Source organism: Lithobates pipiens, unplaced genomic scaffold (genome assembly GCF_037356315.1).
Source record: "Lithobates pipiens isolate NorthernLeopardFrog02 unplaced genomic scaffold, aLitPip1_a1.2 Scaffold_19, whole genome shotgun sequence".
Taxonomy (NCBI): domain Eukaryota; kingdom Metazoa; phylum Chordata; class Amphibia; order Anura; family Ranidae; genus Lithobates; species Lithobates pipiens.
This window is the reverse complement of record NW_027507764.1, coordinates 159,349,489-159,493,667: the sequence shown is the minus strand read 5'-3', so window position 1 is coordinate 159,493,667 and position 144,179 is coordinate 159,349,489. Positions and strand designations below refer to the sequence as shown.

Genomic DNA, 144,179 nt, shown 5'->3' with positions numbered 1-144,179 from the left:
GTCTGGGGGTAAAAAGTACTTAAAGCAGAAGTTCCACTTTTGGGTGGAACTCTGCATTAAATAGCAAATATGCCTCCAGTGTTGAGGTAGATTCTCTATCTGCTATTGTATCTGACAGTTAAAAGCAACCCTGACACCCTGACACCAGAACAAAAAACAAAGGGCCCCCTTCAAAGAAGAGCATTCATATTTATCTCTACTCCCATCTTTGCTACCGATATGTAATGTATTGCAGGGATACAGCTGCCTAAAGAATCTTCAAAATCTGACCCTCCACAGTCCTTCAGTCTCCTTGCACATCACTAATCCACTAAATGGCAAATCAAAATAGCTGTCAAACCACTTCCTAAAAATCAATAGTTCAAAAACAGAGCTCATAGAATTTCCTTCACCCCTCCCCCCCAGTACCCTTCCACAGACTTTTCCATCAAGATTAATATTGCAACTATCCCTCCCTCCCCTCATAACCCTGGATCCTGAATCCTGGACTCAAACCTCTCCTTTCAGTTCCACATCCAATCATTATCCAAATCTTGTCTCCTTCACCTGCTTAACATTTCCTAAATACATCCCTTCTTAATCAATTACACCACCAAGCTACTACTTCACTCTCACGTGCCTCAATTACTGCAACCCCCTTCTCGTTGGTCTACCACTACACTAGCTATCCCCCTTCAGTCTAACATGAATGTTTCTGCAAGACTTATCTACTTTACTAACCTCTCCGTATTTGCCTCATACCTTTGCCAATCCTTCCACAGGGGTCCCATGACCCGATGAATAAAATTCAAAATATTAATAACAAATTACAAAGCCATTCACAGCTCCCCAGCTCATCTCAACCTTATCACCAATCTCATCTCAAAATATCAAACAAACCATTCACTTCCTGTTTCTCAAGACCTCCTGAACTCTAGGTATCGTGTCACTAGACATGTGCAGTTCGTTTCATTCCAAATGAATTATCTGACAAATTTTTCATTATTCGGAGATTCGGATATATCCAAATACCCGAATTATAATATAAACAAAATTTACTGAATGCTGCGAATAACGTAATGAAATTCATCCGAATTTTGGAAATTCGGACTGAAATTCGAATTTAATTTTACATTGAACTCCAGCTGAATTCTCACTACACATACTGCTGACATCAAAGACTGTGTGTGTTATTAGAGTACCACTTTTGAAATAATGCTGTTTTTGTTAAGCCAAAGGTGATTTAAGGCCAGGTTCACCCTGGTATGACAAACGCTCCGACATTGGAAGCTCATGTCGCATGACGTGTGAAAATCAATGTTTCTCATGCAAATTCGAAAATTCTGAATACGAATTCCCGAAAACGAATTGAACGAATCAACCAAATTTAACTAAACAAATAAATAACCAAGGGGATTTCGGACTTTGAATGAGGTAAAAGACATGGTGGGGGTATGTTAAAATAATCACATGTTTATTCACATGGAGAATGAATAAGTGTAAATATCCGATTCATAGGATTGTGCAAAAAATACATATATATTGTAATGGACGCCGTGGCTGGGTCCTGGAAGGACGCTATATTTCCCCTCTGTTTGGGTTGTGCTCTCTTTAAGGGAATACAATTGATTAACCCACCTGTTAAGGCAGTGTCTTTAAAAAGCAAGACAGGAAGTTGTAGATGGGTGTGGAGGAGTGTGAGCAGCTTGCTGCTGGCTGAAGAGTGGTTTGCCCTGTGGGAGACTGTAGTCCGTGTAAGGGACTGGGAAAGGCTGACAACCTTGAGAGTCAGGAAGACTAAGGAAGCCGGTGAGTCCAGGGGGCTGGAAAGAGTTGACAAATCTGTTGGGAGCAAGCAGAGGAACTGTTGACAGTTGAGAGCCAGGTGGCTTGGTATGTTCATTTGTGTGCTGAATGAATTTAAACCCCTGCGTGGGATTACTGGATGAACTAAATATTTTGTTTTCTTATAATAAACGTGGGCTACCAGGCCCTTAACCATAAAACGCCTGCCTGATGTAGACTAAAACGTGCATCTACCAATTGTGCTTAATCACCCGAACATTACAATATATATATATATATATATATATATATATATATATATATATATATATATATATATATATATATATATATATATATATATATATATATATATATATATATATATCTATCATGAACATAAGGAACACATAACCATATCAACTTGGAAACTCATGACAATATGGCAAATACATATATCTACATGGTACATCAAGGATACACACATGTCAACTTAAAGGCACATAACAGTAACGAAGATTAGTGCGCAACTCCCATGAAGGCATACATATGTACACAATTCTGAAGGCGGCACAAATACATAAAAATGGCATGGTGTAGATGGATAAAAGTATAGTTATTTGAAGGGCTGTAGACTTGATTGCTGATTAGTAATGATATGTGTCGGCATCCCAAATTGCCCGATGTGTTTCGTGTTTACACACTCATCAGGGGCGGATGCTTCCCAATATATAAAAAGATTGGAATAAGTTAAGTCTGCTGTGATACTGAGCATAACAGGAAGAGACAAATGAGCTCATCCTGGGTACTTACACGCAAAAAGTAGATGTCAAGGGTGTGTTTGATGTGAGACCCGGGCCTATAGCAAGGTGTCCGTCCCGGAAGCTAGGGTGTTGTGTAGCCACGTGTGGCTGAAAAATGATGCACAAACCTTCCCAAAAATTGAGTCGCCACTCTACATCATGCACCATAATGGTAAAAAGCTGGTAACAACTGCCAAATTTAACTAAACAAAATAACTAGATCGTCATGCACATGTCTACTTGTCACCTCCTCCCATGCTTGCATCTAGGGCTTCTCCGGAGCCTCTCCCATCCTCTGGAATTCCCGACCACAACCTATATGGCTATCTCCTACCCTATCTGCTGTTAGGCAGTCTGTGAAAACTCATCTCTTCAGGGAAGCCTATGTTGCCTTTAGCCAGCAACTGAATCTTACTTTCTTATACATCTAATCCCCATACAGTGATTACTTTTTGTATCACTTCCCCTTCTCTTTAGATTGTAAATTCTTAAGAAAAGTACCCCCCTAAACCTAATGTCTTGAATTGTTTGGTAAATGTACTCTCCCTTCTTTCTGTAAAGCGCTCATCAAAAGTAAGGCCTGGTTCACACTTGTACGACAAATGCTCCGACATTGGGAGCTCATGACACATGACGTGTGAAAATCATTGTTTCCCTATGAGAGCCATCTTAACTGGTCTGACAAAAGCCGGTTCAAAATGCTCCCTGCACTGCTTTGGTCCGACTTTGATCCTAATTCAGCCCATTCAAAATCACTGAAGTCGGATCAAAGTCGGATCACCGTCTTAACTTATCCGACTTTGGCATGCGACTTGTGCTCTGATGATCTTGAAGGGGAATCCCACGCCAAATGAAAAAAAAAAATGGCATGGGTTCCCCCTCCAAGACCATACCAGGCCCTTTGGTTATGGTATGGATTTTAAGGGGAACCCCACGCCGAAAAAACAGCATGGGGCCCCCCCTCCAAAATGCATACCAGACTCTTATCCGAGCACATAGCCCGGCAAGTCAGGAAATGGGGTGGGGATGAGAGAGCGCCCCCCCCCCCCTCCTGAACCATACTAGGCCGCATGCTGCCACCCTAAAGCACCTTGTCCCCATTTTGATGAGGACAAGGGCCTCTTCCCGATAACCCTGGCCATTGGTTGTTGGGGGTCTACGGGTGGGGGGGCTTATCGAAATCTGGAAGCATTTACAAGGGGGCCCCCAGATCCTGCCCCCCCCCCCATGTAAATGAGTGTGGGGTACATTGTACCCATACCCATTCACCTAAAAAAAGTGTCAAAAATAAAAGCAGTACACAGGTTTTTAAAGTAATGTATTAAGGCAGCTCTGGTGTCGCTTTTCCGATTTCTTCTCCCCTCTCTGACTCTTTTCCCTCCTCCGCTGATGTCTTCTGCCTCTGCCGTTTCTTATCCCCTCTCCGGTTCCCCTCAGCTCTCTGCTGATGTCTTCTAGCCCTCTCCGGTTCTTCTCCCTCTTTCTGCTGTTATCTGCCTCTATCGCCCAGTCCCTTTAATCTCCTCATTGGCACACTGACTTTGACAGCAGCAGGAGCCAATAGCACCCGCTGCTGTGTCTCAGCCAACCAGGAAAGGTAATCCCAGACAGCCGAGACTCTCATGTAACATGGCTGGATCGAGATGGGGCTCAGGTAAGTGTTAGAGAGGCTGAGTAGGTCTGTTGCACACAGAAGGTTGTTATCTTAATGCATAGAATGCACAGACTGTGGCGGTAGGGTGCCTCATACTTTCCTGCAGCAGGACTGGGCAGTGGGTGGTCTAGATCGCAAGGCGTTGTGGTACAGGTAGAATCCCACAGCAGCGAGTTGACAATTCAGGTTGTCACTGTAGCAGCTGACAGCGCAGAACTCTGTCCAGCTCAGTCCAGCAGTCTGTGGAGGAATCCAGCGGTCCTTTCTGGTTGGCGGTAATCTCCAACTCCCCCTGCTCTCTTTTCAGGCTTTCCATTTATACAGCCGCCCCCCCCCCCCCCCTCCGGTTTACTGCTCCTGCTCCCAGGTACTCTTGGGTCTAATATGTCTTTACCCAGCAATAATAATGGCTCCACTTACTCTCCAAACTACATTTTCCAGCACTCTAAGTTCAATCTCAATAATAACATATTCCCTATTGCCATCTTGTGAAAGTACAGGAGACCTGCTTAGTTCAGTAACAGTAGTTCTGGTTACATAAGTATACAAAAACCTAATATAACATTTTGCAATATTTCTAATTATTATCACAAAAACATAGTATTTTGATAATTGCATGTGGTCAGTACATGTAATGATAGTACTTAAAGGATAAGTTCACCTTTTCGGACAGAATTTCACTTTTCACAATAAATAGAAGCGTTTTCCAATGCCATTTCTGGCCCAGCCATCCCAATGTGCTTTTCTCTCACTTAACTTATCCACAGAAGGTTTAACCACTTGCTGACCAGAGGGCGTCATTATACTGCGGCAGGTCGGCATGATCCCACGAGCCGTCATAGCTGTACGCCGGCTTCTTTAAGCGGGATAGCAAGCGTGCGCTGTATTGCGGGGGTGCCAATGCTCATGGCCGACGGTCGCGGCCCGGGCCCGAGAGGCAGAACAGGGACGTGAGTGTGTAAACACACAAATCCCTGTTCCGTGAGGAGAGGCAGATTGTGGTTCCTAATAGCTAGGAAGCACAAACTGTCATGTCCTATAGTCAGTCCCATCCCCCCACAGTTAGAACACACAGTCGGGGAACGCAGTTAACCCCTTTTCCTGCCAGTGACATTTACACAGTAATCTTTTTGAATCAAATCCTTTTCATTATTTTATATGAAAACAACATTAACACAATACAGACAAAACCACAAAAATAGAAATCACACCAAACCAAATCCCCCCAGAAAATAAATAAATAAACCCCAACCACTTCACTTCAACAAGCCCCGACAACCCCCCCCCCCCCCCCCCCACTCGGAGTATATATGACACACAAAAAAAAAAAAAGAATTTACACAGTAATCAGTGTATTTTTATAGCACTGATCGCTTGTCAATGGTTTCAAAATTGTGTAAAAAGTGTCCAATGTGTCAGCCATAATGTTGCAGTTCTGATAAAAATCGCATATTACTAGTAAAAACAAAAATAATAATAAAAATGTCATAAATCTATCCCGTTTTGTAGACGCTTTAACTCTTGCGCAAACCAATCAATATTCACTTATTGTGCTTTTTATTACCAAAAATATGTAGAATACATATCGACCTAAATGGAGGAAAAAAAACTTTCTCTTTTTTTAAATAGGGCATTTATTATAGCAAAAAAGTACAAAATATTGTGTTTTTTTCAAAAAAAAAAAATTGTTTATAGTGCACAAAATAAAAAACGCAGAGATGATCAAATGCCACCAAAAGAAAGCTATAGGAAAAGAAGGATGTAAATTTTGTTTGGGTACAGCATCGCACAACCGTGCAATAGTCAGTTAAAGGGACGCAGTGCTGGATCGTAAAAAATGGTCTGGTTATTGAACAGCCAAATCTTCCGGGGCTGGAGTGGTTAAAATCTTGGCAGATTATTTAAATTTTTAAAATGATTTTAAGATTCCGTCACTTCCTGTAGATCATCTCTCAGCATTCACTTCCTGTAGGTCATCTCCCAGAACCCTTCACTTCCTTGTTGCATCACAGGAGAGGGTGTAATACTCTGGACCACACCTCCCTCATTACAATATCACCTTCCACCCACTTTCTATACAATCTGATTTTACAATCTCCTTTAGATCTCCCATCAACTGTGTAATACCATAGTTGCCAACTGTCCCGCATTTCCCGGGAAATTCGGTTTGTCACCGTTTTTCGCCGCCGGCCATTAGAGGTCTGCCATTTTAAAGAAGACCAGAAGCTGGTCTTCAATAGAGATGCTGCGGCGCCGCCCGACCCCGCTGCCAGTGTCTGTGAAGTGCATGGAGGGTGGGCGGCACCGCAGTTCAAAGTCTTTCTGCATGGCAATGACTGCGTGCCACGTCTGGAGGATGTCGGGGGCCAGCGAGTCTGGATGTCAGGGGGCCAGCGAGTCTGGATGTCAGGGGGCCAGCGAGTCTGGATGTCGGGGGGCCAGCGAGTCTGGATGTCAGAGGGGCACCAGATGTTAGGAGGACTGATGGGGACACCAGATGTAAAGAGGGGCTCCGCTGATGGACACAGTGTGAGGAAGGTACCTCTGATGGGGCACCTGATGTAAGGAGGGACTCTTCTGGGGGCACCTGATGGCATCTGGTGGCAGGCAACATGGCTAGTGATGCTCTCATGGCTCCCACTGATTCTGCATTATGGTGAGTTGAATGATTTCATTTCATATTACAATGTAGTAATAGAAATAATGCACTTCAATCGTCCTGACACCATAACAATCATGGCGCCGGGATGATTGAAGCGTTAACACTAAGTATTTGGAGTATCTTTATCTGCTGATTGTCAAACTCTGGAAAACCCATATTGCTATTGTGGTGTAGGATCGGGGGGCTGCTGTCCCTCCATCCATCCCCCCCCCCTTTCCCTCTCCATCCCACATTCATCTCAGACTCTAACCACACCCCTTTGAGCCACGCCCCCATGTAAGCCACGTCCACTGTTTTACGTAAACCACGCCCATATTTTGTGCACCATTTTTCACCTTTTCCTATGCCACACCTATAACCGCTTGCCCGCCCCCTAATTATAATACAACTCCGCCTACTGCCAGAAAGGTGTCCCAAATTTTTTTTTTACAATGTTGTCAACTATGTAGTACAAGGGCCTGTCTGATCTTTTGCAAATTGAATGAATTGGTCAGGTGGGTCCTCCTATTTAATATTTCTGGTAAATCTAAAGGTAATTGTACAAAGAGTGTACAATCAGATTACATAGTGTATGGCCATCTTTATACAAGTACATTGGAGGGAGTAGATGGAGACACTCAGTTGTCAGGCCTCGTTCACATCTCCACTTAGCGAAAACAATTCCAGCATGTTTTTTTTTTTTTTTTTTTTTTTTTTTTTTGGGGTGTGTTTTGGAGCAATTTCACTTGTCAGGCATAGAGCAGCCCATTCACTTCAACGGACTGCCCTATGCACAACAGTCACATCAGAGAAGCTCCAGAACTTTTTTTGTGTTTGTGTCAGGTACTCACCAGGGGCCGAAGTGCTGAGAGCGGCTTCCCTTGCAACTGGGTGCACAGTACCCCTGAGGGTGGAACAGCGGGTACAGGACACGAAGGGGCATGGGTTGCCAGCAGGTGACTGGTATGCAGGAAGTCTTCTGAGGGAAGAGATGCCCGTGCAGATGGCCTTGGGATGTACTTGAAGAGAACGCCCGGCAGGGGTTCTAACACCTGACTTGTGTGAAGGTCTGGAAGAGGGCTTGTGCAGGAACAGGCCGAGGGTCAAACACAAGTAATCAGTCTGGGAGCCAGCAAGGCTGAATGTAGAGGATAATCCAGAGGCAGGCTGAGGGTCAAACACATGTAATCAGTCCGGGAGCTAGCAAGGCTAAATGCGGAAGACAGAGGGTATTCCAGAGGCAGGCCGAGGGTCAAACACATGTAATCAGTCCGGGAGCTAGCAAGGCTAAATGCGGAAGACAGAGGGTATTCCAGAGGCAGGCCGAGGGTCAAACACATGTAATCAGTCCGGAAGCCAGCAAGGCTAAGAGCAGGAAGTCCGTTAAACAAGCCAGGGATCAGGTCAGGAGAGAATCAGAGTAGTCTTCAGGCAATCCGGGTCACAACAGGAAGTGGCAAACAGGAACAGGAAGCAGAGGAACACAGGTGAGCTGAGGAGACAAACCAGCAAAGACACAGAGCAAATGGTTGCCTTTTATAGGCCTGCCAGATTGATCAGGTGATGTGCAAACCCGCCGTATCGCGCACCCGTGTGCGCCTCTGCGTTGGTCTACCACGCAGGCGCACAGGGAAGCACCGACGTTGAAGTCTGTTGATCCTCTGACAGTGCCCCCCCCCCAAGGGGCAGCCTCCGGATGCCCAATCTGGCTGGTAACTCAGGGTGTCTACGGTGGAAGTCCCGTATTAAGCGAGGAGCATGAATATTACTGGAGGGTTCCCAAGAATTGTCTTCAGGGGGATACCCTTTCCACTTAACCAGGTATTGAGTCCGTCTCCCCCTCTTTCGACAATCCACTGTGGCCTCCACCTCGAATTCTTCTTCGCCTTCGACTTCGACCGGTGGAGGTGGTGCCACTTCTCTTCCGGGAATGGAGCTTGGGATCACTGGTTTCAATAGGGATGCATGAAACACCGGGTGGATCTTGTACGAACTAGGTAGCGATAATTCAAAGGCTACTGGGTTTACCACCCTCTTGATCTAGAAGGGACCAATGAACTTGGGGCCGAGTTTTCTTGATGGGTATGGTAACCTAAGGTTAATAGAGGATAACTAAACTTTTTCCCCGATCTTGAAACTCGGACAGTTCTTCCTCCCCTTATTATAATATTCCTCATAGTCCCTCTGAGCCTCTCTCATAGCTTCTTGGATTTGTAGGAAATTGTTTTGGATTGATTTTACCCGTTCTTGTACTGCAGGAGCGGAGACTTCGGGAATGGAATCTGGCAGGAAGGAAGGGTGATAGCCATAATTGGCCCAAAAGCGTGTTTGGTGGGTGGTGGAGTGTACCGAGTTATTGTAGGCAAATTCCGCGCAGGGCAGGAGAGAGGACCAATTGTCTTGAGAGCAGGAGCAGAAGCAACGAAGGTATTGCTCTAGTGTCTGATTCGTTCTGTTTGCCCGTTGCTTTGCAGGTGGTATGCGGAGGATAGTGAGGTCTTGATTTCCAGTGCTTTGCAGAGGTCCTTCCAGAATTTGGAGGTGAATTGGATTCCCCTATCAGACACGATGTTGGAAGGGACGCCATGTAGCCTCACGACTTCTTTGATAAAGATGCTTGCTGTAGCCGAAGCAGAAGGAGTGCCACACATAGGTAGAAAATGTGCCATCTTCGAGAGACGATCTACCACTACTAGGATTGTAGTAAATTGGTCAGAAGGTGGTAAGTCAACAATAAAATCCATAGAGATCTCTCTCCAAGGGCGTTCGGGAACAGGTAAGGACCTCAAAAGTCCCCAGGCCTTGGTGTTTGCCCCCTTGTTACGTTGGCAAGTGATACAGGACTGGACATATTTCTTGCAGTCCCTTCTCCAACCCGGCCACCAGAACGAACGACTGATTAAATCGGCAGTCTTCTGGATCCCAAAATGTCCTGCCATCTTGTGGTCATGAAAGGTTTGCAAAATCTGAGGTCTTACTGAAGGAGGAATGAATACCTTGCTGTGTGCCCATAGAAAACCATGTTTCCTTTCCAGGGAGGATGCTGCAGTTTTGGAGAGTTGGTTAGTGGCTTGTTTGATGGCAGTTTCTAGATCGGGCTGGATAATTTGGAGGAAGTTGTGTGGAGACAGAATAGTTGCGGGTTCAGGTGGTTATTCGGCTTCTGGAAACATTCGGGAGAGTGCGTCTGCTTTCCCATTCTTGGAACCGGGACGGAAGGTGATATGGAAATTGAACCTGGAGAAAAAGAGAGCCCAGCGTGCTGGTCGGAGGCGTTTAGCAGCTCTGAGGTACTCCAGGTTCCTGTGATCTGTAAAGATCATGATGGGTTGAGACGCACCCTCCAGCAGGTACCTCCATTCTTCCAGTGCAAACTTTATAGCGAGAAGTTCTCGATCTCCGACATCGTAATTCCTCTCCGGAGGACTGAGTTACCGGGAAGCGAAGGCGACTGGATGAAGGAGAGCCTTCGGCCCACTTCTTTGGGAGAGGATAGCACCTAATGCGAATTCAGAGGCGTCCACCTCCAACACATAGGGAAGGCTTGGATCTGGATGTAGGAGGATAGGAGCTTATATAAAGAGTCTCTTTAATTCATCGAAGGCTTCCTGTGCTTGTGGAGACCATTGGAATTTGACCTGCTGGCGGGTTAGTTGGGTGATGGGGGAAATAATGGTGGAGAACCCCTGGATGAACCTGCGATAAAAATTGGCAAAGCCAACAAATCGCTGTACAGACCTTTTGTCTGAAGGTGCCAGCCATTCCTGGATGGCTTTGATCTTTTGTGGATCCATTGAGATTCCTCCTGTGGTGATGATAAATCCAGGGAACTGGATGGTGTCTCTCTCAAATTCACACTTTTCTCCCTTTAGGTAGAGCCCATGTTCTCTGAGGACGAGGAGGACCTTCCTGACGTGGGTACGGTGCAGTTCTAAGGAATTGGAAAAAAAATCAGAATATCGTCAAGATATACTATCACAAAGTTGTCTAGATACTCACGGAATATATCGTTGACCAGATGCTGGAATGTGGCTGGGGCATTGCAGAGCCCGAAGGGCATCACTAGATATTCAAAATGCCCGAATCTAGACCTGAAAGCCGTCTTCCACTCATCCCCATCACGGATTCGGACTAAGTTATATGCTCCCCGAAGATCTAGTTTAGTAAATATCTTGGCAGTTCTTAGGCGTTGAAAAAGTTCAGGGATGAGAGGAAGCGGGTACCTGTTCTTAATGGTAATTTTATTAAGTTGCCTGTAGTCCACGCAAGGCCTGAGAGAACCGTCCTTTTTTTCAACAAAAAAGATGCCTGCACCAGCTGGAGAAGAGGATGGTCGGATGAATCCCTTTTCCAGGTTTTCATCTATGTAAGAGCATAGGGCTTCTAGTTCAGTCTCTGATAATGGAAAGATCCGACCAATCGGAATTTCGGAACCGGGTAGCAAGTCTATCGGGCAATCATAGGGCCGATGGGGTGGCAGTGTATCAGCCTTCTTCTTGTCAAAGATGTCCAAAAAATTATGATAGGCTGAAGGGACATGTTGCAGGTTATCAGGAATGGCCTGCATGGTTAGGCAGGAGGTGGACTTGTGGGAGGTCGGCACTTACTGGGTCTCACAGGGCAGCTGCGTAGGAAATGGCCCGCTTCACCACAATATAGACAAAGGTTGGCTTGACGCCGACGGAGTCTCTCATCAGGGGTGAGTGGAGCCCAGACCAAGCCCCACTGCATGGATTCGCCATCAGTAGAGGAGGTGGGAGTTGGAACAGGTGCGGGTACCGGGGGTACCCGGGGTAGCATCCACATGGGTCTAGGTGACTGGAGGCGTTCGGAGCGACGCTCCCGTAGACGTCGATCAAGTTTGGTAGCCAACTGGACCAGATCTTCCAAGGATGTAGGGGTGTCTACTCGGGCTAGTTCATCTTTTAAGGTTTCAGACAGGCCCCGACGGAACTGATACTTAAGGGCAGCCTCATTCCAGTTAGTTTCCCCAGACCATTTCTGAAATTCCACAATGTAGTCCTCTACTGGTCTCTTTCCCTGGGTTAGGGAATGCAGGATGGCTTCAGCCGTAGCGGTGCACTGGGGATCGTCATATAGTTGTGACATAGCTTCAAAAAAAGTCTCTACCGAATCAAGAAGGGGGCTCTTCTGTTCTAGGAGTTTATGGGCCCAGGACTGTAGCTCATCGGATAGCAGGGAAATGATGAAACCCACCTTTACCGATTCAGAATGGAAGGTCCTGGGCTGCAAAGCCAAATACAGGAGGCATGCATTCTTAAATGCCCTAAACTTCTTCCGGCTGCCCGAAAAACGCTCAGGAGTAGGGACCCTGGGTTCCGGAAGGGTCATGACTACCGCAGGTGTAGCACCGCCTTGGGCTTGCGAAGCAGAAGGGCTGCTGGCTGTGGACGGTGAAGAATCTGGTAGACTGGGAGAGATTGCCAAGTGCTGAAGGCGGCCCTCAATCTGGAAGTAGCCATCTTGGAGTCGCTGCACCGCCTGGGTGAGGGCTGCAACCTGCTGGCAGAGGGCCTCCAAAAGGTGAGCCAGCCCTGTCGGCCTCTGACATGGCTGGTTTGTACTGTCAGGTACTCACCAGGGGCCGAAGTGCTGAGAGCGGCTTCCCTTGCAACTGGGTGCACAGTATCCCTGAGGGTTGCCAGCAGGTGACTGGTATGCAGGAAGTCTTCTGAGGGAAGAGATGCCCGTGCAGATGGCCTTGGGATGTACTTAAAGAGAACGCCCGGCAGGGGTTCTAACACCTGACTTGTGTGAAGGTCTGGAAGAGGGCTTGTGCAGGAACAGGCCGAGGGTCAAACACAAGTAATCAGTCCGGGAGCCAGCAAGGCTGAATGTAGAGGACAATCCAGAGGCAGGCTGAGGGTCAAACACATGTAATCAGTCCGGGAGCTAGCAAGGCTAAATGCGGAAGACAGAGGGTATTCCAGAGGCAGGCCGAGAGTCAAACACATGTAATCAGTCCGGGAGCCAGCATGGCTAAGAGCAGGAAGTCTGTTAAAAAACTCAGGGATCAGGTTAGGAGAGAATCAGAGAAGTCTTCAGGCAATCCGGGTCACAACAGAAAGTGGCAAACAGGAACAGGAAGCAGAGGAACACAGGTGAGCTGAGGAGACAAACCAGCAAAGACACAGAGCAAATGGTTGCCTTTTATAGGCCTACCAGAGTGATCAGGTGATGTGCAAACCCGCCGTATCGCGCACCCGTGTGCGCCTCTGCGTTGGTCTACCACGCAGGCGCACAGGGAAGCACCGACGTTGAAGTCTGTTGATCCTCTGACAGTTTGCTGCACTTGGGGAGCCTTTAACACAGGGGTCTCAAACTGGTGCCCTCCAGCTGATGCGAAACTACACGTCCAATGAGGGATTGCAAGGCTGACAGTTACAAGCATGACTGCCACAGGCAGAGGCATAGGTATTTTTGCTATGCTATTTTTTTCAATGACTTTTATCCGTATTGCCAGGTCCCGCCAATTCATTATAGCTGCGAGCAGTTTTAAATTACTTTTTTTCCTTTAGAAATTTCATTTTGTGCAGGGACTGTTCTAACCACGGGAAAAATGCACCACTTTACAGGCATACTATAGACACCCCCCAGGTACTAAAGTTAAAGGAAAATTTCACTTTTATTGTTTCACTTTAATCATTATTAAAATCACTGCTCCCGAAAAAACTGCAATTTTTAAAACTTTTTTTTGCATTGATTCATGTCCCCTGGATCAGGACCCAGGTCCCCAAACACTTTTTATGACAATACCATGCATATAAGCCTTTAAAATGAGCACTTTTAATTTCTCCCATACACTACCAAGCCATCACATCATCGTGGCAAAAAACATGAAAATAGATTTTTTTTTTTTTTTTTTTTTTTGAGAGTATTCATTCCAAGCTACAACTCTACTTAACAACCATTTCATCCCTCTCGGTGTCATACTCCCATATTATCCCCCTGCTAGCCTTAAGTCCCCCCCCCCCCCCCATCCTACCTATCTGTGGACCACCCTATCCTATTTTCCCTTTTTATTTTATTTTCACTGATTAACGCCTTGTTATAGCCTGTCTACACCTTACTTAGGGCTTCTTCAGCCCCTCTGATGTAAGCCATTGCTTCCTAAAGTCTACCCAGCGCTTCCATTTCTCTAACAATGGTGTACTACTCTGATCTTCTAGGCTGCCTCTCAAACACTCCATCTTGTAGGTCTTTTCAACCGAATCCACCCATTCCCACATTGCAGGGGCCTCCTTCTCTTGCCATTTTTTTGGTATTAATTTTTTACCTGCATTCAATAGATGGGGTATCATTGATTCCTTATATTGTCTTAGTCCAGTTCTTGTCCTGTGGAATAACACTACCCAAGGGTCTACTTCCACCTCTATGTTTGTGATTTCTTTAATGCAGGCTAGAATTTGGTTCCAGTACGATTTTATTTTTGGACAACTCCACCATAAGTGCGTCATCGTGCCAAGTTCACTACAACCCCGCCAACATTCCCTGGCGCCATCCTGCTGAAATTTACTTTTCCTCTCTGGGGTGAAGTACCATCTCGTCACACATTTAAAGCTCATTTCTGCCGTTCTAGCGTCTACCGCTGAACTGTGCACTAGTTTATATATTCTCTTTAATATTGTACTATCTGGTAGTGTACCCAATTCCCTCTCCCATTTTTTGATGTACGGAGGCACCCACAGCTCTACTCCCTCCAACAGCGTTTTATACCATCTAGAAACTATTTTCCCTGAGGCCTTCAAAGTACATAGCTGTTCCAGGGGGGTTAAATCTTCCGCAGATCTAATCCGTGGAGGGAGCCTTTTAATAAAGCTCGAGAGCTGTGCGTACCTCCACCCATCAATTGTCATCAACTCTTTTTTTTGTGCCAACTCATGATATGGTGCAATCCCCTCCCCTTTCAAAACATCCTTTAATTTTACTTCTTGCTTTACCCAATTTCCTCCTATCTCCTGACACCCTGGTAAAAAGAAATTGTTTTGTTTTAGTGCTATTAGTGGTGAGTTATATTTCCCATTAAATTTCCTATATATCTTATCCCAAATCCTCAACGTGTTCCGTGTAATACTATTTCCTTCCAAAGCTATACTTCTCTTCTTAGGGGGGTTCCAAATTTGCTTATCCAATTGTGTTCTGCATAATTCGTGTTCCAATCTCACCCACCTTTTCTCTGTGTTATCCCTTATACTCCATTCACTCACTCTAGATACAACTACTGCTTCATAATAAAGCTGTACATCTGGCATTGCCACTCCACCCCTATCCTTTGGTTGTCGGAGTATCGTCCAGGCCACCCTGGCTTTTTTGTTTTTCCACACAAATTTCAATAGGATGGTTTTTAATTTTGACAGGTAAACATTAGGCAAGGGTATTGGGAGCATCTGAAACCTATATAATATCTTAGGAAATATTATCATCTTAAGTGAGTTTATTCTCCCTAGCCACGATAGTGGTCTATAACTGCACCTTTTGCATTCCGCCTGTATCTCGTCTAATAACGGGATGTAGTTATAACGATACATTTTCCTCTCTGTTTTTGCTAATTTTATCCCTAAATATTTAAGATCACTCTTCCACTGGAATTTCCACTGCTGTTGCAAACTTTGTACCTCACGCGTTTTTGTATTGATGTTCATTATCTCCGTTTTTGACCTATTTATTTTGAAGTTTGACACCTCCCCATATTGGTCTAGTAGATTTAGTAATGCTGGCATAGATGTCTTAGGGTTGTGTACATACAGTAATATATCATCCGCAAAAGCGGAATATTTGTATTCAATTTTTCCGACTTTCACCCCCTCTATTCCGGGGTCTCCTCTTATTGCTGCTAAAAGTGGTTCTAGTGAGAGCACGAATAGAAGGGGTGAGAGCGGGCAACCCTGCCGAGTACCCCTTTCCATCTCGAACGCCTCCGATTCGCATCCGTTAACTTTTATACGTGTCTTTGGGTGGTCGTACAATACCTTGATCCTCTGTATCATCTTTGGACCTATTCCCATCTTCTCAAGTGTCTTAAACATGAACCCCCAGTCTACTCTGTCAAAGGCTTTCTGCGCGTCTAGCGACATAAGTAGACTGGGGGTTCCACCCAGTCTCATCTTCTGGAGCAGGAGAAGAGTCTTTATTCCGTTGTCCTTTCCTTCCCGGCCACCTATAAAGCCTGTCTGATCTGGGTGCACCAGAGTTGTCATTAAGTCCTTCATTCGCTCCGCAAGTACTTTAGCATAAAGTTTTGTGTCTGCGTTTAACAACGAGATCGGTCTGTAACTAGTGCACAGTAGGGGGTCTTTACCGTCTTTCTGAATTAGTGTAATTGTTGCCATTAGGTCCTCCCTACTCATTCCAAACTCTTCTCCCACACCATTCATATACCGACACATTTGGGGGACAAGGGCCTCTCTAAATGTTTTATAATATAGTGTAGTAAAACCATCTGGTCCAGGGGACTTCCCTGCAACTGATTTTAATAGTGCTTTAACTATTTCTTCCTCCGAGATTGGTCTTTCAAGCACCTCCCTTTCAATACGGGTGATATTGGTTAATTTGGTGTTCCCTAAGAATTCCCTGATCTTCTTCTCTTTCCCTCCGTTATTTGCACCTATATTACAATCTGAGAAAATCCCCTCAAAATATGATCTAAAGGTTTCTGCTATATCTTTAGTGGAGTAAACCATTTTTCCCTTTTTGTTCTTGATTGCCCCAATGAAATTTCTCCCTTTTCTCTTTTTTAACATTCTTGCTAGAAACTTGCTTGATTTGTCCCCCCATAGATACTGTTCCTTGGCCGACCCTTTAAACACCATCCTAGCTTCTTGGTCCAAAAGATCCTTCAGCTCTATCCTAGTTGTTACTAGCTTTTTATATACCAGGTCTTTTTGTGGTCTACTTTTTTTATGGTCTTGTTCTAATTTGTGTATCTCTCTCATTAGGTTGTTGATTTTTTCAGTTCTCATTTTTTTCTTTTTAGACCCCATGTATATCAGTATTCCCCTTATGTAGGCCTTATGTGCGTCCCATAGCGTGCAGCTTTTAATTCCCTCTGTGTCGTTGAATATGAAATATTGTTCAATCTCACTCGCTATTTTTATTCTATCCTCCTCCCCAAGCAGAAGTTCTTCATTCAACCGCCATGTAGAGGTTTTCCTCCCTATCCTAGAAATATTCAGGCGTAAATTTACCGGTGCATGATCCGAGAGGGTCATAACTTCTATCCCAGTGTCCATCACATATTCCAACAGCCCGTGGTCTATAAAAATATAGTCGATACGGGAATACGTTCCATGGACTGTGGAGTAAAAGGAATAATCACGCACCAGGGGATTCTTAGCTCGCCAAATATCTACTAATTGGTTATTGTATAGTTTTTGTAGTATGTTTTTATGTGCCGAGCTTCTTCCCTTCTTTACCTCCGATGAACTGTCTACTACCGGATTGAGGCCAAAGTTAAAGTCTCCCATCATAATTACGTAACCTACTTTAAAATTCATAAGTTTATTTAATATCTTGTTTAAGAAACTGATTGGGTTACTATTTGGGGCGTATAAATTTACCAAAGTGCATTTCTGTTCTTCTAATGTACCCTTTAGGAACAAATATCTTCCCTCTGTATCGCATAATTTTTCGCTTAGTTGAAATCTTGTGTTTTTAGAGAACCCTATCGCTACCCCTCTGCTTCTAGCCGAAATGGTGTCGCTATAATACCAGACCGGGTAGTTACTGGAGTATAACCTTATGTTTGATGCCAGTGAGATATGAGTCTCCTGGAGAGATACAACATCGGCCTCATACCTTTTCAGCTCAGCTAAAATCTTATGCCGTTTTGTTGGGGTATTCATGCCCTTAACATTATAGGACATGAATTTCAGACCTTCTTTTTTACTGTTACCCATCTGTTTGTCCTAGGGCTCCCCAGCCCAACACGAGCACTTTTAAACCTATTCAATAGGGTGGTCCACGCTGTCTCTCTTTCCTCCCTAACCCCTCTTTCTACTTTACTTCCCCTCCCCCACCTTACACCTTCCCACCTCCTCCCGCCCTTACCCCCCATCCCCCCCCCCCCCCCGACCACCCACCCCCTCCTCCCCCTCCCCCACCCTCCTCTTCCCGACCCCCCTGGCCTGTTTCTGGCCCTTGTTAGGTTGATGGTCGTGCGTACCCCTACCATCTCCTATACTCTATGTTATGAGGGTTGGGGTATCCCGCCTGCGCCTCTCCCGCCTCTACCCGTAGGACGGGAGGTATTAAATTCCACCTCCATATTTTTTGTCAATATCTTCCTTCTTTCCTTTCCCTTCACTCCTCTTCCTTTCCCCACACCCCCTCCCCCCCCTCCTTCACGATGACCCCATTATTTTGTCTTGCCAGTCCGGAAGTGCTGGCCGACGTACACCCATTTTCTCACAGAAATCTTCCAGCTCTTCCGGGAAAGTTAACTTTGCCGATATACCATCCTTAATTCCTATCAAGCAAGCAGGGAAACCCCACCGGTACTTAATATTCTGGGTGTGCAGTTCCACTAAAAGTGGTTTCAGGAACTTTTTCCTTTGGAGCGTCTCGGGTGCAACATCCGGAAATATCTGTATTTCCCTACCTGCATATTCCAGTGGGGTTTTTCCCCTTAATTTTTTCCAGATTGTCTCCCTATCCTCAAAAAATGTGAACCGCACTATTATATCTCTTGGTCTGTCCATATCTCCTGGTCTTGCTTTACCGATTCTATGGAATCTGTCGATCCTTAAAGGTGCTCTGGTCTCATTTCCCCAGCATGGGGATAAAATGCTATTTAATATTGATCTTAAATCTTCGCCTTTTGTTTCCGGTATCAAGCGGAGCTTCAGGTTTTGCCTTCTGCTTCTGTTCTCCTGATCTTCCAGTTTATATAGTATATTCCTTTGTGTTTGTTGTAGCCTTTTTAATTGATCTGAAACTTTGTTTAACTCTAGGGCTTGGAGATCCAGGCGATTTTCTGTAGCTTCTACTCTTTCCAATAGTCCACCCAAATCCTCTCGAAGTCCCCTAATGTCTGTTTTAATTGCATTCTCTAGTTTTAGTAGCATCTCTGCCATTTCTCCTTTCGAGGGGGGGAGATCAACTGTCCTTAATTCTTCTACTTTGCTACTCTCCCACTCACTGAGTGATGTTATGTCTTCGCTGTCTAGCTGTATGCCTCCACCCTTGTGTTTACCAGATCCCTTTTTGTGGTCTGAAATGGCGGATTGCCTTTTATCCGCTCCCGATTCTTTGGGGCTTGCTCCTTGTGTCATGTATTGTTGAATGGTCGTATCGTGGCTCTTATCCTTTAAATTTCTTGAAGCTCCACTTTTCGCCATTTTGTTCGCTGATTTACTCATCGTCAGTCTATTTCAGACTCCTATGGAGCCAAACGCCCCAATAACTCTTTCCCTTTGGTCCTGTGACCTCGACAAAGTCGTTGCCTCCTACAACTTACTTTGTGTGGCAAACTGATTCTACTGCTCTCTTTACGTCTCTAGGTACGCCCCTCCTCCCCTAAGCGGGAGCCTGGATAACTCTGGGGACCACCGTGTCACACCATTGTGTTGTCGCGTAACATCACCACCGCACCACATCAACGTGCCATATCAATATGCCATATTAGTGTGCCACACTAGTGTGCCATACCCAAAACAAGGAGGGCTACGGGGTCGGCTGTAGAAATTGGCCTGGAGGCCTTGTTCAGACATTCACCGCACAGGGGAAAGAGGCAAAAAAAAAGAGACGAAACGAGAAAACGGGCTAATAAAAAGGGAGAAAGAAGGAAATGTAGCACGGAGTCTAGAAAAAAAAAAAAAAAAAAATGCGCTGAGCTGGGGGCCACACACGGGGGCAACTCATACGAATTTCCACCGCGCTATTAATTGTGCACAGTGTCTTATATATTTGCGGTAATCCGTCTTATATTATTCAGATTGTCTGCTACGGCTATAATACATATCCATCCCTCCGGTCTATCAACATCCTGTGGCGGTATCCTCAGAATTCCCCCTCCAGGTATTTCCAGCCATGTGCTTAGGCCTACGGATATATATTAGCCCCTACCATCCCGTTACCGTTTATTCATCTCTGCCAATCTTCTTCTCCGGTTTACCTGGTCAGATTAAATCCGATTGACATGTCTGCTCAGTTCCACACATGCCAGAGGAAGAGGGAAGGCAGGGAGACAAGCACTTTCTATCTCAAACCAATATGTCTATGTTCTAAAATATATCCACTGATTCTGCAGTCTATGGTGTTCACACATAAAAACACTTCTTTTAGCAAATACAGTATCGACCGAATCAAGCTGAGCCCTCAGCGACTTATCAATATGTATCTGACTCTATAAATTTTAGTGCTATGCGACTTTTTCCAGCATGTGTTTTAGAATACAGTTATTATGGACAGTTTTGGGTAGCCTGTACTAACTTATTTTAATTGTTTGCATGGATAGAAATGCAGCTTCCCCCACGAATCTGCCACTATTTTAGGAGGGTGCCTTCTGAGATCTCGACTCACAGGAACCAAACAGCGTTCAACATGGGGATGGATGGTGTAACTATAGTCCTTTTTATGGTATATCCGTGCACCTTCTCTATAGGACACTAGGCTCTAATCTATTCAGCGGGGACACCCAGCCATATGAGTGCACATCCAGCATCAGAGACTTCAGCCATCTATGTATATACAGGATAGCCTTCTCCAACATATACTCTTTCCATAGTCACATTGATTCTTCCTCTTAAACCATATATGCTACATAGCCACATCATTAGGATAATAGGAAGGTTACCGTCCTCTTCACTGCTGTGTCTCCTGCTGAATCCTGGTAGTTCTGGGCATAAACGTCACCTCCGTATGCCTCTGTAGTCTCTGATGCTAGAGGGGAGAGTCAGCTGTAGATGAAAGACTGGGGAGGGGGCCGCCAAAGCGTTGTGGGGGGCCAGGAGGAGCTCTGGTCCGGAGGCTGTGGAATCTTGCAGCGCCGCTCCGAACTACCACCCCGTGGGCTCCGGCATGGCTGGGCTGGGATCTCTCACCTCCCCGCTCCACGCCATGTCCTGCTTCTTGTTCGTCGGAGCGGCGTGCTTAGCGCGAGCGGCCCCTCCCCCTCGGCGAATGCTACGCCCTCTCGACGCACATCCCCGTGACGAGCTGGCCGTGCCTCCACCCTCCCATACACTTTTAAAGGGTGTTCCACAGCTTTCGAATTTGCTGTGAACACCCCAAATTGTTCGCTATTCGGCGTACAAGCGAACACCCAATGTTCAAGTCAAACTTATGTTCAACTGGGCTCATCCCTATTAATGACACTGAAAGTGTAGTTAGATAATTTTAGGCGTATAAATGTGGCCATACATTATACAATCTGATTGTACAAGTCCTTTAGATTTTCCAAAACTATATAGTAGGAGGACACACCATCCATCCAATCACTCTGCATCCCGTCAGGCAGGCCCTTGGACTACATCAGTGGTGTCCCATGGGCTGCATCCAGCCCCAGGGAGTTTAGTATATGGCCTGAGCCCATCTGGGAGGAAGCTAAGGCAGTCAGGCAAATGCACGCGTGGAGAGATGCCAGGGATGCTGTGCAAACATAGTTGATGGGTGAAGGGTGTGTGAAGGGTGTTTCTCCGTCCCAAATCTTCAAACCAGCAAGTGATGATGCGTTCTAAGAAATAGAGCAAGGGCTAAAGTAAGGTCTTGTTCTCAAAATCAAAGAAAGCTTATATTTTTCTGCAACCCAGGTACATTAATGGTATATTGGTACATAGAGGAGCTGGATTTTGGAAAAAAAAAAGGTGAACTTAACTTTTTAGATATTTCAAAGGGCTGTGGGAGTTTAGCTTCAAGCATTGAGCTTTCGAAGACTCAGTCCACTCGCCAACTTGTGTTCTTAGTTTTTTTTTTAAGTTCTGGTACAGAAGGTTCTGGTTCCCTTGCAGGGGTTCCCACCATCACATAGAGCACAACACAAGCCAATGCTGTTAGCCACCTGACAAACTTGGTTCGCTGAAACCCATAGGTTTGTCATTGCTCAGAAACCTGGCTATTTAGTTGCCCAGTTGGGTCTGTACAGGCTCCCTGCCTGTTGAAACACTGTCTTTCAATGTGCACAACTGCAACCCACACTCTTTTCATCAGACATTGGTCTGGTCAAAGTGCCTATCTATCAGGCCTAGACGCATACTCCCTGCATGTCTGTTCACACAAACACTGCCCCTGCAGCACAACGCTCCCGGGGTGGGAGGAACACTCACTGGCTAGTCAGGTTCCCTTCTGTGAGTCAATACCCACCTGGCAACAGGGCCATCTTAATAGCATCATGGGCCCCTGGGCAAAGTAATGCACTGGGGCCCCTACAAGCCTTCCCCAATTTACACACCTACTCAAAGTATAAAATCAAAGTATAAAATTATTGATAGACACCAATAGATAGACACCAATACAGTGATTAGTGCTAGAAACATTCACTGTCACTGTACTAATGATACCCGGGGGTTAACTGTGTATCTAGGGAGTGCTTGCGAACTGTGTGCCTAGCCTGTGCTTGGTTACTGTGTGGGAAGTGCTTTTACTAGGGGAAGGCATTGATCCATGCTCCTGTTTTGCAGGAACACAGGATCAATACCTTCCCTACTGACAGAACAGCAGTCTATCTTGATTACATAGGCAGACTGCTGTTCTGTTAGTGTCCCGAGCGATCTTCTGATTGGCTCCTCCTGTGTCCAATCACAGTGGGAGTGGATTGAGAGCGGCGTGTGTGCTACACTTCCAGACTTTAAGAGACTAAGGCTGCTTTCACACTGAGGCATCGGGGGTGTTGCCGGTAAAGCGTCGCTATTTTTAGCGGCACTTTACCGTCGTTTTAGCGGCATGCTTTTAACCCCCGCTAGCAGGCAAAAAATTGTTAAAAGCGCCCACAGAGCACCACTGCAGCGGTAGTGCTGCCCATTGATTTCAACACCGCTCCTATAGCGCTGCAAAGATGCAGGACTTTTTTTACTGTCCTGTAAGCGCACCGCTCTGGAGAGACAAAGCTATGCTATGCAGGTGCTATTTTTGGCGCTATAGCACCTGTAAAGCTCCTCAGTGTGAAAGCAGCCTAAGTGCCAGTTCACACTTTTGCACTGTGAATTCGCAACAAATTCTGTGCAAATTCCACACCACATCCAAATCGCACCTCGTTCATGCGAACCGCTGCAGGTGTGTATGTTAAGGTAAAATCGGTTGACAAAAGCAGTGTGATTTGCAGGAATGTGATTTGCAGAAATGATTCAGAGGCAGCCACTTTGGTACAGATTTGGTGCGATTTGAGCCATACAGAATGAATGGCTCAATTCGCACTGCTGAAGAATCGCATGTGGTTTGAACAGGAATGCGGTGTGATTCCTGTTCAAACTCGCATGCAGTTCCCGCACCACATAGTGTGAACCGGCTCAGAGGAGCAGAGAAGGACATTTGTTATGTTGTTGTTTTTAGCAATATTACTCTATGGTCCTTTTTATTTTAAATCTTACTGCAGAGAATTGTGCTTTCTGTATTGCCACCAGTACCTAATAGGTTTGAAGGTTGTTACCATACCCTGGTGTGATTTGTATTTGGTGTATCCCGCGCTGTTGATCTCTTTTTAACTGGAGATCCTAGTTATCCGGTAAGGAAATTCATATGTCTACGTCCAAGGTGGTTGAGACTAATGCCCCGTACACACGATAGGATTTTCCAACAACAAAATACATGTTTTTTTTTCCAACAGGTATTGGCTCAAAATTGTCTTGCATACACACGGTCACACAAAGTTGGTCGGATCTTCTGAATGTCAAGAACGCGGTGACATACAACACATATGACGAGCTGGGAAAAATTAAGTTCAATAGCCAGTGCTGCTCTTCTGCTTGATTCTGTGTATTGCGTGGAACTTTGTGTGTCGGAATTGTGTATACACGATTTTGTTGTCTGAAAATTTGAGAACCAGCTTTCAAATTTGGAAAAGCCGATGGAAAATGTCTGATGGAGCTTACACATGGCTGGAATTTCTGACAACAAGCTCCTATCAAAAATTTTCCGTCAGAAAATCCTATCGTGTGTATGAGGTATAAGGCTCTGTTTCCATTACTGCGAGTTGTGCGAATTGACACATTTGAAGTTGCATGACAAGTCAAAATCCATGTATTTCAATGGTCCCTGTTCTAATTGGTGTGACTCAAGTCGCAGCTACTCCAAAAAAGGTTTTTGTACTACTTTGTTCCGACTTCGGTGCAACTTGTTCTCTCATGGTTCTCGCTAGTCGTATGACATTGCATTAAAAATAACATTGCAGAGTTGCACTGTAAATCGCGCGACTTTGGGGTCGCAATAGTGGAAACTGAGCCTTAGGCCCCTTTCACACCACTGTGACTTTAAAGTCGCACAATTTTACTGCGATTCTTGGTGACTTCAAGGAATGCCTGTGTAACTCGCATCAAAGTAGTACAGGGACTACTTTGAAGTCGGCATGACTTGAAGTCCTACTAATATGAATGGTTGTCATTGGAAATCATGGGGAATGACTTGTGCTACTTTTCAGCCCCAAATCGTGGGACAAGTCCTACAAGTGTGAAAGGGGCCTTAAAGTGGTGTTACACCCCCAAAAAAAAAATCATGACTGTGCCTAAAAAAAATTTTTTTTACTCTTTTTTACTTCTAAATGGCTGTTGCTAGGGGGGGTCCCTCGTAGTCTGCCTCCTTCAGTGCCTGGGCTCTTTACATCACTTCCCCTCGGCACAGGTAGGGCTTAGCTTGGCTCCCTCCCTCTTGTCAATCATCTGGGACATGTGACAGGTCCCAAATGATTGCGTGGCCAATCACGGCGCGCAGTGCCCATAGTTACAATGCCAGCGCCGCCGAGGGGGAGACGAGTGGGGCTTCGATCCCCCGCATCGCTGGACCCTGAGACAGGTAAGTGTCCAATTATTAAAAGTATTTGTAGCTGCTGACTTTTATTTTTATTTTTTAAGTGGGAACCTCTCTTTAAACACGTGGAACTGTAGCATTTCATTTTCACACAAGATTCTACATTGGCCTCTTAGTGGAACCCTGAATATCCCTTTGGGAGTGGACTTTAATTTATATTATATCATTGTTTGATTTATAATGAATATGCCTTTATTTTTCCACTTTATTGGTGATTTTATGTATTGATGCTGATATTATTTGTATCACTTTATTGTTTCATTTCATTGTGATTTTTATGGTGAGAGGTTTTGCGCACTCCCCCCCCCCCCGTATCTGGAACATTAGTGTGCAGCATTAATCTCTTGCACCGAGCACATAATAACTTGGTGGTTTACCTGCAGGTACCCGCCATACCATACCATTATGCAGCCAATAAGCTCTGTGCATTTTTTATAGTTTAAGATATCTATCTAGGAGGTTTGATCATAGTCCATATTGGAATTTTAGCAACCTAGCCCAAGCCTGATGCTTTTGTCCCCTAAATGCACAGGATACCGTTTTTCCACTGGTTGTCACTGTCAAGACTCATGCCGCGTACACACGATCGGACTTTCAGGCAGACTTGGTCCAGCGGACCGGAATCTGTCGGACAATTCGATCGTGTGTGGGCTCCAGTGGACTATTTTTCCCCAAAAGTAAGACGCACCTAGAAATAAATAGTTCAAATCTATCCGACGAACTAAAAAATGGGAAAAACGTTCATCTGTGTGCTAGTCCGATGGACCAAATACGACGCAAGGGCAGTTATTGGCTACTGGCTATTGAACTTCCTTGTTTAGTCCCGTGTACGTCATCACGTTCAAAACTAACTGACTTTTTAGTCCGGTCATGTGTGGCCAAGTCCGTTTAGTTCAGAAAGTCTGTCAAACCTCCGCCGAAAGTCCGTTGGGAAGACCGTCAGACCTAGTCCGTCTAAGGCCGCGTACACACGCGCGGACTGTTCGCCCAACCTTGTTCGGCAAACAGTTTGTCAAACAGTCCGCTCAAAATTTGCATGAGCGGACTTGCCCACACACGAGCGGACTGTTTGACGAACAAGGTTGGGCAAACAGTTCGCTCAACTTTTGAAATGAACGGACTCGCCCACGTAAGGAGGAGGCAAATCCGCCCATTTCGAGCGCGTGTACAGGTAGGCGGGGCCCGCGAAGGAGACGTCGCGGGCTCCGCCGCCTGGAATGGGCTTAAAGGGGAACCCCAACGCCGAAAAAAATCGGCGTGGGGGTTCCCCCCAAGTCCACACCAGACCCTTGTCCGAGCACGCTACCCGGCCGGCCAGGAAAGGGGGGCGAGCGAGCGCGCCCCCCCCCTCCTGAGCCGTACCAGGCCGCGTGCCCTCAACATGGGGGGGTGCCTTGGGGAAGGGGGGGCCGCGCGGCCCCCCCACCCCAAAGCACCTTGTCCCCATGTTGATGAGGACAAGGGCCTCTTCCCGACAACCCTGGCCGTTGGTTGTCGGGGTCTGCGGGCGGGGGGCTTATCGGAATCCGGGAGCCCCCTTTAAGAAGGGGGCCCCCGGATACCGGCCCCCCACCCTATGTGAATGAGTATGGGGTACAATGTACCCCTACCCATTCACCTGTGAAATAAAGTACAAATAAAAACACAACACAGGGGGAAAAAATATTTTATTGCACAGCCGGGGGTCTTCCGTCTTCGGGGGTCTTCTCGCCGGACTCCTCCGCTATGTGTGTGTAGCTCTTTTGCCAGCGGAGGAGTCCGGCTTTCTTCCTCCCCGCCGCCGGCCTCTTCTCCCGACTTCGGGGGTCTTGTCCCCCTCTTCGGTTCTTCTGCCGGGCCACCGCGCCTGGTCCGGTGGCCCGGTCTTCTGTCGCCGTCTTCCGTTCTTCTGTCGCCGCCTTCGGTTCTTCTGCCGGGCCACCGCGCCTTCTTGTAGCTCTTTTACAGGCGGTGGCCCGGTCTTCTGTCGCCGTCGCCGCCTTCCGTTCTTGTTCTTCTTCTTGTTCTTCTTGTTCTTCTCCAGGCGATGTTGACTCGACGAGCTCTCCGGCCGGAATGCCGGGGACGCGCTGTGCGGTCACTTATATAGTGACAATGGGGCGGGGTCACATGGTATATGTCACATGGGTTGATGTCACATGGTGACCCCGCCCCCTTACGATGTCATAGTCCCCATGTGACATCAACCCATGTGACCAACCCATGTGACATATACCATGTGACCCCGCCCCATTGTCACTATATAAGTGACCGCACAGCGCGTCCCCGGCATTCCGGCCGGAGAGCTCGTCGAGTCAACATCGCCTGGAGAAGAACAAGAAGAACAAGAAGAAGAACAAGAACGGAAGGCGGCGACGGCGACAGAAGACCGGGCCACCGCCTGTAAAAGAGCTACAAGAAGGCGCGGTGGCCCGGCAGAAGAACCGAAGGCGGCGACAGAAGAACGGAAGACGGCGACAGAAGACCGGGCCACCGGACCAGGCGCGGTGGCCCGGCAGAAGAACCGAAGAGGGGGACAAGACCCCCGAAGTCGGGAGAAGAGGCCGGCGGCGGGGAGGAAGAAAGCCGGACTCCTCCGCTGGCAAAAGAGCTACACACACATAGCGGAGGAGTCCGGCGAGAAGACCCCCGAAGACGGAAGACCCCCGGCTGTGCAATAAAATATTTTTTCCCCCTGTGTTGTGTTTTTATTTGTACTTTATTTCACAGGTGAATGGGTAGGGGTACATTGTACCCCATACTCACTCACATAGGGTGGGGGGCCGGTATCCGGGGGCCCCCTTCTTAAAGGGGGCTCCCGGATTCCGATAAGCCCCCCGCCCGCAGACCCCGACAACCAACGGCCAGGGTTGTCGGGAAGAGGCCCTTGTCCTCATCAACATGGGGACAAGGTGCTTTGGGGTGGGGGGGCCGCGCGGCCCCCCCCTTCCCCAAGGCACCCCCCCATGTTGAGGGCACGCGGCCTGGTACGGCTCAGGAGGGGGGGGGGGGCGCGCTCGCTCGCCCCCCTTTCCTGGCCGGCCGGGTAGCGTGCTCGGACAAGGGTCTGGTGTGGACTTGGGGGGAACCCCCACGCCGATTTTTTTCGGCGTTGGGGTTCCCCTTTAAGCCCATTCCAGGCGGCGGAGCCCGCGACGTCTCCTTCGCGGGCCCCGCCTACCTGTACACGCGCTCGAAATGGGCGGACTTTCCGAGCGGGAACAGTCCGCTCATTTCGAAAGTACAGCGGACAGGCCCACACACGGGCGGACTGTTCGCTCAAACACAGTTTCAGCGGACAGTTTTTCGGAATTTCCGAAAGACTTTGTCCGTCCAACTGTCCGCTGAAACTGTCCGCTGAAAGCCCACACACGAGCGGACTGTCCGCCCAAACACTGTTCAGCGGACAAGGTTGGGCGAACAGTCCGCCCGTGTGTACGCGGCCTAAAAGTTTGGTTGTGTGTACGCGGCATAAAAGTTACACAGACTTTTGAGCTGATCATCTGGTGTTTTGTTTCTTTTGTTCATTTAAACCTTTTAAAGAGGGATTCCACCTAAAAAAATATTAAAAGCCAGCAGCTATAAATACTACAGCTGCTGACTTTTAATAAATGGACACTCACCTGTCCCGGGTTCCAGCGATGCCGGCAGCCAAGGCCCGATCAATCGCTCGGCTCTTGGCTGCTGCCGTCACCATTCTAGGTGAGGGAATCAGGAAGTGAAGCGAATCGGCTTCACCTCCCGGTTCCCTACTGCGCATGCGCGAGTCGCGCAGCGCAATAGGAATTTTTCCGCGCTGGCACTGGGACTCGTGTGTGTCCCAGCAGACAGCGCAGCAGGACAGGAAATGACATAGACTCCCACGGGAGTCTATGCCCGGAAGTGGGTGTAAATACCTGTCTGACAGGTATTTCCACCCCCCTCCCCCCTGTAAGGTGCCAATTGTGACACCGGAGGGGGGGGGGGGGTTCCGATCAGCGGAAGTTCCACTTTAGGGTGGAACCCCGCTTTAAGTCAGACATTTCCCATTTGGTGGGACTGTTCCCTCCCTTCCTGTCTTTCAAGACATCCAATTGACAAGATTTACTACCTACCTGTATATGAAGATGGAAAAGTTTTAAGTGCAGTACCTCAAGTTTAATCTAATTTATTCAACAATTGATAAGACACCTAAACCCCTTAGAGGACCCTTGGAGTGTTTGTTTCCGTAATGCAACAGACTCAACATCAGGGTCCAATGTGTAAATGTTATACCTGATATTTGCATGTTGGTGTTAAGAATAACTCTATATCAGTAATGATCTCCAACCTTCTTGAGGGCCCTTTGAAGACCACACGATTTCTGGTTAAGGCTCTGTTTCCACTACTGCGAGTTGTTGTGCGACTTGACACATGTGAAGCCGCATGACAAGTCAAAACCCATGTATTTATGTTTTTTTGCACTACCTTATTCCGACTTCGGTGCGACTTGTTCTCACATGGTTTTCACCGATCGCATTACATCACATCAAAAATCGCATTGCAAAGTCGCACTATAAATCGTACGACTTTGGGGTTGCAATAGTGGAAACAGCCTAAATTCTATCCTGTAAGTGGGAAGCTGCCCTGTTATGAGTCCAACAAAAACAATGGCATAAAAAATTAAACGTTATGGATTTAACAGTTTTATAAGTTTGTTTAACCACTTAAGCCCCAGACCATTTTGCAGCTAAAGGACCAGGCCCCTTTTTGCGATTCGCCACTGCGTCATTTTAACTGACAATTGAGCAGTCATGCGACGTGGCTCCCAAACAAAATTGGTGCACACAAATAGAGCTTTCTTTTGGTGGTATTTGATCACCTCTGTGGTTTTTATTTTTTGCGCTATAAACAAAAATAGAGCGACAATTTTGAAAAAAATGCAATATTTTTAACTTTTTGCTATAATAAATATCCCCCAAAAATATTTTTAAAAAAAATTTTCCTCAGTTTCAGCCGATACGTATTCATGTTTTTGGTAAAAAAAAAAATCACAATAAACATTTATTTATTGGTTTGCGCAAAAGTTATAGCGTCTACAAAATAGGGGATAGTTTTATGCCATTTTTATTAATCATTTTTTTTTTTTTTTACTAGCAATGGTGGCGATCAGCGATTTTTATTGTGATTGCGACATTATGGCGACACGTCAGAAAATATTTACACATTTTTGGGACCATTGGCATTAATACAGCAATCAGTGTGATTTAAAATACATTGATTACTCTAAAAATTTCACTGACGGTGAAGATGTTAACACTAGGGAGCAGTGAAGGGGTTAAGTGTGACCTAATATGTGTTTCTTACTGTAGGGGGCGTGGCTTGGCGTGTGAAACATCACTGATCATCGTTCCCTATGACAGGGAACAGATGATCAGTGACAGGCAACTAGGAAGCACGGGGAGAGGTTTGTTTACACTTACCTCTCCCCATTTTTCAGCTCTGTGAACTGATCGCGGGACACCGGCGGCGATCGGGTCCGTGGGTCCCCCGCGGACACGGTCTCGGAGCTCAGGACATGGCTGGGCTCTTAAAGGGCAACGTACCTGTACGTGCTTGTGCCCAGCCGTGCCATTCTGCCGATGTATATCGGCGTGAGGCAGTCCTTAAGTGGTTAATTAACCAATATATCTTTAGCCTCATGTGAAGTTGAGGAGTAAGAGTTTGGATGCAAAACTATGCTGACAAACCTAAGACCCCTTTCACACTGGGGTGGTTTTTAGGCGCTTTAGCACTGGAAATAGCCTCTGCTAAGCACCTGAAAACCGCCCCCATACATTCAAGTGTGACTTTTCACACTCAGGCAGTGCGCTTGAGGGATGTTCCAATTAAGTCCTGCAAGCAGCATCTTTGGGGTGGGTTGGGAGAGCTGTATTAAACGCTCCCAAAACGCCCTGCCCATTGGAATGAAGAGCTGAACCTGAAAAGCGTTTCGGAAGCGCCGCAACATGGGAGTTTTTAACCCCTTCCTTGGGGTTAAAAGCACCCCGCTAGCGCCTGAAAAGTTCTGCTTAAACACAGCTGCGGACCCAGTGTGAAAGGGGTCTTACTTCCAAAAACAGTTTTTGGCTAGAAGTAAGTCTTTTCTATGACACTCTGAAAGGGTGATGTGTATCAGAGATGTAGTCTATAACCTGACTGGTGAAATGGGTTTTTGATACGAGTTAGGATTTCAGTTTTATTTCGTTTTTTGTACTGTACTGTGTTGACCATTGAAAAAATGCAGATAATAATAATGCAGTTTGGAAGTTAAAACAGGAATATACTATATACCCCGTATATACCCATATATAGAGGTATGATGTGTGTACTCTCTGTATATACTATATATCCACTATATACTATATACCCAGATATAGAGGTGTGATGTGTGTACTCTCTCTATATGCTATGTATCCACTGTCCTATATATCTCTATATACCATATCCCCACCGTATATACCCAGAAATAGAGGTGCGACATGTGTACTCTCTGTATATACTATATATCCACTATATACTATATACCCAGATATAGAGGTGTGACATGTGTACTCTCTGTATATACTATATATCCACTATATACTATATACCCAGATACAGAGGTGTGACATGTGTACTCTCTGTATATACTATATATCCACTGTCCTATATATCACTATATACTATATCCCCATATATATATATACCCAGATATAGAGGTGTGATGTGTGTACTCTCTGTATATACTATGTATCCACTGTCCTATATATCTCTATATATGGGTATGGGTTTAATATTCCTGCTGGGGGGAGTATGGGTGTAATATTCCTGCTGGGGGGGTGTAATATTCCTGCTGGGGGAGTATGGGTGTAATATTCCTGCTGGGGGGGGGGGGGGGAGTACCAGTGTATTATTCCTGCTGGTGGGAATATGTGTGTATTATTCCTGCTAGGGGGGTATGGGTGTAATTTTCCTGCTGGAGGGAGTACGGGTGTAATATTCCTGCTGGGGGGGAGTATTGGTGTAATATTCCTGCTGGGGGGGGGGAGTATGGGTATAATATTCCTGCTGGGGGGGGGGGGGATGTAGAGGGTAGCAACAGACCAATCTGGAACTATTTCTTCCAGTGATGAAGGAGTAATTTCATGAAGTCATGATTAATGCGGACATATTAAATCAATAGTATCTCCCAGGTGCATGTTATGTGTGTGTTATGTCAAAAGTCTGAAGCACCAACTATCAATGCAGTTGGACAAACAAGACAATTGGCTGTTCTTAAAAGAAGACTCAAGAAAAAGTCTGAGGAACCTTCCCGGAGACCAGGTACAGCTGTACCAACACAGGTCCCTAGACTGGTGGCGGCTGCCACTTGAGTAACCGGAGGGTCTTCCCATCAGCTCTATATTTCCCTTTCTGTATCACCAACTATCAATGTAGTTGGACAAAGAAGATAATTGGCTTTTTCCTAGAAGAAGACTCAACAAAATGTCAGAGGAACCCTCCCACGGACCAGGTACGGCTGTACCAACACATTTCTTACACATATGTTAACCACTTGCCACCCAGGCCAATTCTGACATTTCTCTCCTACATGTAAAAATCATAATTTTTTTGCTAGAAAATTGCATAGAACCCCCAAACATTATATATTTTTTTTTAGCAAAGACCCTAAAGAATACAGTGGCGGTTGTTGCAACTTTCTATCTCAAAGTAAAAATAAAAAAAAAAAAAAAAAAAGGTAAACACTGCGCTAGATAGAGACAATATAGTAGTAAGAAGCTGCCAGCACCAAAAAGTCAGATACAAAATTTAAACAGACTAAATAGCAAATATGGATGCGGCGCTAATTAATAATTATGTGAGAAAATCACGATAACCCAAAATCATTAATAATATGCTATAAGAGCGGAAATGATGGCACTAATTAACAATACATACAAAAAAATAATAAAAAATAAAAATAAAAAAATGTATATAAAATGAATCTGTAAATTCAGGTCTCCCCACAACCTATAGCGACTCTCACCACCGCGGATATACTGTAGAACTCATAAGACAGAAACAGAGATGGCTCCCATAGTGTAGTATTTCTTTAAAAAGTTTTAATAGTAAAATGAATTGCACTTACAGGATTATTCTTCCGAGTAAAGCATGGTATCTCCTCTCACTTCCTCCCGCCTCCTAACTCCTAACACAGTTAGGTGAGAGAGTTGTTCGGTGAGAGTATTTGGTGACTGCCTTTGTTTTCTTCACTAGAGTTTTTTCACCATTACTTCTTTACAGATTAATTTTATATACATTTTTATTTTTTAATTTCTTTGTATGTATTGTTAATTAGTGGCATCATTTCCGCTCTTATAGCATATTATTAATGATTTTGGGTTATCATGATTTTCTCACATAATTATTAATTAGCGCCGCATCCATATTTGCTATTTATTAACTTTTTATCTCACACAGTATTTGCGCAGCAATTTTTTTAATGTGTTTTTTTTTGGCAAAGAAACGGTTTTGTGCTTAAAAAAACAGTAAAGTTAGCCCAATGTTTTTGCATATTGTGAAAGATTAAGTTACGCCGAGTAAATAGATACCTAACATGTCACGCTTCAAAATTGCACACTCGCTCTTGGAATGGCGCCAAAGTTCGGTACTTAAAAATCCCCATATGCCACGCTTGAAATTTTTTTTACTGGTTACATGTTTTGAGTTACAGAGGAGGTCTAGGGACAAAATGATTGCTCTCGCGCCAACGTTTGCGTCAATACCTCACATGTATGGTTTGAACACCTTTTTCATACGTATGCGTTCGCTCCTGCGTGCAAGCATGCGGTGACAGGGGCGCTTTAAAAAAAATATATATATATTGTTAATTATACTTTTTCTTTTTACACTTATTTGAAAAAAAAAATGTTTGATCACTTTTATTCCTATTACAAGGAATGTAAACATCTCATGTAATAGGAATATGAAATTACAGGTCCTCTTTATAGTGAGATATGGGGTCAATAAGACCCCACATCTCACCACTAGGCTGGGAAGCCTGAAATAAAAAAATAAATAAACCGACCACTCTACTATTGTGACCAATCAGATTCTGGGATTACACCATGGAAACAGAAATACATTTATTATCCATTATGATTGTATCCTTTCCATTGAAATCCATGGCATATTGATTGAATGGGTTGTCATCTATAGATCGATTATTCCTACTGAAGCAGATCAATTAGAAAATAAATTGATAATTTATCAAAGTGATTATCGCCATCATTGGGGTTTAACTTCTTCAGCTGGAAGGTTTCATTCCCTACATGACCAGGCCATTTTTTGCGATACGGCACTGCGTTACTTTAACTGACAATTGCACGGTCATACGACGCTGTACACAAATAAAATGGAGTCATTTTTTTCCCACAAATAAAACTTTCTTTTGGTGGGATTTGTTCACCTCTGCAGTTTTTAGTTTTTGCGCTTTAAACAAAAATAGACGACCATTTTAAAAAAAATATATATATTTCTTACTTTTTGCTATAAAACATCCAAAAATAAAAGTAAAAAAATAGAATTTCTTCATCAATTTATTGCAATATGTATTTTGCTACATATTTATTTATTTTTTAAAACATTCCCAATAAGTGTATACTAATTGGTTTGAGTAAAAGTTATCCTGTCTACAAACTATGGGATAGACATTGCGGCAGACAAATCAGACACACAGGTTACTTTCACACTGAGGCACTTTACAGGCGCTACAGTGCTAAGAATAGCGCCTGTAAAGAGCCTCTCCTGTCTCTCCAGTGTGAAACCCCAAATCAATGGGGTAGCGCCGCCACAATCGCCAGCAAAGGGCTGCTACAGTGGCGCTTTGCCACCCGTTTTAACTCTTTTTCGGCCGCTAGCAGGAGTTAAAAGCACCCCGCTATCGGCCGACTAGTGCCACTAAACAACGGTAAAACACCACTAAAAATAGCGGCGCTTTACCACCGACGCCCACCCGTCCCAATGTGAAAGTAGCCAAAGTGACACTTTTGATACTTTTTTGGGGGACCAGTGACACCAATACAGTGATCGGTGCTAACAATATGCACTGTCACTGTACTAATGACACTGACTGAGAAGAGGTTAATATCAGGGGTGATCAATTGGTTAAATGTGTGTCTAGGGGGTGATTGCTAACTGTGTGGGGGGTGCTGTGGGAAGACAAAGGTCTGTGTTCCTGCTTAGTACAACACAGGATCTTTGTCTTCACTACTATCAGAATGGCGATCTGTCTTGTTTACATAGATTGCTGTTCCACCTCTGATAGAAACGATCGGCGGATCCCGGCAGACATAGTGTGCGCTGGAGAGCCAGAAGTGTTGTAACTTGCAACAAATTTGCACCATGCATGGCCGTCAAGACAAGCATCACAGGTGTCCCTGAAGAAAGAAACCTGTTTTTTATTTGGACATAATATTTCTATCCTGCTTTGTTGCTAGGATAATTTTCAAAAAATCCGTTCACGTGCCCCTGGAAGACGTCAGTTGTGACGAAACGGCGTAGGGAGGAGTGGCGTATTGACGTCACCGCGTTCCACGTTGAACCCGGAAGCAACGGGCAGCGTTTACGAAGCCGGCCGGCAATATTGTTGTTTGTAACACAGCGAACTGTTTTCTCAGCTTGATGTAAGTGCAACCTTTTATTTATTTATTAAACGTAAGAATTTACTACACTATGGCGACCCTTCTTGTTTCTGTATGTGCCGGGCAATGAGTGGTGTGGCCGTAGGACCTGTCCAAACGTCTGAACAGAGCTTTATCCTCCTGGTGGTCCATGCGCAGAAGGAGTGCTTTCTTATTGTGGCCATATCTGGTCTCTGTGATGGGACCAGTCTAGCTGGTAAGCGGCAGTAATATTGGTGGTGGAAATCTGTTTCTGCATCTTTGAGGACACCTTTTTCCTTTACCGGTGTGGTGTGTTTCACGGTGGAGACTACAATAAAAAAGAATCTATTTTTCTATATGAAATGAATTTTTTTGTGTGTAGATGGTGATATGGACTATTTTTTGAATATACACATTCTTCTAATTAGAGTTTGGTATAATATTGTTTGATATTGTTTCTCTTTACTTTATTTTTCACAAATAATTTTTGGATCATTTTTAGCGCAGCTTTTTGAAAATTAACTAGGATTTGTTTTGTGGGTATCTCACTTATAAAGTTGCTGCTGCACTCACGGTAGAATATTTTCACATAATTTTATTTATCAATATTTCATTGAAGAATAGCGCTGTATTTTTTTGGGTTACATATTGTTGCTAGGATATCACTGAGGCCCCTATCACGCGGGGGCGGTGTTGGCGGTAAATCGTTACTATTTTTACCATCATTTTAGCAGCGCTATTCAGCTGCTAGCGGGTAGTTTTAACCCTCGCTAGTGGCCGAGAAAGGGTTAAAAACCACCGCAAAGCTACAGCAGCGCTATGCCGGCGGTATAGCTGCGCTGCCCCATTGATTTCAATGGGCAGGAGCGGTGAAGGAGCGGTGAAGGAGCGGTGTATACACTGCTCCAAAGATGCTGCTAGCAGGACTTTTTTGAGCATCCTGCCAGCGCACCGGTCCAGCAGTGTACAGCAGCGGCTGTTTCAAGGCGCTTTGCAGGTGCTATTTTTAGCACTGTAGAGCCTTCAAAGTGCCCCAATGTGAAAGGCTTCTAAGCCCTTGTACACACGGTTGGACATTCTGCCAACCAAATCCGTTGGATTTTGTCCGACGGATTTTGTCCGACACTGTTGCATACACACGGTCGGACCAAGTTGTCGGAAAATCTGATCATTCAGAACGTGATGACGTTATTTCGTTACGACGGGACTACGTTCAGGCTAGTAGCCAATAGCTTTGATGTAGGAATTTGATCTGAGCATGCGTGGCACTTTGTCCGATCGGAATTCTCTACACATGATCGGAGTATGTCCGATCGGACCAGTTTGTCAGAAAATATTTCCAACAAGTTGGAAAATTGGGTCCGACGGATATTCCGACGGAATCAGTCCGAAGCATACCACACACAGTCGGATTATCTGACGACACAGTGCGATAGGACACATTCCGACAGATTCTCCGACCGTGTGTACAAGGGCTAAGAGACTCCAAGCTGTGAGAATCAGAGAAAGAGCTTGCTCCTGTGATGGTGGAGGTGAACACTAATGCGGCGTACACACGACCGGACTTTTCGACGGACTAGGTCCAACGGTCTTCCCGACAGCCTTTCAGCGGAGTTCCGACCGAACGGACTTGGCCACACACAATTACACCAAAGTCAGACGGATTCGAACGTGATGACATACGACCGGACTAGAATAAGGAAGTTCATAGCCAGTAGCCAATATCTGCCCCAGCGTCTGTTTTTGTCCGTCGGACTAGCATACAGACGAACTGATTTTTCGACCGGACTCGAGTCCATCGGAAAGATTTGAAACATGTTCTAAATCTAAAGTCCTTCAGATTTTTTGACAGCAAAGGTCCGATGAAGCCTACACACGGTCAAATTGTCCGGCGGATTAGTTCCGTCGGACCTCTGCTGACGAAAAGTCCGGCCGTGTGTATGCGGCGTAAAACTGCTTTATGATAAACAGTGGGTTTTGATTGCTCTTGTCCATTTATATGTAAAGAAATATTAGGAAATGTGGTCACGATGACATGCATACAGTAATTGCAGTCTGATGATTACAACTATTTAGGAGTAGCAGCCATTTGCATTTACCGCTGCCTAATTGCAGTTTGAGAATGATGGCATTACATTTTAAATCAATTTACATTGCTGTAGTTCCCAAGAAATGGATCATTAAAAGGACTTTAGAGGTTAAATGCTACCCGGAGATGAGGAACATAAGAGATTCGATGTCCTCCTAGTTGTAAACATTGCTTCCAGATGGTGCACAAATGACACTGTGACAATTCTGGGTAAAGTATTTTTAGATGAGAGTGGAACAGAAATGACTGACAGCACCGAACAATACACAGGCAGGTGGTCTGCTAAACGATCAAACAAATTTTGTCTAGCTTACTAATAGTGAACAGAGAACAAACTTGATTTAGTGAAGAATGTGAAATAAAAATATTTTAGGTTGGTTTAAAAAAAAAAAATGGAACCATGAGCTAAAAATGGAAATATGCAGAAGTTATATACTGGGTATGATGGTAGTGTGTGCATGTGGGGGGGGAGGGGGGAGAGAGATTGCAACACATCAAAGAGGATTGTTTGAAAACCTGATGCATTCCAGTGCGTTTTTGATGCAGTCCAGTGCTTCCCCCCCCCTCTTTTTCTTAACCTTAAATAAAGACAAGTGTGTTGCAGTGTGTTTTTGGTGCATTTAGGTGTGTTCCAGTGCATTTTTGATGCAATTTTACAGCGTTCCAGTACAGTCCAGTGCAGAAAAAAATGCAGCATGTTCTACTTTTTTTTCTGGAACTGGAACTGCAAGCACTGGTGTGAACTATGCTATTGAAAACCATATAACCTACTTTACGTGCGTTTTTGATGCAGAAAATAAAACCGCACTGGACTGCATGTGGTGTAAACTGGCCCTTAGGCTGGGTTCACACATGTGCGGCGCAAATTCCAGCTCCTTTCTCTCTGCAAAGAGAAAAAGCAGCTGTTCAGCGGTTCTCCGTTGTATCTGCGGATCAGCTAAGCAGGAAGAAGGGGGAGGTGTAGTGAGGAGGGGGCAGAGAATGCCTGTTCACAACGAAACACATCTGCGATTTAAATGCGTTCCCATAGAAGAATATGTACCTGCAATTCACACCACACTGCCTAAAAAACACACACTTTTTTGGAACCAGACTGATTGAAACTAATAGTTTTAAAATTGTTCTGCGCATCCAATTCCCATAGGTGTGAACTGTTGTGGAAATTTTACGAAGATGCATTTAATATGTTTTGTCACAGTGTCTCCCAGTGTCAGTTCTCCTGCAGCCCGCTCTAAAGAGCGGACCGGGGCAGACTGACACCAGTTGAGACCCATTTTGGTAGTGAAAAGCTCCCTGTAAATTGCAGAGAAGTGTTTGCAGAGTGGGGATATGCCAGCTAGCAAAGGGCCCCTGTGCAATACGCAGACAATCTTCTGGGGGGGGGGGGGGGATGTGTTCACTCTGTAGATGTTATCGGTTATGGGGGGATGCATGCTCTTTTCTTTCTGTGTGTCTGATCAGCACATGGAGGGGCTGTGGTGTTTCCCTGCAGATAATCTCCCATCCACAGGAATGGTAGAATAATCCGGGTATGCGTTGTTCTCTGAACAATGCAGAATAAGGATTCACACCAATGGCAAAAACGGGAGTCTTTGCGTGTGTTATGGTCAGGGACAGCATTCATGATTTCAAGGCCAGCCATGTGGCTTTCTTTATCTTACTAGAGAGCATGACTTAAGAGGGCAGTGGGTGGGAAATCATATACACTGCCCTTGCACAGACATGCCCATACAATGCCCTAGTCATTGTTCATTGGTTGATATTTGTATAACTCCTCCTGTTTGAAGGAATGCCTGTGCTTGATTGGCCGATTGTGAAGCTACCAAGCTCTATTGTTAAGTACTATAATAAACAAAACACAGGCTTTTGAGACAAGTCTGCCTGTGAAGCTAAGGATGTGAGGACGGTGGTTATGTCTGTGTTACTTGGAAAGATACGGGCGTACACAGATGCATTATACCAAAAGGGCGCTTATTAGCGCAGGAAACATGGATTATGCATAGCGTATAGAGAAAGCTCCATGTCAGAACCCAGCCTTAACCAGAAGTATTACAACCCCACCAAAGCATAGGAATACCACCGATGTCAATGTGAGAGAATACTCCATTGACCAAAGGTATGTATGCTAACACTTCTTTTTTCCGAGACCAACATCCTTCCGGTGAAGCATGGTGGTGGTGGCCTCCTGTTGTCCGAACGCTTTTCACTGGCTGTAATGGAGAAACTGGACAAGATTCATGGTACAATGGATGAAATAAAAAAAAAAAGGGAAATTGTTGAGAAAAACCGGTAAGAGACCTAGGCTTTGGGTGGTGATTCAAATTCCAGCAGGACATTAACCCCCAAGTACACAGCCAAAGGTACAGCACTGGAGTATTTAAAACCAAGAACCTGAATAAAAGTTGCATATACTGAGCACATGCAGCTTTTTTCATTCAACTAGAAGATTGAATGAAAAGAAAAAACTAGCAAATTCCCACATCAACAGAAACAATGTGATCTGAGAAGGGGGACTTCCCCACCCCGGCAAAATAGATAGATTGGCTGCAAGCAGTGATTGAATGATGGTTTTCCAGCATGACCGTTCAACTGACAGCAGTTCACACAGATGGAAAAGTTGTCCAGTTCCTGCTGAACCGGACCGTCTGTGTAAACCGTGATTTAGACCAGGAAAAGGTCCAGGAAATATCAACACCATAATAACTAATAATCTGTAACAAAACCCTCGGACCTCAGCAGTCAGTAGGGGGAGCATGAAGAAGAAAATTAATCTGGAACCTCTACCCCTCATAGCAACCACCAAGTGTCATTTATCCTCAGAAGACATGTCCGTGTTCTTGTGTGGAGTCTCTCTGCTTTCCAGGATCCTCGCTGAGAGCGGGCAGCTCTCGTGCAGTTTGCCGGCGGCTGCTCGTAGACTATTAGACAGAGACTGTCAGTTTGCTTTACATCCAGCTTGGATTTCTGGACTCAGAAGAGCAACCACAGCCTCTATGGATGCGCTTGTTTTTATCTACACAATGTACTACATTCATTTGTCTATATCTTTTTTAATAAACAGTGTAACACTAGTGCCAGTGCACTCTCTTTTTTTTACTCTTGTCCTGGATCTTGAAAGCACCTACCCTCACTAGCACTATGTAAGTGCACCTTATACTGTCAACAATGTGTATTAAATTAATGCTGCACTAGGATTTGCCTTGCGTTTTCTGGCAGTACTGTGTGCCCACCATCTGACTGATGACTATCATTGTTTTAGCTGTTCATATTAAATGCTTTATTTAACGACTTGCTGACTGCCCGCCGTCGATATACGTCAACTGTTTGAAGTGGAATTTTGTTGTTATGGCAGCAGCTAGCTGACATAACCCCGGTATACGCTTATTCAGTGGGTGGTCCACTTCCAGCTAAAAGTGATCTCAGCGGCAGATTTGGGAGGCCCCCCCTCCCGTCACACTCTGGTGCCCTCCAGCGCTTACCAGAGCTGCCGGCAGCGGCAAAGGCGATCGGATTCTGTCCCCTGTGTGGTATGGAGCTGAGTGAGGGGAAGATGGCCTACACCCGGCTCCATACCATTGCAGGCAGAAGCAACGTCAAAACGTCACTTCCGCCCATAGCTCTTAAAAGGACATTTTTGTTTTTATTCAAAGGACATTTTTTTTTTTGTCTCATATTTTTGTGTAAAAATTTGATCTTGGGGGACAACTTTACTGCGGTCTTATTTTTAAATAAAAAAAAAAGTGTATTTTCCCCCCCCCCCCAAAAAAAAAAAAAGTGCACTTGTAAGACCTCTGTGCAAATACGGTGTCACAGAAAGTATTGAAACGACCGCCATGTTATTCTCAAGGGTGAAATTATTATATAATTTATTTTTTTATATATATAAAAAATATAGGCTCTGTCCTTAAGTGGTTAAAGAGGATCTTCGCCCTCCAAAAAAATGTTTTTTCCCCAAATCCCTCTTACCAGGTTTGGTGGGTTATGCTCATTATGATGGAAGAAAACCTCAACACCAACTATTCTTAAAAACATTTCTTCCCCCTTCCTTCTGTATACCCTGTGTACTTACCAGCTTTTAGCTCTAGTCTCGTTATGTGATCCTGTGTAGCTCCGGCTCCCCTGTGTTAGTGAGTGGCTGCTGTGGGGGAGAAGATAGAGCACCAAAGCACTGAGCCATGGGAGCCTAAGAAGGATTTCACAAATCCACAGTTGTTGTCGAGCATTTTCCCCCATAAGGTAGCTGGCAGTAGGTAATTTAATTCACCAGAAGCAGGAGATTCATTTCTAAATTAACTTCAGCTTTGTAAAAATAACCTTCCATCTGCAATTACTAAATATAATATGATTTTGGTATACTTTAGAACAGATTCCTACCATCTTTTCTAGAGATACAGGTATTACAAATATTAACGTTAACATATTCAGAAGACAGTCAGCTATGACATTTTCCTGTGACAGGTTTTCTTTATTTTGAGACAGGGTAACCCTTTAAATTGGCTAAGAGGAGCAAATCATTACAATCTGGTCCTGTAAAACTCAAGATCACTCACTAGAGTCACATTGTAACAATCAACGTATCACCTATGTAGCAAAGCACATTTTATTCTACGTAACCTTAGATGTCATCTGAGAACAATAATCCCAAAACCGAGTTTGAAGTGGTTGTATACCCCTTTTTTTAACCTTATAATCTTATTATAGGCTTACCTGTAGGTAAAAGGAATATCGCCTAAACCTGTACGGTTTAGGAGATATTCAGTTTGCATGCAACCGCTGGCGTCAGAGGCACATGCGCTGTGAAGGTCCGGCAGATGCTGCTGGACCTTGCCGAAAAGAAGTCTCCTGCGCGCATGTTCGGGGGTGACGACGTGTGCTGTGAGTGGCCAGAGCCGCGATCCCAGAAGACATGCCCAGGGGAAATGTCAGCTCCCTCGGCAGTGATCAGGATCAGCTGCCGACGCCTCGTTCTAAGGTAAGTCTTTCATAATGAGCTAGTATGCGGTGCATACTAGCTCATTATGCCTTTTGCCTTACAGGTTTTAAAAAAAAAAAATTAAATAAATAATTTGTGCGTGTATACAACCGCTTTAACTTCTGAAGTTTATCTGGAAAAATAATTAAAGCTACATTTTTACAAACTGCCAAAACAAAGTGTGGCATTGGTTCCCCCAAAACCAAATGAATTGCTTAATGCTACACATCTCTTTCCAGGCTTCCACTGTTGGGCTTTCAAAGGAATATAATTAAGGTCGAACTCTGGTTCTGTCCTATCGAGGTTTAGAGTGGGTGGTAAAATTCTATGATAACAAGACAGAACCGTAAAAGATGCTTCAATAGCACCTGCTGCGCCCAGCAAATGACCTGTGGCTCCTTTGGTTGCAGATATTGCTAATGAATATGCATGTTCTCCAAAAAGTCTTTTGATAGCCCTGTTTTCAGCTGCATCCCCAAGAAGCGTAGAGGTGGCATGAGCATTAATGTAGGATATATCTTTGAAATGTAGCCCTGAATCCGCAATGGCTGCTTTCATGCACCTAAAAAAACAAACAAACACAAAAAAGTTAGGACAGGGACTCTTGAAATACAAAATTGCATTTTTTAGTCTGCACTGTAAAATTTGCTGCCAATTTTTTTACCATGTTTATTTTTCTGTGCCATACTTTCATGCCTTAATTACACATAAGATTTGTAGATGAACCCTTTGGGCTATTTCACATGGGTGGTCAAAGGGTGGTAAAAACGGGTAGTTAAGCTTCCCAGCTTAATTCTACAGTTGCAGCCAGATGGGTTTGTACACATGCTGCAGCCGCCATGCTTTGCTTCGTCACCCCGGCAAATTTAAAGCAGTTGTAAAGGCTGAAGGATTTTTACCTTCATGCATTCTATGCATGAAGGTAAAAAATCTTCTGTATGCTGTCCCCCCCCTGTCCCCCTAATACTCACCTGAGCCCCCCTCCCCAGCGGTGTGCATGAGAGCCTCGGCTGTCCTGGGACTACCGCTGCTCACTGGCTGAGACAGTAACAGGAGCCATTGACTCCCACTGCTGCCAATCCCAGCCAGTGAGCCAATGAGGAGAGAGCAGGGAGTGGTGCAGAACCATGGCTCTGTGTCTTATGGAGGCATAGAGCAGGACTTGGGAGTGAGCATGCACCAGTGCCCCCATAGTAAGCTGCTTGCTATGGGGGGCACTGGTCAAGGAGGAGCCAGGAGCGTCGGCTGGGGACCCAAGAAGAAGAGGATCAGGGCTGCTCTGTGCAAAACTATTACAAAGAGCAGCGAAGTATGACTAAGTATGACTTTTGAGCCTTTAATACTACTTTCATTTGGCTTGCAGAATCTGATGGGTAGCCCAGCCTACAAAACGTAGGAGTACATTCCAACTTCAATTTGGTTTGTGGCGGAATTTTTTAATAAAAAAAAAAAAAAAAAAGACATTCAGGAGGATCCCCTTCTGAACACCTGGCAGTTGCTACTCTATCGCCCTCTGAAAAGTGACCCACCACAGATTGCATTTCAAATTACAGTAGATACTGCTGCCCATGTGAAAGCCCTTTGTGTGCTATCTGTACACCAGTGCAATCAGCATCTCAGCTGAACAATGTAACAAGAAAACTCATGCAAAGATCAACTTTTATGTGATTGTTTTGCTCAAGGACTTAAATGCAGTCTGTGTCCACCTCTGTTAAACTTAACCATGGATTCCATAGGATATATACTGTAGATGAGCTATTCACACAGGTGGCTGCTGGCAAGAGTGTGGAATTCTTTCTGATGGAGAAACCTGTGACACATGCTCTTTGTGCAAATGGCAATGGCCAGAAACAGCATGGTACCCTGTAGGAATCAACGAGTGGTGCCTCTACTGCTTATATGTCATTATGGCCTCTGACCAGCCCAAGACAGACAGTTTGGGGGTTTATCTACAAAAGCTTGAGGGGGCAAAATTAGTCACAAGTCTGCAGCAAAACCAACCAGCTTCCAGGTTGTATTGCTAAAGCTTAACCACTTCAGCCCCGGAAGGTTTTAACCCCTTAATGACCAGGCCATTTTTTATGATAAGTCACTGTGTTAATTAATCAAAATGATTAAGCACAACTGTAATGTGTGAAATGCGTCTACAAGACCTGTGCGTTGGTGTTCTTTGATGTCATCTTGGTGATGAATAAACTACATTTTGAGTTTCAATTGATGTGCAGCTAGGACAAGAATGTATTGCTTTACCATTCCTATCATATTCATTACTATCCATAACTAATATTTGATGTGTACAATTGTAGATAATGATTCTAATGATCAAAGATTGATCTTTGCACATCTACACATGAAACCTTTTAACCGATTCCCGACCAGCTCGCGGACATATACTGCGGCACAATGGCACCACTGCTCAAAACCCTATATATATATATATATATATATATATATATATATATATATCTCCTTTAAGAGCCACCAGAGGGCACACGGGCGCCCACTGCACGGCAGGGAACCCGATGCGTATGGCTGGCGAGCGCATACAAGAGCGCCAGCACGGGGATTTGTGTGTGTAAACGCACAAATCCCTGTGCTGTCAGAGGAGAGGAGACATGTTGTTTGTTGCTAGTGAGTAGGAACTGCGAAATGTCTCCTCTCCTACTCAGTCCTATCCCTATTACAATTAGAACACACATTTAACTTGATCGCCCATTAGTGTCAACCCCTTCCCTGCCCATACGATCAGACTTTTTGACAACAAACATGCAAATTAGCTGTTTTAAGGCGACATCCGCCTGTGCGTATGCTCCATCGGACAAACAAAAGTTCACTCTGCAAACAGACAATCTTTTCAACAACAAAAGTCAGATGGAGCAAAGTCCGATCATGTGTACAGAAAACCATAGGACTTTAGTTCAAAGTACAAACACGCATGCTCAGAACCAATCCAAAAGATCAGACAACAATACAGAAGTTGACCAAAGGGTGGCGGTAAAGAGTAGAAAAACCATGTGATTTGGTGAAGTCCTGCCGTGTGTATGCTTAACAAGTTCACGGCTAACGCCCTTTGTACAGAAATCCACAGGAAAGTTTGTTTAAAGTCTGATCGTGTGTGTATGAGGCTTTACACAGTAATCAGTGCATTTTTATAGCACTGATTGCTGTATAAAATGTCAATGGTCCCAAAAATGTGTCTGATCTGTCCGCCACAATGTCGCCGAAAAAAAAAAAAAAAATTGCAGATTACCGCCATTACCAATAAAAAATAAATAAAAAATAAGAATCTTCTTGTTAAAAAAAAGAAATAAGAATGCTAAAAATCTTTCCCATAGTTTGTAGATGCTATAACTTTTGTGCAAACCAACCAATATACGCTTATTGCGTTGTTTTTTTTTAACCAAAAATATGTAGCAGAATATATATGGCCTAAACTGATGAAGACATTTGTTTTTTAAAAAACATTTTTGGTGATATTTATTATAGCAAGAAGTAAAAAATATATATATATTTTTTTCAAAATTGTCACTTTTTTGTTTATAGCGCAAAAAATAAAAACTGCAGAGGTGATAAAATAGCACCAAAATAAAGCTCGATTTGTGGGGAAAAAAAGGATGAAAATTTTGTTTGGGTACAGCATTGCATGACTGCGCAATTACCAGTTAAAGCAACGCAGTCCCAAATTGTAAAGAGTGCTCTGGTCAGGAGGGGGGGTAAAACCTTCCGGGGCTGAAGTGGTTAAAGTTAGGCCTGGGCCTGCAGTGAAACACATAACAAGGAGTTTCAGAAGTAGCCGTTCTTTCAATAAAACCATAGCTGCTGGAGGTTTTCATTAGCCTGAAAGCTTTGATTCCTGGACTATTCTCAGCATTATAGATTTATTCCTGGGTGAAAGATTACAATCTTTTCCAAGAAATTGCTGCTTTTTGAGAACTGCATTTTGTATTCTGCTGTGGTTCAGAGGGAAGGCTCGATTAAACATGAAAAGGAACAGGGCCAATTAAAACACCACACAAGAAACTTAAAAAAGGTGAATGAAAGTTTTGTTTCCATGGAAACAGCGGATATTTGTATGCAGTGGCTAACACGCAAGACTAAGCTATAGAATATGGATTCCACCAAGACTACAGGGCATAAGGAAGAACTGTAAGAGCAGGTGGAATCAGATGCCCGGAGGATGAAACTATAACGGGACACGGGGCACTTTTCGGCAAAGTCATTGTCGCATAATCTCATTTAAGGGTCAGTTTTGCTAGCTATAGAACGTGTCTGCGTTTTCCAAGAGCAGCTTTTTGTGCCTCTTCATCCCCTTGCTGCTGCTGCTGCCTGGTAGCCATTTAAAACAGAACTATACTCACGTTGAATCCAGCGATGCACCGTCCCCGGAATGCCCCGCGGGTCTCTGACATCTTCGGGTGGCTGGCTTCCAGGTCTCCTTCGCCGTCTGCATGTGCGGGAGTTCCATCAGATTCAGATTCAGCATTGCTAAATGTGTGCAGTGAGCTGCGCTTGAACAGCTCACTATACAGGGCTGAACAGGCAGCTTTAATGCGAGAAAGCACATCTCTTCTGCATTATATGCTGTCTGCCCATTTTCATTTTGGAGCAGTGGAGAAGTGGTTCTAAAGGGTGAAGGTCCCCCCCCCCCCCCCCCTCAGGTAAAAAACCTTGAGTGTTCTGCTGTGGCTCGCTGAAAGGCTGACCCAGGTGTCAGTCCAGGTACCTGGCGGATCCAGATTTTATTGTTGCGATGACGCAGTGCCTGGACTGACTTCTGCAACGCAGCAGAGCGCTCTCTGCTGAAAACGGTCACAGGAGTGCAAAACGAACTGCACTCCTGTGATCCATAGCAGAGCTTTGGCTGGACTTCTCCTTCAAGATTCAGTAGAGAAGAAAGTAGGACTGCAACAATTAAATTATATATAATTGATTATGAAAATAATGTGTAAAGTTTAACCACTTCTGCACGCCGATGTACTTCCTCACTTTGAGGACGGATATCGTTATGGCAGCAGCTACCTGCCATAACCCCGGTATCCCCATGTTCAGCCGGCGGTAGGGTACAAGATAAAAGTGGTCTCTGTCGCAGATTCACCCCCCCCCCCCTCCCGCCGCGGTCCAGTGCCCTCCACCGCTTACTGTACCCGTCGACAGTGGTGGAGGCGATCCGGTCCTTCTCAGGGCTGTGCATGGAGACAAGTGATGACAATGCAGGGCGGAAGCAACGTCAAAAACATCCCTTCTGCCCATAGCTCTTAAAGGTGACATCCCCATTTTTTTTTTTGCATTTTTGAAATAAATGACTGTTTTGCAGATTTCCAGACAGAACTGTAATATATTATTTATGACAGACTCCTTTGTCATAGGCAGGTGGCTTGATAAAAGCTCCTTGTGCCTGCTGTCACTTATGCTGGCTATACAAAAACAATGTCTTCCTTCAAAAAAAAAAAAAACGTAATTTAAAGAACGTTTGTTGATTTTCTAATAGTTAGTGGGGTTAAATCGACGTTTGTTTTCAACGTGTTCTTTTTTTTCCCCGTCGCTACCGTGATGGGAAAATTATCAGAATAGAAAACTTCTTGTGCCCCATACACACCATCAGATTTTCTGCTGAGTTTTTCCTTCGGGTTTACCAAAACCATGTAGTTCAATGCCCGGCCTGATTGCATACAAATTGAAACTCCTAAGGTTTGACCTCATATTACATGGTTTTGGTAAATCTGAAGGAAACCTCAGCAGAAAAACGGATCGTGTGTATGGGGCTTTGGTCAAAGGAATTTTCAGACAGTGTATGTGGTTTTTGTTCAGAAAAATACATTCAATTTAAAACTGAATGTTAAAAGCAAGAGAAATTTTCAAACCACATCCATTCATGTACAAATATTGTTCGTAATAAATATTCTCATCTGAAAATCGATTGTGTATGGCCAGCATAAGGCTCAGTTCACACCTATGCAGTTTGCTTTTGATCCGTGTCTGAAGTACTTTTTTCTGTGCGTTTTTGTGCACACGATTTTGCTGTGATTTTTGTTTTGCCAATTTGTTGTTGGGCAGATGAAAAACTGCAAATTGTGACAACAAAGCACTACAGGATTTTCTGCAGCTTCTCCATTGAAGTCCATTGAACCAAAAATGCACTGTTTTGCATTTAAAAAAAGTCCCTGACCCTTTCCAAAAACGCAACAGCTGAAAAAAAAAAAACCTAGATGTAAACGTATCCCATAGGAAACCAAGTAAACTGAACTGTAGTGCGTTTCTGCAAAAAAGCACTAAAAACGCATGTGTGAACCAAGCCTTAAAAAGAGCTGTTATAAAAATCGTGCTTAACCGCTTGCCTACCGCAAAAAACGCATAGGTGTGAACCAGGCCTAAGATGTTTAGTAGCAGCAGCATGCTGCTTTTTTTTTGTATCACCTGTCATAATGGGGTTAAAAAAAAAGAAAAAGAAAAAAAATGGTTTTCCTTCTTTTTTAGTATCTTCATTAACCACTTCAGCCCCGTAAGAATTGGATGCTCAATGACCGAGCCATTTTATGCGATACGAACTGACAATTTCTCGGTCGTGCAATGCTGTACCCAAACAGAATAGACATCCTTTTTTTCCCACAAATAGATGTTTCTTTTGGTGGTTTTCGATCATCTCTGCGTTTTTTTTTTTTGCGCTATAAACAAAAAAAAGCGACAAAAAAAGAAGAAAAAAAAACATACAATATTTTGTACTTTTTACTGCAATAAATAGCCCCATTTAAAAAAAAAAAAAAAAAAAAAAGCATATACTGATTGGTTTGCACGAAAGTTATAGTGTCTACAAAATAGGGGATAGATTTATGGCATTTTTTTTTTTTTACTAGTAATGGGGTCGATCTGCGATTTTTAATCGAGACTGCGACATTATGGCGGACACATAGGACACTTTTGACACATTGTTGGGTCGATTGACAGTTACACAGCGATCAGTGCTATAAAAATGCACTGATTACTGTATAAATGTCACTGGCAGGGAAAGGGTTAACACTAGGGGGTGATCAAGGGGTTAACTGTGTTCCCTATGTGTGTGTATTCTGACTATAGGAGATGAGAGATTGTGGTTCCTAGCGCCTAGGAACTCACGATCTCTCTCTCCCCTCACAGAGCCTGTTCTGCTGCTCGTGGTCAGCAGTCATCGCAAGCATCGGCACCCCCGCTGTGCACCTGCTATCCCGCTTAAAGGGACTGATTTATAGCTACGAGAGTTTGTGGGATCGTGCCGACCTGCCGCAGTACAATAACGGCGGCTGGTCGGCAAGTGGTTAAGTTGGGCATTGTAATCCTTGGATTAGAAATGTAAAATAGTACATCATTAGCGTAAATCCCTGTTAACCTTCACAGTTGCTGTGGGATGACTATATAATACTTTGATCCATCGGATCATCCTTGGACCTATTCCCATGACTTCCAAGGTGTTCATCATAAATCCCCAGTCCACCCTGTCGAATGCTTTTTCCGCATCTATCGACAGGAGTAGACCTGGGGTATTTCCCCCTCTAATTGTCTGAAGCAAGAGCAATGTTCTCACCGCATGGTCTCTTCCTTCGATGAACCCCACTTGGTCCGCATGCACCAAATCGATCATTAGGTCTTTCATCCTTGGGGCTAACACTTTTGTAAATAGTTTTGTGTCTGTGTTCAACCGGGATAATGGTCTATATCTTGAGCATAAAGTACTATAATTTCCCTCTTCTGGAATAATTGTAATCAAGCCAACAGGGCTTCTCTTCTCATCTCGTAATTTGTTCCAAATCCGTTCATGTACGATTATCATTTTGGTGATAGAATTTCTTTAAACTGTTTAAAATAATAGGTCCTGAACTCATCTGGACCTCGACTTTTTACCGATGCCGAGTCTTTTAAAGCTATATTAATCTCTTCTTCTGTTATGGATTTTTCTAAGGCGGGTAGCTTATTCTCTGTTACTTGGGGTAATCTGGCTCTTTTTAGGAACTCTTATCTTTTTCTATTATTTCCATTTCCCGTTGTCCCTTTTGTTCAACCGAATATAATGCCCCGTAATAGTTATGGAACACTTTCGCTATTTCTGTTGTTGAAAATACCGTCTCCCCAGCACTATTTTGTATTTTTTTTTTACAGATTTTTTTCTTCTTCAGCATTCTTCCCAGATAATTTCCCATTTCCCCATTAATATCTCTCTTTTGTAATTCTATTAAAGACCTTTCTCGTCTCCTGTTCCATTAGATATTTTAATTCACTCCTTTTTCTTACTAGTGCCTGGTACAGCTCAACATCTCTTTTTATTTTTTTTATGTTCTTGTTCTAATTCATGGGATTTCTTTTATTAATAATTCCATTTTTTTTTTCCTTGCTCCTATCGCTCCTAAGAAGGTATTGGGTCCCGGCTGGTCTTATGCTCTCCCCACCCTGCATTCGACCAGTCTGGGCATCCTATAATTGGCTTTATCTAAAACCCAAGCCTGTGGGAAGCCCTTCACTCCACCCCCTCCCTTTACCACCTCCTCCTCATCCTTCCTACCCCCTTCCTTTTTTTTTTTCTTTTCTATTTCTTAATTTTTTATTTTTTGGCACTTGGCTTACGCCTGCCCCATCCTGTCTCCCTATGGTACTCTCCTAATCCCCAGACTCACCTTTGCAGACCCACAGCCTGTGCTGTGAGGTCAACATATAACCATCTACCCTGAAATTGTTACATTATCTGTGTATTAACATCCTTGGCGGTAATCCCGAGTCTGGCTCGGGTTGGGATTTCAGTACCATAAGCGGTAACCCCAAGCCAGACTCGGGATCGCATCGCAGGATACAGGGAGAGTTACTTACCTTGTCCCCTGGATCCAGCGATGTCCTCCGTGCTGTGTGATCGAGCTGTCCTCCGCTCAATTCACACAGTGCCCGAGTGCCACCGAGCTCCGTTCACTGCGACGTTACGACGCACGGGAGCGGAGATCGGCGCCAAATTCAAAAAAGTAAAAAAAACGCACAAAACACATACAGTACTGTAAGCTTACAGATTACAGTACTGTATAAAAAAAAAAATACACACCCCCTTTGTCCCTAGTGGTCTGTCCAGTGCCCTGCATGCACTTTTATATTATAAATACTGTTTTTTCTGCCTGAAATTTGGAGATTGTCCATAGCAACCAAAAACTGTCCCTTTATGTCAAAAGTGATTTTAGACCAGCTAGAAAACAGCAATGATAAATTATAATCACTTGCAGAATTGAGCGATAGCGATTTGTGGGGAAATTCGTCAAACACTAAATCTAATGACAGCGACAATTCTGCAAATGAGCAAATTTCAGTGTTTTTGCATTTGATTACATTATTGAATAATTTTTATTATTATTTATTATATTATAAATTTTATCATACCCGGGATGTCTGCTAGACTCTGGTTTGAACAGATTTAAGAGAGTTATTCATAAGAATTGCAGGACTACAATATAAAACGCCAAATTTCCATGCAAAATAATTGTACCGCTTTCAGCACCTAAAATCAGAACTAATCATACCGCCAAGGAGGTTAACCTATGTTACTTTTTTTTTGCCTTCTTATTTTGATCCCCCTGCATGGGTGACCAGTTTTGTTATCAATAATCTTTCCATAGAATTTATTGTACCAGATACATTTCTTTACCATGTTGATGAGAGGGCAAAGGAGGAACCAGGAAACACAAAAAATAAGCAGATTACATTTTAGCTGTAGCCGTAAGCTTTTAGCTTTAAGTTTCGTGTACACAGGACATTGTTCAACCCCTCCTGAACGATTTAACATGACAGCTAGAAACCAGTGTCTAAAAATGGCCATTTAGCCGAGTTTACATGCTGCATTTAGTCGCATTTGCATCTAGAAGCGCTTAAAAATAAATATTATTTTCTTTCAAAATAGCCAAAAATGAAAAATGCCTGTAAACAAAATGTGGCTAAACGCGAGTTTCCGCATTTAGGGCCAGTTCATAACAGACGCAGTTCCGTGTGCTTTTTTTCTGCATTAAAAATGCATGCACAGTGTTTTCCACGTATTTCAATGGCTCTAGCTCACACCATGCAGTCAGTTTCTGGTCAGTTTCCGGTGCAGAAACTGACCGGAACTGACTGTATAGGTGCAGAAAAAAAACTGAACTGCATGGAACTGTATCTGGTGTGAACTGACCCTTAGGGCCTCTAAACACAGCCTCTAAATGCAACTGCCTAGAAACGACTATAAACGAACCTATGTACACGTACTGATAAGATAACAGAGGAGAGTTCAGGAGCAGTTGAAAAAAAAATGCCAAACTGCTCCTAAACGTCTGTTTAGCAGAAGCAGAGTACATGAGGCCTTAGACTACTGATACAAAGCTTCAAGAAAGTAAAAGACTAATGCCCTGTACACGCGATTGGACATTCCGACAACAAAATCCATGACGGATATTAGCTAAAACTAGAGCTGCACGATTCTGGCCAAAATGAGAATCACAATTTTTTTTGCTTAGAATAAAAATATCACGATTCTCGTGACGTGAAATCTTTCACATTATACCAACAACAAAAAAAAAAGTGGGCTAACTTTACTGGTTTCGTTTTTTTTTTTAATTCATTAAAGTAGTTTTTTTTTATTTTTTTTATTGCATTTGAAAGACCGCTGCGCAAATACAGTGTGACCTAAAATATTGTAACAACCACCATTTTATTCTCTCTAGGGCGTCTACTAAAAATATATATATATTTTGGGGTTTCAAAGTCATTTTCTGGCAAAAAAAAATAAAAAAAATGGACTTTACCTCGAAACCAACAAATGTCAGAAAAGGGTTTAGTGTTTAAAGAGGGAGTCCACCTACAAAAAAAAATTATTAAAAGCCAGCAGCTACAAATACTGCAGCTGCTGACTTAATAAATGGACACTTGCCTGTTCCAGGGTCCAGCGATGTCGGCAGCGGAAGCCAAGCAATCGCTCGGTTCTCGGCTCCTGCCGTCGCCATTCTCATTGAGGGAATCAGGAAGTGAAGCGCTGCGGTTCCCTACTGCGCATGCGCGAGTCGCGCTGGGCGGCATGAGTGGTCCCCGCTATCTCCTGGGACCTGTATGCTTCCCAGAAGACAGCGGGGGGGGGGGGGGGAGGAATCTGATGAGCGGGAGTTCCACTTTTGGGTGGAACTCCGCTTTAAGTGGGTAAACTTTTTTCACTTACACACAAAGTCTATTCCATTGACAAATTGTTACAATGTTTATACATAAGTTCAATTGAAAAAGAATGCTTTGATTCTGGGCAGACTGCCCAGTTTTTCTCTTTCTTTCTTTTAAAGGGCTGTGGCTTCAGCAGAGCAGAGATAATTCTTTGTAAAGAAAGAATTGTGAAACACTTTAGTAAAGATCGCGATAACAATTCTTGACGATTAACTGTACAGCTCTAGCTCAAACTTGTCTGGCATACACACGGTCACACAAAGTTGGTCAGAAATTGCGAACAGCAAGAACGAGGTGATGTACAACACGTATGACAAGCCGAGAAAAATGAAGTTCAATAGCCAGTGCGGCTCTTCTGCTTGATTCCGAGCATGCATGGAACTTTGTGCGTCAGAATTGTGTATACAAGATCGAAATCTCCGGATTTTGTTGTCAGAAATTCCGATGGAAAATGTCTGATGGAGCCTACACACGGTCGGAATTTCTGACAAAAATCTCCCAGACATTTTCTGTCGGAAAATCCAACCATGTGTACGCAGCATAAAGCATGCCCGACATCCCACATTTACCTGAATGCACCATCGCCCTCTGAATTAGGAGCAGTTATGTGGCAAGCATCGCCTGACAATCCATAACCCAGAACTTCAGCATAGATCTTAGCATTCCTCGACAGTGCATGTTGATATTCTTCTAGTACCAGCACAGCTGCTCCCTCTCCCATAACAAATCCTTCTCTTTCAGGATGGAAAGGTCGACAAGCCTTGACAGGAGTTACATTAAAGCTAGTACTGAGTGCTCGAGCCCTTGCAAATCCAGCAAGTGACAATGGGCTAATGCAAGACTCTGTTCCACCAGCAACCATAACATCAGCATCCCCATGGGTGATAAATCTAAAGGAGTCTCCAATAGCATGAGCTCCTGTGGTGCAAGCGGTTGAAACGGCATGATTTGGTCCTTTAAGTTTGTATTTAATACTGATGTGCCCAGCAGCCATATTGATTAATATCCTTGGAACAAAAAAGGGACTGACTTTGTTATATCCCTTTGCTTGAAACAACATAGCAGTCTCTGTGATGTCATCGAGAGGTACCATTCCCATGCCTATCGCCACCCCAGTAGACTCTTGTTCTTCTTCAGAGTTTGGACTCCAATTTGCATCGATCATTGCTTCCTCTGCGGCTGCTAAGGCCATAATCGTTGCAGATGACATTGCCTTTGTATCTGACCGGGAAACATATTTTTCTTCACTAAAATCCCCTTCTGCATAACCTCTGGGGACACGAGCAGCTACTCTGCAAGGGATATTTTTATATTCATCCCCTTGAAGCGCGACCATACCACTTTCTCCTAATAAGAGTCGATCCCATGTCAGGTGTGTGCCAACGCCAAGAGGGGACACTATTCCAATACCTGTCACAACAACTCGACGATGACATTTTCTTGATGTATCATTACTCAGGCCTCTTTTCTCCAAAAGAACACATCTATAAGCATTACGTAGCAATGAGTAACACTGACAGGTTCTTATTCTGCTTCTCAGATGAGAAGCCATGAGTGGTCTTGAGCTTTACACATATGCCTGGAAAAAAAAAAAAACACAAAAAAAACAACACAATTATCTAGGAAAAACCATTGTATACAATACAGATACAGTGCATCAGATTTTGTTATGTTACAGCCTTATTCCAAAATTGATTGATTAAATTATTTTCCTCAAAATTCTACAAACAATACCCCATAATGACAATGTGAAAGAAGTTTATTTGAAATCTTTGCAAATTTATAAAAAAAAAAAAAAAATTATCCCATGTACATAAGTATGCACAGCCTATGCCATGACACTCAAAATTGTGCTCAGGTGCATCCTGTTTCCATTGATCATCCTTGAGATGTTTCTACAACTTGATTGGAGTCCACCTGTGGTAAATTCAGTTGATTGGAGATCCTTTGGAAAGGCACACACCTGTTTATATAAGGTCTGACAGTTAACAGTGCATGTCAGAGCACAAACCAAGCAATGAAGTCCAAGGAATTGTCTGTAGACCTCAGAAACAGGATTGCATTGAGGAAGAGATCTAGGGAAGGATACATAAAAATGTCTGCAGCATTGAAGGTCCCAATGAGCACAGTGGCTTCAATCATTCATAAATGGAAGAAGTTTGGAACCACCAGGACTCTTCCTAAAGCAGGCCGCCTGGCCAAACTGAGCGATTGTGGAAGAGGGGCCTTAGTCAGGAAGGTGACCAAAAACCTGATAGTCACACAGACAGAGCTCCAGCGTTTCTTTGTGGAGATAGGAGAACCTTCCAGAAGAACAACCATCTATGTAGCACTCTACCAATCTGGCCTGTATGGTAGAGTGGTTTGCCGGAAAGACACTCCTCAGTATAAAAGGCACATGACAGCCTGCCTGGAGTTTCCCAAAAGGCACTTGAAGGACACTCAGACCATGAGAAACAAAATTCTCTGGTCTGATTCAACAAATATTGAACTCTAAGCATCATGTCTGGAGGAAACCAGGCACCGCTCATCACCTGGTCAATACCATCCCTACAGTGAAGCATGGTGGTGGCAGCATCATGCTGTGGGGATATTTTTCAGTGGCAGGAACTGGGAGACTAGTCAGGATCAAGGGAAAGATGAATGCAGCAATGTACAGAGACATCCTTAATGAAAACCTGCTCCAGGGTGCTCTGGACCTCAGACTGGGGCAAAAGTTAATCTTCCAACAGGACAACGAACCTAAGCACACAGCCAAGATAACAAAGAAATGGCTACAGGACAACTCTATGGATGTCCTTGAGTGACCCAGCCAGTGCCCAAACTTGAACATCTCTGGAGAGATCTAAAATGGCTGTGCACCGACACTCCCCATCCAACCTGATGGAGCTTGAGAGGTCCTGCAAACAATAATGGGAGAAACTGCCCAAAAATAGGCATGCCAAACTTGTAGCATCATACTCAAAAAGACTTGAGGTTAGAATTGGTGCCAAACGTACTTCCCACAAAGTATTGAGCAAAGGCTGCGAATACTTATGTACATGCAATTTTTTTTTCCTTGTTTATTTTTAATACATTTACAAAGATTTCAACCAAAGTTCTTTCACAATGTCATTATGGGGATTTGTTTTTTAGAATTTTGAGGAAAATAATAAATGTAATCAATTTTGGAATGAGGCTGTAACATAAGATGTGGAAAAAGGGAAGTGATGTGAATACTTTCCGGCCGCACTGTAGAAGTTAGACAGGTCTGTAGCCAGTGGTGTTCCAACAGGGGGTGGGGGCAGTCCGCCCCGGGTGCCACACTTTGGGGGGGGTGTCAGGCCAGGGTGCGGAGTGTGGGATGACCTGGAGAAGAGATTGCAGCAGGGCCATCTTAATGAGCAGGTGCAGTGCACTCTCAGCTTTGTAAACATTCATCAGGTCGGCAGGGCGTCCAGCGTTACAGGGGAGGGCAGCTACCCATCTCCTCAGTCAGCAAAATCAGGTCAGGCTATCCCTCAGGGATCTTCAGTATCTCCTGATGCAGCCAGAGATGGTGGGTGGAGCCGGAGGTGTGGATGCCTCCTCCTTTATTCACCTTTACTCTGTCTAAATATTTCTGGGCCATATCAATTTTGAGTGGTTCATTTGGGACTATGTCAATACTATCTTTATTATGGATTTGAGCTCCCTCATGCTGTTTTGTATACACAGAACTGAAGAAAGTGTTAAATAAATTTCCCTTCTTTGTCCCCAGTTTCCAAAGCTAGATTATTTTGTAAAGGGCCTACATGCTCAGACCTGACCTTTTTACTTTAAATATATTTGAAGAATTTCTTTGGGCTTGTCCTATCTTTTGCAATCTGCCATTCCATTTTTGCGACCTTGATTTCCTTTTTACATGTTGTGCTATATTCCTTGTAACATTTAAATGATGACAGTGTTCCTTCTATTTTATACGTTTAATAGGATAAGTTCATTTGTTCACTTTTGCAGGTAAAAAAAATAAAAATGTAGATGTATTGATTTATTTATTTTGGAGCCTCTAAAGCATTACACCCGCAATTAGCGGATCGCTGGTGCCGTGCAGGGCTCCTTCAGATCTGTAAGTGTATCTGTATGCCCGTACAGGCAGGCAAATACAATCTGAGGGGAAGAATCTATGAACTATCACGGCGCTCCACACCGCTGCGCCATCCATGTGATGGTTATTAGAATGCCTCCTATCAGTACACGCTGAGAAGTACGGATAGGAGATTAAGCCGTGGGGATTTCATATCGCGCCATCCCTGTGACTGAGTGGGGGATTGTGGTACAACGGAACCGGAGGGGGGGGGGGGAATGGGGTCCAGTGTAAGTTTCCCTTAGGCCACTTTCACACTGGGGCCTTTTCCAAGCACTTTTGGGCTAAAAAAAAAATAAAAAATAGCGCCTAAAAATGCCTCCCCTGCAGCCCCAGTGTAAGAGCCCAAGTGCTTTCACACTGGGGCGGTGCACTTACGGAAGGGAAAAAAAGTTCTGCAAGCAGCATCTTTGAGACGTTGCGGCAGCAGTGAATACAGCACTCCTAAAACACCCCTGCCATTGAAATCAACGGCCAGTGCTGCCGAAGCGCCTGCAAAGCACTTCAGCAGCAGTGCTTTTAACACTTTTTCAGCTGCTAGCAGGGGATAAAAAAAACACCAAGCTAGCGGCCGAAAAAGCACCACTAAAACAACGGTAAAATGCCGCTACAATTTGCGGCCCTTTACCGCTAACGCCTCCCCACCCCAATGTGAAAATAGTCTTTAAGGCTCCATTTACACCTAATCGCTGGGATTTCAAATTGTGCAAAATGTGTGTTTGTGATGTCATTACTTCTAATAGCACCCCAATCGCACCATGATTTTGCTGCGATTGTTGCACTGCAACTGTGACAAATCGCAACACTGTCACCCAAAAGAAGCTCATGTTCCTTTTTGAGTGACATGCAGCGCAATTTACCACATGACAATCGCCGCAAAATCACAGCACAATTGGGGTACCATTAGCAAATAATGGCATCGCAAATGCGTCCTGTAGTGATTTGAAATTGCAGCGATGATCAGATGTGAATGGAGCCTAAGGCAGACAGCAAACTATTCAGTTGAAGTGAATCTGGTGGCAAATTAGCAATTATTCAATCAATCCTCCAGATTATAGAATTCTATTACCACCAACTGTCTGGCCCTTCCTGCACTACCCTTTACCACCCATACTAGACAGGCCACTCTCCCGACTGTTAGGGGTAGAAGTGACATCTAGAGCTGCCACCTCCACTTCTTCATCGAACTTGAACAGTTTGAGAAACTGCATGTAACTATGCCATGTGTACCAGTAGACAGGAAGTGGCGGCAAAGAAGCTGTAAGGGATACTGAAGTAAAACAGGAGAAGAGTGTGATTAGTTATAACAGCAGGTGACTTGTGTGTGATAGACAGAGCCATAAATAAAAGGATGAGGATGTCGTGAGGTTCGGACTTTCATCTCCTGTAAGGTAGCCCAGCAATGGTGAATAGAGGAGAAGTCAGTCCCTGTATAGAGGAGAAGGATACAGAGATATCATGTGTGTTTACCTGGAGGAGGAAGAGGAAGGCGTGTTCCGCTCTCTCATCACTTCCGCTCCTGCGCAGTGGCCGGTGTGTCGGCTCTTCCTGTCCCGGACTCAGTCAGCTCCTCTCCTTAAGCCCAGGATGGCTTCCTCTAAATCCTCCGCCGTCACCGAGCTCTGCCAGAACGGACGGCAGGTCTTCCTGGACGCCTCTCAGCTCCTCCTCACCTATGCCGACAATATACTGAGGTGAGGCGGACTTACCCCCGGGCTGTGTGCTCCGGTCATCTACCGGCTACTGGGCGTGCAGTGTGCCCTGACCGGGGGGAGGAGTTTCACCTCTAATGAACGTGTCACTCTTCTCATTCACAATAATACGATACGGGGAATGTCCGCAGTCCACTGCTACAGAGCTAATCAATACTGATCAATAGATACAGATCATCACCTGGAGTATAGATATACATCACTTCCCATAGAGGGGAATGGGGGTTCGTCCCACATCACTTCCCATAGAGGGGAATGGGGGCTCGTCCCACATCACTTCCCATAGAGGGGAATGGGGGCTCGTCCCACATCACTTCCCATAGAGGGGAATGGGGGCTCGTCCCACATCACTTCCCATAGAGGGGAATGGGGGCTCGTCCCACATCACTTCCCATAGAGGGGAATGGGGGCTCGTCCCACATCACTTCCCATAGAGGGGAATGGGGGATCGTCCCACATCACTTCCCATAGAGGGGAATGGGGGATCGTCCCACATCACTTCCCATAGAGGGGAATGGGGGCTCGTCCCACATCACTTCCCATAGAGGGGAATGGGGGCTCGTCCCACATCACTTCCCATAGAGGGGAATGGGGGCTCGTCCCACATCACTTCCCATAGAGGGGAATGGGGGCTCGTCCCACATCACTTCCCATAGAGGGGAATGGGGGCTCGTCCCACATCACTTCCCATAGAGGGGAATGGGGGCTCGTCCCACATCACTTCCCATAGAGGGGAATGAGGGCTCGTCCCACATCACTTCCCATAGAGGGGAATGAGGGCTCGTCCCACATCACTTCCCATAGAGGGGAATGGGGGATCGTCCCACATCACTTCCCATAGAGGGGAATGAGGGCTCGTCCCACATCACTTCCCATAGAGGGGAATGAGGGCTCGTCCCACATCACTTCCCATAGAGGGGAATGAGGGCTCGTCCCACATCACTTCCCATAGAGGGGAATGGGGGATCGTCCCACATCACTTCCCATAGAGGGGAATGGGGGATCGTCCCACATCACTTCCCATAGAGGGGAATGGGGGCTCGTCCCACATCACTTCCCATAGAGGGGAATGAGGGCTCGTCCCACATCACTTCCCATAGAGGAGAATGGGGGATCGTCCCACATCACTTCCCATAGAGGAGAATGGGGGATCGTCCCACATCACTTCCCATAGAGGAGAATGGGGGATCGTCCCACATCACTTCCCATAGAGGGGAATGAGGGCTCGTCCCACATCACTTCCCATAGAGGAGAATGGGGGATCATCACTTCCCATAGAGGGGAATGAGGGCTCGTCCCACATCACTTCCCATAGAGGGGAATGAGGGCTCGTCCCACATCACTTCCCATAGAGGGGAATGAGGGCTCGTCCCACATCACTTCCCATAGAGGAGAATGGGGGATCGTCCCACATCACTTCCCATAGAGGAGAATGGGGGATCGTCCCACATCACTTCCCATAGAGGAGAATGGGGGATCATCCCACATCACTTCCCATAGAGGAGAATGGGGGATCGTCCCACATCACTTCCCATAGAGGAGAATGGGGGATCGTCCCACATCACTTCCCATAGAGGAGAATGGGGGATCGTCCCACATCACTTCCCATAGAGGAGAATGGGGGATCGTCCCACATCACTTCCCATAGAGGGGAATGGGGGATCGTCCCACATCACTTCCCATAGAGGGGAATGAGGGCTCGTCCCACATCACTTCCCATAGAGGGGAATGAGGGCTCGTCCCACATCACTTCCCATAGAGGGGAATGAGGGCTCGTCCCACATCACTTCCCATAGAGGAGAATGGGGGATCGTCCCACATCACTTCCCATAGAGGAGAATGGGGGATCGTCCCACATCACTTCCCATAGAGGAGAATGGGGGATCGTCCCACATCACTTCCCATAGAGGGGAATGAGGGCTCGTCCCACATCACTTCCCATAGAGGGGAATGAGGGCTCGTCCCACATCACTTCCCATAGAGGAGAATGGGGGATCGTCCCACATCACTTCCCATAGAGGAGAATGGGGGATCGTCCCACATCACTTCCCATAGAGGAGAATGGGGGATCGTCCCACATCACTTCCCATAGAGGAGAATGGGGGATCGTCCCACATCACTTCCCATAGAGAAGAATGGGGGATCGTCCCACATCACTTCCCATAGAGAGGAATGGGGGATCGTCTCACATCACTTCCCATAGAGGGGAATGGAGGATCGTCCCACGCCACTTCCCATAGAGGAGAGTGGGTGATCGTCCCACATCACTTCCCATAGAGGGGAATGGGGGATCGTCCCACATCACTTCCCATAGAGAGGAATGGGGGATCGTCCCACATCACTTCCAAAAGAGAAGAATGGGGGATCGTCCCACATCACTTCCAAAAGAGAAGAATGGGGGATCGTCCCACATCACTTCCCATAGAGAAGAATGGGGGATCGTCCCACATCACTTCCCATAGAGAGGAATGGGGGATCGTCCCACATCACTTCCCATAGAGAGGAATGGGGGATCGTCCCACATCACTTCCCATAGAGAGGAATGGGGGATCGTCCCACATCACTTCCCATAGAGGGGAATGGAGGATCGTCCCACGCCACTGCCCATAGAGGAGAGTGGGTGATCGTCCCACATCACTTCCCTTTGAGGGGAATGGAGGATCGTCCCACGCCACTTCCCATAGAGGAGAGTGGGTGATCGTCCCACATCACTTCCCATAGAGGGAAATGGGGGATCGTCCCACATCACTTCCCATAGAGGGAAATGGGGGATCGTCCCACATCACTTCCCATAGAGGGAAATGGGGGATCGTCCCACATCACTTCCCATAGAGGGAAATGGGGGATCGTCCCACATCACTTCCCATAGAGGGAAATGGGGGATCGTCCCACATCACTTCCCATAGAGGGGAATGGGGGATCGTCCCACATCACTTCCCATAGAGGAGAGTGGGGGATCGTCCCACGCCACTTCCCATAGAGAAGAATGGGGGATCGTCCCACATCACTTCCCATAGAGGGGAATGGGGGATCGTCCCACATCACTTCCCATAGAGGGGAATGGGGGATCGTCCCACATCACTTCCCATAGAGGGGAATGGGGAATCGTCCCACATCACTTCCCATAGAGGGGAATGGGGGATCGTCCCACATCACTTCCCATAGAGGGGAATGGGGGATCGTCCCACATCACTTCCCATAGAGGGGAATGGGGGCTCGTCCCACATCACTTCCCATAGAGGGGAATGGGGGCTCGTCCCACATCACTTCCCATAGAGGGGAATGGGGGCTCGTCCCACATCACTTCCCATAGAGGGGAATGGGGGCTCGTCCCACATCACTTCCCATAGAGGGGAATGGGGGCTCGTCCCACATCACTTCCCATAGAGGGGAATGGGGGCTCGTCCCACATCACTTCCCATAGAGGGGAATGGGGGCTCGTCCCACATCACTTCCCATAGAGGGGAATGGGGGATCATCACTTCCCATAGAGGGGACTGGGGGGATCGTCCCACATCACTTCCCATAGAGGGGAATGGGGGATCGTCCCACATCACTTCCCATAGAGGAGAGTGGGGGATCGTCCCACATCACTTCCCATAGAGGGGAATGGGGGCTCGTCCCACATCACTTCCCATAGAGGGGAATGGGGGATCATCACTTCCCATAGAGGGGACTGGGGGGATCGTCCCACATCACATCCCATAGAGGGGAATGGGGGATCGTCCCACATCACTTCCCATAGAGGAGAGTGGGGGATCGTCCCACATCACTTCCCATAGAGGGGAATGGGGGCTCGTCCCACATCACTTCCCATAGAGGGGAATGGGGGCTCGTCCCACATCACTTCCCATAGAGGGGAATGGGGGCTCGTCCCACATCACTTCCCATAGAGGGGAATGGGGGCTCGTCCCACATCACTTCCCATAGAGGGGAATGGGGGCTCGTCCCACATCACTTCCCATAGAGGGGAATGGGGGCTCGTCCCACATCACTTCCCATAGAGGGGAATGGGGGCTCGTCCCACATCACTTCCCATAGAGGGGAATGGGGGCTCGTCCCACATCACTTCCCATAGAGGGGAATGGGGGCTCGTCCCACATCACTTCCCATAGAGGGGAATGAGGGCTCGTCCCACATCACTTCCCATAAAGGGGAATGAGGGCTCGTCCCACATCACTTCCCATAGAGGGGAATGAGGGCTCGTCCCACATCACTTTCCATAGAGGGGAATGAGGGCTCGTCCCACATCACTTCCCATAGAGGGGAATGAGGGCTCGTCCCACATCACTTCCCATAGAGGAGAATGGGGGATCGTCCCACATCACTTCCCATAGAGGAGAATGGGGGATCGTCCCACATCACTTCCCATAGAGGAGAATGGGGGATCGTCCCACATCACTTCCCATAGAGGGGAATGAGGGCTCGTCCCACATCACTTCCCATAGAGGAGAATGGGGGATCATCACTTCCCATAGAGGGGAATGAGGGCTCGTCCCACATCACTTCCCATAGAGGGGAATGAGGGCTCGTCCCACATCACTTCCCATAGAGGGGAATGAGGGCTCGTCCCACATCACTTCCCATAGAGGAGAATGGGGGATAGTCCCACATCACTTCCCATAGAGGGGAATGGGGGATCGTCCCACATCACTTCCCATAGAGGGGAATGAGGGCTCGTCCCACATCACTTCCCATAGAGGGGAATGAGGGCTCGTCCCACATCACTTCCCATAGAGGGGAATGAGGGCTCGTCCCACATCACTTCCCATAGAGGAGAATGGGGGATCGTCCCACATCACTTCCCATAGAGGAGAATGGGGGATCGTCCCACATCACTTCCCATAGAGGAGAATGGGGGATCGTCCCACATCACTTCCCATAGAGGAGAATGGGGGATCGTCCCACATCACTTCCCATAGAGGAGAATGGGGGATCGTCCCACATCACTTCCCATAGAGAAGAATGGGGGATCGTCCCACATCACTTCCCATAGAGAGGAATGGGGGATCGTCTCACATCACTTCCCATAGAGGGGAATGGAGGATCGTCCCACACCACTTCCCATAGAGGAGAGTGGGTGATCGTCCCACATCACTTCCCATAGAGGGGAATGGGGGATCGTCCCACATCACTTCCCATAGAGAGGAATGGGGGATCGTCCCACATCACTTCCAAAAGAGAAGAATGGGGGATCGTCCCACATCACTTCCAAAAGAGAAGAATGGGGGATCGTCCCACATCACTTCCCATAGAGAAGAATGGGGGATCGTCCCACATCACTTCCCATAGAGAGGAATGGGGGATCGTCCCACATCACTTCCCATAGAGAGGAATGGGGGATCGTCCCACATCACTTCCCATAGAGAGGAATGGGGGATCGTCCCACATCACTTCCCATAGAGGGGAATGGAGGATCGTCCCACGCCACTGCCCATAGAGGAGAGTGGGTGATCGTCCCACATCACTTCCCTTTGAGGGGAATGGAGGATCGTCCCACGCCACTTCCCATAGAGGAGAGTGGGTGATCGTCCCACATCACTTCCCATAGAGGGAAATGGGGGATCGTCCCACATCACTTCCCATAGAGGGAAATGGGGGATCGTCCCACATCACTTCCCATAGAGGGAAATGGGGGATCGTCCCACATCACTTCCCATAGAGGGGAATGGGGGATCGTCCCACATCACTTCCCATAGAGGAGAGTGGGGGATCGTCCCACGCCACTTCCCATAGAGAAGAATGGGGGATCGTCCCACATCACTTCCCATAGAGGGGAATGGGGGATCGTCCCACATCACTTCCCATAGAGGGGAATGGGGGATCGTCCCACATCACTTCCCATAGAGGGGAATGGAGGATCGTCCCACATCACTTCCCATAGAGGGGAATGGGGGATCGTCCCACGCCACTTCCCATAGGCTACTATGTGACCATTTAGACATGTTTGTATAACTTAGGCCGCGTACACACGGGCGGACTGTTCGCCCAACCTTGTCCGCTGAACAGTGTTTGGGCGGACAGTCCGCTCGTGTGTGGGCTTTCAGCGGACAGTTTCAGCGGACAGTTGGACGGACAAAGTCTTTCGGAAATTCCGAAAAACTGTCCGCTGAAACTGTGTTTGAGCGAACAGTCCGCCCGTGTGTGGGCCTGTCCGCTGTACTTTCGAAATGAGCGGACTGTTCCCGCTCGGAAAGTCCGCCCATTTCGAGCGCGTGTACAGGTAGGCGGGGCCCGCGAAGGAGACGTCGCGGGCTCCGCCGCCTGGAATGGGCTTAAAGGGGAACCCCAACGCCGAAAAAAATCGGCGTGGGGGTTCCCCCCAAGTCCACACCAGACCCTTGTCCGAGCACGCTACCCGGCCGGCCAGGAAAGGGGGGCGAGCGAGCGCGCCCCCCCTCCTGAGCCGTACCAGGCCGCGTGCCCTCAACATGGGGGGTGCCTTGGGGAAGGGGGGGGCCGCGCGGCCCCCCCACCCCAAAGCACCTTGTCCCCATGTTGATGAGGACAAGGGCCTCTTCCCGACAACCCTGGCCGTTGGTTGTCGGGGTCTGCGGGCGGGGGGCTTATCGGAATCCGGGAGCCCCCTTTAAGAAGGGGGCCCCCGGATACCGGCCCCCCACCCTATGTGAATGAGTATGGGGTACAATGTACCCCTACCCATTCACCTGTGAAATAAAGTACAAAAAAAACACAACACATGGAAAAAGTATTTTATTGCACAGCTCCGGGGGTCTTCCGTCTTCGGGGGTCTTCTCGCCGGACTCCTCCGCTATGTGTGTGTAGCTCTTTTACTAGCGGAGGAGTCCGGCTTTCTTCCTCCCCGCCGCCGGCCTCTTCTCCCGACTTCGGGGGTCTTGTCCCCCTCTTCGGTTCTTCTGCCGGGCCACCGCGCCTGGTCCGGTGGCCCGGTCTTCTGTCGCCGTCTTCCGTTCTTCTGTCGCCGCCTTCGGTTCTTCTGCCGGGCCACCGCGCCTTCTTGTAGCTCTTTTACAGGCGGTGGCCCGGTCTTCTGTCGCCGCTGTCGCCGCCGCCGCCGCCTTCCGTTCTTGTTCTTCTTCTTCTTGTTCTTCTTCTTCTTCTCCTGGAGATGTTGACTCGACGAGCTCTCCGGCCGGAATGCCAGGGACACGCTCCGCTGCCACTTATATAGTGACAATGGGGCGGTGTCACATGGTATATGTCACATGGGTTGGTCACATGGGTTGATGTCACATGGGGACTATGACATCGTAAGGGGGCGGGGTCACCATGTGACCAACCCATGTGACATATACCATGTGACACCGCCCCATTGTCACTATATAAGTGACCGCACAGCGCAGCTCTGGCATTCCGGCCGGAGAGCTCGTCGAGTCAACATCTCCAGGAGAAGAAGAAGAACAAGAAGAAGAACAAGAACGGAAGGCGGCGGCGGCGGCGACGACGACGACAGCGGCGACAGAAGACCGGGCCACCGCCTGTAAAAGAGCTACAAGAAGGCGCGGTGGCCCGGCAGAAGAACCGAAGGCGGTGACAGAAGAACGGAAGACGGCGACAGAAGACCGGGCCACCGGACCAGGCGCGGTGGCCCGGCAGAAGAACCGAAGAGGGGGACAAGACCCCCGAAGTCGGGAGAAGAGGCCGGCGGCGGGGAGGAAGAAAGCCGGACTCCTCCGCTAGTAAAAGAGCTACACACACATAGCGGAGGAGTCCGGCGAGAAGACCCCCGAAGACGGAAGACCCCCGGAGCTGTGCAATAAAATACTTTTTCCATGTGTTGTGTTTTTTTTTGTACTTTATTTCACAGGTGAATGGGTAGGGGTACATTGTACCCCATACTCATTCACATAGGGTGGGGGGCCGGTATCCGGGGGCCCCCTTCTTAAAGGGGGCTCCCGGATTCCGATAAGCCCCCCGCCCGCAGACCCCGACAACCAACGGCCAGGGTTGTCGGGAAGAGGCCCTTGTCCTCATCAACATGGGGACAAGGTGCTTTGGGGTGGGGGGGCCGCGCGGCCCCCCCTTCCCCAAGGCACCCCCCATGTTGAGGGCACGCGGCCTGGTACGGCTCAGGAGGGGGGGCGCGCTCGCTCGCCCCCCTTTCCTGGCCGGCCGGGTAGCGTGCTCGGACAAGGGTCTGGTGTGGACTTTGGGGGAACCCCCACGCCGATTTTTTTCGGCGTTGGGGTTCCCCTTTAAGCCCATTCCAGGCGGCGGAGCCCGCGACGTCTCCTTCGCGGGCCCCGCCTACCTGTACACGCGCTCGAAATGGGCGGATTTGCCTCCTCCTTACGTGGGCGAGTCCGTTCATTTCAAAAGTTGCGCGAACTGTTTGCCCAACCTTGTTCGTCAAACAGTCCGCTCGTGTGTGGGCAAGTCCGCTCATGCAAATTTTGAGCGGACTGTTTGCCGAAACTGTTTGACGAACAAGGTTGGGCAAACAGTCCGCGCGTGTGTACGCGGCCTTACTGTCTGAGGTTATCATGAATTTTCTGTTTTATCACACATTGTGCATCTATGTCTTTTAACAATTTTGTACAAATAGAATGTATATATTTTTAAGATCGTCCATTACTCTTTCTACTGGGGTTCTGTACGGGGTCACCCCTAGTTACTTAATAGCGCTGGTACCATTGGGAGGAATAGTGCCACATTGTTGTCAGTTGGCAGAGCAATGTATCATATCAGTGGCTACGCTATAGAAAATGGAAAACATGGTTTACGTTTAGCATTACTTTAATATCACGTTTTAACTCTGCTGACATCATTCACTTTCCTTTTAATGCATACAACTTGCATGCTACCAGTTAGGCAGCTTTGGTTGGACTTTCCCTTTGAAGGAATGTGAGAGGACTGCTTGAATACTCTACACCAAGCACTGCAGTTATAAGGAGGAAAAGCGTTGATTGTGTCCCTGCTGCGTTGAAGTCATAGCTGCGTCCTGACATGGTTGATTTACTAAAACTGGAGAGTGCAAAATCTGGTGCAGCTGTGTATGGTAGCCAATCGGCTTGTAACTTTAGCTTCTTCAATTAAACTTCGACAAAAAAAAAAACCTGGATCCTGATTGGTTTCTATGCAAAGCTGCACCAGATTTTGCACTCTCCAGTTTTAGTAAATCAACCCCCTATGCATCAAGTAAACATCCTGTATTTTAATTTTCTGAAATTTTGGTTTACCTCTTTGATTTTGTAGTATTTATTTAGAGTAGACACAAATTTTAATTTATATTCAGTGTCTAGATTACTTCATCCGTTGAAAACTATAAATTCTGCCGTCTTCAAGTTTTCTACCAAAAGTGTTATTTTTTTTTTTTTGTTTTCTTTTATTCTAACAGGAGTCCAAATGAGGAAAAATACAGATCCATAAGAATTGGGAATACAGCATTTTCTACCAGACTTTTGCCGGTCCCAGGGGCTGTTGAATGTTTATTTGAAATGGGATTTGAAGAGGTAATTCTTAGTTGTAGAGTTTACAGCATTAATTTAAAGTGACAGGACTTGTCTGCTACAGTGTCAAGAAAAAGTATGTGAATCCATTGCAATTAACTAGTCATTTGCCATAAAATGTGATCTGATCCTCATCTAAGTCACAGTGTGCTTAAGCTGATAACACGCAAACCATTCTAAGTGCTCATGTCTTTAAGTGAACCCCCTGTCAACCCTCCTTACTTTTTGACCATTCCTCTTTTCAAAACCGCTTCAGCTCTGATATTGACATTTGTAGGATGTTTGGTGTGAAGGGCACTCGGTATCTAATACACCCGGAAATTAGTCAGATGCTGTGAGATTAGCTTTTCAATGCAGTAAAGTTTGGTGGCACAAGCAGTGGGTTAAGTATTAGGATGCCTGTCTTTTAACTTTTTAAATAGAATCATTTCCAGGAACCTTGTATAAGAATAATATATCAGCTGCTTGGCTGCCATACTAAGCCTGTGGCTTAAAATGTACTTGCCCCCACATTATGGATGGTATTATCTCAAGTCATCTTCCAGGGCAGCATTGAGGAAAGGATCCGAGTCCTCCTATCTAGAAACAAGACATGCACCATCCACCATTATAAAAAAGAGCAACATACCCCTGAGCCTCAGTTACTTGTGTTTCCTCTGGCCAAACAGGGGCGCCACTAGTTTATTTTATCTATGCTTTAGGGGCCATCGTGCTAGTTGCAGGGGTTGTCCAGTATGTGCTCCCCTGTGATTCCAGGGACAATGGACTTGGAGGGGTTGCATATTGTTTTTTGTTTTTTGTGTGTGTTTTTTTTTTTTGGTTACTTTTGTTAGTATCCTAGTTGTAGGACCCCCCCAATCACCATTTTGGTGTTATCCATGGATCCTTCTCTGCTGGAGGAGAAGCCACAATCCTCATGGTCTCAGACTCTCTAGTGGAGCCCTCCCTTACTCACATTAGGTCCCCCTGAACAGACCGCAAAATGGTAGACGTGTGAGTATAACCTGGTGGCATCCAGACACCAGGTTGGGAGCAAGGGGATGAGGGCTGGAGAAGGTGGACCAGGAGCATTACAGCAGAATTCATCCTGTTAACAATGCTACGCCATGCAGATTGATTCCTTCATGACATCTGCTACGAATCTGGCAGATGGCTCCAAAGTAGGTTGACTGGAGTTTATTCCTTTTAGCTCTCCTTCCCTTCCTACTATACCTTTACTGGGGGGGGGGGGGGCACAGTGTGGGGGTGCCTTTGGGAGGAGGTCCTCTCTTTGGATGTTTACATGCCTATTGCAAGCGCAGGATGAATGTGCTTTGTGTTCCTGGCAAGTTGGAAGCAGAAGCTGCAGAGCAGAGTGCCAGCAGCTGAGAGTTAAGCAGAACCTGCAACATGTTAACTCTTTCCTACATTTATGTTACACTAGTCACAGAGCTACTGGGGTCTGTGAGCTTACTCCATTTTTACCATTGATTACACTCCTTTTTTTTTTTTTTTTTTTTGTAGAAAGGTGAGATGATGATTTAGGAGAGCCTGCTAGGGTATAATCAGTTTCTTTGCCTGATCTTTTTTTATTTTTTTATTTTTTGAAAAAATATTTATTCAGATTTTCATCCACAAACATGTACATGTCATAAAAAGAAAACAAAAGGTGATACATCAAGCATATATATATCTCTACATTATGTTATCATGCCAACAAACAGAATAGTGCGTTCAGGAGCGGAAGCACGGAAACCTCACATGTAGCTAAAGCTATACCATAAACTAGTCATGGTGGTGTACCCACTACTTAGGGGGGTCGCTCTCTTGTTGCCCTGTTGGGTATCTTCAGGGCACCCAAAGAGTTTGTGAGATCTCTTTTGAGATACCAGTCTGTGTACCTAAATGGCTGCATATTGGTATGTATTTCTTCCTGAGAGAAGACATGCTCCATAAATTTGCGCCATCTCGAGAAAAAGCGTGTGGTAGAGTTAAAGCTTAACAGGATGGTATCCAGCCGTTCAAGGTAAAAGAGTAGTCAGGGCCTTTTTCGCAGCTTGTAACGAAGGTGGTGATACTTTGATCCATTGCGTCAAGATAGTTCTCCGTGCCACCAGTAGGCATAGATGCACCCACTGAGGTACACGGACAGTGTTACCCTCAAGGGGTGTTATGACAGGTGGAGTACATCCAAACAGGCATAATAGGCAGTCTCTGGGTAGGTCAAGGTTAGCGACATCTCGAATGAACCGTAATATTGAGTTCCAGAAGTTTGTAACTTGTGGGCATTCCCATAAGCGATGCAGAAGCGTGGGGCGTGGTGCCGAGCACCATGTACAACGTTCTTGTTCGGGGTCGGTACGGTTAATACGGAAGGGGTAATAGGCTCTGTGCAGAATTTTGAATTGAGTCTCCCTCCATGTTTCGGAGACAGTGACATGTCGGACTCGATTGTAGCCCTCCAATAACTTCATGGGAAGGTCAATATCATCAAATATGTCTGCCCACTTTTGAAATGGTTGAAGATGGTATTTGGCAGATTGGTGGGAGATTAGATAGGTATAAATGGTGGAAATAGAGTAGTCTCCACTTTGCAATATCGTATCTATAAAAGATTTTTGAAAGGGGTTCGTAGTGTGTCCATGGCAGTTCTTCAGATAGCTGAGTAATTGGTGGTAGTAGAAGAAATGAGTCACTGGTAGAGAGAATTCCCTAGCCAGCATCTGGAAAGGTTTACCCGAACTGTGTAGGTAAACGTCGTGTACCTTAGTGAGACCTTTCGTCGACCAACAGGCAAACACTCCATGCATTGTGGACGGAAGGAACATGGGATTAGCTTGGATAGGCAAATAGCGGGAGATATTGGAAGGCAACCCTAGCAGTCTCCGGGTCTCCCTCCAAGCTACCACCGTGTCTCTGATAAGTAGATTTGATTTGAGATGGATAGGCAATTTGTTTGGGTTCGAGTGGAGGCTAGCTGAAAGGGCAAACGGCGTAGCAGCTGCAGTTTCTAGAAGATGGTTCGAGTATCTGGACTTGCCTGATAACCAGTCAAGGCCTTGCCTAAGTAAGCACGCTAAGTTATAGAAACGTATATTGGGCAAGCTCGCTCCCCCCTCTGCCTTCGGGAGGCATAACTTATTCAAAGCAATCCTTGGTTTTTTCCCAACCCACAAAAATTTTGTCAATGCAGAATGAATCAATTTGATATCAGAGTGTTTAATCAGAAGAGGAATAGTTTGCATGGGGTAGAGCAAACGTGCAAATGAGACCATTTTAAAGAGATGACATCTCCCAAAGAGCGAGAGAGGAAGAGCTGCCCAAGCTTCCAGCTCCTTTACAATTTTTGATACTACCGGTGGAAAATTAAGCGAGTAGAAGGTTGAGGGTGTTCGGCCAATACGTATTCCCAGATAGGTGATACTGTGAGTCGCTATAGCTAAAGGAGACTGAGGAGCCCAGGTATTGGCCAGATTAGGTCTAAGTGACAGTATTTCACTCTTTGCCTGATCTTGGTCAATCGCCCACTCCTAAGCTGAGCTAGAAACATAAATTGTGGATTCTGCAATATTCAACTGACAAGCTCCTAGGCTAATTTGCTATCCAAGGGCTACATACACAAATCTGTATTTAATGATTGCTCATTTACTCATGCAGGTTTTGGACTTCTGGTTACACTTCCAGGCTTAGTGTCAGCAGTACGTATGGGCTCAGGCATGTTCGCAACTCCATGTGCCCACGCCCACCAGGAAGCTTGCACGGTGCATCACTAATCACAGGCAGTGAGACATTTCCCGATCTGTGCAGCTGCGAATAGGGAAATGTCTCGCTGCCTGTGATTAGCGATACGCAGTGTAAGCTTCCTGGCAGGAGCAGGCAATTGGTGTTGCGAACGCGCCTGAGCCCATCCTTAGCAGCTTTAGGACCAGTTCACACAAGGAATATCAGAGGAACGCGCTTGCGATTTTGGTGCAATGTGTTTTCAGCTTATTCATCTGAAATTAAATTGAATTTGCACCGAACCAAAAGTAGTGCACTACTTTAAAAAGCGCACTGCAGCCAGATTGCATAGTACGATGCAGGCAAACACATCACATTTGTCATTAGCATGCATTGCCACCTGCCACAGATTTAAAATGCAGTTTGTTTTAAATGCGGTGTAGCAAACTTGCACATAACGCAGGTTTTCCTGCACCATATTCTGGTGTGAGTTCACTACTGGTTCTGGATTTAAGACCTAAGGAGTTGAAAGACTGTGACGCGAGTGGACTACAGTGCCTTGAAAAAGTATTCATACCCCTTGAAATTTTCCACATTTTGTCATGTTACAACCAAAAACATAAATGCATTTTATTGGGATTTTATGTGATAGACCAGTGATGGCGAACCTTGGCACCCCAGATGTTTTGGAACTAAATTTCCTATGATGCTCCACTACACTGCAGAGTGCATGAGCATCATGGGAAACATAGATATAAAACATCTGGGGTGCCAAGGTTCGCCATCATGGGAAACATAGTTTCACAACATCTGGGGTGCAAAGGTTCGCCATCACTGTGATAGACCAACACAACACCACACAGAGGCACATAATCGTGAAGTGGAAGGAAAATAATAAATGGTTTTCACAAATTTATGTGTAAAATAAAAAAATAAAAAATAAAATTGGAAAAGTGTGGCGCGCATTTGTATTGCGCCCCCCTGAGTCACCCCCTTTCGCTACAATTACAGCTGCAAGTCTTTGGGGATGTCTTTACCAGTTTTGCACATCTACAGAGTGACATTTTTGCCCATTCTTTGCAAAATAGCTCAAGCTCTGTCAGATTGTATGGAGCGCGCCTGTGAACAGCCATTTTCAGGTCTTGCCACAGACTCTTAATTGGCTATAGGTCTGGAATTTGACTGGGCCATTCTAACACATGAATGGGCTTTGATCCAAACCATTCCACTGTTGCTCTGGCTGTATGTTTAGGGTCGTTGTCTTGCTGGAAGGTGAACCTCTGCCCCAGTCTTAAGTCTTTTGCACACAGGTTTTCTATTTGACTCCATCCATCTTCCTATAAACTCTGACCAGATTCCCTGTCCCCGATGAAGAAAAGCATCCCTGCAACATGCTGCCACCACCATGTTTCACGGGGGGATGGTGTGTTCAGGGTGATGTGCAGTGTTAGTTTTCCGCCACACATAGTGTTTTACTTTTATGCCAAAAAGTTAAATTCTGGTCTCATCTGACCAGAGCACCTTCTTCCACATGTTTGCTGTGTCCCCCACATGGCGTCTCGCAAGCTGCAAACAGGACTTCTCATGGCTTTCTTCTTGCCACTCTTTGATAAAGGCCAGATTAGTGGAGTGCATGACTGATAGTTGTTCTGTGGACAGAATCACCCACCTGAGCAGTGGATCTCTGCATCTTCTCCAGTTACCATGGGCCTCTTGGCTGCTCCTGATTAATGGTCTCCTGTCAGTTTAGGTGGATGGTCGTGTCTTGGTAGGTTTGCTGTTGTGCCATACTCTGTATTTTCGGATGATGCATCAAACAGTGCTCTGTAAGATGTTCAAAGCTTGGGATTTTTTTTTTTTAATAACCTAACTCTGCATTAAACTTTTCCACAATGTTTATCCCTGACCTGTCTGGTGTGTTTTTTGACCTTCATGATGCTGTTTGCTCACTAAGGTACTCTAACCAACCTCTGAGGACTTCGCAGAACAGCTGTATTTATACTAATAGTAAAGGGGGCTGAATACAAATGCATTCCATACGTTTCAGATATTTATTTGCAAAAAATGTTGAAAACCATTTATCGTTTTCCTTCCACTTCACAATTATGTGCCTGTGTTTGTCTATCGCATAAAAGCCCAATAAAATACATTTACGTTTTTGGTTGTAACGTGACAAAATGTGTAAAATGTCAAGGGGTAGGAATACTTTTTCAAGGCACTGTATATAAAAAGACACTCTGGTTTACATCTATATATATATATATATATATATATATATATATATATATATATATATATATATATATATATATATATTAGGATGTGTGTGTGTTGTTGTTGTTGTTGTTTTTTTTTTTCCATTCTATGTAACTATATTAGCATAATCACTGTGTATGTGCAGTGTTATTAAATATGTAGTATTCAGGTGATGCATGCTTCCATTCCTACTAAATGGTTATGCAGTTCTTGGGGTGAAGGCTTTACATATTGTGAGCTAACAGTATGTACTATACACACCAGTTAGCGTGCTCAACTTTTGATTTCTTTCACCTTGAACTCCCTGAGTAGGTTGTACCTAGGTACTGTGCTAATGCTAATGGTCTGCTTGATGGCATAAGCATCACTTCCATATGTATGGAATCTAGGGTTGCCACCTCATCCCTTTAAACCCAAATACATATTAATTACACAGGTTCTGTGGGTGATTAAGGTGGTAAATAAACTCGCTGCCTTATCTGCATTCAATTAGCCCCAGAACCTGTGTAATTCATATATGTTCGGGTTTAAAGAGGAAGTAAACCCTGATGGGTTTACTTCCTCTTTCATTCCCTGCAAAGGTAAAGCACAAGGGACTACTGTGCATCGCATAGTAGTCCATTATGTGTCACTTACCTGACACAGGAGCCAGCGAAGTCACCGCTGTCCCCTGTAGTACGGCGCATCCATCTTCTCGGTCGGCTTCGCCGCTGTCATTCGGCGAAGCTGCGATGACGTCACTCCCACGCATGCACACGGGAGCCGCCACTCGCGGCATATCGCCATGTAGGTTTAGGAGATATTTCTTGGACCTACAGGTAAGCCTTAATCTAGGCTTACCTGTAGGTCAAAGTTGGTTGTAAGTGTTTACAACCACTTTAAAGGGATGGGGTGGCAACCCTAGTGGATAAAGTGAAGGTAACGCGGCGCTATGAACCTAAATACTGTGCGTAATAAAGTGAAAAGGTGCTCAATGAAATATATGGTTGTGAAATGGATAAGAACTACAAACTAGTTCAAGGTTGTCGGCTGCTGTTTCTAATTAAAAAGTATAAATGTGCGTGCACATTAGAAATAAACACTCTCTGAGACACGTTCAGCTCGGTTACTTCTAACTTCTGATTTATTTCTGGGCAGTGTTAAAATTTTATACAGAAAGATACGTCATTGCTATGTCAGTCTAATAATTGGTACATCTCATTGGTTAAAATACAAGAGAATTGGAGAAACTTAATGCTTGAAGTTTGGTTGAAGCTAGTTCTCTTATCTCATATGCATTCTTCTAATGTGTGGAAAGCAGGGGGTACCCGCCATCTTTCCAAACAGAGAGCCAATCTGTACACTACATAATAAGTAAGGAGTTGCATAGAAACATGTATACACATAAGCAAACAGACATTTTCTGATTATCATTATGTACATTGGATTCCTTCATAGTTGGCAATGTTCAAAGGTCAATATATATCCAGTCCTAGGCAGTATAAAAACGTGTTGCATGCCCTGAGATTTCTTTGGATAAAACAACAGAAGTCTATCAATAAGATAATAAAAGTATTTCAAACACGCAAATGATTCTTCGTAGAACAGTGATGGGAAATATATCCATATGGTGTGCACATGAAGTGAAAAAATGATGCTCAAAAAGAAGGTGCACTACAATTGCAATAAATCCTAAAGGAATAGGTAAAATCCTAAATGGCATATAAAAGCATACAAAAAGGTTTCCTCCATATAGGTATATGCTGCAAATGTTCTTATAGGTGAAAGCAAAAAAGATAAGTAGTGTCCATATAAGGTGCAATGTAGGTAAGTGGCTATATATTATGTAAGGTAACAGCATGTGGGTATATCTCAATGTGTTTCTTGGCAGCCTCCCAGTATAGCGTATCCTGCTCCACTGGTGTGTGTCCCTAGTCTGGAATCAGAGTCCCCCTATTGTCCCTGGTGTGTCCACATCCAAAGAACCACAATGTCAGAATGTTTATATTGAAATTTTTAAAAATGTATTGCAATTCTGAAAATATGCAAATCTTTGATTTGGGAGATTTACAATTCTCTAACAATACAAACAAGAAATTCAAGTTAGTTTATCCGTGATATTTTGAAGACAAGTGATACAAATAATATTGCTTAAAAATTATATATTTATTAACTAAAATACAGCGCAAAATAATATCTGGTATATTTTGTGATTAAAACAAATAAATGGATATATAAATGTATACTTCTACATATCAGAGATACAGTAAATGATGGTTCAGATGATATTCACATTTCTTATTACAAAATATCACATTTCAATACTTAAATGATGCTTATGTATTTAACACTTGGTAACTTGTGAAATATCTTCCGTGACTATGGATTTATGTAAACAATTTTTGTTTACTTTAAACGATATGATCCTTCTCTCTCAAACCAACAGACTTCCTTATACTCTTGAATGCACAAACAAAATTGTTATATTGTGCACCGCTTGATAATTTGATCAAAGCTTCTGTTAAATTTAGAGTTTATATATTTTTACACATATCTCATAATAAAACCATTGTACAAGATCTGGCTGTTAGATTTTTAAAGACAAACAAAACTATGTATGTCTTCTTAATATTTGGAATATAATTATTTGATACTGCAGTTAAAAATAATACTCCAATTTGCTCTGCCATATATTTAAATAGTTTTAGTAATTTATATGCAAAAACAATTCAATTACCTAAAAAGGTAGAATATGGAAAGATCAATACTTTACCAAAATTTTAAGAAGTCTCTCAGTTTGAGAAGATTCAGTTTTTATTATTATTCAGGATTTATATAGCGCCAACAGTTTGCGCAGTGCTTTACAATATGAGGGCAGACAGTACACTTAAAATACAAATCAATACAGGAGGGATCAGAGGGCCCTGCTCGTTAGAGCTTACAATCTAGAAGGGAGGGTCAAGTTGAAACAAAAGGTAATAACTGTGGGGGGATGAGCTGATGGAGAAAATGAAAATGCAGTTAGGTGTGGGTGGGGTAGGCTTCTCTGAAGAGAAGTGTTTTCAGGGATTGTCTTAAAGCTAATAAAGTAGGAGATAGGCGGACAGATTGGGGTAGGGCATTCCATAGGATTGGAGAGGCTTTGGAAAAGTCCTGGAGGCGAGTATGGGAGGAGGTGATGAGGGAGCTAGAGAGAAGGAGGTCTTGAGAGGAAGGAAGAGAACGAGTAGGTTGGTATTTAGAGACTAAGCTAGTGATGTAGCTGGGGGCAGAGTTGTGGATGGCAGTTATGATGATGAGTCCCCCCAGACGGACCTCTTCCAACCTCCCTACATTTATCCGTCTTTTAGTGAACTATAGACTGCTCCCTATAGATCTCTCTAGACTTCCTATGGCTCATTTTCCCATCAGACCTTGATCTGTGATCTGTAGCTACTTTTTATCTCACCCTAAAAGTGGGTGTGTATGTAATTTTATTATAACTTCATGATGTCATATGATGATGGAGCATCCACATCACCATGACAACATGCATGCGCACCCATCTTAGAGTCTTACTATTTTCCCCTCTAGCGGGCAGTGTTGCATCAGAAATTACTTCTAATGTGATTGACATGACCTTCTGACCATGGCTTAGCAAAACACCATTAATTTGTCTAATGGTTGACAATCAAGTGTCACTATCCCCAGCCGTCCTGGTACTTCTTAAAATATGTGGGTATGAAAAAGTTACCCCACATCTAGTTAATGGGTTGTTACATTCCTAGAACCTGAAGTCATTATTCTAACGATAAACATAAGTTTCATGAACAAACTCTTCATAGGAACCCACACTTGCAACCTTATAAGAGTATATATGTGGACAGGTTTATAAATGAATAATACATATATACTATAAACATATTATGAAAGAAAGCATCATTTAAAATACAACATGATAGGAATTGTGAATAAGCCCTCTGGTTTCTGTGACTGATTCTAGAAATATCAGTTAGGTCTGTAAGCTCACTTGAAATACGATTCTCTAAACGATTCACTGTCTCTAGAAATCCCCCCTTATCTATAAATGTCTAAACCTTTAAATCATGGTCTGGGAAGGCGGTACAGACAAGACTTAGACTCTCATTATAAGACAGAAAAACAATGTCTTATTCATGGGCTATGAACTCTGATTTCACCTTTTAAAAAGAGATACAAGATGGCTTTGGGTTTGCTCAAAGCCTCAATGAAAATATACATAATATAAAGGCCTATATATATGAATATTATGAATATACATTCTTTTAACCCCAAATGTTCTGACATCAATAAGAAGTATCAAACAGGCATATAACAAACGAGCTGCAAGCTCGCCCACGTCACTTCCAGTGCCTTGTGTTCATCACTGTCACATGACTTCATCAGGGGATCAACCCTAATGTAACCTCATATGTATGTACCTCATGATTCTGCAGTATACTATGTCTCTGTCTTGTCTATCATGATCCTTCACATAAATTAGGAATAGAACTTCTAGTGGCTGATGTTCAACTAGGTTTTCTGTTTGTTGTGGATTAATGCTTACATGTGACATTCAGTATTTATCACTCTGTATATGTGGCCTTTCTAAAGGTCTGCTTTCGCCTTATTGCATAAGTGACCCCTTGATTTGGGAACGTTTGTATATTACCTAAACGCTGTCTCTGAGCATTTGGCAATATGGTTGTCTTTATGCATAAATGTACACTACATAGACAACGTATGAGTTAATGGTTTAGAGATAAAACTGCTGGGCAGAGGCCTGGCCAGGGTATCTTTATGGGATGTCCCATGCTTTCTATATCAAATTCACAACCTATTACTCTACTGTATATGTGATGTTTCTAATAGTCTTCAAAAAATTTGGCTTTGTTGCAGAAGGTTTTGCAAGATTTGTGCATTATACAGAATACTTTAACTTTATGTATTTGTTATGATTGACACTAGTCAATTCCTTATACATGTATTACTTTGATTATATGCAAGTTGTATTTTGTCCTTACATATGTACATCGATGGCCCAGGTGGCCTAGCTTCTGAGGCTACATCCAGCAGAAAAGCACATATCTCAGTTATTACCAGATGCACAACGTGGGCCTGAAACCAGTAGGTTGAAAGGATAAGGTTCCAGTCATCTACCATAGGAGCACAGCATATTTGGTAGTACAGGGTTTTGCACTGTTCACACTCTGTACCTTATACCTGACTTGGTTTGTTATTGCGCTATATTAAAAGGGTTGTAAACCCGTGTGTGTGTGTGTGTGTTTGTGTTATTTTTTTTTTTTTTTTTTTGTTTTTTTTTTAAATAGTAAACATGTTGTTATACTTACCTCCACTATGGAGTTCATTTTGCACAGAGTGGCCCCGAACCTCCCCTTCTGGGGTCCCTCGGTGGGACTGGTGGCTCCTCCCCACATCGAGTGTCCACATTGGAGAAGCGCTCTCCCTGGTGGACACCCGTGTGGGCGTTCTCCAGAGTCCTGCATCTGTGTCCATTAACCCAGAATGCAGGACTCGGCCCCGGCACTGCATCATTGGATTTTATTGACAGCAGTGAGAGCTGCTATAAATCTATCCAATCAAGACATCAACTACAGATAGTGTGCTCGTTCCCAGACAGAGGATGACAGCGTCCTGGTAAGTAAAACGGGGGGGCTGAGGGGCTGCAGCACTAAAAAAGGTTTTTGCACGAAGGTGAAAAACCATGAGGGTTTACAACCCCTTTAAAAAATAGTTAATACATATCGTGTCAAAATCGGGTGCGCCCCCCCCCCCCCCAAAAAAAAAATGCCATTTCGCAAATGGGCACAGTGGAGGAGGCATTAATAGTGAAACTTTCCCTTTTGGGTGGAGCTCTGCTTTAAGTAGTGATCTATGCAACTCCGCTTACACCAGTAAGTGTACACCACCACCAAGTCCCAGGGTTCTGGAGGGGGCTCAGTCTTCTCACCATGCAGGGCACCTGACATTTGAATTCAGATGTTGGGACAGAGTTATGTTGCTGTTTGATACTAGCTAGGAAGAAAATGGCGAAAGTCCAAAAACTGTGCTCCCTATTAGAAAAGACATTGGCCAGGGCCAAGCACATTCAACAACCTGGAACTTTTTTGTTTTGGGTGCAGGATTTTCCTGAATTCCCCATTACTTCCTGTACCGACTTGAGGGTCTGTGGGGAGGGGGGTGGCTAGCATTTCCTTTTTGCAATTTAAGTTTTTTTTTTTTCTCTATAGTGTTCAGAGGGCTCATCTTTTCACCATTTTTGTACCCTGATGCCCAATAGTGTTATTGGTTTAGGCCATGCTCCAAGTAGCTATTTGCACACATAAGTAGTTGTAGTGGAAGTCATGGTTTAGCTATCGTGGCATCCTACAATGTGTTTTTATTTTTTTACCCCAGTTCCTATATTTATTACAGTAGTTCATGCCAGGTCAGGGCTTAGGAATTTGTGTTTTTTTTTATTCCCTATTCTCAAACACATCCAAGGATAGAAATGCAATATCTCCATGCTGCTTGTGCCTGTTTGGCTTCCTGTTGAATGGTGCCTGAGTGGTGCCAGGACCAAGGACACTTGGAGAGCCAAGCTGCGTTACAGCAATGATCTTAATAAGGGTGGCATTCTGACCTCCGCTGTAGGGGTTTGATTGTTCCTACTGACTTCCAGCATATTTGTCATTGCCCAAAGATAAATTGATATTGTTATAGAGTTCCCAATACTTTACATTTTTCTTTAGGAGTTTATAACTTTGAGAGGCTCCTCTACCAGGGTGGATTTGATTTAAATCAAGTCGATTTAAATCGCTAGTAAAAAGCTTGATTTAAATCCACTCGATTTTTAAATCTTTTTTTTTTTTAAACTGTTGTCTTTGTCCCACAGAGGCTCATCCTCTGACCAGCTGTTGACTCACCAACAGTCTCATTCTCTTTAATGGGACGACTGCTGAGGTGGCAGTGACACAACAAGGTGAGGTATGTGGTGGCAGCGGGTGAGTGGATGTCCGCTAACAGGCGCTGTCATGATGGATCTAACATGACGGATCCTTTTTTAAATGTAAGGACTTATTTTTGCTGGTAGTTTTTTAATATTTAATAGCTGGTATAATCTTTTAAAGCGGAGATCCACCCTAAAGTGGACCTTCCGCTGATTGGAATCCTCCCCCCCCCTCCGGCGCCACAATTGGCACCTTTCAGGGGGGAGGGGGGTGCAGTTACCTGTACAGTACAGGTATCTGCACCCACTTCCTGGATAGAGCTCTGCGGAAAGGGGCGTAGATTACGCCCCTTTCCGAAAGTCCCCCGCTGCCTGCTGGGAAACACACAGATCCCAGAGGCAGCGGGTCCATCCTCATTGCACAGCGCGGCTCGCGCATACGCAGTAGGGAACCGGGAAATGAAGCCGAAAGGCTCCACTTCCTGATTCCCATACGCAAGATGGCGGCAGCAGCACCTGAGAGACGATCGAGAGATCGGCTTCGGGTGCCGACATCGCGGGCGCGCTGGACAGGTAAGTGTCACTATTTTTAAAGTCAGCAGCTGCAGTATTTGTAGCTGCTGGCTTTAAAAAAAAAAAAAAAAAAAACGCGGAGTCCCTGCGGACTCTCGCTTTAATAGTGGCAAACAAAGTGAAGGTTTCCCATTTAGAATAATAATCTGTCAGGTTAGTAAAACAGCAATATCAGAACCGATTCAATCATACAGTTCTTTGTACACTAAGATTTGCAAAACAATGGGATAAAGGAATATTCCTGAACTTTGTTTTATCTAATGGTTACTATAAAATTGTGTGAATGCATCAATGCAGCGCATGCTATCTCAGCTTGCAGAGCTTGGATTCATTGAGTGTGTTTACCAAAAATGTAAATATTGCAGAATATACAGCCTCATGCTACATAATTAAGCTTTGTTTCATCCTGAATAAATTAAATTATTATATCTTAAATAGAAAACTATATTTTTTTCGATTTTTACTCCAAAAGCATTTTATTAAAAAAATTGGATAAAAATCAAAAAAATCCTTTTTTCTTTATCGTACATCATGGGACACAGAGCCTTAAGTAATTACTTAATGGTTATGGGCCACCTTCAAGTGATGAACACTGGTATTCCAGGAGCTCACCAGTTTTTTCGCCAGTGTCTAAGGTGTTGGTCACAAGTGAAGATGTGCTCTGAGGAGCTCCACTGGAGGGATCCATGCTGGATTTAAATAACCTCTACAGACCAGATCCATCCAAGCCTCTGAGGCCACAGGATGGTACCCGCGCCTTGCACAGAAGAACAAGGTTTTGCCTGTAAGCCTCTTTTGAGGGCTGGACCCCAGGACTCTTTGGTCATGCTACATTACCTAAAGTTGATCCTGAGGGGTGCTATACAGGACCAAAGGAGTGGAACTCCTATAATAGGGACCTGGTCTTTGAAGGTTTAATAACGCAGCCCACCGTGATGAGTGAAGTTTGGATCTGTCTGTTTTCAGAAGTATCCTGCAACAAGGAAAAAGTAAGGGAAGAAGCCTAGGAACTGTAAAGTCCACCTATGCTTTTTCCTTCCATGTGAAAAACATTGTAATGCTTTAAAATCTCCACTAGAGGGAGTAAAAATGCATACCTTGGTACGTTGCTTCTCAGCAGCTCTGTGTCCAGTTAGTGGTCACGGCCTCCGCCGTCAGACTCTAGAGGAAAACCCCAGGGTCAAGCCCAGGCTCAAAAGAAGATCTGGGGCCAGAAATCTGCAAAGTCCCTCATCGAGGCGCACATCCCCCCCCCCTCACCAGAGTGGGGGGAAGACTTCTGTAATACTCAGAAGTCTGGCAAAAGGAAATTCAGGACAGATGGGTCATCTCCACAGTGTCTCTAGGATACAAACTATAATTTCGTTTCCACAATCTCGTTTTCTGAGATCAAACGTTCCCAAAGATCCAGGGAAAAAGCAATCCCTGTTTCAAGCATTAGACTGATTACTGGCTCAGGGGGTGATCATACAGAAGAGCAAGGTTTGGGGTTTTATTAAAACCCGTTTATGGTACCAAAACCAAATGGAGATGTCATACCCATTCTAGAGCTAAAGAATCAAAATCAGTTCCTGAAAATCCACTCCTTTCCCATGGAGTCGGTCAGGTCAGTAGTTTCTATCCTACAAGGAAGAGAACTTCAGGCGTCCATTGACATCAGGGATGCATATCTGCATGTCCCTCTATTTGCCGCTCACCAAAGGTTTATGCGATTCGAAGTAGAACAGCAGCACTTTTAGTTTGTAGCCTTGCCCTTCGGGCTAGCTACGGCACCCCGGGTGTTCACAAAAGTGCTGGTCCCACCTCTAACCAGGTCAAGGGCACAGAGCATAACAGTCTTGATGTACCAAGACCATCTATTGCTAATAGACCAGTCAGTAGCTCGCTTGGAGCAAAGTGTACACATTACAACCAGTTACCTGGAAAGTTGGATTCTCAACCTAGAGGAGTCTTCCTTAAAACCTCTAAAAAAGCTGGAGTATTTGGGCTTGATCATAGACAAAGCCCAGAGAAAGGTGTTCTTGCAAAAATCAACTCTATACGAGAGTTGGTGCAGATGATCAGGTCAAAAGGCAATCACTCAATTCGCCTTTGCATGAGGTTGTTAGGAAAGATGGTGGCTTTGTTCAAAGCAGTCCCCTATTCCCAGTTCCATTCAAGACTGTTGCAAAACAAAAACAGTATCCTGTCTGCTTGGAACAAAATGATCCAAGAATTGGACTTGCCAATGCGGCTGTCCCCAAGGGTGTCCCAAAGCCTCAACTGGTGGTTACTAACCCAGAATCTGCTGAAAGGAAAATCCTTCAGACCAATTATCTGGAAAGTAGTAACGACAGATGCCTTTCAGGCTGGGGAACAGTACTAGAGAAGAAGACTGTCCAGGGACATTGGTCAAGAACCTACAGAGCCTTGCCCATCAACATTCTAGAGATTTGGGCCGTGCGCCTGGCTCTGAAGGCCTGGGCTTCCGGGTTAAGGGATTGTCCGGTCAGGATCCAATCTGACAATGCCACAGCTGTGGCCTATATCAATCACCAAGGGGGCACCAAGAGGACACCAAGAGTCTCTCATCGCAGAGAGAAGTGAACTATGTTCTAACTTGGGCAGAAAGGCATGGAACATTCCTATCAGTCTTCATTCTGGGAGTAGAGAATTGGTAGGTGGACTACTTAAGTCGCCAGCAGTTATTCCTGGGGGAATGGTCTCTTCACCCTGACATTTTTCGGGCTGTTTGCCAAAGATGGGGGACTCCGGATGTAGATCTTCTAGCGTCCAGATTCAACATTAAGTTAGTCAACTTTGTGTCCAGGACAAGGGATCCACTCGCATGTGGAACAGATGCGTTGTTGACCCCGTGAGATCAGTTCTCATTGATCTATGCATTCCCCCCCTACTCTGTTGCTGCCACGACTTCTTTGCAGGATTAAGCTGGAAAGAAAGCCGGTAATTCTGGTGGCACTTCCACTAAGGCCAGACCTGCTCTCACAGGGGCCGATATTCCATCCTACTTTACAATAGCTAAATTTAACGGCCTGACTATTGAAACCCACGCTCTGAAGAGACGTGGGCTTTCCAGGTCAGTTATCTCTACTTTGATTAATGCAAGGAAGCCAGCTTCTAGAACTATATATTTTAAAATCTGGAGAGCTTATGTTTGCTAGTGTGAATCCAAGGGTTGGCACCCTCGGAGATATATCATAGGCAGAATTCTTGCCTTTCTACAGTTAGGTTAAGAGATAAAATTGGCCTTGAGTACTATTAAGGGCCAAGTCTTGGCCTTATCGATCTTATTTCAAAGACCACTTGCTAAGCATTCTTTAGTCTGGGGTTTTATGCTAGGGGTGATGCAGATTAATCCACCAGTTAAATCACCTTTGAGCCCTGGGGACTTGAACTTAATTTTATCAGTGCTACAAAAACAACCATTAGAACCGATACAGCATATTCCCTTAGTCCTTCTGACAAGGAAGCTGGTGTTCTTGGTTGCTATATTCTCAGCAAGGAGGGTTTTCGAATTGGCTGCTCTTTCTTGTACAGAGCCATACTTGATTATTCATGAAGACAGAGTGGTGTTGCGCCCTCGTCCAGACATTTTTCCAAAAGTGGTCTCAGGTTTTCACCTAAACCAAGATAGTGTCCTGCCATAGTTTTTTTCCAAAACCATGTTCCAGGGAAGAGAAGTCACTACATTGTCTTGATGTGGTGAGAGCAGTGACAATCTAAAGTCAACTGCTCAGATTCATAAGACTTATGTCTTATTTATTCTGCCAGAGGGTCCTAAGAAAAGGCAGGCAGCATTGAAACCCACTGTCGCTAAGTGGATTTGGTAAGCTATAATTCAAACTTATCATTTAAGGGGTAAGATTCCCCCTTTTCAAGTTAAGGCACACTCTACCAGGGTGGTTAGTGCTTCTTGGGCAGTGCGTCACCAGGCCTCTATGGCTCAGATCTGTAAGGCCACAAGGTTGGTCTTCAGTGCATACATTCACAAAATGTTATCAGGTGGATGTAAGGTGGTAGGATATCGCCTTCGGGCGCAGTGTACTGCAGGCAGCAGTATAAGTTCTCAAGTCTGGGGGTACCCGCAAGTATAACCTCTCAGTGGATTTAGAGGTCTTTTCACACGTCTTTGGCCTTAGTATGGCCAGAGGAAGGGGTTTGCCTCAACTGCTCTACAGAGCTGCCCCCTTGTCCAATTTTCATATGGTGTTTTGACACATCAGTTGGTCCTACTCTCCTGTCAAGAATAAGCCTTATGGAATAGGTCCTGCAAGCAGTACAATCCCACCAAGAGGTTATTTCTTCCTAATCCTCTTAAGGCTGCACTGGAAGATGATTGAAGAAAAAGAAGAGTTGGGTACCCGGTACCTCATTTTCTAGGAATCCTCCAGGACAGCATAGCTTTACATCCCTGCATATTTTGGTTATATGACTGCTTATGTGTTGTTCTTTCGATAGTTATATTATTGATACTCAGGGGTATGCTGCACTTTTTTTGCAATGGTGGATGATATGGTTCCTGTTGCTAGATGGGAGGTGCCTTTTCTCGATGCTGCCTGGAAATGCCTACAAAATGAATTACCAGATGCCTAATTCTGTTTTGTTTTAGTGTTTTTTTCTTTTTTCACAAAGCTGATATTGAAGCCTTGCTTTTATTTTATTTCTTTTCACCTGCTAAGTACTGCCTCCTGATGAGTAAAAAAAAAAAAAATATTATTTCCTTCTCCCAACTGGCCCAAACCGCTAGAACACTGCTTTTTATGGTTTCAGGGTGGCTTATTTCCCCTTTAGGGTCCTATGGAAGTCACCCTGGCATGCACGCTCACAGGCAGTTCTAGAGTTGCATGTCCTTTGTTAGCATGATCCCTGACCAGAAATTCAGGGAAGCTACACTGAGGAATCTGGACTCTGAGCCAGTAGATAATGAAAATTGTAAGTTCTGTGGCACAAATATGAACAATATAATGTACTGGGCAATGTTTTCCTGGTTAATGGGAATTTGTTAAAGCAGTAAAGTAAACAAACTGTCCACTGACCTCCTGTAGCCGCAAGTACTCTGAAGTGAGTAATCCTCAAAGATCACAACAAAGAATATGACATTTATAACAGACTCTGGTTTACCGGAAATTTTGCGGCGATCCGGACCTGTCCCTGGCCTGACATGGATACCCCCCACCTGTCTCCAAAGTCATTGCCCGTAGCTTTTAGAGGGACATTTTTTTTTTTTTTTTAATTGCATTTTGGTGTAAATATGAGATCTGAGGTCCCCAGATCTCATATTTAAGAGGACCTGTCATGCTTTTTTCTATTACAAGGGATTTTTGCATTCCTTGTAATAGGAATAAAAGTGACAACATTTTTTTTTTTTTTTTTTTTTTTTTAAGGACAGTGAAAAAATTTTAAATAAAAAAAGTTAAAATAACTCAAAACATGCAACCTGTAGAATTTTTTTTAAACGTCGCCTATGGAGATTTTAAAGGGTAAAAGTTTGTCGCCATTACATGAGCGGGCGCAATTTTGAAGCCTGACATGTTGGGTATCAATTTACTCGGTGTAATATCTTTCACAATATAAAAAAAATTGGGCTAACTTTACTGTTGTCTTATTTTTTAATTAAATTATTTTTCCCAAAAAAAGTTCACTTGTAAGTCCGCTGTGCAAATACGGTTGCAACGACTGCCATTCTCGACCACCATATTCTCTAGGGTGTTAGAATAAAAAATATATGTAATGTTTAGGGTTTCTAAGTAAAGGGAAGGAGATGGGTGGGCAGTGAAAACAAGCAGGGGAAGCTCCATTGGCATTGCTGGTTGTCATACCAACGGCCACCACAAGACGGCGACAGATTCCAGAAGGAAGCATAGGACCGCAGAAGGCCTCAAATCCACAGCCTCAATTACCGGCCGGTGGCAGCGCGGCCCAACGCAATCACGCCGGGGGGTGGGGGTTTGAACAGAGACAGGATACCCCCCCAGCTGTGCTGCCCCAGGTTCCAGGTCGCTAATTCTAGTCGCAAATGCGACCTGGCACCCGGGGTTTGTCGAGCCCTGCTTTAAATTCGAAGTCACTAGTCTAGAACAAGTATACAGCCAATTAAAGACGTCAAAAAACCCTGCAAGGCAGTAGCATAATAGGCTATTATGCATCGCATACTAGCCCAATATGAAATTCTTATCTTAGAATGAAGCTCCTGCAGCTCGCCCAGTCAGCGCTGAGGGGGCTGGCATGTTCCCTCTGCGTTTTTTCTTCCGGGTTTACGGGCTTGGGCGCTGTGAGTGGCCAGAGCCGTGATGACTTCACTCCTCCGTTCTGGCAAGATCCACTGGGACTTCAGAGAGCACGTGCCACTGGCATCAGATATTCATTTTACCTATAGGTAATCCTTATTATCTCCTGGATTGCATACTTGTAATTGGTCAATGGTTCAATATATTGACACTTGAGGATTAGTATGACAGCCAGGCAGTTAGAATTTTGAAGAGGCCCACAATGGCAGGCTACATATTTTTGTCACGATAGTTTATCCTTGGATAGTTATTTTCCTGTGTTCTTCAGCCTTTAACAAGTCAGTTTTTAAAGACTTGCTCTAGTATAAATATTTGATGAGACATAAAATCACATACAAAGACTGTTCATTATACAGCCATGGTCCGATAACCCAATACCTTTGTGACTTGCAGTGTCCTAGAAATTATGTAAAAACACAGCCTTCTTGTTGCTAATTGCCAATTAAGCATGCAATTGAGCTTTCCCCTTGTCATTGCATACAAACAACTGCCAAAACGATTCCAGTGCAAAATCTGTTATGACTGAGATATAAAAGCTGCTAGTTATCTGGTTGCCATGTTGACTCTCTTTTGGGTCAGAACAAGTATGCAGATAGGGAATTGTGAATTTTCTCTGATTTTTATTTTATTTTTTCCAAATCTACACCCTTGTTCTTCAGTGTAACAGCTTAGCATTTTCAGTTCATCAGCCCCAGTATATCTCTCAGGAAATGTTTACTGCATTGTGAAACTACAGTACCAAAATTTAGCAGACATTGGCATTGCAAGTACAATTTTGTATTCTGAAACTTCATGAGCTGGGACAGTTTTCTTGATTCTGAGAGACTGTGAGGTTGATTTACTAAAACTATACAGTGCAAAATATGGTGCAGCTGTTCATGGTAGCCAATCAGCTTTGACAAAATCTGGAAGTCGATTGGTTTCTATGCGGAGCTGCACCAAATTTTAAAAAACTTCAGTATTAGTAAATCAGCCCCTGTGTGCCTTCTACATTGAATGAAATTATTGGTTTGTTGTGTTGGGAGCTTTGAGTTTCACAAGCTTATAGCAATAGAAAACGAACCGGTTAAAGAGGTATTATTATGTTGCAGCTTACCAATTCTTAGATGTGATGGCTGTATTAGTTTTCATTTTTAGGCCTTCTTTCCTGAATTTTGAACAGAACAATTTTTTCTGCAGATGTAGTAGTTACAGGGTTGAAACAAACAATTTACCACTGACAGCATTTCTGAAAGTGGAACTTTAGTCAGAAAATTCTTATAAATTGCTGCAGACTGTTCTTTTTTTGCAGGTATACAGGGCCTTGCAAAAGTATTCTCCCCCCCCCCCCCCCCCCCCCCCCATGGCTTTTTACCTGTTTTTTTACAAATGTTTTTTTAATCTGAATTATATGTGATGGATCAGAACAAAATAGTCTAAGTTGGTGAAGTAGAATTAGAAAACTATATACATAAAACAATTTTTCAGAAATAAACTGAAAATTTGCATGTGCGTATGTCTTCACCCCCTTTAAGAAGCCCATAAAAAGCTCTGGTGCAACCAATTACCTTCAGAAGTCACACATAATTGGTGAAATTATGTCCACTTGTGTGTAATCGAAGTGTCACATGATCTGTCGTTACATATAAACACCTTTTTGAAAGGCACCAGAGGCTGCAAAACCTAAGCAAGAGGCACCACTAACCAAACACTGCCATGAAGACCAAGGAACTCACCAAACAAGTAAGGGGCAATGTTGAGAAGTACAAGTCAGGGTTAAGTTATAAAAAAAAAAAAACATTCCAAATCTTGGATGATCCCTAGGAGCACCATCAAATCTATCATAACCAAATGGAAAGAACATGGCACAACAGCAAACCTGCCAAGAGACAGCCGCACACCAAAACTAACTGACCGGTCAAGGAGGGCATTAATCAGAGAGGCAGCACAGAGACCTAAGATTACCCTGGAGAAGTTGCAGAGTTCCACAGCAGAGACTGGAGTATCTGTACATAGGACGACAATAAGCCATACACTCCGTAGAGTTGGGCTTGGTGGCAAAGTGGGCAGAAGAAAGCCATTACTTTCAGCAAAAAACAAAATGGCATGTTTTTGAGTTTGAGAAAAGGCATGTGGGAGACTCCCAAAATGTTATGGAGGAAGGTGCTCTGGTCTGATGAGACAAAAATTGAACTTTTTGGCCATCAAAGGAAACGCTATGTCTGGCGCAAACCCAACACCTCACATCACCCAAAGAACACCACCCCCACAGTGAAACATGGGGCTGGGAAACTGGTCAAAGTTGAGGGAAAGATGGATGGTGCAAAATACAGGGATATTCTTGAGCAAAACCTGCACCACTCTGTGTGTTATTTGAGGCTAGGACAGAGGTTCATCTTACAGCAGGAAAATGACCCCAAACACACTGCTAAAGCAACACTTCAGTGGTTTAAGGGAAAACATGTAAATGTGTTGGAATGTATGTAAGAAAAAAACAGGAAATTCCTGTTTGTAGTTACCCAAAAGTCCTTTGCACACCTGGGGGATTGTGGGAAAGTGAGAGAGGAGGAACGAGACATGGGCAGCTCTGTGTCACAGCCAGCTCTTATTTCAGCTGTGGGGGCCCATCCCAAGCTTTGGGGACCTTGTGCACCCCCAGCATGGAGACCACATTTGAAAAAATCAAGTGTGGATGGAGATATGCTCTTCGATCACCCGGGGTGGGAAGATATGTCACACGGTATCCAAAAAGAAACAAGTAAGTCTATGTTCATGGAATGCATGATCTGTTTGTTCTGTAATGTAATAATTGTAGAATGCATAACCCTTATTAACCTCTTCCTTTCCACTTTTCTCTTCTTGTCCACTATTCTTAGGCAAAGTCCATCAACGGTGGTGGAAATCCCTCCGTGATCACGTGAGGAGGGACCTCACCAAAGAGGAAAAGTCAGCTCGGTCTGGAGCGCCAGCACCCAAAAAGAAGCCGCACATTTACCACCAGAACCTGGCCTCCGGAAGGCAAGCGATTAATAACAGCACCAGAGTACCCTTCTTTTTTTTTTTATTTTATTTTTTTTTTTCTCTTCTTTTTTACATCATGTAATTACCCCCTGTGCATTTATTTGCAGGCGATATGAATTTTCTATGTATAATGTCAACTATTTAAATTCTATTCTTTGTAGGATGGTATTCAATATTGCAGAGAGAAGAGAGGAGGCAGGGGAAGTGCCGGCGGTGGACAGACCCACCACCAGTGTCATGGACAGCTCAACCCACACATCTGCCAATGACAGCAGTGTTGAAAGCCATGCCGAAGAAACAACACAAGGTAATTGTCCATCCGTTATGTCTGCCTGTCTATCTCAATGTCTGTCTATCTACCTATATGTCAATCTGTAACTTTTTTTTTTGTTTTGCAGGAATCCAGCATCAGCCAACAACACGGGGAGGTGCATTGTTGTGGAGGTGTCCATGGGTGTAACCAGAAACTGAGAGCAGGGTGCTTGCACTGCTGCAGGAAGTGCGGCAGGAGAGGCACAGCTTTAATGCTTTCCTTGACCCAAGCAACAAGGGCACCTGCTTCTGCTGCCGCCACATGTACAACATTCTGGAGGACATGGGTGGAGACCTGGAGATTCAGTGTATGGATGGATAGAACAACATCTGTGTGCAACACAAACAGGCAAAATATAGTGGTATGCCACCTCTACCTTCAGTCGATCCATATACTGTTTTTTGGGATCCCCTAATGGCCCCGGGACCTCAGCCGTGCAAGCCCTCCTCTCCGCCAGCCGCCACACACCATACCTCAGACCCCAATATACCCCCCACACTCCTACGAAGAATGTGCACCGTCATCTGCCCATTCTTATATGCATAGGTGCCAGCCCCATTCCTTCCCCCGTTCCCAATCCCCAAGGTGACCAGGCATCCCAGCACACATATCACCAGTTGTGATTTTATTCACAATAAATAAAAAATACTTAGATTAACATATTTCGTCTGATTGTTTTCATTTTTTATAGGATGCACAGCAGCACTCATTTGCACTCTGGTTGAGACAAACTTATGCTAAGTCTGAATAGTTAGCATACGTTTGTCCCAAGCAGAATGAAAAGACCATTTTGCACTCTGCTTGGGACAAAGGCATGCTAAGCCCGAATAGGGCTAGCATGCGTTTACTTCACGCAGAATGTAATGGACTCGAGGAACAAAAGAAGACACATGGACACAAAAAGAAGTAACTTAAATATGACATGTTTTATTAAATGAAAAAATAAAGACCAAAATCTGAGCTGATTTATTCAATGTCAACATTGTTTTTTTTAAATATGATCATCTTCCCATCAGCACCTCTCTATCAGGCGATACAAAATATTGGGCAAATTGGTTGCAGATTGTCATGACCAGTGCCATTGACCGCAAGTCCCATACATTGAACACGATGTGTTGGGTTTCTGGGCTCCGGTTACACATTGCTTCTCTCCTTGCTTATAAAATTCTGAGGGATGCAGCATGCCAGGACCACCTTGATTGCATTCTCCACATCCAGTTGCATGGAGGACAGCAAAACTCTCCATTTGGCAGTTAAGACACCAAGCGTGCACTCAACTGCACGGCTAAGCCTATAATTTTAAAATAATTTTTTCATGGCTGAGACCATTTCCACCAAATAGCCTCATAAGGTTTTGGGCTAATCCAAAAGCCTTATCCACAACCATTACCAACAGCAAACTTGGTTCATCAGTGCAGGATAGAGGTCTACTGGCTGGTATGTTGAGGCGTCCCTCATGTAGACAACGTCCGAATGCAAACTCTCTGAATATGCGGGTGTCCCCGTGGCTGCCGTAAACTCCCACATCCACAGCAAGGAATTTTAGATGGGCACCAGGAGCACCACGGAAAAATATATTTTATAATTAAAATAAAATGTGTTATTGTGGGGTGGCTTCTTCACCCTGATGTGTTTTCCATCCTGGGCAGCACGCAATTAGGAAATAGTTTTTTTTACCAGAATCCATCCACAACAGATTCCCAGATTTCTTCGTTCTGCTCCGGCATGACTGACTCTTGTAGCTCCTCCCAAATTGACACACATGTTGACCTCGTTAATGCAGAGACCATTGCGACATCAAGGAGGAAATAATGGTGAAGGGACACAAAACTTTGTCCAGTAGCAAGGAACCTAACATAACAACTATAAAATATTGCATTAAAACGGCATACAAAAAAAAAGTCCTACCCCTAAGCCTAACACTATCCACTAACCCCTATTCCCTAAACCCAACCACCTATTTCCTAAAGCCCACCCACTATTCCCTAAACCCTACCACTGTTCCTATTCTCTAAACCCTAGCCCCTAGCACTAACCCTTACGAGTACATATTTATATGATTTCACTTACACAATACAAGAAAATAGTGTAGTGCTTCAATCTGTGCACGCTATGGTAATGTGTAACCAAAAAAGTGATAATCACAGAAAAATTAATAGAATATATCACTCTTGAAAGTGTATACTCATAATATGTGAATGTACATAAATAAACACACAAATAAAGTGATTGGAACAAAGTGGCATTATCCTATAACAAGATAATAATGAAATCCTGATATTGTAACAGTATAACAGTGTCCAATGAATATCTGAGGTTGCTTATATGACCTCCACAGGATCTCAGTGGGTTTAAAAGCTTCACAGTTGATATTCAAATGAAGAGATCAAACGCTTACCAGATTTGTTGGACACATCAACCATACGGCGGTGTGTCATATGGGCTTAACAGCGCTTAACCTTCTGCGCTTAGTAGAAACCAATCAAGCCAGATTCAGGAAAAGCAGCTAGGAAGGAATCCTACAATCGATCCAATAGTGCGATAAGCTTACAAGGAAGCACCTTCCACCCAGATTGTACTCGCGGTGAAATGGCCGCACAGACAGGTATCACACTCCCCAGTCTAAACAGGCCCAAAACTGGTTCCACTTATGATTTCACTTATCTCAGTGTCACTAACAGCTGTTCCTCTGGTGACACATGACCGTGTCCATCCTGGTCAATCTTGTCCGGAGTCTCTCCAATAGCTCATCAAAGCGCGTCACGGACAAACTGGTAAAGTTGCAACATTTTTCCAGATGTATGCGCAGTTCTGCATACATCTGGGTGAAGTACCCCACTGGCAGCCGCTGGGAGATCAGTGAATGGGTCCAGAAGTGACATTATCTGTTGCTTCTCTTATCCTCCAACTGTCTCCTTCTACGAGTCCTCTGTAAGATAATAAGCAGGATTGCTTCATCAATCTTTTGCACAATAGGATCCATAATGAAAAAATGCAAAATCACAAAAACTCCACAAAAAACTTAAACCAACTCACACAGAGACTCTCCTTTCTTTCCAACCAAAATGGCACCATCACATGGAACATTTTTTTTTCCCCTTGGCATTGTGGGTAATTTGAGAGTGGAAAATAGCAGAGGGGTGTTTTTTTTTTTTTTGTAAAGCGCCTTAGCGATAACACTTAAACTCAGATTAACGCGCATGGACGCCGATGCAAACCGCTCATAGCATCACGTTTTTAACGCCGCTTTTTTCCTGGTATTGGTACTAGCTTTACAGCCCGTTTTTTATTTTTTTTAAACGTGCGTGTGTATGAGGCCTAAATATCCGAAAACTTTTTTTTTTTTACAGCTCACAGTAAATCTTTATTAAACCTCAAATGTGTATTTTTTTTTTTTTTTTGTGTACATTAATATGGTGTAGGTAGGGTCAAAGATGACTGACACTAGCTTTCATTTTATTCAGATATACTGCAGCGATCTTTCGCCGGAAGTGGGAGCAAATGCCTGTATTAGACACCGGAGAGGGGATGGAATCCAGACAGCGGAAGTTCCATTTTTGGGTGGAACTCCGCTTTAATTGTTATCAAACTGTTATGGGTGAACTTCCAGTTTTAAAATGATCAGCTTTTATTTCTTCATGTAAAACTTATCCCACAAGGGGAGAAAATGTTCGGGGTAACTGCTTAAAAAACATTAGCTGAAGTGTGAATTCAATTTGTTTAGTGTATCTAAATCTGCTAGTGCATCTAACACTCCCCTCCCACTAGATTACAGTGCTGCTGTCCAAAGGTGCCCCTGTGCCCATTCATCCAGAGTAGAGGAACGTTAATACAAGAGGTGTGTTACTAGCCAGATCACCAGGTGAAAAAAGCCTAAAAAGATCATTGCAGACACCACATCTAATGATTGTTAAGCTGCAATCTGTTAAATTTTTTTGGTTTTGGGTTTAATATGGCTTTGAAGTCTTACCAGTGAAATGGCTAGTCCCTGTTATCTTAGCTTGTAACTAATGTAGTATTTGTTGATTTTGCAGGGGGAGACACATCTTGTGTTTCCCAAAAAGGCATCGGTTGACAAACTGCAGAAAGTCAGAGACTGTATAGCATCAGAGAGGAACAGGCGGATGGCGGGGTCCGAGCCGACTTCACCAGCTGCTTCAAGTACACCACAACCATCCAACCCCAGCCCCAACCTGGCAAGCAGGCCCCAGCATACAGAAGAGACTCTCTCCAACTACACGGTATTGAGTTTAAAGGGTGTGCTGAAGTCTAGTTTTATAGCTACTATACTGTGTGGTAAATGAAGGTGTGTGTGTGTAATTAAAGGCTGTTTCAGGCTCTATAATTGGATAAGAACAGTTTTGGAGGTACATTTGGCCTAGTGGCATAAAAGAATGGATTGTGTTCTCTGCCTATCATAAAATGAGGGTTTTGGATGGAAGTGGGACATGTGGACATTAGAGCTGCATGATTAATCGTTAACAAATAGCGATCTCGATTCAACCCCCCTCACGATCTATAGGCAGCATTTCCCTGATTTCATTCATGTAACAAGGGCAGAGTTCTCTGCTCACTCTCAGATGTCAAATTCTTTTACAGTATTGTCAGCACTGGGAGATAACTATAAAAATAAGTATCATTTAGTTCTTTTAGAGATCAAAGGGATGAAATTTGGTCTGTAAATGAGGGCAGTTAACCACTTAAAGTGGTTGTAAAGTCAGGATGATAAAACACTGCCATTCCCTGTTTTATCAAGAGCTATAGCACTATGTGTCCGTTTTTTTTTTATTTATTTTTTTTATTCAAATTATAAGTACATTACCTCACAGCATAACTTGTTGTCAGTGTCTTTCCTCTGCTAGGTCATTCCGATTGTAAGGAATGCAAAGGGAGGGGCTAAGATAACCCACTGACATTAGCCGGCCAGCAGAGGAATGTCATGTGACCGCTGTGAGATAAGGAATTTACAATTAGAGTTTTAAAAGAACTGACACTTAGTAGTAAAGGTCTTGATAAAGCAGGGAATGCAAGTTATTTTTCAAAGGTATTTCAAGTGCTGGTGAAGAGCAGTAGGAGGGAGGGGCTGGATGGCACTGCCCTCATACACAGGCATCTGGAAGGGAAGAGGTGAGGCTGAGAGGAGAGAGCAGACAGCGTGAAGACAGAGGTATGTAATCTGACCACGGTATCGTGGATCAAGAGCCATGATTATTGTTTAAAGACTAAACCTTTTTTTGACGCTTGCTGCTTACAAGTTAAACACTTTCAGACCGGACCATTTTGCTGGCTTAAAGTGGTTTGGTACCTAAAAATGAAAGTTCATGTTATTAAAATCAACAGATAGCATACTTACCTAAACGAACCCTGAAAAAAAAAAATATTATTTACTTACCTTTTATTTCTGATGTTTCAGCTGACTTCCGGGTTGTCCTCCCATGGGAGTAGGCGTGGCTATCGTCCTTGCAATGGTCCCTGGGAAATTTCCCAAGAATCCATGGGGGACAATGAAAGTTTTTTCTTTCCTTGTCACTGCTCTCACTGAGCATGTGCAAGATGGAGCGGAGCATGCTGGGAGCCAGACGTCATCATATACCAGGAAGTAAATGCCTGTGGGCTTCAGACGCCCACAGTTAAAATGGAAAACGCCAGAGCAGGTTTTTATAAGTCATCCTGAGGAAAAGATTCGTCGCGCCGGGGGTCAAATAAACGCCGGACGTGGATGCCAATCGAAGGTAGCACTCGCCCACCAGTGAGACAGGTAATAAAAAAATAAAAAAAGAGTGGAATCCCGCTTTAAGACCAGACCGCTTTTTGCGATTCGGCACTGCGTCGTTTTAACTGACAGTTGCGCGGTCGTGCGACGTGGCTCCCAAACAAAATTGACGTCCTTTTTTTTCCCCACAAATAGAGCTTTCTTTTGGTGGTATTTGATCACCCCTGCGGCTTTTATTTTTTGCGCTATAAACAAAAATAGAGCGACAATTTTGAAAAAAACACATTATTTTTTACTTTTTGTTATAATTAATATCCCCCAAAAATATCAAAAAAAAAAATGTTTTCCCTCAGTTTAGGCCGATACGTATTCTTCTACATATTTTTGGTAAAAAAAATCGCAATAAGCGATTATTGATTGGTTTGCGCAAAAGTTATAGCGTTTACAAAATAGGAGATTTATGGCATTTTTTTTTTTTTAAAGAGTATTTATTGAGAAATACAATAAATATAACAGTACAGATGCAACAGAGACAAGTACGGTATAGTAGGACCAACATCGCAGATGAGGTGCACAAAAATGAGAGCGGATTGTAGCTGTATCATAATGAACGTATACCATATACTGAAATACTTGAACCAAACAGAAGGTAGTGAAACTAGTAAAACAGAGTAGCAATCCGACAGTAACTGGATGGATCCTGAGTCAAGAGCTAGTTGCGAAAGTAATGTATAGATACCAGGATAATGCCATTTCCCAAGATTAAGTAAAGAAACCTATCATAGGGTCAAAGGTAGCTACTGAATGTAGAAAAGAGAAAAAGAAAGGGGGGAGGGGAGGAGGGGGACACATACATAAAGAAATAAAAGGGGGTGAAGGGGGGGGGAGGGGGCATGAGGTTCTCGTGTAAAGTCTCAGAGGTGGGAGGTTCCAAAGGGCAGCCCCGGAAGGCAGTAGGTTGCTGGGCGCAAAATTAGACAGTAGATGAGGGGGGATCTGTCCCCGAGTTCAGTTGTCGAGCGCCGTAATAGAAGAAGGTGAAGTGGTCCAAGTTGGTGATGTCCACCGGAGGGAGAGTGGCAGATATGAAGGGAAGCCACAGCGCATAGAAGCGTGACTTCGCCTTTTCGTCCCGGAAATTTGCGTTACATCGGTCCTTGTAGAGGAGTGAAAGGAGTTCTTTCTGCGTCTGAGCGACGGAGGGGGGAAGAGATGAAGTCCAGCTCTTTAGAATAGATTTCCTAGCTAGTAGTAAGCATAGCAGGGCCCAGTCTCTGTGGGAGGGTTTGTACCGCGTGCAGCTTGTGGGCACGCAGCTTCTGATGGAAGACCATGGAAGTAGGAGAGGGTCCCAGTAACCAAAGATGAGGAGGAGGGGGTCCTTTGGCAATTTCAGCAGGGTTACTTTGAAGATGTAGGCAAGGATCCGGTCCCAGAAAGATGAAATGAAGGAACAGGACCAGAAGCGGTGAGCCAGCGAGGGCCTGTTCTGGAGACAGTGGGGGCACTTGGTGCTGTCCTGATCGGTGGTAGATGGAAGGAAGGGAAGGTATGCCCTGTGGGCAATTTTTAGTTGCGATTCTCTCCATAGTTCGTTGGGGGTTAGGCGGTAGACTTTGTTAAGTCCTTGCAAAAAAATTTCTACTAAATCCGGGTCAGGAAAGTCTTTCTTCCAGTTGGCGACAGATGAGGATGTCAGTGGGGAAGAATACCGCTGGAGCAAGGGTTTGTAGATGTCTGATATTTTATAGGTATCGTCCCTGAGCAGTCGATCCAAGAAGGTTAGTGGGGAAGCGTTTACGTTCATCGCTGCAGATGTCTTTTAAGTAGCTGATACATTGCCTATAGTGAAAGGCGTGAGCTGGTGGAAGGGAGAACCTTTCTGCTAGGAGTGCAAAGGGCAGGGGGTGGCCAGAGTCCAGGTCACAGAGTGCAGCAAAACTGGTGATGCCCTTCTCTTTCCAGATGTGGAATGGCTTGTGGAGTAGGCCAGGGGAGAAAGTAGGGTTCCCCTGTATCGGGAGGTGCCTGGAAACAAAAGGGGGGAGCTTGAGGCACTTCCTGGTTTCCCTCCAGGCTATGGCAGTGTCCCTGAGTAAGAGATTGTGTTGAAGCAGTGATGGTACCGATTTCCACCTGCAGTGGAGGAGAGCTGTCAACGAGAGTGGGGAGACCATGGCGTCTTCCATGGAGTAGTTGGAGTATCTGGAGGATTGGGAGATCCAGTCCAGGCCAGTGCGCAATAGACATGACAGATTATACAGTCTTATATTAGGCAGGCTAATACCCCCCTCGTGTCTGGGAAGATGCAACTTTTACGTGGGCGTTTGCCCTGCCATAGAAAGGAAGAAAAAGCTGATTCCAGAGTCTTAATGTCCTTGTGACGAAGGAGCAAAGGGATGGTTTGAAGCGGGTACAGTAGCCTGGCAAAGCTGACCATTTTTAGCTGGTGGCATCTTCCCAGAAGCGAGAGAGGCAGATCCATCCAGTTCACCATTTCCTGAGAGATTTTCGTGATCAGGGGGGGATAGTTGAGGTGGTAAAGGGAGGAAGGCAACTTTCCAATTTTAATACCTAGGTAGGTGATGTGGGAGCTGGCGGTCGAAAAGATAGAGTGTTGCGTCCAGGGGGGTTTGCGGGAGGACCCTATCGGGAGAATTTCGCTTTTTCCGTAATTTATACGAAGCCCTGAGCAGGATCTGAAGACGTCAAAAACCTCTTTAATGGTGTACATGTCGGAAGCGGGGTCCGACGAGAAAATGAGCACATCATCAGCAAAAAGGGAGGTGCGTAGGTCATGTTGGCCTATGTGGATACCATGAAGAGGGGCTTTTTGGGTCAAATATCTGGATAGGGGTTCTAGGGCGATATTAAAGAGGAGCGGGGAGAGTGGGCAGCCCTGGCGCGTGCCTTTGTGCAGGTGGAATTCATCTGAGAGAACTCCAGCTGCAACTAATTTAGCTGCTGGGGAAGAGTACATGGCTTTGATAAGGTGACAGAAGTGCCCCGAGAAGCCCATTTCGGATATAGTCAGAGAGCCATTCAAAACTGACATTGTCAAAGGCTTTCTCAGCGTCTAACGTTATAATGGCAAAATCCCCATCAGGGTTATTTTTTGCATGTTCCAGAGCGAGCATAACCTTACGGATATTCAAGGTGGCAGTCCTGCCTTTTACAAAGCCAGATTGGGCAGGATGGATTAGGGAGGGTATGATGGCAGCTAGTCTTGTGGCTATGATTTTGGACAGGATCTTGACATCCAGGTTGAGGAGGGAAATCGGCCTATATGAGCCTGGATCAAGGGGGTCCTTCCCTTTCTTGGAAAGGAGTTTGATAACGGCCTGGTTTCCAGAGGGGAGATATGGGCCACCTGACCAGATGCCATTATACACTTTATGAAGAGTGGGCTCTGTGATGGAGGAGAGGGTTTTGTAGAATTCACTGGTGAACCCGTCGGGGCCTGGTGCTTTGGACGGGGTTAGTTTGCGGATCGTGGAGGAGATTTCATCAAGGGAGATGGGGGCATTGAGAGCTTCTAGTTGCTCAGGGGTAACTTTAGATAGGAGCACACTATCTAAGAAGGAGCGCGCAGCGGCGGTATCTATGGGGTCTGGGGCATAGAGGGCCGTGTAATAGTCTAACATCACCTTGTTAATTGCTTGTGGGGTGGAGTGCATAACACCCTTCGTATCTTTAAGGGAAGTGATGTGCGTCGGATGAAACGGGCCCTTGCACAGCCTCGCTAGGAGCTTGCCCGCCTTATTACCAAACTTGTGGAGCGTTGCGTCGAGTTGGGATCTTTTAGTTTGTTCGAGTGTATCCGCCCAAGTATCAAAGCCTTTCTTGGCTGCCTGCCATTCGGTTCTATTGTTGAGGGAATCATTAGTGGAGAGGGATCTTTGGGCTAGATGTAGTCGCGCGCTGGCCCGTTGATAATGGGACAGGGCGTTTCTCTTAAAGGAGGATGCATAAGAGATGATCCGGCCCCTGAGGAACGCCTTACCTGCATCCCAGAAGAGGTTCGGGGAGTCCGAATGGGGGAGTTTGCCTCCGAGTATTCACGCCGGGAGTCCGCCATAAAGTGTTGAAAGTCAGGGTTATTATGGAGATATGAGGGGAAGCGCCATAGTCTTGGATGAGGTGGGAGATCTAAATTGTCAAGTCTAACTATGATCGGGGCATGGTCAGAAATAGCTATGTCAAGCACTTCTGCTTCAGACAAATTGGGGATGAGATCGTCAGAGCCAAAAAAATAGTCGATTCTCGAGAACATATTATGGGGGTGTGAGTAAAAGGTATATTCCCTGTCCGCTGGGTGAGTCAGGCGCCACAGATCGCGAAGATGAAGGGATTCCATGGTGGAGGCAAAGTGGGAGGGAGTAGAGGGAGCACTTTTCAACCTGTGGTGTGGGGGAGGGGATCTGTCATCCGTGTGGTGCAGGATGTCATTAAAGTCACCGCCAACTAAATGGGGGGTTTGGGTGAAGCGGAGGAGCCAGGAGGTCAGGTCACTATAAAAGGACTTGCCAGGGCTATTGGGAGCGTAGACGTTAGTGATCACTAGTTCTTTGGTTCCCAGGCGGGCATGCAATGATAGGAGTCTTCCCTGAGAGTCTGAGTGCGTGGACAGTATCTCACAGGGGAGGTTTTTGTGTATCAGCAGGAGAACACCCGCTTTACGGTTAACGGCATCAGAGCCTAGGACTTTGCCGACCCAGAGTTTCCTCATGCGATGAAAATCTGGAGCGGATAAATGGGTTTCCTGCAATAGGGCAATATCCGTTTTCAATCTTTTTAGGTGCCGGAGGACTTTCATTCTCTTATTAGGTGACCTGAGGCCTTTCACGTTCCAGGATACTATTCTCATGTCAGGGGGGCCGAGAAAAGGAATTGGGCAGATGTTACAAATTTGTCGCCAGCCGGTGGGCAGGGCAGTAGCAGCTTTGGACTAAGTAAGAGGGACCTGGTGGGGCCATGGAACCCGTGGAGCATGATGGTCAGAAGGGAGACGTTGTCTCCGACAGAAGGGGGGGGGGGGGCAAGGGAGGTGGGGAGCAAACTTAAACACATACATAAACATAAACATTGGAGCGAACTTCGCTTTTTTCCGCATGGAGTCACTGTGTAGGCCAGCCCCCAGTGCACGACCCAAGATATAGAGCAAGAGCATCCAGGCGGTGAGCAGGAGCAAGGGTGTGGCTGTAATTTAAGAGCCAAAGAGGACACGTGCCATGGTGCGGCATTAGTCATGCACAGTGAGTCCAGGGGGGGTACAATACAATCATAAGACACGTGAGCAACGAGCTTCATACATACGTGCAACTTAAACATTTTCAGTATAAAGGACCCATGAGAGTGGATTAAACCACAGGTATAACATACAGAAATATGAACTATAAAGTATAGAATAGAAAGTATAAAATATAAAAGTCCAAATTACAGAAGTATAAGTATAAAGTGGCTGCAGAAGCGGCGGGACCACGTCTAAACGAAGACAAGATGTCAGTCGAGACAGAGGTGGCCAGGATCAACGGTGGTGCGTCTGCTATATGAGAGCAGAGCTTGAGGCCTATGAAAACTAGGAACAACAGGCATAACAGTAGCCGTGCCTGATCAGGAACAGTAAATAGTAAAGCAACTTACAAAGCTGAGTCAGGCTGGTGGTCCTGGCGAAAGGGTCACCGGAGAGGTGAGGAGAGGAGGATCCGGGGGGACCGCCATGTCATCACCGAGGGGTACCACGGTGATGGTGGTCCGGGGCAGAAGGCCTGAAACGTTTGGGCGAGTCCTTCCGGGGGCTCCTTTGGTCCAGGGAGCGATTGAGCGATGATGACTTGGATGGGGTATGGGGGTGCGAATCCGAGTGAAGAGTACGAAGGAATGCCTCCGCTTCAGAGGGATCTTGGAAGGTCAGTTGGTCGCCATTTGGAGCCTTAAGGCGAAGGACAGCCGGAAAGGCCAGGGAGAACTTGAGTTGCATTTTGAAAAGTTCCGAGCACACCTGCTGGAATGCTTTCCTTTTCTTGGAGACCTCGATAGAGTAATCAGCGAAGATTAGGACCTTGATTCCGTCCAATTGGAGAGAGCGAGATTGTCTGAACTTCTGCAGGATCAGGGCCTTGTCAGAGTAGTTGAGGTACTTTGCGATTATGGGTCTAGGGGATTTGCGTTCAGGTGTGGCGGGACCCATACGGTAGGCCCTCTCTACCATGCAGGGGCCCGGGAGGCCCAGGGCTTCTGGGATGCGCACTGCACAAAAGTCAGAAAGCTCGGAGGTCTGAAGCGACTCAGGAATGCCAACGAATCGCAAGTTGCTCCGTCTGGCCCTATTTTCCAAGTCATCGAGCTTCTGTAGGATGTATTGATTTGTCCTGTCCTGGGAGCGCTCTGTGGCTTGGGCCTGGTAAAGTTCCTCTTCCATATCCGATAAGCGGTGTTCCAGGTCATTTAGTCTGGTGTGATGTTCGCCTATTTGGGCCTTGAGCTGTTGCATGCCTGCATTTACAGCCTTTTCCACAGACGCAGTTATCATGGGGGATAATAGAGCAGCCACGGCCTGGGCAATGCGCTCCGTAGTGGAGTCCCCGGCAGGCATTGTGGGGAGAGTGCCCTGGGATGGAGGAGCTTGAGATGCCGGCAGGGGTTGTGCAGAGAGAGGGGAGGAAGGGTCACAGCTCACCTCCATGTCCGCTGCGCGCTGCGAGGAGAAGGGAGCCGAGTAGGCCGAAGCCGGGGCCTCGATTTGCGGTCGCGGGCGGCGCCGTATTCGCTCGCGAGCCGGTTTTCTCCACAAATCTGTCCATGGCTATGGGGAGCTCAGCCTGAAGGTGATCCGGTGGGTTCCCAGCCGCTCAGCAGAATTTAGAAGCAGATTTTAGGGTCGTGCTGCGGGAGCTGAGGAGGAGAGCAGTCACTCCATGCGGCGCCGGAACCGATGGCATTTTTATTAATAATAATAATAATAATAATAATTTTTTTTAATAGTAATGGCGGCGATCAGCGTTTTTTTTTATTGTGACTGCGACATTATGGCGGACACATCGGACATTTTTGACACATTTTTGGGACCATTGTCATTTATACAGCAATCTCTGCTATACAAATGCAGTGATTCCTGTGTAAATGACACTGGCAGTGAAGGGGTTAACCAGTGGGTGGCAGTGTAGGGGTTAAGTGTTCCTAGGGGCGTGTTACTAACTGTGGGGGGCTGGGCTTTGTGTTGGTGAACACTGATCTCTGCTCCAATCACATGGAGCAGAGATCGTCACTTGTTGCTAGGCAGAACGGGGAGATGCCGTTTACAACGGCATCTCCTCGTTCAGCCGCCCCGTGAGACGATCGCGGGTATCCCCACGGCGATCGAGTCCGCGGGACCTGCGACCGGATTCACGGGGGTCCTGACCGGCACACGAGCGCACCGCCGGTGGCACGCACGCGATGGCAGGGCAGCATTTAAAAATGGATGTACCTGTACGCCAATATGCCTGCCCGTGCCATTCTAGCGACGTACATCAGCGTGCGCCAGTCGGGAAGTGGTTAATATCAATATTTTTTGCTAGAAAATTACTTGGTACCCCCAAACGTTATATATTCTGTTTTTAGCAGAGAATAAAATGGTTGTTAATAAATGGTTGTGAATATGGTTGTGATGGTTGTGAATAAAATGGTTGTTGCAATATTTAGCAGTCTTTCAAATGCAATTTTTTGGGAAAAAATGCACTTCAATTAATTAAAAAAACAAAAAAAAATAAACAGTAAAGCCCAATTTTTTTGGTATAATGTGAAACATGATGTTATGCCACAAGAATCATGAGAAAATCGTGATCTTTATTCTAAGCAAAAAAAAATAGTGATTCTCATTTTAGCCAGAATCGTGCAGCTCTAGTAGACATCTTCAATTTTCAGAAGGCTGTACTGAGCTTCATGCTGGTCCCGTTAAGGGTTTTAGTGCCATTTCAGCCTACCTCACTATAACCTGGTTATTCTGATTGCTCCCCAAACTCTTCCCCTTAGAAGCTGTATGCGAAGAAATAAGTTATAAGAAAACTTTGTTTTCATAGGCGCTCATGTTCTTTGCACTGGCTTTGTGGTTCCTTACTATAACCCTGGCTGGTTAAACCTTTCTAGTGATAAAAAATATAAATACTACTACAAATACCATAAAGCAGGGATAAGAAACAAACATTTTTTTGTAAAAAGCAGCACACATATTTAACTCCTTTTATCATCCTATATAAGTTAACCCCTTCCCAGCCAGTGTCATTAGTACAGTGACCGTGTGCAGTATTATCACTGATTAGTGTTTCAATGGTGATGTCATTTCCCTCCCAGTGTCAGTTAGTGTCAGATTTTCCGCCACATTATCACAGACCTATTATAAGTCGCTGACCACCGCCATTGCTAGTGTGAAAAAAAAACTAAAATCCAGTATGTGCGTGAGTGTATATGTAAATAGATACTACATAATAGATATGTTTGTAGACCTAAACCAACTTTAGGCTGCTTTCACACTAAGGAGTTTTTAAGCATTTAAAAACAGTGCCTTTAAAAGCTAAAGTAAAATGCTTCCCTTTAAAATCAATAAATGTATTCACACTGGGGAGTTGTGATTCCATTGTGGGGAAAATAAATCCTGCTTGCAACAATTTCGGAGCATGTTTGGGGAGTTTAAAAAAAAATGCACCTTCCCCCAGTCATGGAGGTAATATTAATTTAGTGGTACGATAAATTAAAATACTGCTTATATTAATATAAATACTATATGCAACCATAATGGTGCCATTCTTCCTGTTTTTTTATCATTTTGTTCCGTGATCCCTCAGGCTCCGTCCTACACATTATATCATGCACCACATGACTTCATCAGGGGAAGAATGGTACCCTTGTGATTGCATAGTATTTATTAATGTAAGCAGTATTTTAATGGTAATAAAGCATTCATTTTACAATGCTACACTATAGGGGACATCCTGTTTATTTTAACATGGCATGAAAGTAACCATCTCATGGGTAAGACACCTTAAAGAACCCAGCACCCTATTACCCTGGAGGAACACCTGTCTGGATACGAGCGCTCTAGTGAGTAGAAGGCCACAGTACAGGTTCACGGAGGACCCTGGTACATGATATTGACTGGATAGAACCAAGCTGGATGTGATTTTACAGATATTGTATATCACACCATTAAGGTAAGGGCACTGAGAGCACAGAGGTGATTGGGAAGAGGTGTTTTAGACGCATATGAAGATTTTTGGATGTGAATCTCACATTATGCACTTTTGATGAACTGTTATTTTTATGAACTGATTTATTACTAACACTTGGTGTGTATGAAGTACATTATTATTATTAAGTTGGTACTTAGTTGTTTTTCATGATATTTCACATTTATAATTTTGAGATTGGCAGCGTGGCACACATTTACTATATTTTATTCATGAATTTTGTTCATGCAGCAACCTACAGATTATTTGATTCATTTATTAGGTTTATGTTTATAATTTGAGGATTATCACTTGGTAGAGCAGGAGTTACTTACTTATACAATTAGGTCCATATATATTTGGACACGGGCACAATTTAAGATTTTTTTCCCGGTATTTACAAAAACATATTGAAGTTATATTTACAGGTGATATTCGAAAAATTAGAATACCGTGCCAAAGTTAATTTATTTCACTAATGCAACTTAAAAGGTGAAATTAATACATGAGATGGACTCATTACATGCAAAGCAAGATAGTGCAAGCTGTGATTGGTCCTAATTGTGATGATTATGGCTTGCAGCTCATGAAAACCCCAAATCCACAAAATCAGAAAATTAGAATATTACATGCAATCAATAAAACTAGGCTTGGACATAGAACAATATCAGGCCTCTGAAAAGTGTATGCATGCATATGTACTCAGTACTTGGTTTGGGCCCCTTTTGCAGCAATTACTGACTCATGGTGTGGCATGGAAGCTATCAGCCTGTGGCACTGCTGAGGTGTTATGGAAGACCAGGATGCTTCAATAGCGGCCTTCAGCTCTTCTACATTGTTCGGTCTCATGTCTCTCATCTTTCTCTTGGCAATGCCTCATAGATTCTCTATGGGGTTCAGGTTAGGTTAGTAAAATCGGAGCGACAGCAGCAACATTAGGAGTGGCCAAATCAACAATTTGGTACATTCTGAGGAAAAGGAACGCACTCGTGAGCTCTGCAACATAAAAAGGCCTGGACGTCCACGGAAGGCAACAGTGGTGGATGATCGCAGCTTCCTCTCTATGGTAAAGAAAACCCCATTCACAACATCCAGACAAGTAAAGGACACTCTCCAGGAGGTGGGTGTATCATTGTCAAAGTCTACCATAAAGAGAAGACTTCACGAGAGCAAATACAGAGGGTTCACCACAAGGTGCAAACCATTCATAAGCCTGAACAATAGAAAAGCCAGATTAGACTTTGCCAAAAAATACCTAAAAAAAAAAAAAAAAAAGCCAGACCAGTTCTGGAAAAGCATTCTTTAGATGAATGAAACTAAAATTAATCTGTGCCAGAATGACGGGGAGAAAAAAATGTGGAGAAAGCTTGGAACAGCTCATGATCCAAAGCACACAACGTCCCCTGTAAAACATGGTGGAGGCAGTGTGATGTCATGGGCATGCATGGCTTGCAGTGGCACTGGGTCATTGGTGTTTATTGATGATGAGAAGCAGCTGGATGAATTCTGTCATGTTTAGAACTATACTATAAGCCCAGATTCAGTCAAATGCAGTAAAGTTGATTGGACGGCATTTCACAGTACAGATGGACAATGATCCAAAACACACTGCAAAAGCAACCCAAGAATTTGTCCAGTTACATTTGAGCCCCTGAAAATGGGTGGACTGTGTATAAAAATGGTTGCAGTTTCTAAAATTTGTACTTGATATTTATGTTGAACCTCTTGAAGTAAAGCTGAAAGTCTGCAATTCTTCAAATTCATTGTATTGTTTCATTTTAATCTTATTCTGGTGGCTACAGAGTCAAAAGTATGAAAACTGTGCCTGTGTTCAAATGTGTATATATGTGGACCTAACCGTATATAGTGATTGCGCAACTACCAGTTAACCATTTCAGACCGGACCAATTTGATGGTCAAAGACCAGACCACTTTTTGCGATTCGGCACTGCGTCACTTTAACTGACAATTGCGCGGTCGTGCGACGTGGCTCCCAAACAAAATTGACGTCCTTTTTTTCCCACAAATAGAGCTTTCTTTTGGTGGTATTTGATCACCCCTGTGGTTTTTATTTTTTGCGCTATAAACAAAAATAGAGCGACAATTTTGAAAAAAACGCATTATTTTTTACTTTTAGTTATAATAAATATCCCCCAAAAATATATAAAAAAACATTTTTTTCCCTCAGTTTAGGCCGATACGTATTCTTCTACATATTTTTGGTAAAAAAAATCGCAATAAGCGATTATTGATTGGTTTGCGCAAAAGTTATAGCGTTTACAAAATGGGGATAGTTTTATAGCATTTTTATTAATAATTTTTTATTATTTTTTTACTAGTAATGGCGGCGATCAGCGATTTTTATTGTGACTGCGACATTGTGGGGGACCCATCGGACATTTTTGACACATTTTTGGGACCATTGTCATTTATACAGTAATCACTGCTATATAAATGCAGTGATTCCTGTGTAAATGACACTGGCAGTGAAGGGGTTAACCAGTGGGTGGCAGTGTAGGGGTTAAGTGTTCCTAGGGGTGTGTTACTAACTGTGGGGGGGTTGGGCTTTCATTTAGTGAACACTGATCTCTGCTCCAATCACATGGAGCAGAGATCAGCATCACTAGTTGCTAGGCAGAATGGAGAAATGCTGTTTACTCGGCATTTCCTCCATTCGGCCGCTCCGTGAGACGATCGCGGGGATGCCCGCGGCGATCGAGTCCGCGGGTCCCGCGACCGGACTCACGAGGGTCCCGACCAGCGCGGGAGCGCACCGGCGGCGGCGCGCTCCCGATGGCAGGGCGGCATTGAATATTGGACGTACCTGTACGCCAATATGCCTGCCCGTGCCATTCTGTCGACGTACATCGTCGTGCGCTGGTCGGGAAGTGGTTAAAGTAGCCCAGCGCTAAATAGCAAAAAATTGCCATTTTGAAGGGGGTAAAAACTTTCCAGATCTGGGGTGGTTAACTGCTGAAATATCTGTAGACTGTGAAGTGACTTTTTTGCACAAACAAAAAAAAAATGGCTGTGCGCTCTGATAGGGGTAGGCAACCTCGGTCCTCTAGCTGTTTTGCAACTACAAGTCCCATGAGACATTGCAAGACCCTAACAATCACAGGCATGACTCCAGGTGCATGATAGGATTTGTAGTTTCACCACAGCTGGAGGGCCAAGGTTGCCTACCCCGGCACTACAAGGTGCTTGGCTTTTATTTGGGAGCAAATTTATTGCCTATGCATCCAGGAGTAGCCCTGAAACCAGAGGTGTTGTATATGTTTGGGAATCCTCATCTTCATCCAAGCTAGGTGACAATCCAATGTGGAATCGCTATGCTGAACAACAAAGCTCCCAATTTGGGTTGGTATGTGTCCATAGTAAAGTATTATGTTTATGCCAGTTTACATCTGAGCATTTTAAAGTGGAAGTAAACTCCCCTATCGTTTTCAGCCAAGGAAGCTGCCATCTTTGCCTCTGTTTAATCTTCAACTGCTATGGTGCTGCACATGTGATTCGTTATGACACCAGCCATTGGATGGTTTGATAGTTTGGCTGAGAGCACAGCCAATGTGCAGTTAGCATTCCTGGCATGCCTTTTTTTTTAACTGTTTAAATCCATGGGTTTACTTCCACTTTAAGGCTTCATGTACATGGGACGTTTTTACAACCTCTCCTGAATGATTTAACTTGACTGATTAAACACCTTTAAAATGTCCACTTTGCCACATTTAACTGTGTTTGTTTGCATTTAGAAGCGTTTCTTTTGGCCAATAACAAAAAAAACGCTCAAAAACAAAACGTGGCTAAACACGGGTTACCGCGTTTAGACACGATTAGATGTGTTTGACGTCTGAAACGTCGGAAACTTCAGCATCTGAACTCATTTTTTTTGCCTTCAAAAAAGGCCTATAAAAGCGACTACCTAAAAACGACAGCAAACGAACCTGTGTACATGTACACATAAGATAACATTGAATGAGTTTAGGGGCAGTTGAAAAAAGTGTCCAACTGCCTCTGAACGTCTTTAGCAGCAGCAGTGTACATGGGGTCTAAAACGCAGAAAACTAGTATTTCTGCACAACAAATCTGATTAGACCTTGAATTTTTATGGCTGTCCAGTTTGCAATGATTTTTTTTTGTTTTTAATCCTAGACTTCTGAGATGCAATTTTTGAAGACACTACAGTCAAATGCACAACACGTGCTTGTTTATGAGCGACCTGAACTTCAACAAAAAGCTCGAGACCAGATGCCTGTATCAGAACTGCAAGCAAGAGCTCAGGAAAAACTGCTGCAAGCGAGATGTCTTGACTCTGGTAATACATGTAAATGTTCATATCAATATATATTTATAAAAATTAAAGTGGAGGTCCACCCACCGCCTCAAAAATTAAAAGCCAGTAGCTGCACATACTGCAGCTGCTGACTTTTAATAATCGGACACTTACCTGTCCTGGAGTCCAGTGATGTCAGCACCGCAGCTGATGTTTCCACATCTCCCTGGACAGGGTGCATGCTGCCTCCATTGCGAGTAAGGGAACCCGGCAGTAAAACCTTACGGCTTACGCCGGAAACCCTACTGTGCATGTGCGAGGCTCTGCTCCTCTCTTCTACTGACCCAGCGGCTAGGGAAGGAGGAGGGAGCCCGGGCAGTGACGTCAATACCCGTAGCTAAGGCTCCCGGAAGTGGGAACAGGATACCTGTATAAGACAGGTATCCGGTCCCCCCCTCCTCGCAAAAGGTGCCAAATGTGGCATGAGGGGGGGGGGGGGGGTAAAATGAGTGGAAGTTCCACTTTTGGGTGGAACTCCGCTTTAAATCTGTTTTGATGTTTCATAGCATGAAACTGTTAAAGGTATGTTGGTCTCCAAGGACAAAATTAAGAAATGTTTTTGTTTTATTTTGTAGAGGCTACCATCAATGAAGACGATTTCCTCATATTAGAATTATTACGCTGGTTTAAAGAAGACTTCTTCCATTGGGTAAACAGTCTGCCCTGTAGCCAATGTAATGGACAGACTGAGACTAAAGAGTCACTCGCCCCATCAACAGATGATCTTCGATGGGGGGCATCAAGGGTGGAAAATCATTACTGTAAGAAGTGTAATTACATCAACAGGTTTCCTAGGTGAGGGTTACAGTGTTTGTGTATGATTAATCTATCTAGAATACAGCAGAATAATTTCTTTTCTGTCCTCCTGCTATAATCTCATGGTCCTTGAACTTAAAACAAAACTGTTCAGCATACTCTGCTGAACAGATGGCTCTGATTAGCGGTTGGCAAGCCGCTGATCAGAGCTATTCACCTAAAATGTGAGCCACCAATGCCACTGCTTCCCTGTGTCTCCAGCCTGTTCACCTCCCACTACTGTTTATGTACTTTTATTTATTTATATTTTTTTTTGTCCCCTTTCACTGCTAATTTACTTGTTGCATGCATCCCTGTGCAGGCAGTACCATTGATTTAATCTGGGATGTAGCATCTGCACAAACACAGCCATTGCTCACAATTTTACATCTGTGTGGGTCTGGGTGTATGTCCCTGAATTCATACTGTCTGCTTTATGAATTGACATTTTGTACCTTTTCTTGTATTTCCCCCCTGCTGCCTTCTGGGACCTGTGTGTGTTCCAGAAGACGACAGGGCTATTCAGAAAGTGCAGCGTGAATTGTGTGCATGCTCAGTAGGAAACTGGCAGTGAAACCCTCAGGCTTCACTGCCAGTTTTCCTTTGTTGCAATGCCGGCGCCTGCACTCGAGCCGAAATGGCTTGGGGGGGGGGGGGGGGCATTGTGGGCTCCCTGGACAGGGACGTGTCCTTATATTAAAAGTCAGCAACTACATATTTGTAGCTGCTGACTTTTAAAAATTGTATTTCTTTTTTTTTTTTTTTTAGAGACTGGAACTCTGCCTGGAGTTAGGCTTCTTTCACATGGCGAGCCCGCTAGGATCCGCCTGTCCGTTTTTCAGGCGGATCCGAGTGGGCCATTCATTGACTCCTATGAGGAGACGGATGTTGCTGTCCATTTTCATCTGATCTCTTCATAGGAATCAGTAGCGCTCTGACAGGCCCCTCCCTGCTCAGTGAGCAGAGACGGACCTGTCATCCACCAGCTCAGCGGAGATCAACGGAGCGATCTCCTGCTGAACTGGCGGACTCCGCTGAGCAGACCTGCATCGTGTGGAAGAGGCCTTAGGCTGTAAATAAACACTGCCGCCTTGCTGTCACCCAGGTTGAGTGGGTTAAGTTGGTAGGAACAGGATAAAGAGAGATGGGTTAATTTACTAAAGGCAGACAGACTGTGCAGTTGCACTCTTTTTCCCCAGAGCTTAGTGAATGTGGTAAAGCTCAACTTTGTAAAGAATACCCATGAGGTGCAAAACAGCTCTTTTTTTGCTTGCGCATGATTGGATGATGAAAATCAACACAGCTTAACCACATTCACTAATTCTAGGGAAATTAGTGCAACTACACTTCTAAAGTGCACAGTCTATTTGCCTTTAGTAAATCAAAGCTAGAGCCTCCATGCCTATTAAAGGTAAATTGACTGCATTTTTGTAAAGCGCACCCAATAACCACCCTGTGACCAGGGGGCCTCTCCTGCCCTCCCTCACCGCATATCCTGAAGCACTAAAGATTTTGTACAGTGCCTTTGAAAAAGTTTATAAAAAAAATTATAAAAAAGTGTCTTCTGGCACCAGAATCTTAGCACTGAATGTACATGCCATTTTCAGTGCAGGGTTTCCCAGCAGAGTATAGGCTGAGCATGCAGTAAACGGGTTAATTGGTGTTTAGGCTTAAGTTTAGGATTAAGGTAATGTTACACTTAGAGGTTCAGTGTTGAGATAAAGGTGTACTGAGATTAAATTACACACAGGTAGACTTTGCTAATAAGATGGTGTCTGAAGGCAATTGTTTACACTGGATTTTAGTTAGGGGTATCAGAGTAAAAGGGGCTGAATACAAATGCACACCACACTGTTCACATATTTATTTGTAAAAGATTTGGAAAATCATTTATCATTTTCCTTCCACTTCACGATTATGTGCCACTTTGTGTTGGTCTATCACATAAATAAACCAATAAAATACATTGATGTTTTTGGTTGTAACATGAACAAAAGTGGGATTTCAAGGGGTATGAATACTTTTTTAAGGCACTGTAATGCTGGTCATGGAGCAAAGGATGATGATAGAACATGTGAGAGGTATAAAATGGTTGCATGGGAGAGAGAACAGGAAAGGGTTTATACTGTGTACGCAAGATGAGCGTGTCTCTAAGTTGTTCCTACACCATTTGTCACTTAACCCACCCAGCCCAAACAATTAGGTCTGAACATGTGTCCTTAACTTCATCTTCACACTGAACCTCTAAGTCTAACATTACCTTAACTCTAAACTTAAGCCTCAACACCAAATAATCCCTGTTTACTGCATGCTCAGCCTATACTCTGTACATTTTTTTCAGTGCAGGGATTCCCAGCAATCAGTGCTAAAATTCTAGTGCCAGACCCAGTTTTTTTTAAAATAATTTTTAAGCTTTGTTAAAATAAATCTACTAATGTGTATCCAATTTTCAGATACAATAACCCAGAGAAGCTCTTGGAGACCAGGCGGGGTCGCTGTGGAGAGTGGGCCAACTGCTTTACACTGTGCTGCAGAGCAATGGGACTAGAAGCAAGATATGTATGGGACAGTACAGGTGAGTGCTGGTAGTACATAACCCTTAATTTTTTTAGTACTGTAATGCCTCTTTCACACTGGGGCAGGAGGTTCGTAGGCGGTAAAGCATTGCTATTTTTAGGGACGCTTTACCGTCGGATTTGTGGCGCTATTCGGCTGCTAGCGGGGCAGATTAACACCCTGCTAGCGGCCGAGAAAGGGTTAAAAACCAAAGCAAAGCGTCTCCGCAGAGGCATTTTGCCAGCGGTATAGCCGCGCTGCCCCATTGATTTCAATGGGCAGGAGCGGTATACACACCGCTCCTTCACCGCTCCAAAGATGCTGCTAACAGGACTTTTTTTACTGTCCTGCTAGCGCACCGCTCCAGTGTGAACTCCCTCAGGGCTTTCACATTGGAGAGGCAGCAGCGGATGTTTCAGGTCGGTTTGCTGGCACTATTTTTAGCACAATAGTGCCTGCAAAACAACACAGTGCGAAAGGGGTCTAACTGTTACATAGTATGATGTAAAGGAAAGAAGTCAGTATTTACAAAGAATCTGTGCTTTAACAATTAAATAAACCAGTTGATGGTTAACATTTTGGAATACATTACCAAAGGCACACACCATTGAAGTCCTGTGGTTTTTTTATTGCATAGGGCCCGTGGGTGTTAAGTGTTTAATATGTATTTCTTCTTTTGCATTCAAATTTTAGAAGCTCCCATTCACAAAGCATACCTAAAACAAATTTTTAAAAACTTACATTAACTGTTTTTTAAAAGGTTTGCTAAGAACTTTTAACAAAATATTAAAATGTAACCAGTATAAAGTGTATGGTGTTCCAATTTTGCTGCTAAGTGGAAATGCGCCTTATTGACTTACCACAGATCACACTTCCACGTAAATATCGTATTTGCATTTGAAAATTCTGTTTTATTTGTATCCAATGTAAGCCAATGTTTATACTTACAGTACTGTTACCGTGTGTGTGTGTGTTTTTTTTTTATTTTTTATTTTTTTAAATCCAGTGGAATAAGACAAGTAAGTGCATATTTTTCACATCCTGCAGATCATGTCTGGACTGAGATGTTCTCTTCATCTCAAAACAGATGGCTCCACTGTGACCCGTGTGAAAATGCTTGTGACAAGCCTCTCTTGTATGAGATTGGATGGGGAAAGAAGCTGTCTTACATCATTGCATTCTCCAAAGATGAGGTTTGTACTGCAGTATTTTATGCCATGTTAATCAGTTGCTTATGCAGTCGCTGTTCTTACAAAAAGAAGTGTTTAATTCATGTGTTAATAAACTTGGGAGGAAATATCACTATTTAAAGCGGAGCTCCACCCAAAAGGGATGTTCTGCTTTAAGGCCTCCCCCCTACTCTTCTCCTAATGGCACTTCTTTAGGGGGGGTCGAGCATGTACCTGGTGTTGCCTCCGAGCAGAAGTTCTCTCTGCCTCCTTCCCGGCAGTTATATGGGACATGGCACAGGCCCCAGAAGACTGCGGGACCATTCACAATGTGCCATGCAGGTCTCCCATAGATCTGTTGCTGTGTTGTCTTCCTCGTACGAGGTTGCCGATCCTTGCTGACAGGAATGATGAATGAACTACCACAGCGCTCACAGCACCATGGTAGTTCATGGAAAACTACAAGCAGACGGCCACAAAGGCTGATGAATCTTGAAGTTCTCCAGTCACAGAAAGCTGTGAATGAGTGATGTGGCTGGGTGGGTGTTTTTTTTTTTTTAACAGCTAGCGGGGTGGAGAATATTCCTTGCTAGCTGTCACAGCGGGGTGAGTGGGAGGTGTGGGGGCTGGTGCATTCATAACCTGTTACATGTTACATCCCGAATATGGGTGTAACATGTTATGAAAGGTTAACTTTTAATTTTGAAAGCTACGCCACAGGATATATCAAGTTGCATGCTTAGATTACAGGTTTCACAGACAGTCTGCTTCTTCAGATCAAATGGGAATATATAAATGTAAATAAATAATAATAGTGATAAACATAATATACATGTTCATTTGTATGCATGTATGATATGTACTTGAAATTCTTATATTATTTCCAAATCCTTTTCAATGATGGGATGTGATGCCTAGAACTATCCTACCAAGAACTGATTGAACTCAGTATTGCCATGGTAACCATTGATGTATGATATGTACTTGAAATTCTTATATTATTTCCAAATCCTTTTCAATGATGGGATGTGATGCCTAGAACTATCCTACCAGGAACTGATTGAACTCAGTATTGCCATGGTAACCATTGAGACCCCCCCCCCCCCCGAAGAAATGTGTACGTGTGATAGAGAGCTAAATGCTTTAGATGCAGTTCATGTTATATATTTGTGACATGAAGACGTTCAAGATGATTTGTACCCAGAGACATAAAAACAGTCTGATTGCTCTGTAATCATTGCAGGTGGTTGATGTCACTTGGAGGTATTCGTGTAAACATGAAGAAGTCATCTTGCGGAGGAAGGAGATTCGAGAAAGTTGGTTACTGGAAACAACAACTGCTCTCAGCAAGATGGTAATAAATTTTTAAAAAATCTAGCTTCTTTACCGTAAGTAATTATAGATCAGTTGAATATTGCAAGCAAATTATTGATTACAAAATAAAGATAAATAAACCTTGTGTTATGAATTGCTACTTTGTTGTCATTATGATGCCACGAAATACAAAAAAAAAATGTATATAATCGCACTTGGGCGCCAAAAAGTCAAATGACTAATAAAAGAGCTGCTAGCACAATATTGCAGGAAAATATTATGAAGCAGAAATATAACATAAACAGTGTAGTGCTAAAATTCATATAAAATATTTTCCAGGCAGAAAATTGTACAGATTACAGAAAAGAGGGAAAAGTCCATCAAGAGTCCTTGCAAAATATTAAAAACTTGACCCATCACTTTCACCCTGCCTCTTACTATAATGATTTGACCCTCCCAAAGGAATGGTCAAAAAATGCTGTTTAATTCCTCATTTAACATAGAACATAAAACAGTAAAGTTAGCCCATTTCTTTTTCATCCAAAAGTTTTGCTTACCTGATACCGCTAAGGTCCGGCACTGCCATTTTCTTAATGCCTTTGGAAGGCTGCCATCTCTTTGGGGTTCAGGCAGCTACCCCCCCCCCCCCTCTTCCTTTTATGAATGGAAAACTATGCTTCTTGGTATATGCATGTTGCATATCCCTGGAGGCATCGTTTTCCATTCAGGAGCACTGCACATCATTCATCTAGGTGAGAGTGGGGGGGGGGGGGGGGGCAAAACCTGTACACTGGGAAAAAATATATTTATGTTGCTGAGTAGGGGATGTTTAGAGAGGAGGAAAATGTATTTTCAGGATGAAGAACAGCTTTAAGTTGTACAGAGAGATTCAGAACCCATCCCATCCCATCCCAGCCCAGCCTGTAATTAGACTATGAGGAATTAGCAGCAATTTAAAGTATTCTCTGTTCGCTCCTATAACCATGTTGATGATATGAGACTGACAGCATTGTTCAAATTAAAAGAGCCTTTTTTTTTCTTTTAAATATCTATTTGAAGTTCAGCTTCAACATGTGGACAGCATTTAAGACCATACAGATTACACCCCTTTGACACATCAGGCAAGCTCTGTGATTCTAAAACTAAAACTTTTTGAAAAAAAAAACATTTTGGGTTTTTTATTTTTTTATTCGTTTAGCAAAAAATAAAAACCTTAGTAGTGATTAAAGCGGTCCTCCACCCTGAAGTGGAAGTTCCGCTCATCTGATCCCTCCCCCTCTCCGGTGCCACAATCGTCACCTTTCAGGGGGGTGGGGGGTGCAGTTACCTGGATAATCCAGGTATCTGCACCAACTTCCGGGTCAAGACCGCCGCAGATGCCTCGCGCATGCGCAGTAGGGAACCGGGCAGTGAAGCCGCAATGCTTCACTTCCTGATTCCCTGACAGAGGATGGCGGAAGGGGCAGCAGAGAGACGAGCGATCGCTCGTCATCTGCCGCCGATATCGCTGGACCCTGGGACAGGTAAGTGAATTTATTAAAAGTCAGCAGCTGCAATATTTGTAGCTGCTGGCTTTTAATATTTTTTTTAAAGGTGCAGAACCACTTTAAATACCACCAAAATAAAGCTCTATTTGTGTGAAAAAATGATAAAAATGTTTTTTTTTTTTTTTTTTTGCACAATGTTGCATGACCACGCAATTGCCATTCAAAATGTGACAGCGCTGAAAGCTAAAAAATTGGCCTGGGGGGGGGGGGGGGGGGGGGGGGTAGTGCCCGATATTGAAGTGGTTAAACTATAGATTTGCTTGAACAAACTAAATAATAGAATAATATATTCATTTTTATGGCCTTATTCATTACATTGTTAATACTTGAACTGAAAAACTGAAATTACATTTAATATTTACAATGCCATTGATGCCAAACATTTGTATCAAATTTATTTCAAGATGAAATAATTCATTGTGTTGAAACTGTAGAGGCAGCAGTCCCTACCAGAACCCAGGAAGGAAGAGCTCCTCAAGAGACAAATAGTGGAGATTGTAGAGTTTATGTCTCCGAAGACCCCAAACCCTGGAGAGCTTGGTGGCAGAATATCAGGATCTGTAGCCTGGAGGGTGGCACGAGGAGAAGTTGGTGTGCAGGTACTTGTGAAATGTTTTCTTTCATTCAAATTAATTTAGAAATTGCACATTACAGCTGACCATAGAGGGATGTCTCCCTGAGAAATGATGAAAGGTGTGAGACCCTTCCATACTGGGTACTAGTACTCTCCGGGGTCCGGGAAGCGCTCTCCCAAGGAGGTTAGCTTGTGATACACTTGGCGGCCATCGCTCGGCCCTGTCCCCCAGGGAGCCACGTCATTGATTTGATTGGCAGCAGCAGGAGCCAATGGCCATGCTGCTATCAATCATCCAGTAAAGAGCCCACAAGAGGTGGGGGAAAGCAATCCACGGAGATTCAAGGCTCAGGTAAGTAAAACGGGGGGCCAGAGAGTGCAAGGTGTTGTTGCATAGGATGCATTAAGGTGAAAAAACACAAAGCTTTACAACCCCTTTAATGAGGAGGATATATGGGACAGGCCTTTCACAGTTTCAAGATATTTGCTAACAAAAATGATTGCTTGCAGTGTCAGAAACTCTTGTTTTTATCTCCAAAGTTCATTGATAAACATAGATAAACGAAAACCTTACTGAAGGAATTGGGCTGCTTTTAGGCAGCCTAACTGAATCGCATTTTTGCAACAATAGGGGGATTTATAGGCTATGCATCAAATAGTCTTTGTGAATGTCAAACGTAAAGTGAACATGTGGCCAGACATTGGACATTCAAATGTTTACCTATACAGTAAGCAGTAAATCACTTTGAAGCAAGCCCTAACTAACCCGTGTAGCTGCCAGCATTGCTGGAAATGAATCCTTTAAGTTCAGAGCAGAGACACTGAGGTCATTCAAATTATTCCCTCAGTTCCCCCATACCAGAGTACCTATGGTGTGTTCCTATTAGAAATTAGAAGGTTGTTGAGTCACTTGCTGGGAGGGGGAGCAAAGTGCAATGAGCAACGGTGTGAATTACCTAATCACCTCTGCTGTAAAATTTGAGAATGAATTGCTCAACACAAGGTCATTAAGGTCCTGCTTGTGTTTTAATATATATAAAAAAAAAATGTTTACATAAAGCGGGAGTTCTGCCGTTTTTTTTAAGTCAGCAGCTACATATACTGCAGCTACTGACTTTTAAAATATGGACACTCACCTGTCCAGTGCGCCCGCAATGTTGGAACCCGAAGCCGATCTATCGCTCGGCTCTCGGGTTCTGCCGCCGCCATCTTCGGTATGGGGATCAGGAAATGAAGCCTTGCGGCTTCACTTCCCGGTTCCCTACTGCGCATGCGCGAGTCAGGCTGCACAATACGGATGGTCCCTGCTGTCTAGATTTGGGACTTTTCCTAATTGATCTTGAGTCCAGAGAGCGACCCAAATTGTTCAATCGTCTGGAGTGCAGTTTGGAGAGAGGGACCCAAGTCAGCCGAGTATAACAATGTATCATGCGCATACATACATTTTTTTTGGTTAGGGATCCCAAGCACAGCCCTCGGATCTATGGATTTTCTCGCATAGATATGACAAGGGGCTCAGCAGCCAGGGCATATAGCAGTGGGGACAACGGGCAGCCATTAGCTACCACTTTGTTGGAATCAGGTACAATAGTCCATTTGGTAAACTTGGGCCCAAAGCCATATCCCTCCAAGCATCTCCAAAGATACTTCCACTTTAACGAATAAAATCCTTTTGCTGTCTCCAAAGTTACCACAACCCGTGTGCCGACATCAGCGTGTGTAGCCTGTAAATTTAATGTATAGTTTCCTCAGATTAAATGAGGTATTATGACCGAGCATGAAGCATGCTTGATCCGCATGTATCAAGGTCAGAATAACCAGGTTAAAATGTATGGCCAGTACCTTGGCTAATATTTTAATATCTACTTGTAGTAGAGAGATAGGTCGATAGGATTCGGGGTAACCTGGGTCCTTTCCTGGCTTAGGTATAAAAAATATTATTGCTTCTCTTATGGAAGGGGGCAGTGCAAAGGTCTCGAAGAGGTGATTGTAAAAAGCTAAAAGTTTTGGGATAAGTATCTCACCGTATTGTGAATAGAATTCAATGGGAAAACCATCCGAACCCAGGCATTTAAAAATAGCGACTGCAAAGCTAGCTATTGCAGTCGCTATTTCGTTGTGGTGAGAAGTGCCTCCAGGATGGTCACTTGGTCATCTGTTAACTATGGCCTCAGCAAAAAGTCATCCATAATAGTGAATGAGTCCCAGCAGCCTAACCTGCCTGCATAGCTGCTTTTCCTAGTGGTAGTTGGGGCAAAGTTTTGCTGCACTTTACATGCGTTCTGTAGGACTACAATGTACCTGGAGCCACAGTGTCAAACATAATGCAAAAAAATGTAAAAAAGGGGAGTAATAAAGTACAGGAACTGGACTCGTGTGGACAAAAATAGTAGGACTCCTGGAGATCTCCTGCATGTGTAGTCGGCAAACCTCTAGACACGTAAGAAAAGGCCCCCGAGATAGAAAAGTAAAAAGAATTGTGAAAATGTACTTGGCCAGGATGTAGATTACAGGCGACTCCAAAGCGAGTGACGGAGGGAGCTAACTGAACTTAGGATGTGGTTCCGTAGTTTAAAGGCTGAGCGACATCCTGGTGAGGTGTTGTAATAGACCAATTATGAATATGAGTAGGCCGGAGGTCAAGATTTGCATTGTAAACGGTTATTCCACTCTCTCATGGACTTCTAGATGTTCCAGCCAGGTGATAACTTCCTCAGGGTCTTCGAAAAAGAAAACTCAGCCGTCCCCCATCACCCTGAGACAGGGAACAGCATGGAATGCTTGAGGTGATGGTTTCTTAGTCGGCATTTAGCTTCCATGAAGCCCTGGGCGGCGCCTGGAATTCCGCCGAGAAATCAGGAGAGATGGCCACTTTGACATTCCCGAAGGGAATGTTGCCCTTTTCTCTGGCAAGTCTCAAGGCTGCATCCAGATCCTTATAATAAAGGAATTTATCTATGAATGTGCGGGGGGGGGGGGGCCTGGCTGGCGTGCGTGTGGTGCGCCCTCTCAGTCGTCGGCGTGGGGGTGAAGGCCTCTCTGCCATAGGAGGTGACAAGTAACTGTTCTAGGACCATGGTCGGGTCTTTACCTTCTGAGCCCAATAAAGCATAGGTTACACCTCCGGAGTCTGTTCTCCATGTCATCCTGCTTGATTAGCAGCTGGACGATCTGCTGCTGCATGCGATCGGACCCTGATTGTTCCCCTTAATATCCATACCAGACCTGAAGGACGCTTTATTTTTTTATTTTTTATCAATGAATAAATTGTCGGCTAATACAGAGAACACTCATTGAGTGTTCTCTGTATTACGGGAGCCGACAATGGAAAGTGATTTTAAAATACTTTTTTTCCTTACGAAATGACACTTTGTGCAGGGACAGTTCTAAGCACGGGAAACATGCGCCCCTTCACAGGCATACTATAGACACCCCCCAGGTACGAAATTTAAAGGAATATTACACTTTTATTGTTTCACTTTAATCATTATTAAAATCACTGCTCCTTAAAAAACGTTAGTTTTTTAAAACTTTTTTTTGCATTGATCCATGTCCCCTGGGGCAGGACCCAGGTCCCCAAACACTTTTTTAGGACAGTAACTTGCATATTACCCTTTAAAATTAGCACTTTAGATTTCTCCCATAGACTTGTACAGGGTGTTCCAGCTTTTCGAATTTGCCACGAACAGCCCAAATTGTTCACTGTTCGCTGAACATGAGTTCGACTCGAACTTGAAGCTCATCTCTACCTCCCACACGAAGAAATAGATGAAACATAACACTGAATCATACAAGATGTAGCTTTTGGTTGAAGATGATTTTGTTAAAGATGTAAGCCATACAGAAGTATAAAAAAAAAGGAATAAATGGTTTCAGACACTGCAACAAGAAAGTGTGTGAAAGGATCATCAGTTCTTAGGAGTTTAATAAAAGTTCAGATGGATGTTGTCAGCAATTTGTAAGTTGTAAATACTATGATTTCCTTGTCTTGTTACTAGACCAAGAGCGTGACATTTGTTCCCACTGAAAAAGAAAAAGCTGCTAAACGGTTTCATCTACAGTACAACATTGTGGATGATCAGTACACACGAGTCTCAAATGGCAACGAAGTGATTGCTGGCTGGGAAAATGGAGCCTGGGTAAACGAGTCCCTGCACAGAAAAGTAGAAAATGACTGGAAAATGGTAAGTCTTTACCACATACACAAGTGTTGCCATTCAGTTTGTCACTTTTTTTTTTTTTTTTACAAACACTACCTTGTCACTATGGTGACATTGTACTGCTTTGTCTGCTGATCAGAGACATGGACTGCTGCACTGATGACACTATTCCAATGCAACAGCCAATGTCTCTGTTCAAAAGCCACAGCAGTCACCAGAGTCACACTGCACTGTTCTAGTGGCAGTGTGTAAAAAATAAAATTCTGACACCAGAGCAAGTAGTGTCACTATAGTTGCATTGTGCTGCCATGGAATTGATCACATAAAACCACAACTGAACCTCAAGGTTTTACTGGCTCCCAATCTCACATGTGAACAAGCCTTATTAGTGCAGCCAGTCACAATTTCTCCGATCACCACAACACCAGTCAATGTCCAAAAATATGATAGTCAGGAATTAGATACCGTATATACTCGAGTATAAGCCGAGATTTTCAGCCTCTTTTTTGAGGCTGAAAGTGCCCCCCTCGGCTTATACTCGAGTCATCGCTGTCTGCCCGCTCGATCAGCGTGTCGAGCAGACAGACAGCGGCCATTCTATAATTCAAAAGCCGCGCCTCCGGCTCCGCCTTCGCCTGTGATAGGCGGAACACTGAATTTCCCAGCAGCCTGTGTTCCGCCTATCACGGACATCGTATCATCCTCGTACTACGGACGAGGATGATACGATGTCCGTGATAGGCGGAACACAGGCTGCTGGGAAATTCAGTGTTCCGCCTATCACAGGCGAAGGCGGCGGCGCAGCTTTTGAATTTTACAATGGCCGCCGAGGCGCCGACGAAGAGGGCACGGGACGGAGGCAAGGCAAGGCACGGCACGGGACGGGACGGGACGGAGGCAAGGCACGGCGGCAAGGCACGGCACGGGACGGAGGCAAGGAGGCAAGGCACGGGACGGAGGCTCGGGACAAAGGCTCGGGACACAGGTAGGCTGGACACACACACACACACACACACACACACACACACACACACACACACACACACACACACACGGATGGATACACACACACACGGATGGATGGATACACACACACACAGGGATGGATGGATGGATGGAGACACACACACACAGGGATGGATGGATGGATGGATGGAGACACACACACACAGGGATGGATGGTTGGATGGACACACACACACACAGGGATGGATGGACGGACACACAGGGATGGACGGACACACAGGGATGGACGGACACACACACAGGGATGGACGGACACACACACAGGGATGGACAGGCATGTCTCACCCTCGGCTTATACACGAGTCAATAAGTTTGCCAGTTTTTTTGGGGGTAAATTGGGGGCCTCGGCTTATATTCGGGTCGGCCTATACTCGAGTATATACGGTAGATGTAATTTATGCCCCTAGACAGCTTGAAGGTGCTCCTTGGATTTTGGGCCTTTGTGGCTAGGCTGTAAAAAAAAGTTTGCGGTATAATTGGGAGGAGCAGCAGAATGTGTTTTGTGACGTAATTCTAAGTACGCCTATGCTTTGTGTGTGTGGGGGGGGGGGAGGGGGGGGGTTGGAACTATTTTAAAATGACACCTTTATGAAAAAACACATTTTATTTAATTTTCTTTATTTTTCAAAAAATTACAACCTCAAAGAAAACTTTCTAACCATGTCTTTTACTAAATACCTTGCACTGTCTACTTTCCAAAGAGCGGTAATTTTGGGGATATTTGTACTTTCCTGGATTTTTAGGGCCTCAAGAATGAGTGGCAGTCAGTAAATTAGAACTGATCAATTTTCAAATATATATATATATAATTACACAATCTCACAAAAGTGAGTGCACGTCTCACATTTTTGTAAATATTTTATTATACCTTTTCATGTGAAAACACTGATACTGAGCTGCAGCATAGTGGCCAAGACCATACAGCGGTTTAACAGGACAGGTTCCACTCAGAACAGGCCTCGCCATGGTCAACCAAAGAAGTTGAGTGCACGTGCTCAGCGTCATATCCAGAGGTTGTCTTTGGGAAAAAGACGTATGAGTACTGCCAGCATTGCTACAGAAGTTTAAGGGGTGTGTGTGTGTGTGTGTGTGTGTGTATATATATATATATATATATATATATATATATGTGTGTATATATATATATATATATATATATATATATATATAAATTTATTTTTTGTAGACTAAATACTGATATTTTTTTTCCCCTCCAAAGAAACATAACAGAGTAGATTTTTCCCCAAATTTATGAAGAAAGATTATTTGCAAACTTTTAAAACATAAGCTAAGCAAATACATTTTTATTTTCTAGGCTAGTGTTAATTTTTTAATAGTATCCCTTTTTATATCATTTTAATTTTCTCTTCTATTGATTGGGAATTTTCAGTGGTTTTTAACACAATTTCTAATTTTTATTCTATAAATCCTTTCTTTGGTGAAGGGATTATAGTATTTGTGCCTTAATATGGTTTTGACACTAGGTGGCATTCATGTAGATTTTCTATTATCCATTACCTGCGGGCTTTAAAGCGGTAGTAAACCCGCAATTTTTTTTTTTTTTTTTTTTTTTTTAAACCTGCAAAGCAAAATGCATAATGAGCTAGTATGCACCGCATACTAGCTCATTATGAAATACTTACCTTAGAACGAGGCCCCGACATCTGGCCCGATCCACGCCGAGGGAGCCGACATGCTCCCTCGGCGTCTCTTCCGGGTATCGCGGCTCCGGCGCTGTGAGTGGCCGGAGCCGCGATATCGTCACTCCCGCGCATGCGCGCGGGAGATTTCAGTCCGGCCGCACGAGCACTGGCGGATTTTCACGGAGAGAACTCCCTTGTGCGCATGCGCCGCTGCAGTCAGCGGCGCATACCGAGGGGAATATCTCCTAAACCGTACAGGTTTAGGAGATATTATTTTTACCTACAGGTAAGCCTTATTATAGGCTTTCCTGTAGGTAAAAGTTAAAAAATTGACCATACTACCACTTTAATGAAGAACACACATGTAGTTAGCCCTCCATCCTATGGTGGTGCTGTTCTGTTTTTTTGTAAGGCTGTTTACCTATTATAGGCACTGCGGTGCCGCCACTCTATTTATAACCTCAGTGCGTGGTCAGCCACGTTTTGACAGATTCCCCCCCCCAGACAATGTCATCTATGATGAAACGTATAGGGTGGGACCTAAAAAGTGATGTTACCATGCCCATTGATTCTTTTGGATGGTTGGGATTGAGTTTGGGGCAGCCCTTAGGAATGCCACTTGCCATTACTCATTTGCTGAGCTGTTTTGTCCCTTTAACTATGTGAGTGCGCATTTTTATGATTTTATAAAAGCATGTACGGTAGTATACAGTTTTACACTGAGAGTGCCTGTCTCATTTTATTTCTGAGCGCTTTGGAGAAACTAGTGACTGGCTCAGACTGAGGAGATGGAATGGTTGGAGGGAGACCTTAACCCCCTATGCGCTGCATTGACCTCTGTAGTACAGAGGTCAATACTTTCTGGTAAGAAGCTGCAATACACTTTTGGTTGGGGAGCACTGCACTTTACCTTTTTAAATAGTCCTCACTGACTTTTCACCAGGTGTTTCTCATCACAGTGTGTGGCAGAAGCATCTTCTCCTGTTTAGTTTTTATTTTCAATTGTGGACTCTGATAATTTTTTGGATTATGGTTTCTTTTTTTTCTTTTTTATTTCACATCACGTGTCATCACTTAATTTTTTTCTTTTTTTTTTTTAACTTTAGAGGTTTACACTTCATTGTCATTCAATTTGGTTTCAGCCCTGCAATTTTTTTGTATCTATTTACATTTTATTTTCTGTCCTTTTATATATATATATATATAAATATAGTAAAAAATAAAATCCTGTTGCGAGTCCTGCAAAAAAAAAATTTTTTTTAAAAGTCAGCAGCTACAAATACTGCAGCTGCTGACTTTTAAAATAAAGACACTCACCCGTTCCAGGGTTCAGCGATGTCGGCACCGGAGGCCGAACCCTCGCTCGGTCCGCGGATGCTGCCGTCGCCATCTTCGGTAAGGGATTCAGGAAATTAAGCCTTGCGGCTTCACTTCCCAGTTCCCGACTGCGCATGCGCGAGTCGGGCAGCGCAAGCCAAATGGTCCGCGCTGTCTCTGGGACCCGTGTGTCCCCCAGCAGACAGAGCGGCATGGCAGGAAGAGGCATAGACTCTCCTGGGAGTCTGCCCGGAAGTGGGTGCAAATACCTGTCTTAGACAGGTATCTGCACTCCCCTCCCCCCTGAAAGGTGTCAAATGTGACACCGGAGGGGGGGTGGATTCCGAAAGTGGAGGTTCAATTTTTGTGTGAACCTCTACTTTAAATACGACTAATAGAAAGCTCTTTCGGTCTCAAAAAAATTAATTTGGGTACAGTGTGGCACGACGGAGTAATTGCCATTCAAAGTGTGACAGCGCTGAAAAATGCCCTGGACTGGGAGGGGGTGAAACGGTCTGGTCTTCAAGTGGTTCGAGTATACATCATACAAAATTTTTTTTTTTTTTTAATCTGACATTCATGCAAATTTCCTCAAGTTTTGTCTCTTTATAAACACTGCATGTACAGAAATTCCTTTTGATTTGGCTAGAAATCCAGCGTGTATAATTTCTGTAGTGAGCTGCCACAGCCTTTCCTGCACTGAAATCCCAAGCAGTGTTTCAGTCCTGCTTGACTTTCTTGATGGACAATGGAACAGCCCCCAAGCAGAGAGGTTCTATAGTCCAGCTGGAACAAACTTGACTGGGGCTGACAACACTATTTGGGATCTGGTACCAAGTTGACATAGTGATCACATGATTGTCTACAATTCAGATTGGGTAACTATCATCAGTGTGGACCAATATGTTAGTGACAGTTGGGTTTGACATCTAACAGATGTGCAAAGTGTCAGCTGGTACTTGTTAAAGGGATAATATAAAATTAATCTCAGCATGGGTTTTTATGCAGGAAAACAATCTACAAATTGCAGATAGGAAGGGTTTAAAATATGTTGCTTATTTGGCCAGTAAATACCATTACTATTTATCCTTCATATTAAGGAGAAATCTATGTTTGGTGCACCAGTCTACACAGGCTTGTTTCTGAGAATTGCGTAGGGTTACATATGTAAGAATATTGACTATAGCTGTAAAATTGTTCATTGCAGAGCAGTTACTATTTAACAGTGCTTGATATTTTTCAGGTATATTTAGCTCGCAAAGAAGGTACTACATTAGCCAAAATTGGTTGGAAGGTCGAGTGTGCATCAGCTGGACTAAAAGTTGAGAGTATAAGTGTCCGGACAAGCAGCCAGACTTTCGAAAGTGGTACAATAAACTGGAAGCTGTATTCTGCAGAAACACAAGTGGATGTTAATCCTGGTAACTTTCCCTATGATTCTGTTATAGCAAAAAAACAAATGCTTAACTATTAGGCGATGGGTATCACATTTTAGTTTCATTTTTACCAAAAAAGCCCTGGGAGATGCAATAAACACTCTGGATGTGTAGCAGGACATACACTATTTCATAAGTCCAACATTCACAATACAGGTATAAAAAACATTCATCTACAATTCCTTGAAAATGTATTCGTACCCCTTGACATTTTGTCATGTTACAACCAAAAATATAAATGTATTTTATTGTTATTTTATGTGATAGACCAACACAAAGTGGCACAATTGTGAAGTGGAAGGAAAATGATAAATGGTTTCAAATGTTTTTACAAATATGTGAAAAGTGTGACGTGCATTTGTATTCAGCCCCATTTACTCTGATACCCCTAACTAAAATCTTGTGGAACCAATTGCCTTCAGAACTCACTTAATTAGTAAAGTAGAGTCCACCTGTGTGTAATTTTATCTTAGTATAAATACGGCTGTTCTGTGATGAGGTTTGTTAGAGAACCTTAGTGAACAAACGGCATCATGAGGGCCAAGGTACACACCAGACAGGTTGGATAAAGTTGTGGAGAAGTTTAAAGTGGGGTTAGGTTATAAAAAAATATTCCAAGCTTGAACACCTCACGGATCACTTCAATCCATCATCTGAAAATGGAAATAGTATGGCACAACTGCAAACACATCTAGATGTCCACCTAAACTGACAGACCGGGCAAGGAGAGCATTAATCGGAGACGTAGCCAAGAGGCCCATGGTAACTCTGGAGGAGCTGCTGAAATCCACAGGACAACTATTTAATCATGCATTCCACAAATCTGGCCTTTATGGAAGAGTGGCAAAAAGAAAGCCATTGTTGAAAGAAAGCCATAAGAAGTCCTGTTTGTAGTTTGCAAGAAGCCATGTGGGAAACACAGAAAACATGTGGAAGAAGGTGCTCTGGTCAGATAAGACCAAAATTGTACTTCCTCTTTCGTTCATTGACAGACACAGCTCTCCATTATTCAGAACCCTAGAGTTATATCGCTCCCTACAGGAATAGGACACTAGGCAGAAAAAAAGACTTGGCTATGCTTATGGTGATATACACCCCCCTCTATGCTATAGGCCTTTGGTTTTCTTCTGCCTAGTCAGGAGTAAGCACCTAGTTCCCTGCTGGCATCTCTGGTCGTGGGAATTTTTTGTTTTTGCTTTTTAAGCTACTTTTTTTTTTTTTTGCTTGGATTTTTCCCTGTGAGATCTAAAATCAACTGCCAGACTGGGAGACAAACTGGACACTAAGATCAAGTGGTCTCCCCAGTCTGGCCAGCGAGTGCGTGCAGACCGCAACTACGCACTAGGTCTGCCGCGACATAGCCCCACTGGACGGTGCCTGGCCCTGCGAGTTAAACATCTCGCAAGGTCGCATACGACTGTGTCTCGGCCTATGTCGTAGCGTTCCTCATGGCAGACAGCCCCCCCCAATTCGAAAGGCAAGGAGGATCTGTCTGGAAGCGTTACCTGCGCACTCGCTGGAGCGGTAAGGGGCCCCTTCCTCTCCTTCCCTGGAGTGGTGTGGGGCGTAGGTACTCCCCTGGAGTGGTCGGTCCCTCTGGGGTTCTCTTCTACATCCCCCCTTCCCTGGGTGATGCCCAGGCCTCTGGCTTAGGTGCATCAGACACTCTGTCCACCCCCCTCCCCTCCAGGGTTTTCACTATGGGGGGTACACCTTGGCACCTGATGGTTTGGTGGGTGACCAGGCATCCACAGATCCGTGCCCCCTGCGGCGGCCCTCCACTAATTTAGGCTGCAGCTTTGCCATAAACCACCTTGCGGGGTTGGTGGCCACAGCCACACTCCCTGTCCTGTCAGTTAATGAGGTTGTTCCTGCGGCCAAGGTGCCTGTCCCCTTGGCACTAAACTATCTCGCATGGCAAAAGCGTTCCCTTCTGCCTATTTTGGAATATTTGTTCGTAAAGACTGGGAGTGTCCAAAGCGTCCCTTTATGGTTCCAAAGACGCTTCCCTGTGAGGTAAACCTTTGTGGGGTCCCTCCTTAAAGAGCTGACTGTTCCACCGGTAGTGGATCCTCCTGTCTCTAGGTTGCGCAAGGCGACTGAGATTCTGGCAGAGGAGTCTCTGGCTTTTAAGGAACCGGGTGACATACCTGAAGGGGGGGGTGCAGATTCCCTCTGCTTTCGCTGCTGCAGTTTGTATGCTTATGCCTCTTGGACGCAGTTCCCTTGGTTGCTAAGGCTGCTTTCACACTGGGGCGGGAGCAGCGTCGGCGGTAAAGCGCCGCTATTTTTAGCGGCGCTTTACCGTCGTTTTAGCGGCGGTGTGCGGGCGCTAGCGGGGTGGTTTTAACCCCCGCTAGCGGCCGAAAAGGGGTTAAACCCGCCCGCAAAGCGCCGCTGCAGCGGCGCATTGCCGCGGTGTCCCATTGATTTCAATGGGTAGGAGCGGTTTAGGAGCGGTGAATACACCGCTCCTTCACCGCTGCAAAGATGCGGCTAGCAGGACTTTTTTCACCGTCCTGCCAGCGCATCGCTCCAGTGTGAAAGCCCTCCGGCTTTCACACTGGAGTTAAAGGGGCCGGTTTTTTTCAGGCGTTACACAGGCGCTATTTTTAGCGCTGTAACGCCTGAATACCGCCCCAGTGTGAAAGCAGCCTAAGCTCTCTGTTTCTGCAGTGGTGCTTACACATGTATCAGGGCTTAAGTGTTGGTCTGGCTTCTAAAAACGCTCTGACTGGGTTACCATTTCAAGGCAATTGTCTGGGACTACCCTGGATGACATTATTACAAGTCTTACAGGAGGGAAGTGTAAATGTCTTCCACAGTCTGAAATGGACAAAAGGGCCTCGTAGCGGATGCGTTCCTTCATCTCGGCATGCAATGGACCTGGTCTGGTGAGCCGAAAGCAGGGCTCCCTAGACCAAAAGACAAGGCCATGTTCTAGTGTTCCGGCCTTTAAGCCCGAAAAGGCCAATTGGCTTCTGTCACTGAACTGTAGGCAGTTTTCCTTGGGGTTGTGCAAGTCCTGTGGCTTCAGGGTGTGCTTGTCCTGGTTCCAGTGGGTATAGAATGGGGTCCATCTGCCCAGTGGTGGCGTCCCTTCATCATGGGGACTTTTGAGCCTCTGTTGGCATCATGGATGCTTATTTACGCACTCCAATCTTTGCCCAACACCACATTTTTACTGTCGCATGCTCACAAAGGTGTTAGCCCCATTTCTGGTGTGGTTATGCAAGCGGGGGATTGCGGTCCTGGGCTGCTTGGACGATATTCTTCTGTGAGCAGAGTCCTCAGCTACTGTGAGGGGTGAAGTAGCTCGCTATACAGACCTCAGTATACTACCTGAAGTCTGCTCCGGCTCCTTCCAGAAAATTGGATTATCTGGGCTGACTCTGGTTTTATCTCTGGCCAGAGTGTTTCTTCCGATGGACAAACTCAAGAATTTGCATGCTGCGTTTGAACTACTGTCTCGCAGGTGGGCCTCCCTGAGGTCCTGTAATGTGGGTTGTGGGCCTGATGGTATCTACCTTTTGAGGCGGTTCTATTTGCGCAGTTCCATACAAGCTCCTTTCAAGTGAGATCCTAGCGTAAAGTGCCCAAGGTCTCTGGGCTATCAGATTTGGCTGAGCCAGAAAACCAGGGGTCTCTGGTCTGGTGGCTTTGCTCTCCGGAATTTTGGCAGGGCACATCCTTTCTCCCCTTGTATTTGACAGTGGTCACCACCAATGCCAGTCTGTCCAGGTGGGGAGGTGTCCTGGTACTGGGTACTGCTCAGGGTCGTTGCGTTAGACGCTAGAGGAATCCGGACTGTCGATTGATATCCTGGGACTTCGAGCGATCAGACTATGTATGGATCATGGATCCAGTCAGACAAAGACACGGTGGGGGGCTATGTCATTCACCAGGGCAGAACAAAGAGTGTGTTGGCAGCCCAGACAGTAGCAAGCATGCTCCGGTGGGCAGAACGCCTTGTTCCAGCCCTCTCCGCCGTATGTGTTCTAGGAGTAGAAAAATGGCAGGCGGTTGCCCCAGTCAGCTAGTGAGGCATTGGATATGTCTGCGATGGGGCACTCCCGAGGTAGACCTGTTGGCGTCCCGGCTTAATGGAATGATACTGAGGTTTCTGGCAAGGTCACGGGCTCCTCTGGTGGACACTGCAGACGCTCTGGTGGCCCAATGGGGCTGGTATAGTAGGATCTACGCCTATCCTCTCAAGATTCTGCCGGCTTTTGCACAGGATCGAGGCCGAAGGGATTACGGTCATTCCAGTGGGCCCGGATGGTCTTGTTGGTCTTGGTAAGTCCACCTAGTGAGCTTGGTCACTGATGTGCCTTGGTGACTACCTTTTCAGGGAGGTTCTACTGTCCCAAGGGCCGATCTTGCATTCTGCTTCAGTCGCTGGTTTTTGAAGTCCTGGCTGTTATAAGCCAGGTGCTGACGGCTAGGAAGCCTTCCTCTGGGAAGATTTACCACCGGACATGGACAGCATACATGTCCTGGTGTGAAGTGCTTGCCATTTACCCTCATTCTTTCTCGCGGATCGGATTTCGACCTTCCTTCACAGGGGAGGTTGAGCAGAACTTGGCCTTGAGTACCATCAAGGGCCAGGTGTCGGCCTTAGCAGTATACTTTGGCGTCCCCTGGTGTTGCACTCCCTGGTGCGTACTCTTAATCAAGGGGTTCGACATCTGCCTTTACCGGTGCAGTCGCTTCTACCGCTGTTGGATCTACTCTTGGTGCGTTCGGTTCTACAGGAGCCTCCCTTTGAAAATATGTGGGATGTGCTGCTGCTTGCTCTGTCCAGAAGGTGGCTTTTTTGGTTGCTATCACCCCTGCTCCCAGAGTGTCGGAACTGTAGGCGTTACCATGCCATACTCCTTACCTGGTGATCCATAAAGATGAAGTGGTTCTTTGCTCTTGTCCGTGGTTCCCTCCTCTGATTCCTTTTGATTAAGGACGTTGTATTGCCTTCCGTGTCCCAGGTCAAGATGTCCTAAGGGATTTACCTTGCATGCCCTGGATGTATTCGGGCAATTCGGGTGTATTTGGCAGTCAAAGGGCCTTTCCGGAGATCAGACTCACTGTTTCCGATCACGGACGGGCTGAAAAAGGGGCCTGTCTGCTTCTTCTACGACCTTTCTAGATGGCTCAGACAGATGATGACTCTTGTCTATTCTTTCAGGGGTTAGGTTCCTCCTTTCCCTGTTATGGTGCATTCTACTTGGCTACTTATTGCTTCTTGGGCCTTTCTTTTATCATGCGTCAGCTGCGCTGGTTTGCAAGGCGGCCACTTGGTTGGCAGTGTACACTTTCACAAAATTCTACAATGTGGCTATGCTGGCATCTGAGGATGCTTCTTTTGGCCACAAGGTGTTGCAGGCTGCTGTTTAGAGGGTCTATTCCTTCTTGAAGGGGTATTGTTCAGGTTGGGCTCCAGTTTGTTTCTGTGTTGAGCTCCTGTTATCTGGTTGGCTCTTGTGTTAGCCTTGGGATTTTTCGTTGTCCCATCCCTCATGTTTGGCACTGTTTTGGGAGGTCCCTAAGGTTCTGAATAATGGAGAGCTGTGTCTGTCAATGAACGAAAGAGAAAATTGGATTTTTGACTTATCGTAAAATCCATTTCTCTGAGTTTGACACACCGCATCCACCACTCTAAGGAGTTTTGATGCTTCTGACACTGCTTGTTACTAAACTGAAGGCCTATAACAGAGAGGGGGGGGGGGGGGTGTATATCACCTAGGACTGCCCATAGCCATAGCCAAGTCTTTTTTCTGCCTAGTGTCCTACTTCTGTATGGGGCGATATAACCCTATGGTTCTGAATAATGGAGCGCTGCGTCTGTCAATGAAGTCAGAGAAATGGATTTTACGCTAAGTCAAAAATTAAATTTTTTGACCTAAAAGCAAAACGCCACGTGTGGCAGAAACCTAACACTGCACATCACCCTAAACGCACTATCCCCATCGTGAAACATGGTGGAAGCAGCATAATGTTGTGGGAATGCTTTTATACAGTGGGTCAGGGAAGCTGGTCAGAGTTGATGGGAAGATGGATGGAGCCAAATACAGGACAATCTTAGAAGAAAACCTGTTAGTCTGCAATAGACTTGAGACTGTGGTGGAGGTTCACCTTCCAGCAGGACCAAGATCCTAAACATACAGCCAGAGCTACAATGGATTGACTGGTTTAGATCAAAGTATATTAATGTGTTAGAATGGCCCAGTCAAAGTCCAGACCTTAATGCAATTGAGAATCTGTGGCAAGAGTTGAAAATTGCTGTTAACGGATGCTCTCCATTCAAAGAAGAATGGGCAAAAATGTCACTCTCTAGATGTGCAAAGCTGGTAGAGACATCCCCAAAGACTTGCAGCTGTAATTGCAGCAAAAGGTGGTTCTACAAAATATTGACTCAGGGGGCTGAATACAAATGCACACCACACTTTTTTCACAAATTTATTTGTAAAATATTTTGAAAACCATTTATCATTTTCCTTCCACTTCACAATTATGTGCCACTTTGTGTTGGTTTATCACAGAAAATACCAATAAAATACATTTACGTTTTTGGTTGTAACATGACAAAATGTGGAAAATTCCAAGGGGTATGAATACTTTTTCAAGGCACTGTATACACTATATCACCAAAAGTATTGGGATTGCTGCCTTTACAAGCACATTAACTTTAATGGCATCCCAGTCTTAGTCTGTAGAGTTCAATATTGAGTTGGCCCACCCTTTGCAGATATAACCGCTTCAACTCTTCTGGGAAGGCTGTCTACAAGGTTTAGGAGCGTGTCTGTTTGACCATTCTTCCAGAAGTGCATTTGTGAGGTCAGGCACTGATGTGGATGAGAAGGCCTGACTCCGCTCTAATTCATCCCAAAGGTGTTCTATCAGGTTGAGGTCAGGACTCTGTGCAGGCCAGTCAAGTTCCTTCACCTCAAACTCGTTCATCCATGTCTTTATGAAACTTGCTTTGTGCACCAGTCCAAATCATTTGTTGGAAGGGGGGTTATGGTGTGGGGTTGTTTTTCAAGAGTTGGACTTGGCCAGTGAAGGGAACTCTTAAGGTGTCGGCATACCCTGTTCCAACATGACTGTGCCAGTGCACAAAGCAAGGTTCATAAAGACATGGATGAGCGAGTTTGGTGTGAAACCTGAGGAACTTGACTAGCCTACACAGAGTCCTGACCTCAACTCAATAGAACCACCTTTGGGATGAATTAGACCGGAGAGTGCGGCCCAGGCCATCTCATCCACATCAGTGTCTGACCTCACAAATGCACTTCTGGAAGTATGGTCACACATTCCCATAGACTAGTGATGGCAAACCTTGGCACCCCAGAAGTTTTGGAACGAAATTTCCCATGATGCTCAGCTACACTGCAGAGTGCATGAGCATCATGGGAAATGTAGTTCCAAAACATCTGGGGTGCCAAGGTTCGCCATCACTGCCATAGACACACTCCTGAATCTTGTGGACAGCCTTCCCAGAAGAGCTGAAGCTGCAAAGTGTGGAAAACTTTTGGTAATATAGTATATGTGTGTGTGTGTATATATAAAATTATATATATATTTCATCATTCTATGGGAGGTGGACCCTTTTGGTCAAATAGATGGTTCTTCAGCCCCCCACTGTAGCGGAAGGGGAAGCCCTATACTATACTATACTATATAATTGACCTATACTAGTCGCAACTGCCCTAGAAAATTTAACAAAGACTGGTCCAATTGAATAGATGCAGAAGGAATCACTGATAATACCCATTCCTAGCCCAACACTAGTCCTTTGGGTCCATGGCTTGGAATGACTTATTGTGGTATCGTGTGATATTATTGGATGTTGTCTTTTGCTTTCACTCCCCCCCATCGTTTTATTCTTTTCACCTCCTCCCCCTCTCCCCCTCTCTCCTTTTTTTGAATGTAGACAAAACTTGTGCGACTATCTTGCTATATTTCCTAATTGTTGATACCGCAGGGGCCATTTTCATGATTGTTCAATGTATTCTGTAATGCTGGACCTGTACTATATGTAATATATCAATAAATATTATTACTGGCAACATCTGCTTACAGAATAAAGAGAACAGGGTTAAACCTATCAGTGTGCTGCTGCTCCTGTAATGTCCAATCAGCAGGCTGAAGGATAACAGGTGACTAAAGAATGAGATCTTCTGCCGCAATTTTTAACTTTAGTCACCTATCAATTACCACAATTTCAGAGGAGAAGGCTGTTGGGACTGTGCACATAGGGATGTTTGCAGCCCAATGTGCAATGCACAACTAATCAGTTTCTTTTAGGACATATATGTGAGTCGTATGATGTAGATTCCAAGATTATGATATTTGCCTAGAGCTCTATCTTCTATTAGATGCACACAAGCAGATCATTCCTTTTATGGCTCTATGGACAGCTGCAGTTACTAGTAGAGTTCTAGATAGAAATCTAGCACCATTAAGCCAACCTGCATACAGGCATATAATACTTGCTAGAAAACATTGACCATGCAGTGACAGAAATATCATTTGATTTGATGTCAGTCTGGAAACTACATCATTAAGTCATACAAGGGCCAAAAATGATCTATGGGAGGCAGCAAAACAAATACACTTTAAAGATTGTTCACTGAGGATGCCTAGCTTAATCTTTACAATTTCTTAATCAACTAGATGACTCTGTAATTTTTTTTATTTTATTTTATTTTTTTTTTTCAGATAAAAACCTCCGTTCTTACCCAGAGTTTTTAAATGCGTCAGAAGTTGTATTGGAAGCTGAATTATATGGCGGAGAAGGAAGTTGTGCATGGCAACATACACAGCTGTTTCGGGAGAGCCTGACTGACAAAGAAAATATGATGGAAATTATTGTGACTTTTAAAGACACCTAGGAATTTTTAGTTAGCATTTGTTTTTAATTAAGGGACTGGTTGAAAAAATTTTAATTTTTGAAATTTTAAGTATGAGAGATGTTTGAGGTTTTATAGGTTCAACATATGCAAATTATCTTTCCAAATTTACTTTCCCCAAGAAGCGCATATTATGTTACATTGACATGTTCTAAAATGTACTTTTCTATCATCAGATTATGTCTTCTACGTCTGCCTTGTCTTAAATGATTACAAACTGTGGCTTCATGCATGAAACTGAAAGAAGAGGTCTGGGTTGCCTGTATCAACCAGTTATCTACTGTCATTCCTCTACTGCAGTTTATACAAAAAAATCTGATTAGTTATGGGCAAATGCCTCCACTGTTGATATCCTCTTGATGTATATATGTAATCCATTGGGCCTCTCATTTGGAAAGTGCCTGTGTTGTCCATCACAACCAATAAGATTCATTTTTTATTTTTTTATTTTGTTTTCATTAAAAAAATGACGGCTTGAGTTTCACTGAATTCTACAATCCAAATAGGCTGATATATTTATTGTGTTCACTTGTTGTACATATGAAGGCTATTGAAGTTTAAAGCAAACTTGTACTGTACCGCTATGCCTGACCTCTGAGTTGCATTTGTCATTTTGATGCAGTGACTTCAGTATATTCTGATGACTCTCCTGAATTGTAACCTGGTTCTGGGTCAGTGACTTAAATTTATTAGTAAGCAGTCAGATCGGGTTTCCTTTAAAGCCTAGTTGAACTCCCCTTTAAAATGCTGCAATAGAATAGCGAAATGGTGAGTAATCACAGAAAGTCTTGGCATTCATTTATGGAAGAATTGCAGCGCTAAAAATATATAAACACATATAGTGTTCTTAAAAAACATTCAAGTTACAAATAATGAAAAAGTCCAACGTGAGTCTCTGCAAATGAATAAGGTAATGTGCCCAGGGTAGTCCCCCACCTTAAGTGATTCATTCACCCAGTGTCGCCTCCACCAAAAGCAGAAAATCGTACTTGCCAGATGTTATTGCTGTCTAAGATCTAGAACAGCAAATTTTGCATATTACAGGATCAAGATCATAAGTAGGTTTTCCTTTTTCATAGCTTCCAACGGTGCAGTATTGGCGAACGAGCACATAAAAACATGTATAAAAAACAATTGCTGCTAGATACACTTGCATAAAAAGCTGCCAATCGAACAAAGGAAAATGGCGGCAGGACCTCGGGGCATCAAACATCGTGTATGAATTGTTAGTAAACACAGCCGGCCTCAGGTAGTAGATAAACCTCTAGAGCCGTTTCACACACACACGCATACATTTTATACTAATGGCAGTCAGGGTGCCATTGTCTAGGCTGTAGAGGTCTGTGTGTCCTTCCATGGCTATGTCTCCCCAGACCATCATTGACACACCACCAAACCGGTCCTGCACCAATTGCATGTGGCTGTTTATACCACTAAGCGCAGACATAACACCTATTCTATTTTGGCATTAATTTAGCTGGTAAATAAGCAACACCCAAAATTAAACAGCGAGAAGAGAAGGAGTGCTGTCCTGTGTGTGGAAGCAGTGGCCTCTCTGTAGCAGTCTAACACTCTTTAATCAAAGTTAGTTTAGAGCTCTAAGGTATCCTCACACTCCCTGCTCTATGGAGAGCTTTAGCTCTGACTACATTGGGTGTTTTGGGGACGGCTAGCAGTGGTCCTTCTCTGCAGCAAGATTGGCGATTTTACTATGGTTGTAACTAGTAGCTAAACAAATGGTAAGACTGTTATTAACGAATGTTCTACTGCACCTGGAATCCATTCAGTGTTTCACATGGGAGTTCAGGTAGATTTTACTGACAAAATACCAAGATATACATGTCATTTCTCTTGCATTTTATTACTTTTTTTAATACAAATCTGGCAATGATTTATTTTAAAGTGGTTCTAAAGTCAGAAGGATTTTTACCTTAAAGTGATTTAAAGGAAGAATTAAAAAAGCAAAAATAAACCTCTCTATACTTTCTTGCTCTGTGCAATTTCATTGCTCAGAGCAGCCCCGAACCTCCCCTTTTTTCAGGTCCCCAGCCAGTGCTCCTGGTTCCTCCTCTGTCCAGTGCCCCTATGGGAAAAATGCTTACCATGAGGGCACTCATACATGCTCCACCTGCATCCCTTGTTACTGGCTTTGATTGCCCCAGTACAGCCAGTGAGACACAGAAGTGAGGGAAGAGAAGAGCGGCAGACGCACACAGCACTGGATCGAATGAGAGCTCGGGTAAGTTTAAGGGGAGGGGGCAAATTCGATGCCTAAAGGTTTTTTATCTTAATACAAGGAATGCATTAGGGTAAAAAATGTTTAGCCTTTTGAACCACTTTAATGCATTCTATGTACGTTGGTAAACAAACATCTGCATGTAGCTTCATAGCTTTACCCTCAGCCCCGCTCCCCCATTTATACTTCCCTGAGCCCAATCTCAATCCGGCCATATGCAAAAGAGTTGTGGCTTCAAAATTGTACCCGCTCGTGGAATGGCGACAAACTTTTACCCTTAAAAATCTCCATAGACGACGTTTAAAAAATTCTACAGGTTGCATGATTTGAGTTACAGAGGAGGTCTAGGGCTGGAATTATTGCTCTCGCTCTACCGATCGTGGCGATACCTCACATGTGTGGTTTGAACACCGTTTTCATATGCGGGTGCTACTCGCCTATGCGTTTGCTTCTGCATTCAAGCTCGGCAGGACGGGCGCATTTAAAAAAAAGTATTTTTTCTTTATTTTACTTTTTATTTTTACACTGTTCTTTAAAAAAAAAAAAGTGTTCACTTTTATTCCTTTACAAGGAATGTAAACATCCCTTGTAATAGAAAAAAAAGCATGACAGGACCTATTAAATATGAGATCTGGGGTCAAAAAGTCCTCAGATCTCATATTTACAGTAAAATGCAATAAAAAATGGCCCTTTAAGAGCTATGGCTGCAGTAATGTTTTGAGGTTGCTTCCGCCCTGCAATGGTATGGAGATGGGTGGGGGCCATCTTCTCCTCACTTGTCTCCATACCCAGCCAGCAGAAGGATCCGATTGCCTCTGCCGATGGCTCAGGTAAGCGGCGGAGGGCACTGGAGCATGGCACGGGGGGCCTCTCCCGCCGCCGATAAAAGTAATCTTGTGGCAAATCCGCCGCAGAGACCACTATTATTGGAAACCGGACCTCCGGCCGAAGATGAGGATGCCGGGGTTAAGGCAGCCAGCTTCAAAGTTTGGAGGTATATCGGCGTGCGGCGGTCCAGAAGTGGTTAAGGACCCGGAAGGATTTGACCCTTTAATGACCAGGCAATTTTTTGAGATACAGCACTGCGTCGCTTTAACTGACAATTGTGCGGTCATGCAACGCTGTACCTAAACAAAATTTATGTCCTTTTTGTCCCCACAAATAGAGCTTTCTTTTGATGGTATTTTATCACTTTTTTTTTTTTTTTTTTTATTGCGCTCTAAACAATTTTGAAAATAAAAAACATTTTTTACTTTTTTGCTATAATATCCCAAAAAAATCTAAAAAAAAACATTTAATTAGTTTAGGGCAATATGTAGTCTTCTACACATTTTTGGTAAAAAAAAAAAAATCACAATTTTTACATTTTTTTTTTACTAGTAATGGTGGTGATCAGTGATTTTTTTTTTTTTTTGTGGGACTGTGATATTGTGGCGAACAGATCGGACAGTTTGGACATTTTTTTTTTTTTTTTTGTGGGACTAGTGACATTTATACAGCGATAAGTGCTAAAAATAGCCACTGATTACTGTATAAATGTCACTGGCAGGGAATGGGTTAAGACTAGGGGATGCTCAGGGGGTTAAGTGTTCCCTAGGGAGGTGTTTCTAACTGGGGGGGGAGTGTAGTGACTGGAGGAAGAGAGAGATCGCTGTTCCCAATCACTAGGAACAGCAGTTCTGTCTCTCCTCCCCTGACAGAACGGGATCTGTCTGTTTAAATTGACAGATCCCCATTCTGGTTCTTTGTAGGGCGATCACGGCCGGCGGACATCGAGGTCGCCGGTCACAAGAATCAGCTCTGGTGGCCTAGAGCTCTTAAAGCGGCCGACGTTGATTGCCCAGGAGACCCAACCTGCCGCAGTATAACTGTGGCGGCTGGTCTTAAAATGGTTAAGCAAAACCATATTTTACTGTTTTTATCCCATTTGATTTTTGAGAGACATATATTGTTTGTCGGTCTTGGTTTTGCATTGTGTCTGAGATAGAATTTCCTTTTCATCCTGTCTGTGTTTGCTAAACTCCAAGTATAGCCAGCCACAGATGGATTGAAATTCGGCATGAACTGGCCAAACTTTGATCAATCTATGGGCAGGCTGGTTGTACGAAAGTCTGTCTTTAGTACAACTAGCCTGTTGAGTTTTTTCATGAGATTATAGCCAGTGGCAAAAATCCATTATATTCTAATGGCGGGAAAACTTCCATGGGGGGGGGGGGGGGGGTGAATCTAATGAAAATTGCTTAACGTATGGCCATTCTAACTGTGACTGAAGAATCATGCTGGAAGTTCTGGACAGAAAGAAGTCGCCCATTTGATCTGTAATTTGTATTTTAATGTACAAAGTAATAATTACTGAAGGATTTTGTAAATAATGTCCACAGGGAAAAAGTTTAACTAAGAAAATACAGACTCAGTCACTGTCTTTAATCTGTTTTTCAGAGCCATAATTTAGGTTCCAGCCTGGAGTTATAGGATAGAGACTGCAATATCACAATAAATTGGATGAATATGCACATAGTTCTGTCTTGTATATTTTAAATAAATGTCTATATTTCTACAGAGTGTAAAATTTCTTCTTTATTTGCCCAATGTGGGCACTGCAAGGCATGGGTACTAATTACTCTGAGGTGCTGCTCCAGTTTTGGTTGAATAAAACCTTTGTGAACCTGTCCTTTGCCTATGTATAGCAAAGCAGGGGTTCACATTCATTCCCCTCTTTACACATTTTAAAGCTGAACTCTAAGAACTAAAAACTTAGTGTTACTAAACCCAGTATTATGAAAATAGTTCATCCACAGTGACCACAGCTTATAAATCTTTTTACATTAAAATACTGCCACTATATAAATGTTTTGGCTGATCTGTTTACCACGGTCACGTGATAAACTGTGAGGTCTGCCTGAGTGTCCAGGTAGGAGGAGATTTTCGCTATAGTCTGTGTACATGTGCTCTTATGGGAGGCAGATCTTCAATGAATTAAGATGTAACATCTCACCCACTGTGTTCTTTTTTTAGTTACTGGGCATGGAGGAGGGAGGGACTGACTGGGCTGTCATTTAGGATCTGTATACACACCCATATGTGTGATGTCATACTATGTGACCTGAAAAGCTCAGCTGTTCAACAAGGAAATGTTCTCTCCAGCAATAGAGACCAAACAGCATGTGCAGCAAGACTACCCTCGCTGTGTCTTATCTGGCCTTGCCAAAAGAGACCCTACAGAAGGGGGAGGATCTGACCATACAGGATCAAAGGGCCTTTTTTATAGAGTAATAACCCCTTAAGTTCCACAGTGAGTATAACAAGCATGCTATTCTGCATATAAAGACCCTTTAATAACAACAAAGGATATAAATACATGCTGTATGCACCAAATGTCTTTGCAAATCCAGATATTACTTTGCTAGCAGAAAACTATAGGGAAGAGTGTGGGTGCATATACAAGATCAAGCACCCTTTCAAAGGTGAAAATCAGCATCAGCGACTGGTCTTCATTATCAAGGCAAAGTGCATGAGTGAACAGATCTATGCAATCATGTACCAGCAGACAATACGGGCAGAAACTTTTAGGCGGCACAGTTGGACATGTTAGAAAGGGTGGGCAAAGTTGCCAGCACCTTGGAGAGCTCTTGCACCCAAGCAATGGCCTGGCTGTCCAAAAGCCCAACATACCCTCTTCCACACTGCCCCAGTCAACAGCTTTGGTCAGTAAAATCGACCCTAGACCAATCGAAATTTCAATCAATCTATAGGCAGGCTGGTTATACTGAAGTTGATCTATTAGTAAAACCAGCTTCTTTTTTTTTTTTTTTTTTTTTTTAAACCGTGGTTGAAGGAAAGAAAATTGCTTGATGTATGGCCAGCCTCAGTTTGATTTAATGTGCAAGGGGGCTTGGTGGGCACACTTGATTCTCCAAGTTACCACCAACACAGGGTATTTTAAACTTTGCTGCAGCACTTGGAAAAGGAAAAAAAAATAGATCAGCTTATTTATTACTAGTTCTAAATACAAAAGCTTTGATTGCACTTTAGGCAGCACAATCTTTTGAAAGGCCTGCCAATGTACCAGAATGCACCCGAAAATCAGCATGCATTATTTTGATTAACAGCCCACCACAATGCATGATAGTGCATGTAAATGGCACCACAATGCAATATGTGGTGCATTATCCACATTAGCACAGCGAATAAATTTGGATGGATCCATAGAATAGTGAATATTCACTTAGAAAACCATATGTCGGGGATGGTATCTGCTAGGAGCTCAGTGAGATTCTC

The 144,179-nt window shown here is 44.4% G+C and overlaps 3 protein-coding genes across 3 annotated transcripts; 2 read left to right on the top strand and 1 right to left on the bottom strand.

Annotated features, from left to right (window-relative positions):
- Window positions 1-41,964: 41,964 nt before the first annotated feature.
- OXSM (3-oxoacyl-ACP synthase, mitochondrial) lies at window positions 41,965-59,378 on the bottom strand. The gene is made up of 3 exons (XM_077491432.1): window positions 59,248-59,378; window positions 54,242-55,251; window positions 41,965-43,059 (listed from the first exon to the last, which is right to left on the bottom strand). The coding sequence occupies exons 2-3, from the start codon at window positions 55,222-55,224 to the stop codon at window positions 42,657-42,659; spliced, it is 1,386 nt and encodes a 461-aa protein (XP_077347558.1). The 5' UTR covers window positions 55,225-55,251; window positions 59,248-59,378; the 3' UTR covers window positions 41,965-42,656.
- NGLY1 (N-glycanase 1) lies at window positions 59,331-142,458 on the top strand. Its single transcript, XM_077491431.1, has 12 exons — window positions 59,331-59,471; window positions 68,809-68,923; window positions 96,008-96,214; window positions 111,042-111,204; window positions 111,798-112,017; window positions 114,471-114,592; window positions 115,621-115,766; window positions 116,986-117,096; window positions 119,038-119,202; window positions 123,176-123,361; window positions 128,567-128,744; window positions 137,475-142,458. Exons 1-12 carry the CDS (start codon window positions 59,365-59,367, stop codon window positions 137,645-137,647), a joined length of 1,893 nt encoding a protein of 630 aa, XP_077347557.1. The 5' UTR covers window positions 59,331-59,364; the 3' UTR covers window positions 137,648-142,458.
- LOC143996405 (uncharacterized) lies at window positions 90,441-92,635 on the top strand. The gene is made up of 4 exons (XM_077491433.1): window positions 90,441-91,397; window positions 91,516-91,657; window positions 91,822-91,967; window positions 92,059-92,635. The coding sequence occupies exons 1-4, from the start codon at window positions 91,217-91,219 to the stop codon at window positions 92,118-92,120; spliced, it is 531 nt and encodes a 176-aa protein (XP_077347559.1). The 5' UTR covers window positions 90,441-91,216; the 3' UTR covers window positions 92,121-92,635.
- Window positions 142,459-144,179: the final 1,721 nt, after the last annotated feature.

Excerpts from the sequence above, each read along its gene's own strand:
- NGLY1 (XM_077491431.1), top strand. The coding sequence starts at position 59,365 with ATGGCTTCCTCTAAATCCTCCGCCGTCACCGAGCTCTGCCAGAACGGA. Across the intron at positions 59,472-68,808 it reads TATGCCGACAATATACTGAG|GAGTCCAAATGAGGAAAAAT; the intron begins GTGAGGCGGACT and ends TTATTCTAACAG. Across the intron at positions 68,924-96,007 it reads TTGAAATGGGATTTGAAGAG|GGGGAGACACATCTTGTGTT; the intron begins GTAATTCTTAGT and ends TTGATTTTGCAG.
- LOC143996405 (XM_077491433.1), top strand. The coding sequence starts at position 91,217 with ATGGGCAGCTCTGTGTCACAGCCAGCTCTTATTTCAGCTGTGGGGGCC. Across the intron at positions 91,398-91,515 it reads CGGTATCCAAAAAGAAACAA|GCAAAGTCCATCAACGGTGG; the intron begins GTAAGTCTATGT and ends CACTATTCTTAG. Across the intron at positions 91,968-92,058 it reads TGCCGAAGAAACAACACAAG|GAATCCAGCATCAGCCAACA; the intron begins GTAATTGTCCAT and ends TTTGTTTTGCAG.
- OXSM (XM_077491432.1), bottom strand. The coding sequence starts at position 55,224 with ATGGCTTCTCATCTGAGAAGCAGAATAAGAACCTGTCAGTGTTACTCA. Across the intron at positions 43,060-54,241 it reads GAGGGCGATGGTGCATTCAG|GTGCATGAAAGCAGCCATTG; the intron begins GTAAATGTGGGA and ends TTGTTTTTTTAG.